Source organism: Buteo buteo, chromosome 24 (genome assembly GCF_964188355.1).
Source record: "Buteo buteo chromosome 24, bButBut1.hap1.1, whole genome shotgun sequence".
Lineage (NCBI taxonomy): Eukaryota > Metazoa > Chordata > Aves > Accipitriformes > Accipitridae > Buteo > Buteo buteo.
In genome coordinates, this window is record NC_134194.1 from 7,400,534 (window position 1) to 7,543,279 (window position 142,746).

General features: G+C 44.0%; 3 protein-coding genes across 5 annotated transcripts; 1 reads left to right on the plus strand and 2 right to left on the minus strand.

The window, feature by feature from the left end:
- Positions 1–4,713: 4,713 nt before the first annotated feature.
- Positions 4,714–9,599, minus strand: ATOX1 (antioxidant 1 copper chaperone). The gene is made up of 4 exons (XM_075056623.1): positions 9,461–9,599; positions 8,198–8,273; positions 6,688–6,841; positions 4,714–4,939 (listed from the first exon to the last, which is right to left on the minus strand). Exons 1-3 carry the CDS (start codon positions 9,464–9,466, stop codon positions 6,708–6,710), a joined length of 216 nt encoding a protein of 71 aa, XP_074912724.1. The 5' UTR covers positions 9,467–9,599; the 3' UTR covers positions 4,714–4,939; positions 6,688–6,707.
- A 3,109-nt stretch (positions 9,600–12,708) lies between these two features.
- G3BP1 (G3BP stress granule assembly factor 1) lies at positions 12,709–38,243 on the plus strand. Of its 2 annotated transcripts, none has more exons than XM_075057045.1 (12): positions 12,709–12,824; positions 24,648–24,761; positions 26,019–26,100; positions 26,452–26,625; positions 27,601–27,691; positions 28,188–28,281; positions 28,670–28,874; positions 29,660–29,761; positions 30,375–30,486; positions 30,925–31,050; positions 31,138–31,268; positions 33,648–38,243. In XM_075057045.1, exons 2-12 carry the CDS (start codon positions 24,667–24,669, stop codon positions 33,852–33,854), a joined length of 1,419 nt encoding a protein of 472 aa, XP_074913146.1. In that variant the 5' UTR covers positions 12,709–12,824; positions 24,648–24,666; the 3' UTR covers positions 33,855–38,243. The 2 variants fall into 2 exon arrangements, with proteins under 2 accessions (XP_074913146.1, XP_074913147.1); XM_075057046.1 differs by having other exon boundaries at positions 31,159–31,268.
- Positions 38,244–50,599: 12,356 nt separating this feature from the next.
- On the minus strand, positions 50,600–88,297 carry GLRA1 (glycine receptor alpha 1). Of its 2 annotated transcripts, XM_075056390.1 has the most exons (9): positions 88,242–88,297; positions 72,498–72,628; positions 69,028–69,095; positions 60,877–61,100; positions 57,804–57,886; positions 57,014–57,151; positions 56,281–56,495; positions 55,457–55,603; positions 50,600–50,914 (listed from the first exon to the last, which is right to left on the minus strand). In XM_075056390.1, exons 1-9 carry the CDS (start codon positions 88,295–88,297, stop codon positions 50,600–50,602), a joined length of 1,377 nt encoding a protein of 458 aa, XP_074912491.1. The 2 variants fall into 2 exon arrangements, with proteins under 2 accessions (XP_074912491.1, XP_074912492.1); XM_075056391.1 differs by lacking the exon at positions 88,242–88,297 and having other exon boundaries at positions 50,600–50,890; positions 72,498–72,576.
- Between the last annotated feature and the right edge of the window lie 54,449 nt (positions 88,298–142,746).

Genomic DNA, 142,746 nt, shown 5'->3' on the forward strand with positions numbered 1-142,746 from the left:
TGCCAAGCTTTTTTCCAGCCACCTTGGGAGCTTGAGTCCCTCCAAGGGACCACATTATCAGTCTCCTTCATCATGCTTGGCCTCCATAGGCAGAGATGTACGATCACTTAGGGTGATGCTTGTGAGTATGGACACCCAGCCCAGTGCAACTGGGACATTCAGGTCCAGCTTCACAGCCCTAGTTCAAAAAGCAGCTGGTTGGGGCAACGTTGCAGGTGTTGATCCCAAAAGCGTGGGGGTATGATCCTGCCTGCAAGTCAAACATCAGTCATGGTGCTCATCCAGCTCCCAGCTCTGCTACTGCCATGCCTGGGTTGGGATCAGGCAGGCGAGCGAAGGTGGAAGCCTAAGGCGGGTTGTTTCTTACAGCAAACATTTAACAGGAGAATAAGACTAGAAAATCCCCATCTCTTGGTAATGAATCCCCTGTGTAACAGTCTTAACACCCAGACACGACACGCCTGTGGAATTCCTGAGATTGTTGCAAACTGAACCCTTCTTTCCCACCCTGAAATTTCACAGCAATTTACATCTCCAAGCCATCAGGGATCACCATTTGCAGGCACCGAGGGGGATCTCCCATCCCTTGTCTGCTTTCTGCAGCCTGGGGTGCTATTTTGGAAATTCTCTCATTTACTGGGTGGTTCAACTGAGTACAACTGCTCCTTTGGCTAAAATCATCGGGTGCCTGTCATCTGGTAATTAGAAAGCACCAAAAAGCCAGTGGTGCTTAAGGCGGCTCTGGGATGACCAAGGCAGCTTTTTCTTTTGTGGATAAAGGACTGGGCTTTGGAGGCTGTAGACTTTTCCACTGAAATCAGATTTTGGTTTAAAAAGAAAGGGAAGGTAATACTGGGTGAAAAATGACACCCAGAAGCACAGCAGCACTACAAGAAGGGCAATGATCGGTGAGAAAAGCAAATGCATTCTGTTGGAAAAACCACGGGGGGGGGAGATAATTTTGAGGCAGGGGAAACAAAAGAACCTTTAAAGCCCATCCCTCCAGGTTTGCCCGGTTCTTACTGGTGCTGCAGTTAGAGGCAATTCACGGACTCTCGCAGTTCAGCTGGAGCTGGGCTGAGAACCTCGTGAAGAAGCCAGAAGTGAACTCCTGCTGCTGGGAGGACATCTTCGTGGATGGCAATGCACTGAACTGCACCTCACTGGCTGCTCATCCTGCAGCTGGAAGAGCTGACACATCCCTCTTCCAGCAGGTCACTGGGATGTCCTGCAGAGCCAGGGTGTCTGTGGTACAGGAAAGCTCCTTTTCCAAAAAGTGCCACCCTTTCCTGTTTGCATTGCAAACTGAGCATTTCCTTGTCTGAAAACGGCCTCACAGTGTCTGGCATATTGTTTACTGTGGAAATTATTGTGACCACGTTAGCTGTGCAGGCGTTTTGGGGTCCCTCTCCACGACATGCAACCTAGGAGCCAATTTCAGGGCAACCTGATGAACGAAGATTTTGAAGATCTTGAAGTTGGGCAGTGGTGGAGCAAAGAGACTCTGCTTAGGTACTGACTGTCTTATCCTTTTAGACTCTGTGAAGGAGCTGTTTTTTCTCCCAAAGCTTTTCCATAAGCCTCTCAGACAGCCACCCTGCAGGTCTGCTGCTCTGTTCAGACTGATCATCCTTCCTTAACTTCCCTAGCCCAGCTGTAATCAGCCCAAATGCAACCCACGCACCAAAGCAAGGACTGTCACAGGGTGTCATTACTCAGCTCTGGCTGCATGTTCATGGGAGAGGTAGCCTTTTGGGAGGCACCCTGTGCTCCCGCAGAGCCACTGCTTCAGAATTAGTGCAGAGCCTCCTGTGCTCTCTGTCCTGCAGGCAGGACCAGCAGGTCATCTTCCCCAAACACCTTATCTTATACAGAGGAAAGGAAAGCAGGCAGAATGAGAGCATTCTGCAGATTGCCTGGTCTGGCTGAAACACCCTGTTCCCCGATAAGCCTGCAAGGTTCATAGGGAAGCACATGGGATGCTGCCCCACTGGGCTTTTGCTGGCGAAAACAAGCCGCAGCTTGGGTGTCATCCTCCAGCCCTGCTCTAATAGGAATTGTCCCAGTTCTTTGGTATTTTCACTAAATGTGCCTGGAGTGCTGGGGTTAGCAACCATCACAGTGCTTCCCTCCTCTCAGCTGGAGAAGAAACCTTAGCAGCTCCCTTCCCTTCTCCACAGGGCTGGGGGAAAGGAAGAGGGATGCGATGGGAGGGTCTGAGCACTGGGGCCACTGGAGGAAGTCTGAAGCAGGGCTGACGGGAGCCCTTGGTGCTCTCCCAACTGCTCACTCCCATCAGCATCCTCAGGTATGGCACCAGAGACAGGTGGCCCATGCAGACTTGTTATCCCTCTGTCCCCTCTGCTCTGGAACAGCGAGTGAGGAGCAGGACATCAAATGCCACAAGCCATCAGGAATGAAAGCCCACAAACCCAGCACATGCACAGTCTCCGTTGGAAAGCAAGTGGCAGGGACACCTCAGGAAAGGGGCTATGGGCAGCCCCTGCCATGCTGCGCACACAGGGAAGTTATAGGGGCTCTAATGGCTGGGTAGAGCACAGCAGCCTAGAGTAAATATTTCTTGCTGGGAGGGACAGTTAGAGGCATTTCTTAAAGCCCAGGGCAGGGACCAGGAGGGGAAGAGTCCCCAGCCTGGACATCACTGCTCCCGTGGATGCAGACCGGCTCCAGGCAGGCTTTGTGAAGGGTCGTTCCTCTCCGCTCTGGGCAGCGTGTATTCCCACCACACTCTGCAGCCAGCTCGGGCTGGCCACAGTTTGCCACTGCAGCCGATTTCCACCCAAAGCTGCAAAGTAATTTTTGCAGCAGGAAAGAGCTTAAAGCAGTGTCCAGCCCCTGCACCCCCACTGAATGGTGGAGGGGAGGCCTGGGAGGGTGCAGCCCTGCAGATGGGTGCTGAAACTTGAGGTATCTGTGTGAACCTCCCGGCTGGCTGTGGGTAGAAACCTGTCCTTGTCCGGCTCAGAGATAAGCAGGCTTTAACCAAAAGACTGTTCAGCAGAGCCGGGAGAGGGGAGCAGAGCAGCTACGGGATTGTGGATAGCATCAGCTGCAGCCTAGACATCAAGGACGAGCAGCCTGGTTTACAGCAAGACAGACTGTGAGTTCTCCTCTGTGGGCACAGCACTGCCAGTCCTGCCTGCCAGTATGGCAGAGAGCAAGTGCCACAAGGACTGCTGGCTCCAAGGCCAGCCGTGCCACCACATGCCATCCAGCTCCATGCCAAACCCACAGCACGTGTCCTTCCCCACCCCACTGCCACCAGAGCTGAGCCACCGGGCAACCAGCTGCTGGTGGATGCACTGGCCATGCCTGGGAGGAAGCTGAAAGAAATAAATAATAACTAACACTGGCAAACACCAGCTCAGACCAGCAAGGGGGATGGGAAAGGGCTAGGGAAAGGGATTCACTCACTCACTCCGGACCCCGGAGGTGTCATGCCATGCATCTGAGTGCACAGGCACAAAGCAGAAATAGGTTGTGGTTCTGGGCCTTGGTTCTGGAAACTTCCTGCCACTGGGAGATTTTAATGCAAGAAAATAATGCAGTGATGTTACACTTTTATCCTTTAGCTTCCCTTAAACTAAAAAGTGTCTGCAACACATTCCTTGAAGTGTCTCCAGCCCCTGCAAGTGCATCTACAGCAATTAATTGTGCTTTAGATCAATGGTAAAGAAGAACTTTGAAGTACTAAACCACTCTAGGAAAGTATAAATTGCAACTATGTCAAAAGTAATCTCAATGTACAAGGGTGAAAAAATTCTTAATGTTTTCCTTCAAACTTTAGTTGGTTTTTCCTTCTGTAGAACAATTCACATGTGACTGGTAGGCATGGGAGACATTCCCCAGGTGAAACGAGAGACAGCAGACTGGGACAGACACATGCAATCCTTTCACTGGGCTGAAAACTTGAATTAAATGGATGGAAGCTGGGCAAAGCAACAGTATAGCCTGGTCACTGGGCTGAGAAGTAAGAGACCTTGGAGAGATTCCCGCTCCCTTCCCTTCCTCCATCCCTTCTGCATTTCTTATCAGCACAGGTGTTCTACTGTGTCTGTGGGTGCATGCAGCACCTGGGGATCCTACCCTGCATCAGGGCCCCATGATACTATTACCTATTTGGTTGAAATTTTGTAGGTGGGCAGGGAAGGGGGCAAAAGGAACACTTGCCAGGGGAAGGGACCGATCCAGGTGTCTTGAGGTGGGCCCAGGATCCAGAATGATTCCTCACATTTATATGGGCATGCAGTGCCCTAAAAAGCACTGTACTAAACTTAGGCTGAGTCCGTGTTCCCTGCTCCTGCTTGCAATTTGGTTGGCCTGCGAGCTCAATCATGTTGCTGGGGTTCAGTGACTTCTGCCTCATGGGCCCATCTAGCTCAAAAGGACCTTGACTTACAGGGGCTGCAAGAGTCCCTTCTTCCCAGCACCTGCATCCCAAATGGAAAGTTTGTCTGTTTTGAGATGGAAAGACATCTGCTGAGACACAGATTCCCTGAATCTAAGTGACATTCAAGCTCAGTTCTCCTGAGACATGTCCTTCAGGCAGAAATTGCAGTCAACTTCCAAAGATAGGTGCAATTTCCTGGGAGACCTGTCTTGCATGTAATAGGTCGTTTCCCATCCCTAAGAGCCATCTCTTTCACAGAAAACCACTTAAAGCAGTACAAAGACACACAAGACACATAGACATGCACTGAAAGATAGAAGCAGCACCTCGATTTACTGTGGGACTAGAAACAGCATATAACCTCCTCCTTTAGATTTCTCCAGTTTTAAAGCCCAAGACGCAGTTGTCTCCTCCTGCCAGCCCTCTGCTTTCCAACATCTGGCAGGGTAGTAAAGGTCAAATGACAGAGCAAGTTGGGACATATGCAAACAGTTAAGCCATCTTTTTGCTGAAGTCATGTTTGAGTTCCTGCAAAATAAATAAATAAATAAATAGATGGAAAAAATACCAAGGCACAGAGGAGATAACGTTATACAAAGATGCCCTCTGCCGGTCACAAGCCAAACGAAAGCCATCCACCTCAGCTCTATGCCAATGGTTTGCAACTTCCCTTCCTCCCTCCCTCCTTTCATAGATGAACGCCTAAAAATATTCCATATGGAGGAAAATGTGCTGTAAAACTTAAATTTAGTGCTTTTTCCCATGACAGCTAAGGTGATCTAGCAAGAAACTGCTAGCAAGGGCAGTCCAGCCCCCCCTCTCCTTTGTTTTGGATCTTACGATCCTTGGGTAAATCAAACAGCTTCAGTTAAATCCAATAGGAAAACAAAAGCATCAAGAAAAATGTTCTGCCAGGTCAGCCAGCTGAACTGACTCCCTAGCTGCCTTGATGTAATATAAGGAAAGTGGTGAGAACACAGGGCCAGGGCAAAAAGGGACGCATCCACATTATTCAAGATTGGCTTTGCTGTAACAGTTAACTTTTGCAGGCATTTGAGACACAGTCCACAAGTCCCTGCAAGATGAAAACACGTGGTCAATACTACCAGTTGAAAACTATTTAAGGCACTAATCAATTCAGAGCATGTTTCTCTCTCTGTTTTAAATAGCAATGTTATTGATTATAGCTATGATTTTAAATAATTTCCAAGAAGTACTGAGAGCTTGCTCAAACAATACAAATTGCAGATTTTAAATCTGTTAAGTCAGTCTGTTAAAACAATGCAGATCTATTGCACACACATATCAGTATCAGCTCAACTCTTTCTTGTAGCAGTTTAATTCCTGCTGATGTAAATCCTCGATTTAATTTACTGACAGGGAATTAAATCAGCATGAACTGGTTTCAATGCATCTGTGCTGGGCATTTGTGATGATCAAACTAGACCAGTTTAAAACAATGTCATTGGATTAGAAAGCTCCACTGATAGAAACAAGCTCTTAAGAGATGCAATGTAATCATCTTGGACACTAAAGAACAGTACATGCAGTGAGTGAGCAGCCCTCTCCTCCCAATTCATTCTTTTCCACTGAAATTGAACCCTGTCTGCAAAAACATTTCACAGTCGGGGAAGAGTTTCGTACATGTCCTCATAGTGCTGGGACTCTAGGAAAACTGACAGGCTGCAACAATCAGGTTGTCTTTGGGATAGATGTCCAGTTGGCCAGGGGCTTTGCCCAACATTTTATGTCCATGAGGGTAGCAGGGTGCTGCTCATTTTCCATCCTTGAGTTTAGTGGAGGATTAACAGCGATATCAACAGAATCAGATGTTGGAGGTCCTGGTGCTAACAACCAACCCCTTGAATCGCATACCCACAGGGGTCTTTGTGTCCCATCACCCTCCCTGGTATTTTTGGGGGCCACCACTCTCTCTGGTCAGCTGGTGACTGTCTTTGGGATTTGTTTTCATGCATGATACATTCTGGCAAGCTCTAGGTTCACCTGGGAACGGCACAGAGGCTGTGTTCTACCTCTCCACTACAACCATGGTTGGGATCACATAGGCTTTCCAGAGTAGCTAAGGGGTCCCAGACAGAAATGGTGCTGGCTACACATGGTCTTGCTGCTTCTTTGATATGAGGGGTTTGCTCATATGATATGAGGACCTGCAGGTCCTTCCTACTTTGTGCTTCCCAGGAAGCAGCCTCTTTTACTAGAAGAGCTGGAAAAATCTCAGATCTCTCTCTTCAGCATTTCATACACCTGGTATATACCTAGCCTCCACCAGGCAAGGCTACTGCGCGGACTTCTCCCCAAGGTAGGAAGCGTTCTTTCCAGTCTTCTTTAAGGTTTCCAATAGGGTGTCAACGTTGTGCTCTGAGTCGATGCACACCTTCTTGTTGGGCAGGTCAATATCAAACTGGACACCTACGAGGAAAGGAAAAAAATTTTGCACAGCTAGAAGCAGCCAAATGGTGTGAGCACAGGGAAAACTCACCTTCACACATTTGATGGCTCTCAAGGCCATGAGTCAAATGTACACGTGCCTCCTGCCAGCAAACCCTGATACCACCACCAGCCAGCAAAACCAAACTGGTGTCCTGCAGCAACGGTATGAAGGAAGCCAGATCTCCTACAGATCTGCATTGGGCACCACAGTTTCTCAACTGCTTTAATCTGCTCACCCCACCTTGGATCAACGCAACCACTCATGCAATAACCAGAATGAGCTGAGTTTAAACCAACCACTATAATCTCCAACCAGCTCAGCCTGTGCTGTGGTTTAGCAAGAACAGGCACTAACGAGGGAGTTAGTGTAGGGGTTAGGACAGGGTCAGGTCAGGTTTCCTCAGTGGTGGTACCAGCTAACAGCTGTAAGTAGGAGGAAGGAAAAGACATTTTCCCATGTGGATTTCCCAGTGGCTAATAAGGGTAAGCGACTCTCAGTCCAGTGAAAGGAACTGGACATGAAGTCTCTATCCGGCCACATATTTCCACAAAACTTGTAGGTATGTATCAGCTTTGAGAGCTCTGCCATGTCATCACATGAGGCTGATACTGGCCACCATGTTGAAGAGTGATGGAGGTGCTGACAATCACACACAGAAGAAGTGCGATCACCACAGCCTAGTGACAGGGTCTGGAAGAATTTGCAAGGTCTTCACCTTGGTGACTGAAAGCTGTTCTCACTTGGTGCAGCTCGGAGCAGGATGACAGGTCCTCACAACTGGTGAGTGTGGGTTAGATCCTTCTCTCTTGGTAATCCCAGCACAAAGGAGGCATGCGTTATAATTTTCCAGGTGGTATTAAAAATGGGCTGTACAGACAACCACCAAACACTCTGGTCAGCAGCTCTTCGCTGTGACAGCTCTGCCCATGGATGCTGATGACACATCTAGGGAAGCACCACAGATACCCCGGGCCTCCTTGGGAACAATGCCTGGCAGGACATCCCTTCCTTCTGGCAGCCTGAACAGGGGTCTACCAGTGTGGTTCCCAGAAGGCTCAGGATGAGGCCCTGGTGATTCAGAGCCACCTGAAGCCACGGCAGCTCCTCCCTCCCGTGACATTTCTCCAAGGGTCACACAAGTCCTGCGAATGAACAATCAGCGACTCCTCACTGACTAAGCAGCAGGCTCGGAGCAGAGGTTTCCAACCAGCCACCTTCCGCTTTTACCCACAACGCTACCCTTGCAAGGCGGAGGATCCCAGGGCACTGACATCCTGCCCCAGAGCTGGCGTTGCTCTGGTGAGCTGGCTGTCACACACCCAGCACTGACTCACCTCCCAGCCTGTGCAGGACTCGGGTGACCGCATTGGAGCAGCCTTCGCAGGTCATGTCCACAAAGAACTCGTGTTTCTGAAAAGAGGCAGACGAGGGGTCAGGGAGGGTGCAGCTGGCAACACACCACGAGCACTCATCCTCCACACTTGCCTTTTTCCTTGGGGAGGTGGGTTCAAATCCTCCCCAACCAAAAGGTCCATGCATGCCACTAAGGGATCCTCAGCAAAACTGACAGCTCCTGGCACTCCTCCCTTATGGCATCCTTGTGCTGTCCCTCACGGCATAATCCTGAGGGGCCTTTGGAGACTGTATGGCCCCCACTCAGAGCAGGGCCACCTTCAGGGTCAGTGCAGGTTGCCATCTCTGTGGGCCTCTGCTGGACTCACTCCACTTGCCCTGGGGAGCCCAGGAAAAGCAAGTCTCCTGCCTCCAGCTACCCTGACTGAGTCTGCAAGGTTTTCAGTGCTTGCCCACCCTATCCTTCTTGTGTCTACAAGGCCTCTGGTCCCCAACATAATAAACTTATAAAAATATCAACGAAACTGAAATTTAAGGAACCTTAGTGCTGTTTTTTCATCCCTTTGCTCCCCTGGGGCCCCAGTGTTATCTTCACTACTGGTGAGAGATACCGGGTCAACATAAACATGCTTGCCTGTAACACTAATCATCACGTTCAACCTTGGGCACCAGACGGATCCTAATTTCCTTTTCTTGCACATGCTTTTTACTTTGCTTAAGAAAGAAAAGTAAAGCCGTTTTTTATTTGTTACCCACAGCCCCTACTTCTTTCTGTTCAAACCCACCCTTTGCCTCCCACCCGCCACTGAGAGACTAAAACCCTCACGGACACAATTCACCCTGGGAAGGAGTTTGGGAACGGCGGTTCCCAGGAGGATCTTCCAGTGTAACCAGCATTTTCTCCATTTTTATTTTACAAACGCCCTGCGCGCTCCGGGCGGGAGGGGGCCGCTGTGCGGGAAGGAGGAATCGGGAGGAGCCGGGGCGGGGGGGTCCTGGGGCAGGGTCGATCCCCTTCCCCGGGGCCGACCCGGCCTCCCAAACCCCTCAGGCTTTTGGGGAGCCCCGGGGGCTCCTCCCGCTACCGGGCAGAGCCCTCCCTTGCCCCGCCGTCTCCGCCGGGCCCACTCCCACCACGGCCCCCGGCTCAGCCGGGGCCTAGGCGCCGTGCGGGCCCGGCCGAGGACCGCGATGGGCCTCCCGCGCCCCCCCCCCCCCCTCAACCCCCGGGGCCCGGCACCCACCGGCATGGCGAAGCGCAGCGGCGGCGGCTCCCGGCTCCCGGCTCTCGGCGCGGAGGAAGGGGCGGGCCTCGGCTTCTCCGGGCCCAGGCCGGGCCCTGAGCGCCGGCCCCGCACAGCGCCCCCGGGGCCGCGGGGAAGGGAGGACGGCGGCCCCGAGCAGCCCCGCGGCCCCGAGCAGCCCCGCGGCCCGGGCAGCCCCACGGCCCGGGGAGCCCCCCACGGGGAACCGGGCTCGTCCTCTCCCGTAGACGAGGGCAGCGGCGGGGCAGACGCCGCCGGGCCTCCCCGGTAACCTCGCACCGGCAGGTTGTGGCCGTCTTTCTTTGTCTCTAAGCCCTTATCTCCACCGAAGATGGGGTTTTGGGAGGTTTTGCAAAGTCACGCGTGGGCCAGGAACCGATGTCAGCTGCAGAGAAGCCCAGGGAGGGCAGCGAGGTCGGAGACAGGCGCGCGGAGAAGGTTTCGGCACACCAGGAGTTTGGGGCCGGTGGCTTTCGTTTGGGCTGACGTGAACTGGCTTAGGCTGTGGGACACTGGCGTTCAGACTCTCTTTGGCCTGTTCTTAACACTGACCAAGGCTTTTAGGAGCCTTTTGGGGTTGGCGATTTAATTCTTAGGAGTATTTGTTGCTGAAACACAGCCCCACTTCTCACGGTTATGTTTCTCCCATTTTTTCTGATACTAAAATGCTTCCACTCCTCATGAGGAGATGCAGCAGGGCTGTGGCTGGACCGATGCCGTCTGGGTTAGGTTGAAGCCCGAGATGGGAGTAAGGCTGAGGCAATCAGAAGGCATAAGATGCCAGAAAGTGTTAAGGAGAAAGTGACAGAGAAAGTTTGTACTCGGTGGGGATCCCTAACAGCTGCCCAGCACCCTGATCCTCTGGCTGCCTGCTTTACAGGCTGAGGATCAGCACAGAGACAAACTGGCTGCAGAAGGAAGGTGGGAAGCATCATAAAGATGAGGCAGGAGGCGTGAGGGTTGGCTGGGCCGCTTCAGAAAGCTGGTTCCTCTCTGTCCTTTGAGGTTTTGAGATTTACTGGTTTAGGAGAGCTCTGGTAAACTGGATTATTGAATGAGGGAGGTTTGGGGGTGGGTCTCTGCTTCAGAGTAGGTTGAGAGGAAGGATGCTGGTCCCTGAAGATGTCTGTGTGTCTGCTTTGGGGTGGTTTTTTTTTGTTTGTTTGTTTGTTTTCCATGGCTGTTTGGCCCTTTGAAGGAGAATGGGCCTCTTTCTTAAAAACTCAAGTGGAGGAGGCTGTGGTGGGGGCCGGGAGCAGCTTGGGTGCTTTGGCAGTCTGCGGGTAACCGGGAAAGGAGATGGTGCAGTACGTCAGGGCTGAAAAGAGCTGGCATATCTGCGGGGGGGGCGATACTTCCTGACCATGTGCTGAGCTTCGGTATCTTCCTGTTAAGAAGCCTAACCTGTAGCAGGAAAAATAACGGGGGTGTTTCTGGTTATTTGCTACCACACCAATTGGAGCTGCGTCCTGGGATGTCGGCTGGCCTTGGCTAACCCTTTCCCTCGCACTGAGTTGGTGCTGAAAAGGCTGAGCCCCTGCCAGGGAGACTGAGCCAAAGATGATGCGAATGCCTTTCCTAGCGAGCTTCCGTTGCATGGGGGAAGTGAGGGCATTGATTTTAACGTGCTTAGGAGCCCGTTGTACTGACCTTTTTATAAAAGAGGAATTACCTGTCCCCCTGTTGCTCTGGGGAGAGATGCCTGGGGTCCCCATGGCAGAGTTTATTTTGGACGGCTGTTGTGCTAGGTCACTGGTCTCATGTTAAACTTTGCGAAAGTCTGCGCTACTGATTTATGAACTGGCAGATTGCAATGTGGCTTAGTCTATAAATAGCCGGGGGGTGTGGGGGGAAGGATATTAATGCTGAGCATGGCCCCATGCCAGTCTACTGACTGTATCTCTAGCTGCAAGGCATAGCAGGGAGGGTTTTAGGCAGCATTGAGGGATACGGCGGTGGGGAGGAAGTCACTTTTATAGGGTGAAATATATCTCTGACTGCTTCGTGTCATGCATTTGGGATGGGATGCGACACAAACAAATGGAAAGCTGTGGCCTTCTGGGAACTGGCTGGCTCAGGCTGACTGTCTGCTTCCTTTCCCTCCTGCTCTCCTCAGGCTGTTGGACCAGCATCTGCTGGTGAGGAAGGATGTGTGAACTCTGAGGCCTTTCTTCTCCTTTGCAGGACTACTTGGGCCTTGCAAGGTGGGTTAGAAAATGTCCTTGCTTGGCTTGTCTTTCCTCAGGGGCAGATGATCCCTCTGTCTGCTTTGCTCAGAAGTCGTGAAGGAAAAGCAGCTGCACGAGTCTCCTGGCTCTGCCGGGGGTCTCCCGGGGACGGGCAGGGGGAAGCCAGCCCGCATTTCTCTAGCCTGGAGATGGTGACCACTGCGTTCCGCCTCATGTGAGCCTTTCAGGTGGAGGCCGCCTTGGCCGCAGCCCCGCACGGAAGCCGTTTAGCATGAAAAGCCCCCTTTATACACCCCCACTGGTGGTTTCTCTCAGGTGAGTGGGTCAGTTTTGCCGGGACTGTGGGTGCCCTGGCCTCAGGCCGGGTGAGAGCCTGTGGTTCACCCTTACGGGTCTGCAGCCCTCACCCGTGGGGGACCAGGGGCTGGGTGCCCCCGTGCCGGAGGAGGCAGCAGCAGGGCCTGAGCGCACAGCACCACAGCCCAAGGCACATGGCCCCCGCCGCCATGTTGGGCGCCGTCCCCTCCCTCCAGCAGGGGGTGGTGCTGGGCGCGGAAGGCCGCCCCTCGTGGCGGGCTGCCGCTGTCCCTTTAAGAACGCCGGAGGCGGCCTGTCCGTCAGGGCCCGCCGCGCTCTCCCATTGGCCGCCGCGCTCAGCGCCTCACCGAGGAGGCTGTCCTGATCTATAACGGGGTTTACCAGCACCTTCTCAAGGGCGCTGCTGTGCGGCTCAACCATACTATGGCGTCAGGCCTGGCCCGCCCCCCGCGCCTGGTAGCCGGGTAGCGTCGTCCTATTGGCTAAAGGAGAAATCCATCAGGTCTCGTCCCACCCCGACGGGGGCAGCTCCACGGCCCGTTGGTTGTGCTAGGTGCCGGTCACTCTCACTGCCCCGCGGAGCCAGGTCGCTTGGTTGGTAGATTAAGCTGCCTCTCAGCTCTCCGCCCGCCTCTTTTCCCTCAGTAGGCCAACTAGCATCCGAGTGAAGGCGACCGCCGTTCTCTGATTGGCTGATCCGCCTCCCGCTGGGGTAGGCTGCGCGCCGGATATATCTAGCCGGCGGCAGAGCACGCCGTTGCGTGAGGTGCTTCTCGTCCGCCGGGCAGGCCTGTGGTGAAGCGGCGCCTCCCGTTCCCGTCCCGCTCCGCCCGCAGGTGAGGGGGAGGGCTGGCGGCCGGTGGGGGGGGAGCGGGCGGGAATCACCGGCGGGCTCACGTCCTCCCGGGGACGGCTGCGGGCCGCACGCACCGGGCCTGGCCTGAGGCGCAGCCCCCCCCCCCGCGCCCCCGGTAGGCCGCGGTCTGTTGGGGGAGGGCGGTTGCCGGTTCTTCCCCCCCGCCCCCCCCCCGGCTCCGTTCCCGGCCCCGAGGCGGCTCCCGCTGTCCCGGTCCCGCGCGCAAGGCCCGCCCGGTCCCGGCGGCGCTTTGTGGCGAGCGCCCTCCCGTCCGACCCCGTGGCCGGGCTTTCGCAGCCCCCTGTGGGGGCTCTGGAGCGGGGCCCTCGGGCGGGAGGAACGTCCTGGCCCCTTGGAGCCCTCGGAGATTTCCGAGGTGGGAGCGGGGTACAGCGCTGCGCTGCTCGGCCAGCAGTTATTTAGAAGGGAGCGTTATTTGCGGGGGGGGGGGGTAGGTGGGATCGGCTGTTCACGAGCCTTCATTGTGCGGGTCGAGATGTGGAGCTGCGAGCTTTGTTCTCGGCTTTACAGACTCTGGTGTTTTTTCATCCGCTGGGGTTTGTTGGTTTTTTTGTGTGTGTTTTTTTTTGGTTTTGGTGTTTTTTTGTTGTTTTTTGTTTTTTTTTGAGGGGGGCGGGGGTTAGGTATGAGGCGGCCCGAAGCCTGGCATGTAGCTGAGATAGCCCCTTTCAATAGTTGTAGGCGGAGGTTGAGGGGGTAATCCTGGGTGCTTACATAGTGAGGTCGTCAGATGTACGAGATCGTAGGTGTCTCCTTTGCTCTAACTTTATAGATGAAGGGAGTCATAATTCAAGCAGAAGTAGAGCGTGTATCTTACCGTGACTTACCGCATGACCTTGGCTGAATCCAAAATTAAGCCAAGGTTTAAATGCAAAGTAGTGCTCTTATGAAGACTTTATGGCCTCTTGCAAGGCCCTAGATACACTTGCTGGAGGAAGACCAGAGAAAAGGCTTCCATACATCTTTCAGGTACATTTTAGTCTTGATCTGGATGATCTCATGTGTTACAATTCTCAGCGGGCTTACTTGGTGACCTTTTATGTTAAGAGTTACATACATGTAATAAGTATTCTTTACAAAGAAAATTATGGTGAGGTTTTTTTTTTTTCACAATTGGTTGAAAGCAGCATTTGCAGCAAGCCGCCATGTTTCCAGTGTGTGCTATTTTTGTCTAGCCTGTGCTCTCACAGCCAGGAGTGACAGCTTTAGGAAATGTGGACACTGCTATCAAGCTCTGAAGGCTAATGCTTCCAGGTGCCATAAATCAAATGTGGGGGGTGTGTGTATGTCCGATTTGTTTTTAGCTAACAAGACTTTTTAGATTGGTGTCGTAAAGAGAAAGGAGTGCAGAAGTTGACAGACAAAAAACTGCATTTCAAACCTTTTCTGAAATCTTCCCTTTGACCAAGTTTTCACTTTTCTTATTCCCCCTCTGTAAAGAATAGCCTAATGATTTTTCTAAATAGATAGTTCTGTGATGCTTCCATGATACCGGTGGTAGCATGTTCACATCCTGTGAAATGAACTCACCTTTTCCTGGGGTGTTTCAGTCAGTATACTTAATGTTGTGAAGTTGTGAGTCTAGCTTAAAAAAAAAAGCTTAATGGATGGAATATATAGCTAAATTGAAGGCTAGCTGTAAGTATTTATGTGCTTAAGATCTTATATCCTAATAGTCACAGAGCATCTTTATGATGAAGATCTCCCAGCTTTTTGATAGCAGGGACTAGTTTGCTTAAAAGGCAGTGTTAAAACATGCTAGAAAGTGTAACTGTAGAAAAAAAAATCAAATCAACATTGGAACCTTTGCCAATGTGTATCTTATTTTTAAATATAAATCTTCTTTTAAAAAGAACCTTGTATGCATCAGATGATAAATAGTGGTCTCTAGTTCTTGACTTGTGTCAATTAGGCAACTACCTTTTTTGCTAGGCTGTATTCTTTTAAGCGGGAACTTTTCAAGTTGAAGGCTAGAAAACAGAGTTAAGGTAGAAGACCTGGTGGACAAGCTTTCCTTTGTGTGGGTCAAGTATAAACGCAGGATCTTCTGTAGGGATGCTTTGCATTTGCAGTTTAAGAAACAACAAAAACATATAAGAAGACTTGTTTGTACTGTGATTATAAGACCACCGCTCTACTGTTCGTTTTGCTGCTGGCACAACAGCATCAGTAGAGTTCAACACAACTGATGATACTCTTTTAAGTTTGAATGTCTTAATTTTAAACATGAAATCTTTATGCACCTGATGAAACAGCAAGCTCCTTGGTTGGTTCAAAAAGCTTGTGTTTTCTTTTTTGCCTTGCAAATTACAAGGCGAACATATACAGAAGAATGCTTTTTAATGAAAGTAAAATAAAGCAAAGGTGATGTTACTCTAAGTACATATTGATATTTCTGTTTATAACAGTAGTATCTGTTGAGAGTGCACTCATAAGATTAGCATAAATGGCCTGTTTGAGTTAGAAAACGTTTTAATTGATTATTCCAGTTTTTACTATTAGAACCTGGGCCTTTTTGTCTGAATAAGTAATGTGATGAATGAAGAATCAAAGAGGAAATCAAAGTAGAGCAGGGCTCTAGCAGGGTGGTGCTAGTTGTTATGCTGGCTGTAACCTGCTGTGCTTGAAACCAATCAAAGGTGAAAGTGATAGTTTTGTCTAGAAGACTGGATGCTTTTTTACAGGTGCCTATATAAAATCTCCAGAGTTGAAGTAATTGCTAACTTCTTGCTGAAACTGCTAATAGACTAGATAATCTTCAGCTACCTCACTGAGTAATTAAAAAAAAAATATCGGAAGTCTGATCTTCAGCTACTCTAAAAGAATCCCTAAAACTTTGCAAGCAGTGAATATTGTACTGGTCTAAGGTCCTAGTTTTGCTATATTGAGTCTGGACCTCCTCCAGAAAGACATAGCTGGTGGAGTACAGCTTTCAGAGTTAGAAGATTGTGAGCTGTCAGTTATGTACAAATAATCTGTTATGAACCTGATTATTTGCTGAGGCAAATGTGAAATACTGCATTCTAAAATGCTGGTGGCCATCTTTTGTTTTCTTCTGCGTTGCCCTGTACTGTTTTCTCAGTTAACTTACAGTTGCTATTAGGCTGACTTTCTGTTTTGTTTTTAAGTGTCTAACAATGTAACAATGCCATGATGGTTCAGTCTTAAGTGCTAGGATCTGGTTGATATATGAAGGTTAAGAGTCTTCTGTGGCTAAAATGGGTAGAGGTGAAAGGGTTGACTCTCTTTACAGGTATCTGTTGCTTGGCATGCAGAACCTGGTGATTTTAATTCAAGTGGGAGTGAGCTTGAATTTCACTGTAATGTCTGTGTAGCTAGGTATTCCAATCTGCCTTTTCTGACTGCTTACGAGTAACTTTTGCTTTTTACTTTAAGAAGCTGCAGTGGAGCCAAATGGAAAAATTGCAGACCTAAGAGAAGATGACTGGACCTGCTGCCAACTTCATCGAGTTGTTGGAGCAGCTCTTGGATGTCAAAACAAAACCTGTTCTAATGGCAAAATCATAGGGTCCAAGTAGCTACTTTATCATGAAGCAGTCTGGAGAGCAGTATAGGCATAAAGCTGACTGTTATGTTTCATTTAAAAAGCCCCGAGTAAACAAACTGTTCAGACTAGCACTATCCTACCACCCTTTAGGATGAAATTTGTGTGGTTAAAATGTAATTTTACAGAAAAACACTACTTCTAATTGTAGGGTAAATGAGGTTGGAATAGGTCCAGTTAGAAATGAGCAAGTCCTTCACCCAGGTGTAGGAGAGAGCCTGTTTAGGACAATCTGATTTAGTATTATTAAAAAAAAAAGTAGGAATATTTCTGTGAATTCTCAAGGCTTTTGAGTTTTGAGAGAACTCAGATTCTCCTTCTCTTTGTATTGCTAGTTTTTGTGTTGCTGAATAGAAGTGATGATTGTGTGATACAAAGTAGAAAATTGGAAGCCGGTTGATACAGCTTTAAAAGGGAAGAAGGAAAAAAAAAGCCAAACCCACACCAAATATGCCCAGCACTCAGGGAAGGCAAAGTGTTTTGAGGGGAGAATCCAAGAAACACAACTTGGTGAGAAACTGTTGTGATATCACTTACCTTTAATACCAAATTTTTAAGATTCTTCTACATTACATTCTTTTTTTCTCCCCTTTTAAACAGGACCTAATTTGCTGTTTGTCTTTGGACCTTTATGTTCCTAACTGCAGGAATAATGTCTAGTATCTCTTTCCTTCCCCAGATGAACATTCCTTACTGTATAGGTATACATGATGGTCTCAACTATCTTAACTTATGCATTAGGTAGTCGTTCTTTGTATTTTGTTTCTCTGTTTTTGAGCCTAATGCTCTAGAAATGATATTTTTCTGAAATGGTCACTGTTGTTTTAGATTTTGAATAATAGCAGTAGAAATCTTCAGTTTGTCTCTTGCTTGGCAGAGCTGAGCAATACAAAAAGCACTGAATTTTGTCTACAAACTGGCAGACTCCATCATATCCATCAACTTGTGGATCACACTTCGGTTTGTTAGCAGAAACACAGGCTGACTTCTAGAATGACAGCTCTTCTGTAGCAATTCATGGTTTGTTTATTTGTATTCTTATAGTGTTTAAAGGGCTGCACGTTGCTGCTGAGTAAGGCTTCCCATCTGCCACTGGCAAGCCGAGGGGTTTTTCAGTACTAGCATGGGCAGTGTTGAATGTTATTCTGAATTACTTTTTAATCTTGCAATGAAAATGTTTTTCTTGCATTTAAATTTGGATTGATTGCTTGGATACTTTGATTAGAAAATAGTTAAGCTTCTAATTTGATTTTTCTTATCCATATGTTGCTGTAATGTCTAGCTTTTCTATAGTGTCCCTCATCAGTATGTCTCAAAGGGCTTCAGAAAGGGGTTCAGGTATTGCTCTACCTTTCTGCAGCACCAGGATAATTAAGCACAGAGAAAGCTGATTGCCAAGGATGCAGCGTTCTGGTTGCCGCATGGTTGGTTTTTTTAGGATCTAGCTCCTTGTAACACCTCAAGTACCCTATGAACTTAGGTACTGCCTGTCTTTGTAGGTTATGCAGTTGTCATACAGTAGACACTAGTCGCTGGAGTGCATGGAGAAATGGCTGTCATAAGCTTGAGGATCCAGATCCATGTTTTATTAGGTGTTGGTTTTGAAGATTATTAGTAAAGGCTCCTCTGTCTGCATGATATGTGTAGCACTTCACTGCTCTGATCTCAGCTGGGAAGTGCCTGCTTCTGGAAGTTCCTAGTGTATACATATATCTTACAGACTACCTTAATGTTTCCAGGAGATACTAACAAGAGTTGAATGCTGGTAACCTCACAAATTGTTCCAGTTTGATCTTCAAATATTTCATTATTCATTGGAAAAGTTATCCCATCACTAGTTTTCAGGCTCTGGCTTCCAAGTGTCATGGCTCCTGTGAAATAGTGCTACCTTTAAGATAATTTCTTTCACATGGAATCTGTCAAAATACAAAAAAGTTGAACTGGATGCAGGCAGGCAACTGTCTGTAATGGCTTCTGTATAAAATACAGGCTGTATTGCTGTGACACTGTTCCCTGTGACATTGTCTACTTGCGCATCCAGTGGGAGGCAAGTAATGAGATCTGTTTTTTTAAAGGAGATTAGTGTTTTGAGGCTTTGGTTACTCACTTATTTGAGGTGCTTTTTCAGCACTTCATAATTTAGGCTTGGGATCAACAACTGGGTGTGGTTTGTTTGGGTGTTTTTTCTGTTCCCCTCAAATAGTTAAGGCTGTGTTAAATTAAGAAGGGTATCTCACATCTTGGTGTATCTGGTATCTTAGTGTTTTATGCATTTCCTTGAAAAGGTTTGCATTACTCTTCCTACTTGAGAGCAAGCTGGTGTAATGATATAACTCCCCAGTTGAGATGGGCACTGGAATTTGCCTAGTGATGCAAGTTTAGCTTGTTGGTGTTTCATTGTTCACTATAATGTTTTGTATCACAGTTCACACAGGTACCAGCTTCTCTTTTTTTTGCTTAGTCAGCAGCATTAGCAGATGTGAGTCATGTAAAATGTATGGGGAGTTGGAATTAACTGGAATTGCTTTGCTTTTGTTGTTTAACTTTTAATCTATATCGTGTCTGTTGGAGGCATATTAGGAGTTTTCTTCATGATTTTATTTGTATTGGCTGTCTTTCTTGTCCAAAGCAGCAGTTACGCAGCAGTAGTAACTGCTGCTAGTGCTGGTTACTCCATGCAGATAAATGGTTTGTGACTTTGAACATGCTCACCTGTTGCTAAGCAACTTGGAGAAATCCCAGATGACACTTAATTACGCAATCCTATTAACTATTGACCAGACCTTTAATAAAGTCTAGCAAAATTGCTGTTTGCCAGCTTTTTAGTGTGATGTGCTTAGATACAGACACCTCTTTTCCATGTGAGCTTCTCTGGGTCTTAAGTTTTCAAAAAGCCTTTTTATGTTAAGGAGTTGATATCACAATGAGGGAGTAGAGTTGCATGAAAAGTTAGACATTCTGGTTTAGCGGAGGAAAATAGCTTCATCTGGGTAACACATCAATCGTACTGTCAGAGTTGCTTTTGTATAGTTAGGGGTAAAGTTGTAGAAGTGAAAGAACTGAATTATATTTCATAGAAGCTGATTAGGTTGTTGGAAACAGTGTAACAGCTCTATGAGAATATCTTAGTTAAACTTGTAATTAAAAGGATGGGGGGACAACATGACTGCCTTGGTGCTCTGTAAACTCTACCCATTTGTAGAGATGGGCAGGAATGTAGTATCGAATGAGTCACCTTATAGCACATGAATAGCCAAAAGAGAAAGTGTGAACTGCTATAGGGTTGTGCCCTGTGTCTGCTCTGCAATATTCCAATTGAACAGAACTGTAATGCATTGTAGTAACTTTGGATTTTTTGAGACGTTTCTTGTATTGAAATGCAAGTCAAAAATATGGAGAACAAAGGCATAAGGATAATATTAAAAACAAACCGTGGCCTGCTTAGAATATGCTTCAATGTAAATTTTAACTTGTTTTTCTGTTGGTACTGACATTTTTCTTGACAGAAGATGTTTAAAATTGCCACACACTTTAGGAAGTGAAGTTTGGTATTTTTTGACTTGCATCTTTTATTTCAATGGAGTCTGGTCCTCTGGCTTGTTACATCAGGCTAAGTGGGTTCTGCAGTCACTGGTTGTCCTGAGAGCCTGAATGTTGTGTGATATACATTGGAGAGATTTTGTTGTGTAGGAAGTCTAGTAGAGAAAAAAAGATTCAGACTAAACTCCTTGTCTGATTTAAAAATAAAAATGCTTTGAGTTCAGACAGCAATGGTTAGTTTACTTTCACTGTGTAGCAATTTGGTGGGAAAATACTAACCAATGCTAGCTATTAGGTGTTCTTTGAGTCTATTCTATTTCTGAACACTAGTATGCTAATAGGTTTTGTGGACCTAAATCTGAATTTGCCAATACAGAATTTACATAAATGGCTCTAATTTACATAACTGTACTTTAGAAATACAGTGCCTAGCATTGATTTTCTGCCAAGTAGGAGCATTGTAACAGATGGCGGAATTTTCCACCAGCCAGGTGATAACCACTGTAAAGGAGGTATTTGTTTTCCTGTAAGTCTCTTGGCTGAAGGAAAGGGCTCAGTTATGTTGCAGAATTGTTCTAGTCCATTTGTTATAATTTAAATTACTGAATTTGTTTTACATATATGGAGTAACATGAATGCATGCTTATGAATGAATCTTAAATCATGTGATTTTCAGCTTTTCCTGTCAGTTTTCACCCTTTCTTCATTACCTCAATTGACACAAAAATGTGTGGGTAAGCTTCTATCAGGAATAATGTAGTGACAGTTCAAGCATTTGATACTATTATGCTCTGCAGTAGAAATGCAGTATAAAATATTTGCAGTTATTGTTGGGTCAAGGAATAGTGGAGTAATAAATTGCTTATGAGTAGTAGGGAGCAAATATTCTCTCTGGAGATGCTTGGCTTCTATCATTCAGGTTATGTTGGCTGGAGAACAAGAACAGATGGCAACTGGCAGTGTAGCAGCAGGTGCAGCAGGAGTAAAAACAGATTGTTGTCCTCTGATTAGGTCATGTAAAGGTTTTTCCCATTTCTTTTCAGATCCACTTAACAAGAACTGGGTATGCTGCTATTCCTCTTCCATGTTAAGAGTTAGTTCTGATAGTTTTTTGTTTGGTGGGTTTTTTTTCACCCTTAGCAGTAGGGAAGTCCTTTTTTTTTTTTTTTTTTTTTAGTATGTAGATATGACAGACATAATCAGCACAAGCCCCTTTAAATATGTCTTTAGTACAGCATTGGGACAGCTCAGAAGAGCATTGAAGGTGACATGCTAGTGGATTAGTACGAGTGAGGACTCTTTGTCTGAGGAGAAATCTGAAAGAGCTTTTGGTGAATGAGCTGTTTGAGTGCTACAGGTAACAGTTTACCATTATGTGAGGATGTCAAGCTTTGTACATTCATATTCTAGAAGCAATTGAAAATAATTCTCAGAAGAGCCCAATTCAGCACTTAACAGAATTGAGTAGAAAACCTGCCTATTGACATCTATAGGAATAAGCTTGAATTCCAGGGGAAACTAGTCTTTACAAAGAAATTAAATGCACTCCTTGCTCCTTCTGCACCCTCCCCCTGCCAAAAAAAAACCCAGAAAAGGAAGAGTGAATAAGTGACATGTGTATGCTTTTTTTATATAGAGCTCGTCATACTGCAAACAGTGATCTTGGGCGATATGGTAGGACTGGCTTTCTAACTGTAAACTCACAGCACAGAGGCAAGTTTTTTAACTGGTGTGGAGCAATTAAGTCTTGATTTGTCAGTTAAGCTGACTGGGTCTAAAAGTGCAGGTCTTGTCTGTCTGCTGTTTCTACCCTTATTGCTTTAGGGTCCTCCTACCCCTTGTAATGATAGAGCTTCACATGTGCTTGACACAAAAAAAAAGTTAAATCAGGAAATCAGCAGTGGTACCCACAATTTAACCTTACTTTACCTGTGGTGTTTTCTTATTGTCTGATGATATTTTGCAGGGATCTAATTTAACATGCACCAGAAGGCAGACAAGTTCATATCTCTGAGGTTTTTGTCCCTTCAGACTGTGCTTGATCTTGGACATCTGTATCTGTAATACATTACACTTACAATTCGAAGTCTTCAAAACCACAGATACTGTGAACTTCCTAAAATGAAAGCAGTCTGCAGAATCTGAGCACTTCCTGTGGGTCAGACCCAATGATGGAGTATCACTTTCTGCATGGTTAGCTCTTGAAAATATCCTCACACAACTGAAAGCTTCTGAATGTATAGAAAAGCCTTTTTCAATTCTAGGTCATGTTTGGTCTTATCCTTTCTGCATGTGATCATGTAAGTACTATTTCCCTGTATGGTGGCGATACACATGCTTCCTACTGAAAGAGCGGGTGCTCAAGTGTACACATTCACTGGAGCCTGTCAGATCTTTCTCCCCTGTGTTTAAACTTACAAAAAGTGCATTTAAAAAATAGAATGTGTAGACTTTCCATTTATTTTATTTTTAAACTTACAAAGTGAAAGAAGTATGTGTGTGTGGTTGTGTTAAAAGCAGAGCAAAACACATCAATGTATGCAAAACTATAACAGTTTTTGTTGTCATATTAATAGCATTCTAGTTATATCTTCTGTTTTGAACCTTAAACTGCATACCTGCCAGGGTAGGAATTTGTGTACTGTATCTCCAGCTAAGCTGGATGTAGTGCATGCTGACCATTGCTGGGAGTTTGGGTATGATCACATCCTCAAATATATTATCAGTGTGTTCTGCCTGTATGGTTAAACATTGCCTTGTCTTTTGATTACACTATGTTGGGTGTTAGACCACAGTTTGAGATACAAGGAGTTTGCCAGGTTGGTTTGGACTTAGCTTTATCCAAAATACCAGCTTCTATGTTGTCTTTTTTTGTATGTTCTTCTCTTTGGGGTTTGAAGCTTCTGTTTTGCATTCCTGATACATCCAGCAGTATGGTTGTAACTTCCTTTGCAGGCCCGTATATAGTGTGCATTTGAAACTGTCACAGTAATAACACTAACCTGGTAGGTCATTTCTGTCTTTTGAAGCTATAGTCTGTTGTCAGTTCTTAGCATTTAAAGGACTACTTCTCTGAAATTCAGCGAGTGTAATGAAAGTGTCAAACAAGATCCTTGGATGAACTGGAACAAGGCACAGTACAAGTATATGGGAGGGACAGTCTATTTTTCTTTCCCGCTTGCTTTGTTCAGATGATAGTTGTGGGCAACTCTGTTTACCAAGGATACAGGATGCTGTTATGTATAGTGACAAGAGAAAGCTTGTCTTAACATAACTGCCCAGGCATGAACTTTGCAGACTTCATCTGGATTAGTCTATGCTAGAGGACTGAGTTTGACTTCCTTTTTTCAGTTGATGCTGCCACTTCTTGGAGCTATTTATAGTTGTGCAGTCTTAAATAAAAGCAGATAAGTAAATGATGACTCCTGAACTGCTTTTTAGAGGGCTGAAGTTAGTGTATTGGTATCAATTTGCACAACACACCTGAAGTATGTGCATATTGAATTTGCATACCATGTGTTTGGGAAAGTGTTGTGTAGGGGAAGGGATTGGGGGTCAGTAACGGGCAGAAAGTTCTTTTGGCTGCTACATGTGGTCTTTTAATGCCCTTTTGGTTAACATCTGCTTGACTTACTGCAGATCGCACTTTCGCTAGCTCTTTACTGTCAGCACTACAGGGCCTGAATAGTTGCAGGAAGATTAGCTATCATATAGTCTGATAGATCAATAGCAAAACTGTCCGGTAAGCACCCATTCTGCTGCCTGTTGGTATAATTGAGCATGACGCAGAAAATCTACTTTTGTTTCTGTATTAGGTAGCAAGAATATAGTCTGCTATTTTGTATGAGTTTGAACAGTGTGTGTGAGTATTTGAAAGGAAGGAAACACAGGAATGTGCTTTGGTTTTGGCTGATGTGGACTGGAGATGTACATATTGTGTAATCTACCTGCAAAGACTTTCTTTTTGTAACTTACAGATCCATGGAAATTAAGTAGAAGGTACCTAGATCAATTTGTCCCTCGGCCTAGGTATGGGTGGTGGTGTTCATTTGATTGGTCTTCTGGGTTTAAGGGAGAGGTGACTTGCTGAGTTTGGAAGCAAGGGAAGGGCAGCATGCATTTGTTTGTAGCACAGTAATTTTAATATAATCCGATATTCCTCTACAGCGCATGTCACTCACAAGCAAGGAGTGCTGCGCTGTTGATAAAAATAGATCGGACTTGTTCTGACCTTTTAAAAATGCCCCTAATACACCAGCACAGGCTTTGCCTTAGAACATCTGACTTTTAATTCTGATTGTGAAGTCAAGTGAGGTAAGTAGAACTTGGATCAACTGTAAATGACTTAGCCACTTAGCAAATCCTCTTGAAGAATCATACTTGCTTGCCACCTGCTTTTTACTGAGGGTATGTAGGATGATTAAATGCTGGCATTTTATGAGGTAATCTCCCTCGCCCATGCAACCTCTCCCACCACTGGTTTGGTACCCAGCAGTCCTCTCCTCAGCACCAAAGACTGATGACTCTGAAAACACGTTGGTTTAACTGCTTACTGTGGTAAAACAGCTAATGGGTTTTGGTGCGTGCTTTCCACTGTGATTACGTGGCTTATGCTATCAGTGTGTGAGCAGCAATGTGAAATGCTCATGTTTTATGAAGCTTTTGATTTTTCCGTAGTTTTCAGTTGACCAAAGAAATGGTGATGGAGAAGCCAAGTCCCCTGCTGGTCGGGCGGGAATTTGTGAGGCAGTACTATACTCTGCTGAACCAAGCACCTGACTATTTGCACAGGTAAAGCTCCGCTTCACTTTATTACCTATTTTTCTGTGTGAATTTCTCAATTTCTATGTTAAAATTGGTGAATAAGCTTATTACCAGGTCTTGGCTTGCTGAACTTGGACACTTAATCTGATTTACTCAAGACAGATGCTGGGTATAGTTTTGCTTTCAGTTTTGATCAGCTGGGTTAAAACATAGATAATAATGATTACAGGAATTATATAAATATCTGTGTTCTGGTTGTTACTGAAATGCTGCTATTCCAAGCAAAAAAGAAGAAAAAATGTGAATCAAAATGCATTGCTTTCTACTTCTAGTTGTAATCAATATAAATGAAAGTTGGATAAATGTTATTTAGTTAAGCATTTTTGTAGTTTTGTCTTGATACACTGCCCCCTGACTAGGGGAAGAATATTGAAAATGGTGTGTGCTTGTATATTAGTATGTCTCAGTAGTCATACCAGCAGCTCTTTCTTAAAGGAAAATAAAAGAAATTATGAATATGCAGCAAATGACAATCTGTTATCTAAATAAATTGGTCCTGTTTGATTTGACAGATATCCTACATTGCTAGAACTAACCTCGTTTTTGAAGATAGGCTTTGTTTTGCTGTGCTTGGAGTAGCTAGACAAACAATTTCTGAAACCTTCCTTCTTCCAATCTCAGGAACACTTGGAGTATTTCTCCACTTAGGTGGACAGCTGATCTTGTCCATCTGGGTCAGAGGAAAGTTTACAATGAGCCACGGAATTCAGTTCTAGTCCTTTATCTGCTGGCAGAATGCAGTTCCATGATGTTTATGACACTTCAGCTTGTAATCCCTCAGTTATAAAAAGGAAGATTGACCTGCAGTACTTTCTTTACTGTAGATGAACATAAAAGTACCATTGCTCCTTGCGCAAGCCTTAAACTAGAACTTGAGGGGAAGCATTCAGCATCCTGGGTGTTCGGAGTACTATGTTGCTTTAGGAACCTTGTACAGAAAGGAGAGAATGGGATTGGATCATCTAGCTCCTATGAAACTGGTTTTGGCTGTTAGTGCTTGGGTATCTGATACATCTGAATGCTACAGGTTACACAGGAGAACTTTGCATTCGCCCCCCGCCCCCGACCCCAAATTGCTAACAGAATTATGGAATTGTATGGCTGTATTCCAATAATTCAGACAGAAAACTTGCTTGAGAGTATATTATTCGTAGTGTACTCTAATGTAGAGGCTCAATGTTCTTGCATAACAAAGCTTAGTGTTAAAATATTTCTTTTCAACAGGTTTTATGGAAAGAACTCTTCCTATGTCCATGGTGGCTTGGATTCCAATGGAAAACCAGCTGATGCAGTCTACGGGCAATCTGTAAGTACTTAAAATTTACTGTTCTTTCCTTCTTTTTTGTCACCTTTGTGGTTGAGAAGAGACACATACCTAGCTGTGATTCATTCCCCTTTGTCCAAGTGCTTTCTGTAAAAAATGGGGAGAGAAAACTGTTAACTGTAAACAGCAATAGTTAGGCAAGATATGCTTCCTTTAATAAAGTTCATAATGTAAAATTGCTTGCAAAGCAAACTTAAAGATCATGCTGCCAAGCTTTCTCCCTAGAGTTAGGGAATATATTATGAAACAGTTTTATGTTTTTGCTTTCTTTGAAAGCTGCTAACTTGGCAGAAATGGCTTCTGTGGTGTAACCTGTGTACCATTCTTTCATAGGATATCCACAAGAAGGTGCTGTCATTAAACTTCAAGGATTGCCACACAAAGATTCGTCATGTGGATGCCCATGCTACTCTCAACGATGGTGTTGTAGTCCAGGTGATGGGAGAGCTCTCCAATAACATGCAGCCTGTGCGCAGATTCATGCAAACATTTGTACTTGCCCCTGAGGTATGCTGTATTGAGTGCTAGTGTTACAGTGTTTCTGATATCATGTCAGGCCTCTCTGGTTCAGTGTCGGAATATGAAGGGTTAGACTGGGAAAGTGGCTTGCTACAAAATTCAGCAGTAATGTTCTGTAGATTCCTTAAGAAATTACACTACTTCTGTATGGTCATACATTAACCTTGGATATCATAATTACAGTTGTAAATATCCTAACTTTTGGCTACTAGGTATGTGTAATGCATATTTTTTTCTTAAGCACTTTAAAGTTATTTTATCTTTAATTTGCCCTCCTAGCAACTGGTCCTCTTACTGAAAAGATGTAGTAGAGAGAAGAAAATGCTTCCTGTTGTTTGAAGATATGGGTTCCAGACTTTCTTGGTGTATAAAGCGCTGGCTTAGCATTTGAGGTGGCTTTTTAAATAGACACCTTTTTTGAACAAAACAGTTCACATAATTGAAAATAATAGTGAAAAAGGAGTATTACAAGATAACTTTATTTTTCAATTTGACTTGGAGCTAAGAATTGATACTTTAGATCCCAGAAAGTTCTCACTCCTACTTTCTCAGTGTTGTGAGCTATTGGAATTAAAAGCGCTAATACGATTTTTTTCCATTTTCCATGCATTGTTCCATGCATACTTGGCTTGCATACTGAGGAGTATGCTCCTACTTGGCAGAAAATCAATGCTAGGCACTGTATTTCTAAAGTACAGTTATGTAAATTAGAGCCATTTATGTAAATTCTGTATTGGCAAATTCAGATTTAGGTCCACAAAAGCTATTAGCATACTAGTATTCAGAAATCCATCTTCTGCCACCCCCTGAAAAACACACGTTTTCTTGAAGGAGGCAAGTTTGGATTAATTTTATATGGGAAGGATGATTTGCTCAAGCTGTTCTTGTTTTCTCCTTATTTCAGTTTTTACATTACTGCAATTGGTGTAATTGAATCAGTTCTTCCCTTTGATTTGCTTCCAGGGTTCTGTTGCAAACAAGTTTTATGTCCACAATGATATCTTCCGCTACCAAGATGAGGTTTTTGGTGACTCTGACACCGAGCCTCCAGAGGGTAAGAAGCAGGAATTTTTGGATGGTTCTACTGGTATTTGTTTCTGGGTCTATATCAACACTCCATTCTCAGATCAGGAAATCTTGCTGGAGAAGGCAAATCAGCATTAAGCTTCGTGTTCTAGATTTTTTTCCTTGCCTGTAGTTTCCTTGCTCTCCAGCAAGGAGTTGTGACATGCAGGTGATTGTTATTTTTCTGGCATATTCTGTTTCTATTAAAAGAACTGTGAGACTTACTTTAGCAGTTGCAGTCAGATTTGTAGGCTATAAATCTGCTTCTCTGAAGTATTTGGAATATGTTTGACCTTGGTCAAAACTGAGTAACTGAGGTGATAGCAGAAGTATAAGGAAACATCTGTTCCATGTCACATCTTGGTAGTACTTCCCGTGTGGTCTTTGGCAGAGACTTCACCTGCATGTTGTGGAAGATGCCTTGTGTTTGAACCAAGTACTAAAGACGTGTGTGGTGTATTTTCTCCTTTTCTAACTTTGTTTAGAATCAGAGGAGGAAGGGGAGGAACCTGAGGAAAGACAGCAGACACCTGAGGCTGTTCCTGATGATACCGGTGCTTATTATGAGCAGGCTGTCAGGTAATATCTTATTAGATGAAGTCAGATGTTGTGTAATACAGACTGCTTGTAGAACAGGTCAAATGAATTTATTGCTGCTCATGATTTTCCTCCTTGACAGTCAAAAGATTTCTGTTTATTGGGCAGCTGAAACCAAAGTGGTGTTAGGCTGAATGCAGAGACTCTGGATTTTTAGTAGATGTAATGCTTTTTCTGCTCTGTAGTGTAACAATGCGAAACTTGCATCCCTGTGCAATGTGGCCTTATTTAGACAGATTAGCCTTGTTCTTCCTCATGAATGCAATATGCCTCACTTCTGTATTGGACAAGTAGCATTACTTAGTACCCAGTAATAGAATCAAATACAACACCACCTCTTTTTCTTGATTTTTGCGGTGCCGTATGATAGCAATGACATTGAGGAACACCTGGAAGAGACGGCTGCAGAGGCGGAGCCTGAGCCAGAGCCAGAGCCTGAACAGGAACCTGAACCAGAGGTGCATGAAGAAAAATCTGAGCCAGTATTAGAGGAGTCGGCTCCAGAAGAGACTGTGGAAAAGAGTCCTTCTCCAGCTCCTGCTGATCCAGCTCCTGCAGTGCAAGAGGACTCCAGGGTAATGACAGTGGATGGCTCTTTTCTGTCATGTGGTAGTTTCATCACAGTATGTTTGACTCTTCTGTTTTACAGAGCACGATCCTCTCTCTGGCAAGAGGAGAAATACCTGGAATTAGAAGTGTTTAAGTGCTCTATAATTCCCTGCCCAAATTACTCTTCTCATGACCAGTTGCCTCCTTCCTATTTGTTCCTATACAATAACAGGTAGTTGAAATTCTAGCTAGTAGCTAGTTGGTTAAAATACCAGGAACTAAGATAGGGCTTTGTATAATTTGTAGGTATAGGAACTGTGGCAGCAGTGAGAGGCTCAGATTCTCTGTTTGTAAACAGAGCTTCTGAAATTCTGAACAGACTGAAACCAACGTGCTGAATCGGAAAAATGGGAGAAATGTGACTTTATTTCTACCTGGGGATTTTTGTCACTCTTCAGTGTTAAGAGAGGCAAAAGTGGACAAATGGGTACTCAGGAAAGCAATACTTTGGTTAACCTTGATGTGATACTTGGTCTTAGGCTACTGCTGTGTCCTATTTCAACTCTATGTAGAATTTAGAAATAGGGTGGAAGCGTGACTGCGTTGTCATTACACTAAGTCTTTTGAATGTAAATGATTTATGGGGAAACTGTTAGCAGCAGGATCCTGAATTTCAAGGACAGGTTAAAATTTATTGCTGTTATTCTGTGTCTGTTAGCTGTGCTATCAGGAATATATTTCAGAAGGATAAAAGCATCTGGAATTGAGTTACAATCTTATCTCTCTTTGCCTTTTTTTTTTTTTTTCTTAGACGTTTTCCTGGGCATCAGTAACCAGTAAGAACCTCCCTCCCAGTGGAGCTGTTCCAGTGTCAGGAATACCACCTCATGTTGTTAAAGTACCAGTCTCGCAGGTAAGAATCCAGCACCTAGAGAAGTTTAAGTGCTAAACTAGCTGACAGTAAACTGAGGTGGGGAAAAAATATAGTGAAATCTACTTGCTTATAATCTGAATTCTCAGAGACTCCAAAGACTTTAAAATTCAATTTTTCCTGATAGACTTCATAAAAATATTATTCCATGGCTTGAGAAGGAATTGTTTATCATGGAGAAAACCAAGGGAATGTTCATGCAAGTGCTGGTTGTATCTGCCATTGCACCCTCTTAAGGGAAAGGTGCAACTTTTCTTTTTCCACTGCCTATTCACGAATGAGGTTTTGTCATGAATGCATTTATGTAATACAGTCTATCTGCATAACTGCTGCTGCCCTTTGGGCAGACACTTTATTGTATATAACTGTGCATGGGGTGACTTTGAAATGCTAACGTAGTCAAGTGACATGTTTGCTTTTAGCATATAAGCCAACATGAGCTAACATGCATTTTAGTCACAGGTGGAAAGAACTATGATTTTTTTACTGTATTTTCAATTTATTTTATCAACAACTTCATAGTGAGCTCTTAAAAGCAGAGCCCTGCTGTTATGTCTGATTCTTTCCTGTCAAGTCCTTTTTTTAATTTCTACAGCCTCGCCCTGAGGCAAAGCCTGAATCTCAGACTCCACCTCAGAGACCGCAGAGGGATCAGCGAGTGAGGGAGCAGCGAACAAGCATCCCACCACAGAGGGGTCCTAGACCAAGTAAGAGAAGCTATAAAGAATAAAGTGTTTCCCCTGTTCGATGGTTTTGGGGAAGCAAAATGATGATTAAAACTTTTAAAATCTAATTAATTTTGTCAGTAAGTGAATGATTCCTACTTTTGTGGATATGGTTATTTTAGATGATCTTGGTCTGAATGTCTGGCAAGCTTTAGAGCTGAATTTCACTAGCATTCTATTGAGGTATCTAGGTTTCTACTCAAGTGTTTGGCTTCAGTCAGGTGATAAAAACCAAACAGTTACAAACTTGCTAGTGTAGAATGCTTACCTTTCTTTATATATGAATGGATAAATATAGTGTGTATTCTGCTTCTTTTATAAAGTGCTAATTCTGACCATGGCTTGGTTTTTGTTTTGTTTGGTTTTTTGTTTGTTGCGGGGACTAGCTTTTCTCAAACAAGTCTTTCTTTTCCGTTCAAGTTCGTGAGGGTGAACAAGGCGATGTGGAAACAAGACGAATTGTGAGATACCCAGACAGTCATCAGCTGTTTGTTGGGAACCTTCCCCATGATGTGGATAAAACTGAACTTAAAGACTTTTTCCAAAGTAAGTTAGTTGCTTTGCTGTACTCTCAGGGTTTGGGGGTTGCAGCCATAAGCGTGGTCAACAGAACATTCTAATGTATGACCCAAGAACTTGGCTTTTCTCTTGCAGGCTATGGCAATGTTGTTGAACTCCGCATCAACAGTGGTGGAAAGCTCCCCAATTTTGGGTTTGTGGTGTTTGATGATCCTGAACCAGTTCAGAAGATCCTTAGCAGCAGGGTAAATAAACTGCTAGTCAGTGGTTTTTGGTCTGCTAATAACAGACAATGTTTTTCAGATTACTCTAACAATAAAAGATCCTACTTGGTCCCTTTGGCCTTTCTCAAGCATCTTAAAGTAGGTGTGATGTCTTTCCCTCCTATTACCAAGACTTGTGCAGCATTTGTACAGATTGAGTCTTTTGTCATTGAAGTAACAACTTAGCTGAACATGGATTTATTCATTATAGAGCCTTTTTCCAATGGGAAGTTGCTGAGCTCTACACAGGAAGCAGGTAAATAGCTTTCAGGAAGGCAGGGCAGCGAGAGTCTGACCCTATGGATAAGTAGAATCTTGTTTGTCAAAGAGGTTGTAAGGAAGAAGCTGTACTAGTGTTCAGGTTGAAAAGAATTTGTACTAACAGAAGCAGGTGGTACCTGCTCGCTTGTTAGCAGTGACTGCAAATGCAAACTGTGCACCCCATGACTGTACGGTGTGGTGGTAGGCAATGAATCTGGATGCACCATAACAGCTGTGCAGTGTGCTTGCTTACAAACTAACTTTTCACCAGACAGGGACATCCTTTCTTCTTTACTTCCTTACTGTACAGCACTATTGCCAGTATATTTGTTCTTAAATTGAAAGGTAACTTGGGTGCAGATTTTTAAACCTTGGGATTTCGTCTGAGCTTGCGATATTTCGTGTGGCTAGACACCTTTAATTGTGGGAAGCCAGCAGCATTTGTAGCAATGCTTGATGAGTTAGTGCATATGAAGTCCAGCAGCCCTAGTTCTTTTGCAGGGAGCTGGTGAGTCAAGATGGAATGCTGATAGAGAGTTGCTTCCTTAAGTGCTTTCCTGCTATCCTGGGCTGAGCAGTTCCAGTGTGGTCTAGGGTAAAGTCTAAACCAGGTGATTTGAAACCAGTGCTAAAAGTAGATTTGAGTAGATCTGGTTGACTTTGGCCTGAATTGGTATGGGAACAAGTAGTGCAGTTACAGCAGGTCCTTAAGCCATTTCTTAGCTGCAAGCAATATATGAACACCTTCAGCAGTCACTTAAACTTGCATGTTTGAATTTTTGCTGGAACAAACTGGAAATGTTCACTCCTGAGTTCTCTTGCAGTAGGAGAGGTAGGTAGGAGCTGAGGGCCAGACTTCATGTCCAGGGAATACCAAAGGCACACTCAGCTGAGGGATTTGTGACCTTTGTTTACTTGTTCAACTGTGCCACTCTGTGTAACTGGAGCTGGAGAAGAGAGTGAATGCTGTCTTCCAGGTTAGGCTTTGAACATGTAATAGTTTGTGCGCTCAAAGTATCTTCTCTGCAAGCCTAAGTTATAATGGATGGGCATGGCTTTCTGAAATAAGATAATTTTTTTAGATTTTTTTTTTATATAGACTTAAGTCCTATAAAAGCAGTTTAACACACCTTCTACCCTGCTTTGAACAGCGCTAAATTCTGTTTGTAGTATCCATTGTGTGAATTGTTTTGCAGACAGGTCTGGTGCTTTGAGCAAACATATGTCCTGAAACAGTAGGACTTTTTTCAGGATAAGCTTTGCTATAAACAAGTTTAAAAGGCTTTGGTAGACTGTTAGCCAGTGAAGCTAAACCTGATGTCTGCTGCCTGATGTGAAATGTAGGAGTTTACACTGGAGTTGGTAATAAGGCTGTAACATGATGCTTTTTGATCTTTGTCCAGCACAGCTGATGGCTAGAGGAGGGCAATGTTCTTCATCCTTAGATCAGTTCCACTTCTGTAGTCAATTCAGTAGAAGTGAATGGCTAATCTTTCCATTTGATGAGAAAGCATTGTGCCTCTGCCGGTGATGGATCGTATTTTTCATGTTGTTTGTTTTGTGAATGCAGGAATAATTTGAAACAAGTGAGTACTTATTCCTGTAGTTCATGGATTCTTGCAGACTTCACCTTCTTGTCTGCAGTGGGGTTTGTGGGATGTTGCAGTCCTGCTCTTCTCTGTTCTTGCCTCAGTGAGGTTTCCCAATCAAGTGACCACTTGTTACTGCAATTCTGAAAAACTGAGCTTGACCTAAGTGAAAAGACTTCATTGGCCTATATAGCAAGGTGGGAGAGAGGATCTGACATTCTTCATGCCATAAGAAAAATCAACTGGGACCCTGCATGGTGGCAGACTGTGAATTGCTGCGTATTAATGAAAGGAGGTTACTGTTGTTGCATCTTTTTTTGTATCTTCTCCAGTAAAGCCACAAGACTGGATGCATAGTTTGACTATCACCATTTTCTAGTAACCAATCATAAACCACTTCAATTTTCTTTCATGGAGAGGAGGATGTGAGACAAGGTTGCAGAAATCTGCTTGACATTGAAGAGTTACTGGTGAGTCATTAATGAAAGTACCTTTTCTGCTTTTGTTGCAGCCCATCATGTTCAGGGGAGAGGTGCGCCTGAACGTGGAGGAGAAGAAAACGCGAGCTGCCAGGGAGGGTGACCGCAGAGATAACAGACCACGTGGACCTGGAGGCACTCGTGGGGGGCTGGGAGGTGGGATTCGAGGGCCTCCACGTGGAGGAATGTCCCAGAAGCCAGGATTTGGAGCTGGAAGGGGGATCGGGCAACGCCAGTGAATGCATCACGGATGTTGACATGGTGGCGCAAATCCTTTTTCCTGCAGATTTGTGAATTTCAGCCTTGGGTATCTTGGAATGTGGCCCTAGCCTGTTATAGACTGCTACGTTTGATACTATTTTGGCCCCTTTTTGTTTGTGTTATGGTTTTGTGATTTTTTTTTTTCTAGTCCTTGTCCCAGATTCCAGCTTTGTGGAACAACGTTTTAGGAAAAGTGGATTTTAAAAAGAAAAGAACTGAGTTTTCTTGTTCACCTCAAACTTACGGACTGGATTTTTTGGTACCAGTGGTTTTTCCTAAAGGAATGTCTCTATTTTTTTTTTTCTTTTTCTTTGTTCTCCCCCCTTTCTACTGAATTTGGGTGCGTTTCAGTCAGTGGAATAATATTTCACGTGCATGCGTTCAAGAGCCTGTAGGAAAACATAGTACCTGGCAAGTATTTCAAGGGCAGAAAAACAAAACTATTGATTTATTCCTTGAGGGTCATAGCAACATCCTCTGGTCTGGACATATTGCCACTTGAAAAATTGACATTCACCTTTCTCTTTGTGGCGCTGTAAAAGTGGAATAATGGGTATCCGTAGAATCTTTTTTCTTTTGATACATGATCACAGAAAGGAATTCGAACTACTGTTTTACCACTTTAAAATTTTGGATTGTGGGATAGGTTTTAAATGTCTAGAACTTGACTCTTAAAACACTTTTCCTGAACTTGTGAAATTTTTTATTGAAATAGGGAGTTTTTTTCATGTTTAGTTTGTATTTGTATAAAAAAAGCAAAATTGTTGTGCCTTCTATTTATCTCTCATTCCAGTCTTGGCAAATTGTTTAAAAAAAAAAATAATAAAAAAGGTCTAGATTTGCTTTATCAAGTCAAGAGTATGTTGGAGTTTTTCCAAGGGGAAGAGGTTCTTCCTTCAGTCACTAGATTTACTAGGTAGAGGTGGTTATAGCTGAAATTTTTAATACCTTATCTTCATCAGTTTGGCTGCATTTAAATAATCGAAAACAAGTACTTTTTGGATGTAGAATTTAATAACTTTGATTTGAGGCCCCGTTACAAATGTTGTAAAAGTACAAGTGAAGCATAAATACCTCTGTCACATCCTTTACAGTTCAAACTACTGTATGTAATAGAGTTATTTTTGCAGTTTGGACATTAATTTCATCCCCTGCTTCTGCCAGCCCTGAAGTGGATGGATGGCATTTTTGTCAGAAGTACATAAGGTACCTGTCTGTCCTGGTGTTAAAAAAGGTGTTGAACGCTCTCTACTGCCTCTGAAAGAAGATGAAATTGAAAATAAAATAGAAAACTGGGTAATTTCAATCAAAGAGATCTTATAAGACTGTACTGCGCAAAGCAGCATTATTTCTGTAATGTGTGGTGTTAACCATCTGTATGAAAATGGCAGGTTTGATTCTACACCAGACCTTCAGAGCTCTTGGTAATACAAAAGAGCTGCTTAGTAAGTTTGCTTATCTGTGTCAGGGTTCATTATTTCTATATTTTCTTGATTTATTGATACAATCACTGTGCATATGCAGTATATCTCTCTTGACCTTTGCTTGCTTTAAAGCTAGAGCAAAGCTGCCCTTGCCCGAAGGGCAGATAGGTTTTACCCGTTCCAGAACAGTAATTTTTTTGCCTTTTACTTGCCAAACTTAGTGGTTGCGCCTGGTTGTACTAAATGTCAGTAGAGTTTTGGTTTCTGTTTGATTTTTATCTTCATCTTCAGAGTTGTTATGCTCTTTGTCCCTTCCCTCCTTATGAATCTTTCTCAGATTGACTTGCTTACAATCTCTTCCTGAAGACTTAAGTATCTTAGTGAATTGGAAGAGAGCTGAGTGTGACAGCAAGAGCTGTGGTATACTCTCACAGCCAGCATACTGGCAATACAGACTGCTTCCTCTTGTGGTGGTAACTGGTATTTAAAAAAAAACCACTTTCTGCATTTTTCGTATCTGGAATGACTGTGAGGTGAAGGTATACAATGGAAGTCTTTCACTGAGCTCTGTCCTTGTTGTTTGTGATATTTTTTTCTTCTCATTTGTTGGGTTTTTACTGTTCTTGATATTAAATCCAAGACTGAAGTAACAGTTTGCACTTCAGACTTAACAAAGTGCTATTAACAGAAGCTTTCATAGCTCTTAACCTGCAAATCTGCAAAAGCACACCAAAGCCTCAAACAACCTTTCTGTAGTGGGAGTTGGACAGTTCTGGCTCATTGTTGTCTGGTTTGAGAAAGAGCTGAGGAATGTCAGTACCCATTAGGTGACGTGTATGCTTGTTTTCATATGAATCATACTCTCAATATGTTGACCCAGAAAGTGATGTTCTTCTCCAAAATGACAGGCAAAATTAAATATTTACATGAAATTTTCTTGGAATGTCTTGTAAAGAAATACTTTTCAAAGGCAAGTTATGTTGCCAGCATCTTGAACAAAATGTAGAGTTGACTTTTAATATTTGCATTTTGGTTGTTCTGTGACTAGCTAATAACAAAGTATGCTCAAAAGACTTGCTGTAAAATATTGTCACATTGGCTTTTTTGTTTAAACTTTCTAGTAGCCTCAAGCCCTTCTAGTTTCTGCATTGCTGTGCTGTTAAAACCTCAATATCTTTTGTCTAAGGTCTTCAATGCTTTGCATGCATTAATGGTGAAGATGACTATGAAGAAGTCATGATTCGGCTTGCCTCAGCTGGTTGCAGTGAGCTAGAATAGCTACAAGAAGGCTAACCTCAAATAACCAAGGTAGCCTAACTCTTTCCAGAAGGAAAATGCTACAGGGAAGTCTCAAATTAGTAAGACTGTGTGTCTTCCTGCTAGCACCTCTGCTTTGAGACAGTGAGGTGTTTGCTGAAGTGCTCTTCATGTCCCAGTGCTCTGCAGGGAGTAGGAAGTGGAGAAGTTGGTCAGACCTGTCATAGGCTGCTTTTGCATCCACACAAGCCCCGTGGATAGTGACAGGAACAATGTTAATGATCCTTATACCTTAATGTTCTGCCCTTCTGAGAGCAGTGGGGGAGTTTCATGTATGACTAGTGTGATCTGGCCTCTTCTGGCTGATCTTAATAGTGAACACAAGTAGAAATAAGACTATTTCATTTACAGTAGTATTTTGTACCACCAGAACTGGAAGCCATGCTGCCTTTGCTGCATTTTCTCTGGTTAAGGGTATTGCACAATTAACTAGGCTTAGTTATCCCCTCTTCTTGTGCAGGGAGGAATTTCTTCTGGAGTACTCTCTAAGTACCAGCAGGCTTGCATGGGGCTGTTGTGTAAAGTTGAACTGAAATTTCTGTGTGTTCAGGACTGCAGGTGTTCTGCAGTTGGGGATTCAGGCGGGGATCACTTGCTCTGCAGGGCCCTCTTTACAGGTTTTGTTTGGTTTTTAAATTTGTTCAGAGCTGAAGCTGTAGTGTTCCTGTGTATACACTGGCCACATACAGGCAAGTGTGGAGGTGGTGAGCATGCTATTGGAAGTAGGGCTTTGCAGAGGGGATTTACTCCTGGAGGAGGAAACTGAGCCTGTGTGCTAACATGCTGTGTGGTAACAGGGAATTCTGGCTTGAATCTGAATGAGAAACATTCTTCAGCAGTGCCGCATGGAAGGGATGCCCTTTAGACCTGTGAGTCCACTTTCTTTGGTGAAAAGGATGGTTCTAGGTGCAGGTATGAAAATTTGGAGTTGATCTCTGCAGCTGCTGTTTCTGCACATCTTGGAGGGACATATTTTTGAACAAAATGTGGTTGTTTGGTTTTTTTAATTGTTTCTCTTTATACACTGCTGCCTGGGGCTAAGAGCACATGGCACAGTAGCAGTTTCCCTAAGCTGTGCATGCTTTAGCAGGAAGTAATTATCTTGGTGATTATTTCATTTCCCAGCCGCACCATTCTTACCCTGGCTGGTAACTTGAAAAACTGCTCTCCTAAGATCTTGATAATCTCATTTGTATGTCGTGTGGAAGATTGGGCAAGGGGTTTTGTTGATAGCTTCTCTGGTTATGAGACATGAAACAATTGAGTAAAATGCTTTCAAACTCCATCGTTCCTTAAAGACAGCATATTTTAGAGTAATGGTGTGTTCTCAGAATAGATTTGAAGGGCAGGATGTTGCCCTTCTATTTTCTGTCACAAAATGCTACTTGCCAAGCCAAGTGGGATCTGCTGTTCCACTGATGAACTTGACACAAACTTGACAAAGCACCTGACTGGAAGGAAAAATACTTCATTGTGTCCATCTTTGAGATTCAGTGTGAGTGGCAGTCCTTTAACTGTCTGAAATGTCATTTTGGGTGTCTGGACCAAGGTCATTTCATCTGCCAAAGATTATTAAGGCTATGTGTAAATAATGCCATGTCCTAGCTTGCAAGACGGTACATAAAATACCTTTTTTTTCTTTATATGGACCCTTGCCAGACTGTTTCAACTTGCGTGAGAACTTAAGGCATAGTTTTGCTCTATTGAAAGTACTGCTGTTCATTTGTGTATGACTTCAAAATCCAGGATATTGTAAAGACAACACAAACAGAACTTTCTGTTTGGGTGCCTATCATTGCTGTGTCAAAGACCAGAACAACTTAAGAGGTGCTTTATAGAGACTAGAGATGTGATACATCCCTCTTGTGGAAAACTTGCTTCTGCTGCCTGGACTTGATCTTGAATCCTGGGAAGGGAAGGCAAGCTGTGTGTTAGCTAACTGTGTTAGCCTTGCAAGAGTCTGAAACAATAAAGAGCAGTTCAGGAGTCTGAGTGCTATGGCTGATACTACTGCTGCTGTAGGAATTCCTTTGTGGGGTGGAGCTCAGGAGGTCACAGATGGGAGAGATTATTCTTCAGAATAAAAGGCTTAACACTAAAACTGGTCTTTTGCCTTATTTTCATGAAATGTTACGTTAGCACAAATGCACCAGCAGTGTGGGCTGCAGCATGGAACCTCCGGCACTAAAAATCCGTGGAGAGAATTTCAGAAAAATCTTTTATTTTTTTATTGGAATCAGCATGAATGTATGATTCAATAAATATATTTTATATACATGTAACAGCAGAAACTTTACATTCCATCTTCAAACTGCTGAAATAGAACTTCTGTTTTAAAATTTTTTACAAGCCAGAAAAATAATCTGCCACTGTTTCTGTGTGGTCATGCAATTTGTATAAGTTACAGGTTTATTTTATCATGATGTAAAAATGCTGCTTTTAAGGAAGCAGTTGCTTTGCACTCTGACCAATGTAGCAAAATATCCTTAAATGGAGTGTAAGGCCATACCAATTTTGTGTATGTATATATTATATGTATATATAATAAATTCATATAGAAAAGACAGGGAGGTCCCTTTTTAAGGTGGGTAGGGAAAAGACATGTAAGCACTTCATGATTAAGCTAGTTTATTCTTTTTGAAAAATTTTACATCCTATGTTTTAAGCACGGGTACACTTTATAGTCTGTATTTCTCTAGTCCCTCCTCTGTCCTTGAGGGGAGAGTAGCATGAAAATTAATAAGGATTGACTTTTTCCATATTTTTTTTTCAGACTTGTGTTAATGAACCAGCAGAGGTACTCAGAGAGCACTTGAGTTGCCTGCTTCTCTCTTCCTTCTTACCTTATCTCCGGTAATATATTACTCTGTGAATACTTTTCTGATTATCTCCTGTGAGATGCTGGTATTTTAGCACCCACCTTGCAAGGAAGAAAACTAAAACAGCTGAATATGAACTATTTCAATGCCTGTTTCAAAGAAGCTTATTTGAAGTTAAAAGGAGATGAGTTATGTCCTCTTAACAGCAGCTGCCTCTTTTCCTATGTCTAAAAGAATTGATTAAACTGGGGCATTTTAATGCCACTGCTTCCTTCTGAGGTCTCAGTAAGATTGAAGAATGAAAAGAAAACACTGACCTTGTTGCCAGTCCTTTCCTGATTATGAACAAGCTTGAGAAAATATCTGTATCCTGATTTTTTTTTAACAGGCACACACAGAAAAAATTTGCAAAAGTAGTTCAAATCTGGATTTAGTATTTACAAAAGAGCATTGATAAATGGGCTCTGATGGATGGGTTTTTCAAGAGGGTGTAATCCTCAGTGGTCTGTCCTGACCCTTTGCGGGAGGGTCTGTCCCACAGCTGAGGTCTTGGTTTGTGTTGGCAAAACCCCATGGTTTTACCCTGAGCTGCACTAGAGAGTGGAGGGTGACTGGTATTGCCCTCTCTGGGGGGGGACAGTGACTGCTGGCAGGGGGATGGGGCAGCTGTAATGTCTTAACACTGTGGCTGCTAAACCCAGCCCAGCTCGTTTGTCAGAGCCCTTGGCTGTCCCTGGTATAAACAGCATCAAAGTGCTGTTGTGTTTTGGAACAAATGAGCTTTAATAAGTCAAGCTTTGGAAACAAAGATTTTCTTCATACAAATGGCTTACAGATGGGAGATGCAGAAAATAGGACAAAACAATGCCACTACTTAATAGGCTTTTTCCAAAAGTTTTTCGGAGGTATTCTTCCTAGACACCAGGTTTTTGGGGGCTTGACTGATGAGGTGGATAATTCTGGGAAACTGAGACAATGTTTATCAATGACATAAGGAAAACACTCTGTCTAGGTGCTGAACTGTTCCCACTTCTGATTGTTTTACATGTTTTCAATTAGAAAGTATTCCAGCTGTGTGTGTGTGTTTGTATCTTCCCTCCAAAGTAAAACCAAATGTGCAATGGTTGTCCTGAAGACAAATATCTTAAGTATTTTTATTTTTCTTCTAGAGATAAATTCATTTACAAAACAATGTAAATGGGTGTGCGTTTATAGTTGAAAGGGAGAAGTTCCTGGGTCTCCCCCTCCTTTTTTTATATCACTTAAGTGTAAGTTTTTCATTACTCCTCATCTCAGTTTTAATATAATAAGCATGATATGCTGTACACTGTGGTGGAATGTGAGCAGACAACACAGTCCGTAAAATGTCACTGTCCACAACGATGTTAGCCTGCTTATGGCTGTTGTTTGATCTTCGGTGGGTGTTTACAAACAGCTGCTTGGGACAGGCTTGTGCATCTTCAGGATTCAAAGGCTGCTTCCAGAATGCTGTTCACCAGTGTTGCAGGGATGGCAAACTGCGATGAAATGCACTGTGACCTTTGCATGTCAGGCCATTTTTGGGTGAAGTCCTTAGCATGTTGCTTCATCTTTACATTTCTCTATAGATCTCTTAACTCACTGAAGTTTTACTGTGTCTCAAATCATGTGTGAATGGCTTTTTAGCATAGTTGCCTTCTGTTTCAGTTCTTTTGAAACAGTCATCTCTTTCCTGCAGCTCGGTAAGTCCAGTAAAGAAGAGGTGAGCTCTGCCCATGATTAGTGCTCTCAGTATGTCGTGACCAGACTTGGGAACCACAAACTTTATCTTTTTGCCTATGAATTCCATTTCACAGTATGTTTGAGATGCTCCAGGCAGTGCATTTTTTCAGGATAATTAATTCCACATGCATGTGGTGAGTTAAGTCACTTGGCCTTTGTGCCTTAATGTCTGTGTCTTGTCACCTCGTATGCCTTTGAAGTTGGCTTGTGTCTCCTGACCTACCGCACCAGTCGCAGGGAGTGCAGTGCTGATTGTACAGTGAGATGCTCTGACATTGCAGTGAGCAGCAAGATGGAGCTCAAAGGCAGAGTTCAAGCACAATAGATCGCTCCTCCCAGCGAGGGGAAGGTAGATTACGTATCTGTCTCTCAATTTCTCACATAACATCAGTGTTTGGACCTTAATGTTTATTTCCCAAAAATTCCAGTTTGGATACTCCCAAAGCCGACAGATCCCCAAATTAACCTGCTGACTTGACCTGATTTAAGGAGGGATGTATCAATCGTGGTTTTGAAATGCATGTGTCTTTGAACTCTCCTGTAGAGTTTAATAACCCTAATCAGTGCCAGAGGACTGTGAAGGGGGCATCAGTCTGGGGTGGAGGTGCTGTTTTTATGGTTCTCTGCTTTGAGTGGGTAAACTTAGGGATTTGTCAGCTTGGTCCATGCTGCTTTTGAGCTTATTTTCCCTGCTTACTTCTGATCTAACCCTGGAATTGGGAGAATGCAAGTGTTTTGGACAAACATAAGCAGGTTTGGGAAGAGGGGGACAGAAAGGATACAGTACAAGTTCAGTGTAGGCAAAGGCAGAGCAGTGTTTCAAAGCCCCTTGTTCATTTGTTTCCCCAGCCTAGGCAAGCATAAAGCAAAGGAACTTGTGTTCTTTTCCGCTAAGAGTTTGTTGGGTCAGAGTCCGAGCATTTCTTATAGAGCTTAGCTCTACTGCTGTGACCCATAGCTCTGGCCACGCTTACTTAAAATGGTAAGGAGAGGATATAACAATAGCCTAATTCATTAGTAGTGGGGTTTTTTGGTTGTGGGTTTTTTTTAATTATTTTTCCTGATAAAAAGTGGGATTGATGGCAAGTGGAGGCATGCATCTGATCAAGGACTTGCCAGGATTGCTCATTATACTCCTGCCTGTGAAGTATGTACTGGCGTCCCTCACCTTACTGTGCAGTTGTTCAGCGAGATGCATTTCCCGCTTGGTTCTTAGGTTACCAAGGCTGCCCCTTCTCCACTTCCTTTCTTTATTTGCTAGTTTCTTGAGCTTTGTTTTCAGAGGTGACACTACCCATGCTGTACCATACCTCTTCCTCTATGGGACAAGTCAAGCCTCACGAATTCTCTTTCCAACCCCTCAAAGAACAAGCAGAACAATGTGGACTGGGGTTGCAATTGTGACTGCACTTACTATAGTGAGGAGTAAGTACTACAAGCTCCTGTACCTTATGTGAGTTGTGATCTGCTCTTCCTTTCTCACCTCTGATCCCTGCCCTCACTCTACTCCTCTACTTCTAATGCTGTAGCCTCAGAGGAGCAGAGCTGACCTAGAAGCTGTGGTCATAACACAGCTGTGGCCATTTGGGGCACATCACAAGCTCTAGAGCTGGCCCTGCTCTTCAGGGGCTCACTTGTCGGTTCTTTAGCCCATTACAAGCAACTGTGATGAGGATACTTTTTAAAGCATCTAAGGGCATATCCAGGTGAGGTGGCTAAGGCACCGCCCTTGGCATGATCTGTTCAATATTGCATAGTTTTACTTCAATAAAGGTCAGTGCTTGGGGATTAGGCATCAAGAAACACAGAAGCCCAAGCCCCAGTTCTGCTATTGTTGGAAGTCCTGGCCTGTTGGTGTCTGCAGGACTATGACAGGGTAATGCTGATTTAAGCAACACTATTATCAGGCCTTCACTGTAATTGTGACTGTGAGGGTGTCTTCACTGCAAGGTTGATTCAGGCTTGAACCTGGAGCTGTAATTTAGTGCCCAAATTCTGTGGTGTGCTCAGCCTAGGCCAGCTGGCTCAGCTGGTCTGCAGCCTAAAGCTTGATTCATGTTTTTGTCAGACAAGTAACCCTACAGTGCCCCAGTATCACCAAATGCCTAAGGCAGACGTCCTCCCCCAGACCCACTGGGGAAGGTGATTTCAGCTTGCTACAGTGCTAACAATCCGGGGACCGGGTTTCCAGAAGCCTTAGCAGCAAGAGCTACTTCTGAGCTCTGTGGCCCTCAGACTTGGCAGCTCCAGGCCAGCTCTACCTGTCCCTGCTTGTGCCAAGCTTGACTCACCTGCCATAGCAATGACACACTTGCAGCTCTAAGCCAGAGCACGTAGTTAATGACAGTACCTTGTGTGCCCCAGCCAGCCTCAGCCAAGTTCCCTGGGTAGGTGAAGAGGGTGTCCTTGTTTGGCTTAAGCTACTAAAGCAATTCAAGTGGCAAATCTACAAATAAAACCGAATTTCAAGCCAGGCTGATGGCTTATTTATGGTGGTATCATCCTATGCCCAGGAAAAGATGGATGATTTTATGCTGGAAGCACCACCATACTTGAACCTTAGGCTGGGAACAGGTAGGAGGGTTTCGTATCCCTTCTTCTTGCTGAGAATTACCGCTGTCAGGAAGCTGCTGAGGTCCCTCTCCCTCGTGCTTTTTGTGGCTGACTTCCTACTGTTGGTAGGAGTAGTGGCAGCACTATAACCACAGCCTGCAAACCCCAGCAGTCATGCTTTGAGTCCTGATGGGATTGTCAAGCCAACATAAAGCCATCCCTGCCTTCCCCCAAAGTGGCAACGTCCCCTTGTGCTGAATCTGTTCCCAGTGCATGCGCTGTCTGTGTGTGTGGCCTGAGTCAAATCCTGGCTAATCCATCTCCAGCACGCTGAGAGCCAGCCTTATCCCAGGATGGGCTTCAGCACTCCGTCTATAATACACCCAGGAGCAGGAATGTCACAAACATAAGTCTCCCTTACAGTTTCTACTCAGAAGCCTGGCAGTAAAGTGCATGAGGACTGCAACTTAGGTTAGCTGGACTTGATGGTCATGATTACTTAATACAATCTCATCATTCCTGCTGCCAGCTCTGACTCTTGCATCATACCTGTTAGCACTGTCTGCCTTGAATGCCAGGAGAAGACAGTGATGTGGCATGCAAACAAACCTCTCCTATTGCTTTTCCTTTTCCTTCCTGTTCTCTTCCACTCTATGCCAGGATCCTAATTTGACAATTTAACCAGTAATTTCCTCTGCTAGGTGCTGAAATAATCCCTTTCTTTGTAGACTGCCATGTGGTTTGTGTCCTTTACCATGTTACAGTACCAGGAGCTTTGGTCCTTTGCTGACAGCATGATGCTGGGACAACATGATAGGGCGAATGAGGGCAGAGATGAACCAGGAAAGCTGCAGACTCCACAAATTAAAAGGTCAGCCTTCCTGTGCATGGGATGCCTGCTGCAAGGGAGATCACAGGTTGGGATTCCTTGCCTGGCTCAGCCTGTGCTTCCCATTACCAAGCTAACTCTAGTCTCCGGTCCAGGCTGTGCACTTCGTTGTTCCCTCAGTGTGGCATCACCTGAGGGCATGACCCCAGGGCTGCTCCTCCCAGCAGTTCTCCAAGGAGAATGACTCACCTAGGGCACGCACCAGCATCTCCCCATCAGCTGCAGGCAGAGCCTGGAGTAGCTCCGAGCAGATGCCCCGTGCAAAATGTGCAACAGCTCCTTACACATTGCCTGGTTTACAACCGCTTATTTCTTCTGGGGCCCTCTGCTACGCACCACAGTAGAAGGAACACAAGAACCTGGTTTCCAATAAACAGTTGCAATATAGCTGGATCACTGAAGAACATGGAGCCCTACAGCGATAATAGCCGAAAAGTCTGCCTTCTCTCTGACTTAATGCTGCTTTGCTTTTACACAGCACAGTCAAAAGAGACCTTGTTGGCCACCCTCACATTCCCCAGGAGTCCTCCTCATGCATGCTCTGCTATGAGAGAGCTTCCCTGGTAACTCTGTTACCCTGTCTACCTAGGACGAAGGGTTTTATTCACATATTTTGCCCTGTATTTCCAAAGACACCTATCTGTGCAGGCCCTTCAAAGATTGCAGAGCTGAGGAACTTAGCCCCATAGAAATGAAAGTTCAGGTGGTGAAAGAAGGGAGATGAACACAGAAAAATGTAATTTACTTGAAAGAGGTAAGAGACTTGTGTAGATTCATTTGAGCAAGAGAGATGTGCAAGTGCCCTTAAGAAATAATTGTTAAAGAGCAGGAGATGAGGGGATGGGAAGACTTAAAGGACCTGAAGTAATTTTGAAGATGCTAAAATAAATGAGTATTAGCTTCTGCTTTGGTGCTCATCCTAGCCCCCTGAAGAACAATCAAGTATCTCAATTTTCTACTTAAATAGTATGCTCCCTCCACACAACTGATGGAAATCTATCAAAGCAGGAGCAGCACAAGATTCCCCTTACATCTTCTTTTGAGAAGGTGGTGGGGGAGTGTCAGGTGCTTTCTAGCAGGGAAGGGCTCAGATAGTTCTTTCACTGAACCCAGCTCTGTGGGATGCTCCAGCAGGGCAGGACCTGCTGCTTGCAGTTACTCAGACAGGAGATGCACAATGTCTGGCTGGCAGGCAGGGATGCCAGACCTGCAGCCGCTCTGGTAGGATTGGGTTTTGAGGGAGAAGGGGTCCGTATTGCATTACCCGCTGCTGTTAGTAGCGAGATTTTGGAGGGAGGAGTGGGGTATTGAAAGAGATTGTCTGTGTTTTGGCACAGGGATAAGAACTATGTTTTATTAAGGAGTGGTAGTACAGTACAAAAATATGATTGTATAAAATCTGTGAAAAATATGGCACCATTTAAAATAGCCTTTTCTCCTTTCATATGTTCCTTTCTTTTTAAAAAAACCCCATATATTGTAAATACTTCTAATCTTTTTTTTCTACCAGCACTAGGAAACCAAGAAAGGTCTTCAAATTACAGTTGAGATAAAGGACAACCTATAGTGTAATTTGAGTTGTCTTGGATTTGCCTTAAAATTAAAGATCTTCAGAAGAGGCAGAAGGAAAAAAAAAACAACCCTTCCAGAAAAGTCTGGGGAAAACAAAATGTTTCTGTTCACAGGATGTGGGAATATTCAGCATTTGATATTTTGAGGCTTTTAGGAACAAAGTCCCCCAGCTGTGACGAGCAAAGGCTTTTAGGACAGGAGAAAAGAGGGCACTACCAGACCTATGAAGCAAATGACCCTGCCTGTGTGTTTAAAGGCAAGCTGGTGCTTTGCCAAGGGCAAGGCTAAGCCTTGCAGTCTGTAGCACACCATGCGCTTGCTGGTCTGTCCTGGACCCCCTTCAGCACCTCTCAGATTTCCATGGTACTGGAATCTCAGATGGAAAGAGGCTTTAATCAGGAATTAAAGTGGGAAAAACTCATCTATCTGACCAAAAAGTAAGTTTATCCTACTTGGTTTTTCTTTTCTGCAGTTATATTTATATATAAGGAAAAATGATTCCTGCTCCATCAAGTGATACATTTCCAGCAACATCTGGAAATAATGTTGTTTGGGATAAAGCCCTGTTTTTCCAAAGAGTCCAAGTGAATTAGGACCCTATTTTCTCTCTTTGCTGCCAGACAGCCTGCTATCTATTTTATTCAGAGGTTTTGCTTCTGAGCCTTGTTCTTAACAAGAGCTAACAATTACTGACTTAAGTTCCATCAATATGCCTGGAAGCTACCCTGCAATATCAAATCCAGTACATTCTTACGAATAAATATAATTGCTGGCACCATTGAAGCAGCCTACTTTGAAGATGAGATAGGTTATCAAAGCAAGTTCTGTTGCAATACAGAGACTAAACACAGCCTAGTACAGATGGTGAAAAATGTTTGATTTTGAAAACTATGCAGGCTTGCCAGGGGCTCCTAGGACGGTCGAAGGTCTTGTCTATGTGGTGAAACTGGCAGGATGTCTGTGGGACGGCTATCTCAGCGCTGTCAGACCTTTGCCAAAACCCCAGCATGTTCCATGTTGGGATGTGAGTGCTGCTCACTGTCACTGTGCAGGCAGCCCTGGGGCTGGAAAACGGCCCGAATGGAAACTGGCTGCTTAATGAAGAGAAAACAATGCTGCTTATGGTGAGCATCAAACGTGCCTACTGGTCGGTAGAGTCAACCTGGATGCAAAGGCAGGCTGGTAAGCGTGTAATTCTTATTTCAGTCCCTAAACTCCCATGGGCTCCATTAGCCGCTGAAGTGCTTCTGTATGAGCAGGAAACACAAGCATCTTTCTGATGATTTCTAGTCCCCAATTTGCCTTCCTCTGGCCTTACTTAGTGCCAAGAAGTGACACTGGAGCTCTAGTGAAGGAGTAACTAAGCTTATCTGCACGTCCAAGCAGTAGGTCTGGGATGAACATGGACTTTCTCTTCGGTCTCCAAGCCTGAGCAGAATGAAGTGAGGTGGGAACGTATTCCTTCTCCTTGCTCTGGCCTTGCCCTTGGGATGTAGGATCAAAACTCACTTGGGTGGGAGGATGGTGCATGGGATTTGTTAATAACCTATGGGCAACTCCGTAAAGCAGCTCCAGTTAGGAAGGAAACCTGCAGCTGGCCGTGCCCTGGTGAGCCATCCCTGCTAGCCTGGGGGGACTGAGGCGTTGTGTGAACCACGACCAAATTGCCAGACTCCTAAGCGCAAGGTCTGGGCACTGAGGCAGGACCTTTTTTGCCCAAACAACACTGATTTGCGGTTGTTCCCCCTGCATGAGCAAGGAGCTGCGGTTCGTGGGCTGCCAAGCCTCTGCCCTGCTGCCGGGCAGGGAGGGGATTTCCCCGGATTTGCTCTTTCATCTCAGACAAGGACACGCCGTTTAAAGCAATCGCACAACCCGCAGTTGGCACAACCGGCCGTCGCGCATGCAGGGAGAGTTCAATAATTCAGCAAGCAAAACCAGAGCCAGCAGCAGACTTGGGCTCCAGCCAAGGCTCGGAAAGTTGTCCTAGCATCAAATAACGCCTCTGCTCAACAGCTTGAGATCTCCCTGCTTGGGAGAGCACCGACTGCCAGGGGACGGAGAAAGCCTCAACCCACAGGTTTTCTGCTGCTCCAATGGAGGGAAGGGGGTAAGGGGCTGATCTACTGGTTCACACTGGTATCGCATGATCTTTCCCTGTCTCAGCAGTGCAAAGGGACTCAGAAAGCTCGGTGGCCTTTGTCAAAACACTAGGAAATATTGCCGTTTGCCCTAGTCCGCACAGTGCCCACCATCTTTTTTCCTTTTTCGCTTTTTTTTTTCCCTTGTTGTTCTTATCCTCAGTTTCTTTCTTTCTTTTTTTTTTTTCTTTTTTTTTCCTCTTTAAATAAAGTGTATTTAGTGCTGGTGAAAGGTGCTGAGTTGGCAGCCTCGGAGATGGTTGTCCCTCTCCCCAGCCCAGGAGAGCCCTGGTGTTTTCTCTGGGCTCTCTCCTCTTGGCACCAACCCTGTGCTAGGAGGGCTCGCAGGTCCCCATGCTCCCCCACCCTCTCCCATAGCTGCCTCTTGCTGCGCTGGTTGGGACTCCCACCTCCCATCCCAGGCTTGGGTGCTGCTGAACTGGGCCAGACTGGACCTGACAGTGCCAGAGGGTACTTTGCTGTGAGCTCTTCCAACTGCCGTGGAGGATGCAGCTTCTGCAAGTGGGAGCCTCTCTGTTCCCAGAGCAAGCATCAGATCTGCAGCCCAGGTCAGCTGGGGTCCAGTCCTGAGCAGGAGACGGGGGAGAGGAGGGAGAGTGGAAGCACCCCTTAGGTGCCACTTGTCTCTCTGCCTTCATTTAGTCCCTAATCCAGACCCGAGCCCAAGTGCTTCAGTGCAGACTGATTGTCTCTTCCTTCATGCTCTCTTTTACCCGCCTCGCTAAAGTGCAAACGAACACACCTGAATCACCCCGGGTGCTGCAGCCTGGCTCGTGCCCAGGGTCCCAGGGAGGCAAGTGGGGCATCAAGCCCTTGACTTGCCCACGTCAGCCTTGAGCCAGGCTTTCAAATAACACCCTGGAGGCATTTGGTGTGTCCCCCCCCACCCCAAACGCCCATGCCAGCCTGTGCTACCACTTGGCCAAAGGGAAACCCCTTTGCTCACCCATTCCCACCTCCCTCCCCCCGCTTCCCTATCCCCCCCCCCAAACTGTGCTGGCCTTGCCCGGGACTCTGCTGGGCAGCAGAGAGGGGCAAAGCAGCCTGCTCCATCTTCCCATCCATGTTAAAGCTAAATGCAGCACCAAAATAGATACAAAAATAGAATATTGGGTCCATTGACCCAGCTTTGCTATTAATATTACTGCTATGTAATGTCTGAAAATAAAAGTCACTCTCTCTGTACACACCTTTCCCCCACCCCCCCTTACTGACAGTATTGCCATTTGCCCGGTCCTGTTGCGACAAGGCGTGAATATGCCTGTTTTCTCTATATTTTAAATATAAGTTCTGCTTTAACTCATCCAACGCTTCCATCCCCCCATTGTAAACAAACATGGCAGAAAGGGGTTTGGAAAAAAAAAAAAAAAGGGCTGTTTTAAAAATCCTTCATCATTTCTAGTGTTCTGAACAGTATTTCTGACTCCTGGGACTTGAATCCTGCCAGGTCATTTAAAGGGACAGAAGGTACCTGCGATTTCTGATGAAGGCCCTGATGTCCTTCTTGGGTTTCCCATTGGATGCTCTCTGATGGGGATGAGAGAGATAATGTATTTGCTTTCCTCTATCCAAAAGTCACAAAGTGTTTGATCAGCAAACCCGTGACTAAAAAAAGTAAATATATAAAATAAACAACAACCCGCAGCCTCTTTCTTAAGTTTCCCCGTCTATCCAGTTTCCAAAGTGCAAAACCTAGAGAAGCATAGAATGATTTTCTTGGGTTTTCTTTTTCCTTTTGTTAGGGCTTTTTTACCCCACGTGCTTGACTGGTATGGCCTTTCTATAGCAAAAGTCAGATAAAGCGTAATTGCAGTCATTTCTGCACATGGAATTATGAATCATTCCAGTGACTTGAGAATCTAAGCTGTTAATAGGCTAAAAAAAGGATTTTTTTGTGTTTATCTTTTTTCTTGATTGTTTTCTTTTTGCATTATAATTAAGCATGAATATATATTAATATATTACACTGACTGGATTGCAGCTGGAGCAATCCAAACCTTCCTATGCTGTAAAACTAGCCCCACCCTGCACTCCCCAGATCAAGAGGTTGTTTTTTTTCTCCTCCCTGTGCCGGTTATCCTCAGTTCACACGATTAAAAGTCCCTCCCAGCCCCCCTCCCCCCTTTTTTTAGTAGATATTGCCACATTCTTAAATTCATGCATTGCTGCATTGCTATTGCACATATATAAAGGATTGCTCACTCCCTCCCAGCTGCTCCCCTTCCCTCACTGGTTGTGCACATCCTCTCTGCGGACGATCTTGTAGATGATCCAGTAGAAAATGTTGAAGATGAGGAACGCCATGGGGAAGCCGATGCGTGAGATCTTGTCGATCTTCTTGGCTCGCTGAATGAACAGCTTTCGCATCTCCTCGGGGGAGCGGGACGGCGGGGGAACCGGGTTGGCTGTGTTGTTGTTGTTGGCGCCCTTGACGGAGATGCCATCCTTGGCTTGTAGGCAAGCTGGTCCCATCCCGTAGGCAGTGAAGTTGAACCTGCCTTCACCAGCTTCGTCCTCCTGAAACAGATTCAGCATGGGACTCTACTTAAAATGAGATATAGACAGTGCACCCTCGCTATAAGGCTCTCCGCTGACACCTTCCTGCTCTGCAAGGGGGAGATGCCTCCGTCGTGCCCTGAGCTCGGTGCCCTTGGACAAACCCTCTGCTCTTAGGAGATCAGCCTTATAGAGGGGTGCCAGCTGCGTGATGCACAGATGCAAATCAGGGGATCCAGGCACCCTGTGGCGAACAGGACTGACTTCCACCCCACTGGGGTCTTTGACGTACTTGAAGGGTTTATGGTACTGCTTTCGTTTTTCAATTGCATCCCCTGTTTTGCTTCTGCCTCTCCCTCCCCCCGCTCCTATCGGCACCTTCTTTGCTTTGCCTGTGCTGTATCAGCTCGCCCAGAAGGAGTGGGCTCCATGTAACTCCCGTAGTCGAAGCCGCGGCGTGAGGCTTCCTACAGAGTTACATGGATGCGCAGGCGCCGAGACCTGTCCAGAAAAAGACCTCTGCAGGCTGCGTGCAACCAGCCCTCCCCTCGCCTGCCCACGGGACCCCCTGAGCCCCACAGCCTCTCCCCACAAGCCATCTTCCAGGTGAGGAGCAGAAGGGCCCTTCTGTGCGTCAACAATAAGACGTGGCTGCTTGGGCTAAGTCCAATTATCGAGCAAGAAAAAGAATTTCTTTTCCAGTCTAAAGGCAAATGCGACTGCTGGTTTTGTGGTGGAGGCCTTGCAGGCTTCTCAGAATGATTTAGCCCTATTTTATCGAACACGGGAACGTAATCACAGGGGAAACCAAGTTTGGCCAAAGTAATGCAACCAGTGAGCTGCAGAGGCAGGGTGAGAAACCCAAGTCTCTTGACTACAGGTCACCGAGGCTAATTGTTCGACCAATGGCACTAATTATCTGTCACAGAGGCTGATCCACGCTGCGTCCCCCAATGCGGACCTGTGTCCCCCAACACTGACCTACCGGCCCCCTCCCTCGTAACCCGCCCACCCTGCTGCCCCTTCCTCTCTCCTTTGCAGAGTGTCTTTTCTGGATGGCCCCGGTATGGAGCGGGTAGCTGCGTGGGATGGAGGCACTGTGCTGGGGGTCTGGGGCAGAGAAGCAGAAGGAAGAGCACACTGGCATATCTGAGCAAAGCAAAACAACCCAAATAAAATCAAACCTTCTTTGTTTTGGGGTTTTTTTTAGGGGGAGGGTGGCAAGCTGGTGAGTTGTATGACCTACCAGCAGGCTTATTTGTTTCAGAGTCCTGGCTGAGACAATTTTGCAGGCCTTTGGATAATTCTTCCCTGCTCTGGTTCTGTCCCCTTGGTGTATCTCTGGTCCCCAGCATCTGAAACTTGACAACCTTTAAACGTCTTTGACTCCTAACAATGCCTCTGTGAGGGGGCAGTGCATTGGCTGGGGAAACTAAGGCACCAAAAATTAGGACCCAGCAGCTCTCGGGGCTGAGTGACTCCATGTGCTGAACATCTAGTAAGTCACTTTGTGAGCTGGGAGTCAAGGATCACAGAAACTCTTCTCTTGGGTCCCTTGGAGAGATTTTTTCCCGTTAAAGGGCTGATTTTCTGATGATAAGCGATGCAGGCATTCTCCTTTTTAGGTGGCCAGAACCTGCACTGTGGATGAGGCACTGGCAGTGAGGGTGGATGGGGACCTGGAGGGGTACGGGCTGCAGGGGCCAATTCTGACCTTCCCACTGCCCAGCGGTCAGCAGATGCCTCCAGCCATGCTGCCGGCTCTTGCCAGCGCCTGCCGGCAGGTGGCACGGGGCGACGAGGTAGCCCTGGGCTGTGCCGGGGGCTGTGCCCACCTGGCAGTGGGCACCAGCATCCCATGGCTCTGAGGCATCTGGGAGAGTTTTGCAAAGGTCCTTCTCATCCCTAACTTGTCCCCCTTTCCTTAACTGGGCTCCTTTGTGCGGCTGATAACCTGTGCGTGGGCTGCAAAGGCCTGGCCTTCTGAGATGCTCGGAGCTTATAGACCTTCTCGTCACGTCTGTGTTATGGAGGGTCAGGTAAAATTGCCTCTGCTTTTCTCTGACTGCACAAACACATATGCGCTGACACATGTCTGGTTTAGCCTGAATCACTTAATTCCCTAAGTTACTGAATTTCTTTCTCTTCTCATTGCTGAGGGGCCGCTGGCTGTTTTCTGCGGCCGATTTGTTTTGTGTGAGTGCCGTACCTAGGATAGAGCAGCTAATGGTGCCTTTTTCAAGGTGCCGTATCAAAGGAGAAAGGCAAAGACATCACCAGCCACCCTGGGCTCTCCCCCTTGGGCTGGGTCTCCAAATACACTCCAACTGGGTCTGATGTTGGTGTCACGTTAACCAGACTGGTCCATACCTCAAAGGGACAGCAAGTCTCCCTACCCAGCACAGTCCCTACATCTCCCCATGCCAGGAGCTGTCTGTCCCAGTAAATAAAGACAGCATAATGGGTTCAGAGAGAGCTGTCTAGTCGATTTTCCAGAGAGAAAGAGGTAAGAGCTGGCTCAGAAATGGAAAGGGCCAATTGAAACCCGATAACAGATATTTATTGATTCCATTTTTATTTTTTAGAGAGGAAGAAAGACTCTTAGTGATGAGAATAAGCTAGCACCTTGCATCTAACTCTGAGGAAAGTAAGAAAGAGATTTGTCTGGATTGACTTGTATTAATGCCAGACCATGGCGCATTGTCCAGCGCATCGAGCTGTGAAGAATGGCTAGTAGATTTTGATTTGGGCAGACCTAATAAATGTGGGCATGGGCTGCTCCTCTCCCCAGCTGCCTCCAGCAGCATGGACCACTGCAACATCCCACTTGTTTTTAGCCTGGCATGTCATACCTAAACCAGGCAGAGCTACCCAGACGAGTCAGGACACTGGGACAGAGCAATTAGGTTCTTTGGCAGCTGCACTAACCCATTTGCATATTTGCAGTCAGCTCCTAGTTTTCTGATGAGCCTGCAAACCTTGTTCATTTTGCTTTTGCAAGTGTTTTTGTTTATGCTTTGTTCCAATTAAATTGCTGTGAGATTGGGCAGGGATTGTAATAGCAGCCTTGTGTTCAATGGAACATCTCTGGCAAATATCTTTTAAACTCATCTGTGTATTAGTGGCTTTTTTTCTCTTATTGTTTTATCAACAGAATGATCTGCATACAACAGCACGGATCCAGAGACAGGATGTCTGAATCTAGATGAAGAGATAAAAGCACTATGAGGCACCCATGTTGGGTAGTTTTAGCTTTGGCTCTATTAAGCAGGCTGCATCTTCTGGACCAAAACTGCCTCAGCTGATTTTGAGATGGCAGGGTCTTGCTCTGGCCAGACAAAATCAGTGGGTGCTAATGGTCTCATCCGTTACTTCTTTTCCCTTGCATTTGTCCAACTTTTCATCCCTGGTCCTGACTGGGCTGGGGACAAGTGAACAATTATCTCCTGTTTTGCAGATAGGACAACTGAAGCAGAGAGCGGCAAATCTACAAAAAGACAGGGATTCCTGCTCCTTAGCCCCCACTGCCTCCTGGAATGGTGGCAGTTCTCCAGGCACACACTGTGAACTGCTGTAGGACAGATTAGACCCTGGGAAAGAATTTTAATGCCTGGGACAGTGAAGCAATGAAATAGGGGGGTCTCTGGATGAGATGGGTCACGGAGGGCTCTTTAAAATAGAGAGTAGGCAAATACCTATGAGGAATATTTTAGGCAGACCCTGGTGGTGTCCTAGGGGCTCTCTTGAGATTCGCATCAGCAAAATTGTCTTTTTTTTTTTTTCTTAGAAAATTTAATCTGTTTTTAATGCTAGCTTGAAAGCAGCCTCTCAGGCCTGTTGCTGAAAATTTGATACCACCTACCTGATTCTACTAGTTAGTTAAAGACAATTTTTAAGTGCCTTTGGTCCTGTGATCACAGACACCTTTATGTTTCTAATGCATCCTGTGAGGTGAAATCTTTGCTGTGGTACCTCAGCCTAAAAGCTAGTAGAGTCCAGGCTGCAGGAGATGCATGTCTATGTGATGCGTGCATGCTCGGCTTGGTGTCAGTCATGGTGAGTAAGCATGGAGCAAGGCTGAGGCTGAGAATAATGCTCTTTCCTTCCGAGAGGAATTTGCAGTCAGTCTGAGAAGCAGATGCTTTTGAACACGGAGATGACAGAGACAAAAGAGGTGTCACTTACCTCCAGGCTAACGTAGGCTGTCTTGTTGGGGGATACTGTTCTCTGATAGACATCCCTCACACCTCCCTGCCTGCTCCCCCCCCAGCCCTTGCTGTGTCTTCTGAAGAGGAGAACTCAGACCAGAACATAGCTGTGTGAAAATTGTTCTGTTGAGAAAAACCCTTTTGGCTTAGACCACGTGGCTAGCTCACAAAAACCAGCTTGCTAGATGCCTGGGGTCAGCAGACTGTTAGAAGAGACACAATTCATTGAGGTAGCCCTGCTTTTTGATGTACGACCCTCCTTAACATCTGACCATATACTGAGGGCTCCTCCAGGGGCTAGTGGCTCGGTTCAGTTGACCATGTAGTGATGTTCTGCTGGGACAGATTCCAGCCATGTCCTTCATGCTTTATGTATTACCTTATGGTGCCTCCTCTTCCTTCTGAACCTGAGCAGCTCTTTGTGCTGCCGAGACACAAAGTTGACGGCAGCGTACTCTAGAAGCGCGGAGAACACAAACAGCAAGCACACGGCCATCCAGATGTCTATGGCCTTCACGTAGGACACCTAGGAGTCAGAGAGAGAGACTGAGTTGGGGTGGCTTCTTCACTCACGTGCCTTTTTTTCTTGCTATTTTACATGTTACTCCCAAGGTCTTTCAAGGAGTTGATCAAGCCATGATATGGTTGACATCTGCTCTTGGATACTGAAATCTAGCTCATTTAACATGAATGTATTATCAGGCCACTGAAAGTGCTCCTGGACTCTTAAGTAGCAATAATTCTACAGTTTTTAATTTATCCAGGTCTTGATTGTGATGGTTTATATGCAAGGAAAATAGTAATCCAATCTGATCATACCAGAAGGCCTTCGTAACAGGGAAATTCAGTACTATTATAAAAGTATGACGGTCAAGTGAGTCAAAAGCTAGAATGTAGAGTGCATAACCATGTGTGGTTGTTGCAGGGGTTTGTAGGGTACAGAGCTCCTGCCTACTGAGATCTGTGGTGGATCTTGGGGTAAGCGCTGAATCTTAGGGGAAGTTTTACTGCTAGTCATAGCAACTCTGAATATTTTTGCAGAAAGGGACTGGAATTTGTTCTGCTTGCTCTTAAACTGGAATAGGGCAATGGCAGCAGAATGCCTCTTGTGTTGAGCAGAAGGATCTACGTGGTGACTTACTTATGCACTGTCCCCAGAAAGTTCACATTTTGCCCCTCTGCGAAGATAAGCGTTATCCCTACCTTGGGCAGTGATGCTCGGGAACCAGAGCTCTGTGTGGTCATAGTGAGCACTGTGGTGATCCCCAGGCCAACACGAGCAGGTGCAGCATCCATATTGATCCAGAAGGAGATCCAGGACAGAATGACAATAAGGAGGCTGGGGATGTACATCTGGATCAAGTAGTAGCCCATCTGCCGCTCCAGATGGAAACGAGCTTCTATACAGGTGAACTTGCCTGAGGAAGACGGGAGATACATGGAAGATGACTGGTAAGGCACGGTGAGCCTCCTGTTTTCAGCTATTGTCTGGGGACTTTCCTTGCATTGCCTAGAACCAGAGCCTTGTTAGAGAAGGAAAATAACAGCTGTTGCCCAGTTCTGAAATATGAATGTGCAACCAGAAAGCTCTTGGCAGTATGTCCTTTGTCACTTAAATTTCACCTGCTCCCTTGCATCAGCGATAAAAAGAAGATGTTGGGAGAGGAGGTCCAGACCAAACACGCTTGAACTGATGCAGGTGTTACTGCGGACAAGAGGGTTCCACACATTTGTGTCTATTGACTTTTTATTGCCTATATATGTGTGTATTTACTGGTAACATATCTATGTGTATTTATATATATGTTGTCCCTAGCTGTGTAGGACAAGGCGTGTATCACCAGAGTGCCATCACATATAGCATGAGACTCTGGCAAATGCACAGTCCTGAATTCCTCTCTAATGAACCCAGCAGCTAAGGGTAAACAGCACTGACCTGTGTTGTAGTGCTTTGTGCAGTATCTCAAGTCTTTTTCTTCTTTGAGGATAAACTGAGGCAATGTCAGCCCGTCAGCAACTTGCACAGCTCCTTTTTCTTGCCACTCAAATATGAGATCATTCATTGTGTAGCCAACTGTTGAGGAGAGGGGAGAAATACAGTGTGAAACATATGAAATACTGATCTGGAAAGGGACAGATTTGTAGAAGAGAGCTATGCTTGGAAGCGGGGACTTATCCTGGCCTTCCTTGGCAATGCTGTAATGAATGGGATTTGGGTTGAGGGAGAACTGCTTATGCATAAGGTAAAAGCTAGGGTAATGACCTGCACAGGAGCTGTGATGGTGTGCAATGAATTGTCTGTAATAAATCACAATTTTTCTTGAATTTGGCTTGTCGAGCTGTTTGCTATTTTTTCAAACTCGACCTCTTTCTCTGAATGGAGTTGTTCATCCCCTTTCCCTCCTTTGGGACAAGCAACAGGTACAAGGGGCAAATGTTCATCCAGAGAGAAAAAAATCCCATTTGCAACTGAAAGCATTTTCATCTTTCTCCTCCAAAGTGAAAGGCCAATGTAAATACAAGCAAGCCAGGGCTTCCCTCGTGGGATCTTTTAAGGTTTGGCTTTGCTAGGAAATGTCATGTGTACTGAATGAATAGAAAATCCTGAGCAAGTGGTTCTTGAGCAAGTCTCCAGTGAAGGCTGAACTGGGAATAGGTTGCAGCTGGAGAGGGAGAGGGAAAACACATTGTCTCCTCTCCAAAATGGAGATGTGCGCAGGACTCACAGCTTTCTAACTGCATGATGCACGTCTGTACGTCCATGGGGAAGTTCTTCAGGTCCATGGGGCAGGCCAGAGTCAGCGTGATCCTGAGGAGAGAAGACAGCACAGGGGAATGCCAAACAGTTTGTGGTACTGATGAGGGGGTGAACCCTCTCAGACATCCAGTGTTGCAAACAGGCTGATACCTTGCCCGAGACACACTGGTGTGCTGGGGGGAGTGACCGATCATTCACTTCTTCCCTGCCTGTGTTTTCACACATGGTGTTGGAAAGCATCAGAAACACCGAGCATTTGGATCTGTGATATAATTCCCAGCAGAGCTGCCTGCTGCAGATGGCATTTCATTGCAATGTTGTTTTGGACTGTGCAGAACAAAGAGCTCCCGCACCAAACAGTTTTGCTGCTTCAGTCTTCATTTCTTGCCTCAGGTTCACAGCAGTCTGGATTAGCAGCAAGCCCAAACCCATTCTCTGGACCCCCCAGATGCATTCCTAGAGACTGGGACTGTTTGAAAATCTTTGAACAGGACATTTCTGTGTCAGAAAAAAAAAAGTTCGATCAAGATTACACATTGCTGTGGGGGAAAAAAGAGACTTTGTTGGGATTTTCTGCAGGGAAAATGCTCAGTGGTAAGTCAGTATGAACCTCTGCACCTTCCTGAATTTCTGATGTGACCCCTGAGACCTCTACTTTTGTCTCTCAAGCTCCATTTTCCCCTAGGTGCAGACTGCATTTTCTGTGGTATATTGCTGTTCTGCCCTATACCATGATCTATGCTCAAAATGTTTGTTTGGTTCAACAAGCTGATATTAAATGATTTGATTCAGATAGCTAGACTTGTGTTATTTGGTTTGATAATGCTGAAAATGCTGTTCCCTGAAGTGTTTAGATTTTTCAGGTTTTTTCTTTGATGTAGAAATAGCAGAATTTCCTGGGGGACAGGAATTGAATTTTTCTATCATCAGACTTAGAAGAAACTTAGCAAGAGGGAAAGATACTTTAACTTAAATCCTTATGTTAGAAGAAATTCTCTGTTTGAGTTTAGAGGCATGTTGTGACAGAAAGTGTGACAGTAGAAAGAATCAACCTGTTCAAGTTTCCTCTTTATGAAAGCAACTGCTTTTTCTGTATTTAAACAAACACCTTACTAGAAGAGGGTCACCACTAGCCCTTGCTCACTTTGTTTTTCTCATTACTTCTCTGGCAGGGAACTCCATCTCTGATCAATCAGAGAGATAAGCCTTCAATTACACCTTCAGAGAAGCCCCTTGAGAAGAATTTGCTGTAAATATCTGCCAGCTATGGAACAGGGGTGACTGTGGCTACAACTAACTAGGTTATGAGATGCTGAGCCCATGCTGGACAAGTGTGTGCTGAGAAGCGATCAGAGAGTGAAATCCTCAAGGGTGATTTTGGGTGAACCCAGTGCTGAGCATCCTGAGTCTTGGGTCCATGGGACAAAGTCCACCTTCTTGTAAATGCCTTGACTAGAGTTTGACTGCTGCAAATAGTAGTAGCAAAGTGCCAGTTAGGAAATGGCAGAGGACTTTAGATGGAAATTTTTTTTTAAAAAGGGAAAGATTATTTCTCCTTTTGGAAACTCTTTGTGTTTGCCTTATGCTCTTCCACCATGAATGTCCTTTTTTTTTGCTTGTTTTCACAGAAAATCATACTTTAAAAGGAACCTATATTTTCATTTGGAGATGAGGAAGATAGGAAAGTTCTGTTTTTTTAAACAAGAACTGAACTGTTTTCAAGTTTTTGCCTTGAAAATGGTGATCAGCTCAGCCACATTGCTCCATGTCCCCTGCTGAGTCTTTGCTCTGTTTTGCAGAGCAACTCCAGGGCTGGGGTGACCTGGTATTCCCCCTCTGTGCTCCTGCAAACCCGTCTGGAACAGGACTCTCTGACATGCTCACTGCCAAGTTGCTGGTGGCAGTTTTACTACCTGCCTGTGTTTAGAAATTAAGAAATGTGAGGTTTCCACATTCAGCCAACAGGCATGGCAATTCTTTTACTATGTTGGCCAGCAGGGAGCTGGTCTTTGGGCTGGAACTACCTTGATGTTTGATGGAGGCTGTCTACATGGCAGCATTAAGCTGTTTATTTTCCATTTTACAGCTCTGTGCTGCTTTTTCTTCCCCATGACTGCCACTTGGAGCTGCAGAGTGAGATGGAATGTGTGTACCTTAGGCAAATTTACATTATACATGAGGTGAAAAAGTCTTTAAGATAGAGTTAAACTTTCCCTCTTTAGACTCATGAAGTTTGATCTTAGTTTCATTGGTTTAAAATAAAGAGTGGATGGGGTTGGAAGTGAAGTGAAGGTGGGGACTGGATTAATTTCCTGTGGGAAATTCAGTGCAATTAGTTCAGCTTCACTGACGGATTCTTGGATCTAGCGATAAAGGGGTAAATGGGAAGAGTAATGCTGAGACAAAGCCATGGAGCTCTATTTAGCATTTTCCCTAATTTTTTTGTCAGGAAATGCTGCTGCTTTCAAAGCATAGTTTTCATGGACATCTGCTAGTTTTCATGTAGTACAGCTGTTTTTAGGCTTGTGCTAGTATAATATCTCATGTAATTTTACATTAGGGATGTTAAGGAATCTACTAGTGAGGAACAGAAGTCCTTGGACTGAGAAAGGTAGAGATGAGTTATTGGTCAGGGAAACAAGGGTGTGTTTCAATTTTCAATGATTTTTGTGTGAAGGAATCTGCCCCAGAAAGAGGATGAAGTGCTGACACAGGCTGCCCACAGAGGTCATGGGTTCTCCATCCATGGGGTATTTCAATTTGGCCAGACAAAGCCACAGCTGACCTGATCTGTTGTTGTTAATCATCAGGACGACGTTGCATGGGAGACCTCCAGATGTCCCTTCCCTCCACATGGCTATGACACTGCTAATTTTATGATCTCCCCCTTTCTCCCCCTTTAAAAAAACCCTTAATTTCTTTTATCTGACAGCATGCTCAAAGTTTTCACTTTCTCGTTTTAGGCTTGAACAGTGAGAGTTTAGCTCTGGCCTCCCCCCCCCCCCCCCATTGGTGGAGCTCTTCCCATCGAGTCACCTCACCTGATGCTGTAGAGGACATTGCCATTTCTGGAGATCCTTAGAAGCTTGTTGTCTGTGGTAATCTCATGGAAATGGGCCCCTTTCTCATTAGCAAAGAACAAGTCAGGCTTCCAGATGGAGTCCAGCATAGAGGGGTCCAGGTCCAGGGAGTCATCAGGGTATTCGTTGTACGCCAGCCGTGGGTCGTTCCATTGCTGTCGCAGGAAGATGTTCACCCTGTAATCCTGCCCGGTGTAAGTAGGGAGCAGAGAAATGCAGTTAGTGCTCAAAGCAGGCTGAAAGTGCTGAGAATGGGGGAGCATGTACTAAAATCATTCTCAAAACCAAACCATGTCTAGGGCTACATTCCCAAGCTATGGCAAGCCTTTTTAGGATTATTTCTCAAGCAGCTGTTGTTAATTTTCAGCTTTGTAGGTTATAGCTATCTCATAGCATGAGAAGCTGCCTATCCTTGCATCCTTCCATCACAGCAATTGTCAGCTGCGTGTGAAGTGTCAAGACCTCTCGTCTGAACCGCGGTGCTGGAGAAGCGATGTTCAGTTGCGGAGGTTGTAAGGGCTGGTGTCAGCAAGACGACTGTTGCAGAGGATTAAGGGGGAAAGGAGACCGAAGCCAACTTGCTTTCAGTGTTGAACCATCCCATATTGTGACTATCTATGGTTCCTCCAGACTTGTGAAAAGAAAAGGCACAGTGAGACAGGCAGTCCATGGAAGGGATATTCCCCGTGTGTCCACTAATATAAGGGTAACTCAGGTGAACTGATGGAAGCAGCTGCCCTTGGTGAGCGTATGTGAACATGAGAGGGATGTGCGTGAAGTCTGCTTTCCTAATCTTACGTGAGTGTTCTGGGTTCCCCTCTCTAATGTCAAAATGCCATAAGTGCTACAGATTTTAGAAGATGGCCATCTTCTTTAATTGAAGCTAGTCCCCCAGCACTACACAAAATGATATCTGCCTCGTAACTGTGTGTCTTACAGCTCCCTTGAGTTCCCCAGGCCAAGGCTGGCTGCTGAGGTCGAGCTCAGACACTCTTCTGGACAATTAAAGGCAGTTTCTGGTCTCCTTGTTTGACCGATAGCTTCCCTGGGTGATCTACGTGCCCCTTTTCTGCTGACTTTCACATAAGAAAGTGAGCCAACAAATTGAAATGGGGAGAGGATGTGGCAGCTATCAGGAGAGGGATAAAAGCTCCATGTCCATAAATTAATTGACATTTTCTAAGTATAGAGGCAGACTGCGTCTGAAGAAGAGCATATAATAAACCAATTTCACTGCCCTGGCCCAAACTAATAGTTGCTATCATGATTAAGGGTTTCTTTGGTGCCTTGCTAATACTAATGTACTTTGAAGACTTTTATTAAGAGACAGTTAACAGAGGGTGTCTGACATGCTTGCTGATATCTAATACCTGCTGCAGGCACTAGGACCTTTCTTTCAGGGAGACCATTTGGCACCTCTGAGGGGATCTCCCGGACTCTGCCATCAGGTCTGTTCTTTCCATCTGGAGAACACAAAGCTCTAGAGTTGAAGGGTGCATGTGGAGGAGAGTCTTTCTGATGTTGCTGCCTCAAGTTCTTGCTTGACCACGAACTTACAGCCTCTTGTCCGGGAGGACATGACTCTTGTGAAGTCCAGTCACACTGGAGGCTTTGGACAGGATTGTGTCTTGGGTGCTTTGTGGTTTTGGATGGGGCAGTTCATAGGCAAGCCCATGGTCTAGAATCTGCTTGAAGCCACTTAGTGCCATCTGCGTCATCAGACCACAGAAGCTGCTAATGACATTAATGATAGTGACAACAGCAAATGGACCAAGGACTTGATGCTAAAAGGAACAGACTTCTAAACATGAAAAAGAGTTGCAACACTCTCTCCTTCTGCTGATACTCCAAATGTCACCTTCACAAGACCTAGTGGGTCCCTCTGACTTAATTATTCACCTCTGTCGACCCTGTATAATGTGTCTTGAGAAAATGTGAATAGCTGTGGACAGCTAGGAACCAGGGTCTCAGCTCAGGACTAGCCAATCACGCAAACCTGAAAAAGGAGAGCAGCCCTGAATCTCTGCTTCCCATGGCACGCACCATCTCCCTGAACAACTTGTATACTTTCAGTTCTCCCTTTTCTGCATGTAAAGATCTGCAGCCACTGCAGTCAGGGGAAATCAATGTCACTGACCTAATAGGTAGAAAGTAAAAGGTTGTTTTGCTTATTCAGCTACAAATAAGCTGGATGCTAGCAGGTCAGCTCCAGTTGGGGGCTTATGTCATGTACAACACAAATTAAACTCATGTTTGGAAGAAACTTCAGTGGTAGCTGCCCAGAAGTGTTCTCAGCCTGATGGAGTGTTGGAAGGGGGGGGGAAATGGAGCCAATCTCCCTACAACAGCCTGTGTTGCTGTGGATAAGCTTTTTTTGCTGGAGCAAATTCACTACTTCAGCTGCAAAACTTGCCAGAAGGAAAGGGTGAGAAGAGAGGTGTAGCGTGGTTTACATTGCCACCACAGCAGGCATAAGAGGCCATAGACAGAATGACTGCCATAGTCTTCGTCACCATGATGAGGGATCATGTGCTTGTGGGCCAAATGAAAATTAACTTCTCACAGTAGATGGCTGTGAGAAGGCCCCTCCTAACTCATCTCCAGAGACCAAGTGTCCTGTACTCATGTCCTGCGTGGGAACAGTCCAGGGCCATGCCGTGAATGTGTGGTGTGAGAGACTGCACTGCCTGCGTCCAGGGGATGTTCAGCAGTGTGCTGAGTAACTCTGGTGCGTGCTACTCTTTGTGCTCCTCCTTTGGAGGCAAGTGTTTGCAGTGGATATTTTTTGTTTTGGAATATAGACAACTGAGAATTTATGTTGTGATATAAAAAAGGTAAGGTCAAAGAAATAGATTACATGCACTGAATGCAATTCTCCGGCTTTGCCATTTTATGGCATTAGTATTTTACCTATGTGTGTGTGTTTGTGTTTATGAAGATCTTCCTTCTCTGTGGGTTTATTCTGCAGTCCTGGCCTGGCCACTGAGAAGGGTTATTTCCTCCCAGATGCCTTTCCCCTCATGACCGACAGCTACATTGCACTGTAGTATCGAAGGTGCTGAGCAGCCTTTTAGATTTGTTGTGTCCAGGCTTATTTGAACATAAATATAAAAACAAGCACTGTGACTGCAAACTGGACGTAACACTGCCTGAGGAGCTAGCACAAGGCATGGAGAGCAAATGGGGTGTATCTGTAGCTGTGACATAGACTAAGATAAGGGTTACAATATTCTGTACCAGCTAAAAGATCCTATGTGTTGAAAGCTTTGCACCTAGGCATTGCAGTCAAGCTGAGAGATGATGAGTCAAACAACACTCGTTCATTGGCTGCTTGGAGATATGCAGTGTTTCACCTGGATGCCATTGTATGAGATCTTAATTAGCATCACTAAGAAGCCCAAAGTTATTCCTAAACGATGGGCAGAATGGACCAATTTCTGATATGAACTTTCAAGCAAAAAAAAAAAAGGTTTTACTGGGGCTGCAAACTCAGCAAAAAAAATCTCTTTCTCCATATCCTTCTTATCACTTGAGTTCTTCATTTGTGTGCCAATCACATCCAGGCATTGATTATCTTGTGCAGCCTGCTCCTCTGGCTGGCCTGGGAGAAGAGAGCGGCAACTCTGTGTTGTGAAGGCATTCAGGAGCTTTGCAATTTGGCACAAAGGCATTTTACTCCCAAGGGTGAAGTGACACAGGGCAGGAAGAAAATAACTGAAGCGATCAAACTAGTTCAATTTGATAATGCTGAAATGAAATTCTGCTTAGTGACCTCACAAGGAGCCAAGGAAACGGAAGATCATTCGAGACCTTTCCTTCCCAAGATACCGCAGTCTTGGCACCTGATGACGAGTGAGCTGATGAAAGCAATGGCAGGCTGGAGGTAGTGCTGAGAACAAGGGATGGAGACTCTCAGAAAACTCAGTTGGTTTCAGACCCTCACTCAGGGGTTCTGTCAGACCAGCCTCTGCACTGAACAGTTTTGGTGAGAGACTTCACTTTGATAAATTTACATTTTGCTGATGGAAAAAACAGGGTAGAGACTGACCTCCCTCAGGAGGTGATTCTGTTATGCCACCTGGACAGCAGAGCACAAGGGGCTTTATTAGCATTGAGTTCATTCTCTAGGAAGGGAATGAACAAACATTTTTAAGGCTACTTGCCCTGCAAAGGAGCAAAACAACAGACTGATTGCAAAAAAATAAACACACCTGGAGCAGACCTTGGAAGGGTTAATAAGGGACCTCGTTACCCTGCCACAGCTGTAGCCAAGTAACCAATTTGAAGCCTGGTGTGAAAACCACAGCTGGGCTAAGGGGAGGAGGTGCTGTGAGTAGTAGTTGTGAGTAGCAGTTGTGATGGAGGTGCTACTGAGGAGGAGGAGGTCTGTTGCTTGAGGAAGGTAGGTGTGTGGTGAGGGGTAGGAGTGGTACCCTGGTGCTTAATAACTGTGAGTTTTTTGTGCTGGAACCTAAAGCAGAAAGTTTTTCTGGGTTTCCCCCCAAAAAGAGGGGGAATTGTATCTCCTGGGCTAAGGATGGGGCTGCTGGGGGGTGGGCTGTAGCTAAATTTCAAGTTTAGTAGTGAGGTCTTGTTCTTCAGCTTGTGGGGGTTTTTTTATGTCCTTGTATTTGAGTTGCATAGTCTCATTTCATGTTTTTGTTTGTCTGTTTTGTTTTTGGTTTTTTTTTTTTTTTTCTTCTCCATTCAGTGCAAAGACAAATTCCAACCACATAGATAGCCAAAACACTGCAGGTATGATGTTGAAACTGCAGCAGACTGTGAGATTTTGTGAAAACCTTTTCATTTTGTGTTGTGTGACTTGTTATATGCTTATCATCTCTGTGGGACTGATGGTTGGTTTTAAGAATGACTGACTGCAGAAAATTGAGCTCAAAACCTTTGCTACAGGCTTTGTGCATTGATACTTAGTCTTTTGCAGACCTTGGGGTGAGTGGGCCCAGTATTAAATGTGTGACCCATATGCTTCATCAGTCATATTTGCTATCTGCTGCACTGTGGCTTGTGAGGCTGGAGTGAATTGCTTAGTCTGTTTTGAGGATGGTTTGTTATCTCACTGGAAATATCTTATACAGATATCTCTGAACAAGTATTTAACATTTGGACAGTTGCAGCCTCCAGCTTCTCCTGTCCTTAGGTGATGCTGGGAGACCAATTGTGGCTGTGTTGCAGCTGGCTGGAAGGTCGCATTTGGTTTGCTCATTTCAGATGGGATAACTATGGCATGAAAGCAGCAAAAAGAAATTTTCATATATATGCTGTGTCTAGGGGAGCCTGTACTGGCTGTTTTGTGGCTTGCTTTCTCTTGTGCTCTCTTGTTTCCTATGTGTGGGTCCTTTTTAAAATGTGAGACTCGGAGGGGTCATCTTGAGCATTGAATCCAGTTCCTAGCACCTCTAGGTGATTTTATATATATATATATATATAAAAATTCCTCCTTCTCCATGTGCCTTCACTGTATATAAAATGCTCCCAACTGCCTAAGCCAGTGAGTGAGCCATAAAACTGCAGCTTCCACTAGAAGAGAGATCAAGGGCATTGCTTAATTCCAAGTTTGTTGTTATAGCAGGAGATTTGTTAGATAAAATGCTGAGATAATCCTACCAGTTGTCTTATGCTACAAAGAAAAGCCAAAGCTGGTGCAGTTTATTCACTTAAAACCAAGACCCTGTTCCCTAGGTGCTTGACTTCTGTTGCATTTTGAATGAAGAATTTGTAGCTTTGCTATAGGTTTCCCTCTCTGGTATGTCTGGGGGTGGAAGGTGTTTATGCTTTTGAAGAGCAAAAAGGGATCTAACAGCTTGTGGTTGGGGGTTGTTTGGTGTTTTTAATAAAAATAAGCAGATAAAGTGGATGCATTTTGCATTTGTCCTCTGCAATCCCTTGCTGTTGGATGCACTATTGCAGTCATGCTTTGGGACAGAAGGAGGCTGCCTGCATTTGTCTGGCTGTTGTAGTTCATAGTATCTTGCTCCTTGAAGCACTTGTTGGGTTCACAGGGTTGTGTTCCCAATCGCAGGTTCCCTTGTCAGGCCTAACGGTTGAGGTTTAAACCATAATGCTGTTCTTCCTCTTTGGCCAGCAAAGCAGCTGGGGGAGTGTTACCATCATCAGTCCCAAGGGTTGATGATAGAATACTGCTTTCTTTATGGTAAAACACTGAATTGCCTCTCTGCCACCCACACTTTCCCACTGCCCCAGATATTTGATCATTGGTTTGAATTCAAAGTAGTCAGGTCTGTCTCAAATTCCCTTCATGACAGGACCTTCTGCCCTTATCAGGAACTGTGGTGGGGAGCTGATGCTGCCTGTTCGACCTGCTGCATCCTCAAACAGCGAGGAGAGACTGGCTTCTCTGCGGAGCAAATCCCAAGTTAGCAAATCCCAAAGACTGCTCTGACTTGCTGGGCTCTTGGTTTTAGATGCTTCAGTACCTGTGTTGCTTGTGTTCTCATCAGTGTTTACAAGCAGAATTGCTGTCCCCAAAGCAGCACATTATATTAGGTTGTGTGCAATGCTGCGTCAGCCTGACATCTGGACTAGCTTGTCAGAGCTGGCTTGGGTATTTCTAGACAAAGCAGTGTGCCCAGAGGGTGTTCTTGGCTTCCCATGGGAATTTTTTATGTGGAAGATAGACTATGAAATGAGTGGCATCTGGATAGGATAGCAAGTCCCTGCAGCATGTCTTGGAGGTGAACTGCATCTCTCCCTCATGCTAGTCTATGCTAATTTTATGGACCATCCTGTTTATTGGGATCCTGTGGTGTCTTTGTATGACTGCTCCAATGCATCTTGCAACTACCAAAAAACATGTCACTACTGTGCTCTGTATGCTGCACGGGGATCCCTTGTGGGTCTGCCTCTCTCCCTTGCAATCGGTGGATCACCTCTGCTAGATTGTGTAGGAACAGAGTATTTATTGCCTGCAACACCAAAGGAGGTGTCCAACAAAGTAGTACATTAGGAACAGATGTGTATTTTGGTTCTAGTTCATTCTTTTTTGCTTGATATACAAATGAATCCATGAATACAGTTATAACCTATGAACTCTGACAAATTCTGCAATCCAACTATGACGTGTTTCTTTGTGCTTGGACAGAGTAACAGCTTTTTTCTACTACTGGAACTGAACTGCCCCCAACCCCAAACATTTCCAGAAGAATGGTGTAGTGTCAGAAAAGACTTATAACCCCAGATATATAGCTGTTGATCTCCTCTGACAGTGGTGTGCATGACAAGCAACTTACTCAAATCAGGGAGTGTGATCTATATATAAAGCCTATAACATCCTGCCTCAATGCACAAAACACCTGGAGCTGGAGTCCTGCATTCTTTATTCAACATCTTTCCAGAAAGAGAATTACCAAAGCTTAATTAAACTCCATATTTCTGGATTAGCTTTAATTAGCACAGAGGTAAGGCACTGTACCTCCAGAGTTTTCTTTTGTTGTTCACTGATTATGTCACAACAAATCTTTAACGGTTTTCAGATGGCGCAATTATCCTCTGCTCCTAGTGTCTTGCCAATTAGATACAGCCTTTAGCCATGTTCACTAATTTTGTCTGAAGTGAGCCTTAACTTGCAAATATTGGTTTTGATTTTTTTTGGTTAAAAATCATTGTCTATCAGAAATATGTCTCCAAGAAAATAATAATCTAGTGATTATCTTAATTTTGGGGCATCCAAAATCTGGTGCAGACTGAATTTGAGTTCAGCTGATTGCCCTTCACTTAAAGCATTGATTTAAACTGCTGGATTTATATGCACTTAAAGTATTTGCAACTGTCTCTGAGCTTGGAGCCTTAGGCAAGTCTTCAGAAAAGACTATTTGTTTCCTTTTCTGATGCTTATACTTTGCCTGTACAGTGTTTTCATAGAGAAGCAGATGGAGACTGTGTGATCTTCAATTACATGCAGTATGAGTCTTGTGTGTTGACTGTTAATTTACTCAAACCTTAGGTAAACTTGGGAACATGGAGACAGTATTTTCCTCTGGTCACACTAAAGAGGAAGGTGATGCTGCGTTTGCTGGGAGTGCAATGAGGCTGAGCCAGTAGCTAAGCAGCTGTGCTGTGATTTTTTTTACTTACCATAGTCGTTTCTGCGATCGAACCAAAGCTGTTGATGAAAATGTTGCAGCTGACATTCACTGGTGGGCCTGCATGACAAATACAGATTGGAACAGCAGTTCACTGTGTGCTTATAAGACAAAGTATTTCCACTCTGTAGTGTTAAAACCTATTGTGGGAACAGGGTGAGTATGGGAATATGGTCTGGAAGAACCAGCTTAATCTAGTCTTGGTTCTGATGCAAGTTTGACATCAGACAATACTTTTGCTTTGCCTCTGTTCCCCTGTTTGGGATAGTGTTTATATATCTGTTCTGTGAACTGTTTTGATGAAAAGGAATAGATTACAGCCAGGCAGGACAGCTTTCTAGATATCTCGACACTGCTGTATGGGTGGCGAGCTCACCCTGAACATGATGGCAATGCATCTCAGAAAAGAGTTGAGACACTACTGACAGGCCCTCTTGTTTAGAGCTCTAAACTTTTAAAATACTCATTTAAAGCATCTAAATGTTTCTGAACTAGGACCATATGCTTGTTCCCTATGGAGCCAGTGCAGCAGAGTGCTGTAGGGATCAGGCTAGGTGAAGGAACAAGTACCCCATGTGATAATGGTGGTGTCTGCTAAACTCACAGCTGGATAGGAGACTTCAGGATTCCGCCAGCAGAAATTCTCTGGCTGTCCTGTTTTTTGAAAGGGTCCTCGCAGACTTCGGGCCATGCATCTCCTTGGCTTTATTTGCTTTCAGATCAAAGCTTTGCTTTGCCTGCTTGTATTAGAAAAGTTTAAGGGGCCACAAAAGGAGAGGAGTGAGGATTAAGGGATGAAAGCATTGTCGTTAGAGGGCATGGGGGTCCGTCTGTCTGTGTGGTACTGGTACCCAAAGGTACCAGTATGACTGGAAGTGGATCACAATATTGCCTGGCAAATCTGAGGTGGAAATGTTGTATTTGCACTGAGGGAGATGCCAAGAGCTGCAGTTCAGCCCAACGCAAAAAGCTAGAAGACACTTTGGAACCAGAGCCATATCTGGTGCCTGGCAAACCAGTGCCTTGCCCATATATAATGAGAGGATTTCTGTAGAGCCTTTACAAGGGGAGGGGAGAAGCAAAAGGGCCCCCCGCTCTAGGGGCTCCCAAAGGACCTGCTACTGGTGCTGCCTGGTGTGTGGTGGGGAAAGGCAGCCCGGGCAGAGAGCAGAGGACACTGCCCCAGGAACCAAGGTCCCCCTTGAGCACTGGGAGAATTAATCTCATATCGTCCTCGTGACAGATGCTTCTGGGAAGATGAGATCTGTGGAAGTGGTGAGTGTGGATTTTTAGATTATTCCCCCATCTTTTATGGAGATAAGGATGGTGTCTGCATTTCAAACACTGCCTGATGGCTCAGCCTCACTGGGGGAGTGATGCTTGCCGTTAAGGCCACATCTGCAGACTGGCAGTTGCTGCAAGGTGAAATACTGGGGGGGAGAAATGAACCATATAGAGGGTCCATGTGCATGTCATGTCCTGTCCCAAAGGGCACAGCGTAAGAAAAAATACTAAGCTGACCTCTTGGATGACTGCATGTGCTTGTGACTGACGTGCATGGAAGATTTTGGCCGCCTTCTTCCTGATCCTGTGCTGATGCGAAGCTGAGTGTGGGATGAGCTTGGCCCAGTGCATGTGAAGACGACGACTGTCTCCTTGGGGCAGCCCAGCTCTTGTTGAGGCACTGTGCTCTTCACACTGCGTCCAAGGGGAGGACTCTGCAGGGTTTTGGTTTTTTTAGCTTGTGTGAGGCTCTAGAAACTTCTCTGCCTACCGCTGAAATGTGCCACCTCTGCAGTGGGATGCAGCTGTGAAGGAATATAGTTTTCCAGGAGCTGGATTAAGGGTACAGCCTGGGCGAGAAGCCCCTTGTCCCACACTGGCTGGGTTCAGCTCTGTCCCTGCGGAGTTACTGGTTTCATCCTCCAACTTGAACCAAAGCCCAAATGCTTCTTCCTTGTTCTCAGAATGTGAATCCACAGCTAAGTTCAGATTTTACAGCATTTATGGAAAAGCTGCAATCTTCTCTTTTGTTAATCTTCCCCTCCCCAAAAATCAATCTGATACGGATCTTTGGTATTATTTTCATTTAGATCTAAGCCATTAAAATGCCCTTATGAGTTACTGCAGTTAATTTAAATGACATGCTTTGAGAGCTACAACCCCAAGCTCTGTAAAACACCTCCTATGCCTCCCATATAAATTGGAGCCTGATTTATGTGTGGGATGCTAAGCCAGCAAAACTGCCCTGTGGGGAAGGTGTAGTTCATTGAAATAAAACTGAAATTAAATTATCTCAAATAAAAATGCAATACAGCTGCCTTCAGCAGGAAGATAATGTATACATTTCATTAAATATTAAAGTTTAATTTCTTTTGTGTGTGTGCATAATTTAGTGGGAGGCAGGTTTACAGGCTGGTTTTTTAACTCTTTGTGATTTGGATAAAATCAGCAGTGTTCTCTGTTGCCTAGTTGATTACCAAGACATAAGCTTCCCACCTACACTTGGGTTTAAGAGCCCAGTATAGAGCTTATTGTTTGAAGCTGGATGGCAGGTGCTGTCACCAAGATTAATGGGTCCTGGGAGTCCTATGATAGCATTGCCAGTGACTCTCTGGGGGGAGGAGGAGGAATTGGTAGTAGGAAACAAAAGAAATGAATGAAATGAGCATTGAAGAGGGCTGAGCAGTGGCTGAGAGGGGGCAGGTCTCACTTTATCTCTGGGTGTGATTCAAGGGCAAATAGCTCTGGGAAAGTGAGCTCAGTTAAAAAGAAAACAAACAAAAAAAAACGCACAGAAAAACCCAATCAAACCAAAACCCCACCCTTGTTAGAAGAGGTGTTTTGAGGAGCAAAGAAAGAAGTTCTGTTGCCTCTCCCAGGGCCTGCACCAATGCTGCTTGGCTGCCAGTGAGTATTGGGTGAACTGGGGAAATCAGGTGTGAACTGGAGCTGTGTTGGGCACTGGCTTAAAAGCCCCTTTACTATGGGGGACAGTGGTGGGTCAGAGCTGCCCCTGGCATCTTGCTGAATTCCTCTGGAGCTGATGGGAGAGACTCCTCTTGGCTTCAGTGGGTGTAAGGGGGGAGCATTGCCCACTCTTAGAATGTGCTGTGGGCAGTGACTTAAGGGGAAAGGAAAGTTGAGGTTTTTCTCCTAAGCTGCAAGATGTTCAGCTCCCTGCCAGTCGCTGCTTGGTTTGGCAGGTTCCCCGATCCCTATATTGAAGTTTTTCCTGCATGTAAAGTTGTTACAAGGTTGTTCCCCTTCTGAGTGGAAGTCGGATGCCTTTCCAGACATCTACAAGGGATCAATGTGCCAAATCTCTCAGTATCATACATATTTCATATGAACCTAAAGATTGTTCATGTTCCATATACAGTTAGGGAGGCATTCATGAGGATTACATGCAGTTTTCAGTCCCCAAATGAAATAAAACCACAAAACAGGGGGTTTGCATACCTTTAAAATTTGGCCTGATCCTGGCATCGTATCCTGAAGTTCGCCCCATCAACTTATCCAAGAAATCGGAAGGAGACATGGGTTTGGGGGCAGATCGTGCTGCTGCTTCAGCTTCTTTGGAGGCCGCCAGGCTGTGTGAGTAGAAAGAGGGTGTTTTAGTGTACATCCCATGCTGCTGGGGAGGGTTTGGGGTCCAGAAACAGAGCAGTTGGCATCTCATTCCTGCTGTGAGGCAAGATGGGTACCCATGTGAATTCCTAATGAGGCTGGTCTCTGCTAATTTGTTTGCCCAGCCCAAACATCTCTGAATACAGAATCCCAGCTGCCACCAAAGTAGAAGAGAGATGATGAGTGGAGAAAATCCTTTTTTGAGTTTAGGTATAGCTCCTTGGCATGCCACTAAATTACAAATGTGAACTCTGGCACTGAGCTCCACAGGTAAAATACACTCTGAGATTAGCCTTGGGCAGCAATTATGGCTTAATTACATGGCAAATAGCAAGGAGCATATTTGGTACTCTGACAGTCTAATTTTCCAGAAGGCAGGTAGGATCAGAGCAATCTGGAATTCAAGGCTTAAATGAGTGTCATGTGATTGTATAGCTCCTGCAGAGCCTTGGGGACTGTAGGAGATGGATGTATTTTTGCTTCCAGCTTGCTGGTCAGTCCAGCATTTGCTATTGGTACCTGCAATGCAGGGGTCTGAGTTCAATACAGCAACGCAGCCTGTGGATGGGGAGGTGTCTGGAGTGTGATCCTGAAATGATACTCCTGTTGGGTTGAGGATGAAAGGAAATTAAGGCTTTTGGGAACCTGTATGGCCTCTGGGGCAGAAAGAGTGAAATTACCAATTTATCTGTAGAAGACGAAAATCTAAGGCTGGCAATGTGCATTCTGACCCTATGGGAGTCTACAAGATCTGCAGGGTGATGATTTCGGCTTACAAAGTCTCCGTTGCTGCCATCTACGCAGCAACAAGTGACCCCTGGTACTAGGTGCTCATTCTCAACTTTGCAGGAAGGTTTGATTTCCAACATAGGAATAGACACTATTTGGTTCCTTCCCTATGATTATGTGGCTTCTGCTTGAACACAGCCTGTTGCCAGGCTGAAAGTATGGTGTAAAATTGCCTAGATGGGCGCAAAACCCCCAAACCGCATAGGTGACATGCAACGTGCTTAGGGCAAGAGCTGTCTCTGCCTGTGGGTTCAGATGCCTGACACTGATTAATGCCTACAGCCAGTATTGCAATGCAAATGTATAATAAGCCAAAGCAAGCTGCTCAGGAGGAAGTGAGGCTCATTGCTTCACCCTTTGCAAAATCCTGACTTTTAAAAAGTAGCAAGGCTCTGTGGGAACTGTGAGAAGCCACTGTGGCAGAGCAGCTGAGAGGTCTAAGTGTGTTCACAACAGGCACAAGATATGTAGCTACATGTGTCCTCTCAAATGACACCATGGAGTCCTCTTTCAGCATGAGGACCTCACCTTGGGAAGTTTTGCATTTCTTGTATCAAGAAACTTTGCAGTAATCAAACCTGCTGTTGTTCAGAAAAGTAGTGGTAAGTACTGACACAAGATCTATCAGGAAGAATTTAGGGATGGTTACTATGCATGGCATTAATGCGACCCTGCCCTCAAAGACCTGCTCATACAATGCAAGTTTGAGCTGAGACTCCAAACCCACAAATGTTATCTTGTCGAGGGCATTTTGAACCACCAGGTTCCCTGGGACTTTAAAAATGGGTGGGTTTCAAAAGGGCTTGGGTACCATAATTCAAAACCAGGAGTCTGTAGTAACCTGTATTGCCTTGACTTTCTTCTCTAGTGTTAGCAGTGATGGCTTGCCAAGCCTTGGTTTTCAATCCTGCAAACTCACAACTGCAGTCTGGCTTCATTGCAGGCTGCAACTGTATTAGCATTCTCTGATTACTAGATTTTTAACTGTTAAAAATTTTTTACTTTCTGAAGTAAAGAGGGGAGATAAATTCCAGATCACTTCCAGTGAGAGTCTAAACCTAGGATTTTGTTCACCCTTTACATACTCACAATCCGCTCCCACACCGGACCTTATCTGAACTAGCTGATGCATACCCATGCTTGGAGGTGATCTGACAAGGTATGGATCTAGATTTTACTATAGCCATGTGCCATTTCTTCCCTTGTCTCCACCTCTGCTCCAAGAAACTATGCAAAGCCAAACCAGTACGTTTCAGGGGTAAATGGGGTTGTGGAATGGGTGATGTTTTTTAATTTATTTTTCTTTTTGGGTAGAAGGAATACAACAGGGTGCAATTCATTTGCAAACTCAGAAGAAAAAAGCTGGGAGTGGGAGGACAATCAATACTGGGCTCGACTACTGCATTCCAATAGTGTGTCTGCATGGCAATGAGTTGAGAGAAGATTTCAATTAAGCAGCAAATGACTTTGGTAACCAAAGACTCCTGCCACTTCAGCAGCGAGATGCCAGATAGTGCAATACACTGATTTCTTCTCATTAACTGTAGACTGGAAGAAGTATATGGAAGTGGAGAAGTGGGGGGTAGGGGGGGTTGAAGCAATACAAATCTAATAAGCTTTAAGTGCAAAAAGATAATTAGAGACTGCAATTCCCCTGGCATTCATTTAAAAAAAATGAGGTGAAAAAGCACAGAAACTGGTGCTCAGCTTTCCTGTAAATTCAGGGTGAAAACCTGAGCTGAATATGTTCACTCCACTTCCAGATGAATGAGTCTGCTGGTATTTCTTGGGTGCCATTTTCTGATTCTTTCTGCATCTAAGTTGCAAGTAAATTAATTTCAAGGGCTCAGTTTCTACATGGAAGTATACGTTTAGATAAATGAATCCCACAAGCATCTGGGAGAGGACTGCTCTGTCACAGCCCCACTGCTTTCTGCAGCTTCATACCCAACCCTATGAGCAGTTTCTGTGAGCACCTTTGGGGATGTGCTGAAACTGTCAGATGTGGTTTCATGCCTCCTGGTGTGTGTTTTAGAAGCTCTGTTTGGCTGCTGTGTGGTGATCTAGGAATGATGAGTTCTGAGTTTCTTCCAGTTTCTAATTGGTTACTAAATGTTTTCCTAAAATGAGCTGGTAACAACTTCCCCCCCCCTTAGATTTAAGAAGAAAAGGCAAGAAAGCAGGGGATGAGGGAAGAGCAAAGCCTTTCCAGCAGCAGGCAGATATGTCTACTCCCTGATCTCCTCAGAAGTAGTAGTAGAAAACACCACTGGGAGCTACAGAGGCTGACCCCCCCATGCACACACTTTGGAGGGATGGATTGCATCTAACACAACCCTGAAATGTTCACTCAGGTTGTGACAACTGGGCTTTGTTATAGCAGTTTATCTCCGACAGCACCTGAAAAAGCTATTGGCTTCTGCTGTCTTCCAGGTCTGTCTTGACCAGTTCTGTGTGTGGTGCCTTAGGAGCTTTCTGGGATTTTCTCCATCCCTCAATTCTTACAGAAGCATCCTTGAAAGTCCCATGGGACTGTTCATCTCCTGGCCCAGCAGAGATGGGGAGAAGGAAATTGCCAAGTGATTTGAAAATTATCAATGATAGAAGAGAATTGGAAACTTAGGGTGGGTTGTTGTGTTGTTCAGAGAAAATTTATTCTCTGAATAAACAAAAGGAGGCAAAACATGTAATGAAAACACTGAGCATGTAGTTCGCATTGGTGCAAGAATGTTGTCTGAGCCGAGAGCATCTTGGTGCATTTTAATAGCAGACAGACAGCAGCTTATCTTATTTATGCTGGTGTAATCCCTAGTGGATCTGGCTGAGAAAGTGCCATCAGGCAATCATCACAGCAACAACAATGGAAAGGATCTCTTCAAAGGTTGATGAACTAGCACGATCTTTTGTGATATTAATGCTGGCATGTAAGCAGACACCACCAAGCCCCTAGGAAGTCCAGCCCACGAGCAGGTATGTGAAGGTGAAAGCTGGCGGAGATGAACAGCCCAGCTACTCAGAATTGCATTCCTTAAAATAGAGCAGTTGGGCTTTGCAGGACACCTGTTACTGGTTTCACCCAACCTATACAGGTGCTGTTTGCTCTGTCTGCATTATTTTGTTTCAGCTAAACAGATGATATATTCTTTTAAAAAGTTATTTGGTTTAGAAAGGGGCTCTTCTGCAGTCTGGACATATCAGTTTACTTGGTTCCCAGTTCCCCAGTTGGCTGTTTCCTCATCCTGCCCCCATTTGTATGGCCCTTGTGCAATAATTTTATGCCTTTTTTTTTTTTTGGCTGTGCCTATGGTTGTCCATCTAATTAAGTCCAACATCACAAACTGCCCTGTTCTGGTTGAACGCTGATACTGAGAAATATCAATTTTTTTCTTTGTGAAGAGGAGAGATGAAGGAATTTAATTAGCATGGGGCCTCTATTCCCCTGTCAAATAATTTAATTGTTAATCATTAATTCTGAGGGTAAAAAATGTCTGGCAGCAGAAACACAAACTGTTGCAAAACAAGTGTTTGCAGAGGAAATATCTCCCTGCAAATTGTGGAAGGCTCAGGTCCCTGTGAAGGTAAACTGGTGCAACATCAGTGGCTCAAGAGAACAGCACTGGGTTTGTTCCTCTGGCTGGGCTCTCTGCAGGTTGGGGAAATAGAAGATAGCTTACCCTGCTTCAGTGCTGCTCAGCAAAGTTTTCTGAAGTGGTTTGTTTATTTTGAAACGCAATGCAAGCCAGAAATCTTGGCAGGGATGTGTTGGGAGTAGTGTTCAGGTGAGCTGGCTCACACATTTGTCCTTCAAATGTGATGTTTTCTGTAAGTAGGCATCCCAGGGGAGAGGAATACGCATCAGGTCTTTGAGGCAGGCTGAGGTGACCAGTATAACTGTTTCTCCCATTATCTTCAAAATGAGGCTAGGACAGCGTGAGGTCTTGGGGACACAGGAGAATTGATAAGCTTAGTTTTATTGACTCCAGCAGGCTCTGAGCGGCATAATCGCAAAGAGAACATCAGACGGTTGGGCACAGAAAGGCATTGTGCTGTCAATGATTAACTAGCATTACCCATGGTAACTGTCCCCCGGCTGTTCCCAAACTATCTCCCTGGTCCCTGAGACGGTGCCTCTTGGGCACAGAAGCCCCTGAGCAGAGACTGGAGCTCAGCAGAGCCCAGCCTGTGTTCAGCCGCAGCTGATGCTGGGGCTGCCTGTCTCCATCTTGTCCTCAGCAGCTGGAGAGAGGGAGGAAGGACAGAGGAGAGATTTTTTTCCTGGTGAAAAGGAAAATGGGCAGCCCTAAACTCTGTACCCAGACTGTTATTTCTGACTGCAAGTCAACATGTTATCTGGAGGGAAATGCTGCCAGAAGCTGGCCTGGGAAGGCTTGGCAGAGACTGCAAGCAGACTTTTTTTTTAATGATTAGATTTACTATCAAAATGAATAGCACAATCAATATTGATATGCAATTCAATTAAAAAGGATGAAACTCGTTGTCTGCATGTTTTTCTCTGTCACGTTGTCTGAATTCCTGGCCTATAGTGGTAGAGATGGACAGGATAAGAGAGTGGAGGTGCGTGGGGAGAAGAGAGCCCTGATGCTATGGTTTTGGCCTGCCATGGTGCAGAGTAGCAGGAGCTCTGAGCGTTACAGATGTGCTGGTTGCACAGTACCGATTGCAATCCATGTGGTCATGCTCAACTGCTAGTAATTACAGTCCCTGCAGTATGGATGTGGGGTGTGCTACAGGGGTGAATGTGCAAAGCTAATTCTCAGAGGTGGGGAGGAAATTTGGACTTGGTTGTTTTCTTAATTCAGCTGAGAGCTTCTGCAACAGAGGTGTAAAGCAGACCTGGATGTTGGGACAGGATAGGAAAATAGCCAGGTATGGTGAGACTGGTGAAATATGGAGTTTGAAAACCTGTGAGGAGAAGATTTCACTCTGACAAAGAAATGGGCTATAAGCTATTATTTATCCCTATTCATGGTGGGAGGAGGGGGATGGGGAAAAAAAAAAAGTAGGCTTGTTAAATGTTGCCGTGTCTGTCTTGGATGGTTGTGCTCTGCTGTGAGCTGTTTAAACCAATTTTAGCTTTTGCACCAGAAGTAACTGCATTGCAGTAGTCACAGGATGTAATCAGTTAAAGTTTTAACCCAAAGGATTCCAAAACACCCTCAAAGGCCCTGTACAACACCTTACCACTGGTCACCATGGCTGTACAGGAGGAGAGGAGCTGGGAGACACTTTTCCATGGGCCTCAGGGAATTAACCCCCTGTGATCATTCCCATCCAGGGAAAGCTGCAACAACTTTACTGGAGTGAGAAAAATCTCGTCTTCAGACTGCAGCATTCTGGTGTCTCTGCGTTCCACTGCCATGTTCCTGCAGCCCATGGCTCCTCCGCCATATGGCAAAACACCCTGTCCAGAACTATAAAACATCCCAATTACACTGATTAACTCTATGGAAAGACACCAGCACTTGGAATAATTGCTGACGCTGCCTGGACAGAGCAATAAGAAAATAATAAATGACTAGACAATCAGCTGGGGGGTGGGTAGGGAGAAATCTGCATGTTGCATATAGTTGAGATGGGAAGAGCACAGGGAGACCAACAAATTGCATGGGAGTAGTGCTCAGTTGCATGCAAGGTCCCTGCTTTTACAAGGACTGTTGTTCAAACTCTCATATGTCGTGTGGTCACTCTTGCTTATTGCATATTAAATGAAAAGTGTGTGTTAAAGTCAGTTTTGAGCCACAGGCATTCTCTCTAGTGACATTCTCAACTAATTCCTCTTCCAGAAGCGTCTACAGCTCTTGGAGCACAAGTAGAGACTTTCTGGAGATGTATGATCCTAAGCCACTGAGACAGGTTTGAAAACATAATTTAAACAACGGAAAAGCACAAGTCAATGCTCAGGTTTTAATCACTTATGAACTAAATTCAGCAAACACCAGCATTGACTCTTACATGTGCCTATACTGAAGGATTTAAAAAAAAGTTTTAATTGCATTTTTCATTGAAAAAAACAAAGGAAAAAAAATCCTTGCAAAGACAAAAGCATGTGTCTAGCTTCACGCACACTGAATATTCCCTTTAAAGTCAGGGGGGCTAGTCAGATATTTAAAGTTATGCATAAACAGCCTTCCTGAATGCAGTAAATAAAGGGGGAAAATGTCTTTACAAGACAAGGCTTCATATTCTAGGTAACAATATTCTCTTCACGGATGTGCTCTTGATTTAGCGTTTGGACGGAGAGCTGGGGTGGGAACCTCAATTGACGTCAGAAGGTTTTAGATCACAGACCAGACAAGTGTCAGAGAATTACAAGAAATCGTGGATGCTCTTCTATCTATAGCTCTGCAGTCGCACTATCAGTCGTGTTTTCATCAGTTCAAATAACTTACTACGGCAGCTTTTTAAAAATTAGTTTTAGTTTAGGGATTTATGCTGCTTGTTAAGGTTGGATGAGAATATTGTGACTGCTTTTTTCTTTTTTGATAAATCAGAGGTAGTATGAATAGAATTCTTTTAAAAGAGATATAACGTGCACTGCAGAGTGGTGGTGGGTTTTATCTTCCGAAACTTTTTGCTTTGAAATGCCTCCTGAGCTAACATGCATAACTTCCCTACAAAATTGTGGGTCCCACAGTAAAACTGGGGCTCTCCAATGTGTGTGTGTGTTGTACTGTGTAAAATGAGTTGCATGATGAGAGTGCTCATTTTGATATTTTCTGATAGAATTAGTTGTCATTGCAACACAAATACCCTGCTCGGAGATGAATGTTCCTTCTGTGCTGTCTGTGATTCCTGGTGTAATTTATCAGTTTATTCATGAGCTATAATGAAATGTAACTTCTGGAATGAATGGCTAAGCTCTGGGTCCCCTGCCCAGAAGGGCTCTTCTCCCCACTGCGGCTGCCCTCTGACTTTGGTTTCTTCATTTCCCTGACAAAAAAAAAAAAAAAAGCCAACAGCTTTTCAACCCTGATAGTGCTGCAGGGCCTGCGTTGGTGCAGGAGAGCAGGTTATGTTTGATGAGGCTTGGTCTCTGTCAGCCACGCTGCTGGGAGATGATTTCTAAGCCTATAGCTCTGTGTCAGGGTGTGATGGATGGGGCTGGAAGCTGGAGGATGCTTGCGATTCTCAGGCACACGGGGTGGTAGAAGAGGTGGGATGCACGCATTTTGGTTTGTAAATCAGATCTTGGGAGCTCTGCTGCAGGGGAAAAAAAAAAATCTGCGTGTGTAGATATGCCAGGAACTGTTGCCCTGCTCAGCAGTGCTTCCAGAAGGTAAAAGAACTGGGAGTGAACAAAGAGACAAGGTTGTAAAGATACCCCACAAAAAGTCACTTTTTTTGTCCACAGCCTGTCTTTGCAGTTCTTACAAGACAAGAAAAGGCTGCCTCACCCAGGAATTCAGAGCATCTTGCTTCCCTACTCCCAACTGTGGTAATACAGGTGGTGTGCAGATCCTGCTGTGGTGTGGGACTCAACCCATCTTGCACAGGGGCTCTTGGCACTAGCAGGGACATCTGGAGCTAAGGATTTTTTTAAAGGGTGCTGATAACAGCTGACCCTTCTATGCTTTCAGGTTTTATACCTCCTCCATAAGAGAGGGGAGGAGGGGCCTGTGCTTTGTACAAAGCATCTTTTTACTTGCATCATCTGAAATAATAAGAAAAAAAAAATTCAAAGGAAATCAGGTAAAGGTGAGAAGTCATGAATTTTGTTGGATTTTCTGCACGATTCCTGGCTCAGCTGCATTTTGCTGGTGAACTAGATGCACGCGATAGTGGTCCGATCCGCCATTGATCCCACTTCTGTTGCTATTTATTGATTTGTGTGTTTACTCCAGCCCTGCTGGGGCTGGGAGACAGGATCTGCATTCTGGGCAAGTGGTCCTCGGGGCAGGCATTGCTTGCAGGGCAGGTGTGGGGGGGTAGCTGCTGTCAGCAGCTTTCGTCTGAAGGCAATGTGATTGATTGCACTGCAAGCCCAGCTGTTCCATGCATGCGACACTCCTTGTCTTGGCCACCTCTTGGTAGTTTTTTCCCTCTTCACCCACCCTGCAATGAGGCACTGATAAAAATAAAAGAGTTCCCTGGCTGTTTGCTAAGGCATTTGGGTTTTTTGTCTTTTTTTCTCTCTTTCCTAGTGGGCTGTAAGCCACAGTGGAAGGGTGAAGAGGGAGAAATCAAAAGGAAAGCAGGTGCAAAAGTGTGTTCTTTTGTTTTCCCCTCCCTCTCAAAATCCAAATTTCGTGGGGTTTGGTAAATTAAGATTTCTCCTGCTTTTCTCAGCTGGCACTTAGATTCAACAGAGATGTATTTACAGGATGCCAACTGTGTCTATGTACCAGCCAGATGTGGTACAGTCCCCAAATCAGCAGCTTACCATGGTGCATTATATGGATGAAATAATTGTCTGCATAATGGGGAGTGCTCAGCGCGTGTAAATGACGGGTGCATCTGTCTCTATCTATTTCTGTTCTCTGCAGGCCCTCTCTGTGCTCTGGCCTTACCGAGGGGACAAAAGCTGTATTTCTGTTTGTTTTTAATTTTTTTCAGTTTCTGTGCATCAGTCTCTTGAAGTATCAGAAGAGATTTAGGAGTAGCACCAGTGGGATCAAAGCATGCAGACCTCCAGGACCAGATCAGCTAGGGCATATCAGCAGTTTCCCAAGAGGTTAAGGGGACTACATCATTTTGCACCAACCGATCATCTTGGCTGAGAAATACCAATGCAAACCACCTCCCCTCGAGGGAAATGGTTTCTGTTGTCTGGCTTTGGAAGTGCAAATGTAAATTGTTTGGGTACTTTGGGGGAAGGGTGAGAGAAACAAAGAAATGGTGAATTTTGTTTTGTTTTATTTTACTTTTGCCTCTAAGGGGAACTGACCTGCTGAATTAGCAATATTTTTTTTTTTGTGATGCCAAAGTGGCTCTTTTCTGGGCTGTGTAAGTAGGTCTAGAAGTCAGGAGCCAGACAGCCTGGTGTTGAGTTGTCTGGTCATGGCTGCTAGTGATCCTTCTGGTGCCTTGTGCTGGAGCAGCAGGAAGAATTCCTGCTTATCTTACTCCTTTCTTTTTGCTTCATTTATCCCAAATTTGGTTTTTTATGGTTTTGTTTGTTTGTTTTTGTTTTTCCCCACACCGAAATTATCAAAAGCGCTTGGAATGATGCTTTTTGTCAATCAAAAAATCGAATCAAACCATGGAGACAAGGGTATGCTGGAATGACATTTTTAGTATGTGAAAGAATATGATGAGCCATTTCTCTTAGGTGTGGGGTGCACAAGTGTAACCATACTTCATAAGAATAGAAAACATTGTGCTCTTGCTGATAGATAAAGGTCAAATGAAAGTATGCAAGGTAACGACAGCACAAGGGTAATTTACTGGAAATAACGGAACCCTGATTTAATGTGCCACAACACTGAGAGCCGATACAGGCAAATAAAACAGATAGAAGTCAAAATGCATTATCAGCCTATCTGTCGTCTTAATACTAGTCACTCTGGGATTCCCAGAAAAGCTCCAGGTTATAGAAAATGAGCAAGTGAAACTCGGTTAGTAGTTTTAGATGATTTGACATATTTAAATGTTGTGGATTTGATTTGGATGTTGTGATTTTTAAAGCATGATTTATTTTTAAAAACCTTGTCTCTCATCAATACCTAAATAGCAATTATATCCATTAGGTGGTCTGACATCTTGTTCTCAATACTGAGATTTGGTGAGCCCTTTTAACCTGCATGCTCAGATGAAATGAGAACAGACTTCTCTGCTGGTTTTCTATCACAGATAAATGATCAGTGGTTAGTGCTGGGATAATGAAGTAATTTAATTTTGGACATTGATTAACATCTTAATTCAGATGCTGGGATCCTTTTCTATCCAGGTCAGCTCATGAGGATTCGGTGAGATGAATTTCATAAGCCAACAAGGAAAGTATTTGCCCAAGACCTGGGAAACTCCAGCGTGCTGTTGCATACAAGTGCTTTCCTTTTTGACTTGAATCACTTGGTCAGTAGCAGAATGAACTTTTTAGCCTTTAGTCTGTGCTATTAAATCAGAGACACTTAAAACAGAGTCAGAGGGTCCTTTGGTGCTGACTTGCTTCATACATAAGGGTCTCCAACACCTCCTTCATGGGAGAGGAGGAATAAGGGGAGACCAAATTCCCATACCTAAATTCTTGTTCTTGAAGGAAGTATCTGTAGACAATTCATATGACGTAATGCCATTACATGTAAGGGCAGGATCCTACCATTCCCTCCACATATCGATCTCTTTCCAGAAGCAGCTCCCTTCAGGGATTTGAACAGTAAATCTGTGTTCTGCCAGTGGGACTTACTGCAGTATAGGTTAATGTTCAGTGGGAGTCAAGGTGGACAGACAGTCTATATAACCCAAAATCTGCACAGCAGCAGTGCCTCAGAGATGAAAGATATTTTATTAGTGCATGTGAGAAACAGCAACATTTTTTGCAATGTTTTTGTTAAGCAAGGTGATTATCCATGGTTTTCCTGCTCCTTCCCCCACCCATAATGGGGGGAAATGGTTTTTGCCCAGGCATTTGTAGACCCTTTCTTTTGTTCTGATCTATCCAAAGAGCAGGTCTGCAGTCATTCAAGGCAGCTCTTTAGAGAGGAAGGTTAAGATTAGACTGTGTTAGAAAATGTTTTACCTTCTTTACGTTGATTTGTTTTCATTGCCTAGAATGCGAGTGAATTGTTATGGGTGGTTGGAAGTGTGTAACAAAGTCCCTGCAGAAGGCAGGGTCCCAAAAGTTTTGGGCTTCTACAGGGATGACATCAAATTACTCTTTCTTTGTGGAATGATTTATAAGGGTTTCTAGGTAGAATTGTCTACCTCATTGCATTTTCAAACCTTGCATATGTAACACTTCTATCAGGGTCTCTAATGGGGCTATTACAGGTTGCAAACCAAAGAAGTTAGAGTGTCCTTAAAGCGATCTTGTCCAAGCCTTTCCAAATCATTTTTATTTTGTGGAGGAGCTGACAGACTCAGCAGAGGCACAACAGGTCATAAGGCACAACTTCTAGTAGATTTTACTTAGTGTGAGGAAAATACTCTAACTACTGAGAATATCTGCTACATTGCTTAGCTTGTGGCTCTGGAAGCCTCTGGTTAGCACTTCATTCACAGGTACCTCTGTAATGTTATCTAGCAGTGCAGAGCTATAGCAGAAGGTTTGGAGATAACATGCTCATTACTCTCCTTCTCCTTCCCCTGCCTTTTATTTTGTTGTATTTTCAAGAGGCCGAAATCAGCAGCAATCCAATCACCTACTATACTTGTCAAGACTGTTTTAGGAAAAAAGTGCCTGTCTTTCCACAAAGTTAAGAGGCATCATATTCACAATGGCATCTTCTTATTGTTTTAAAAACTGGAATTGAAGAGCTCTGTTACTGACAGAAGGGAATATAAAAATGCCAGTTAGAGCAATCCAAAAGGGTCTGAGGCTGGCAGCAACTTTTAGCCTGTGAATCACTTGGAGCAGTAGCCTTGAATCACTCCTGCTAGCTGACAGATTGCTGTTCAGAAGGGGCCAGCTCAGATCTTGATTCAGTGAAGGTCATGCTGCTGATTCCTGATATACAGAAATGCAATTAGGACAAGGATCAGGCCCAAATGACTTCAAAACCTCACAGAACAGTGTCCAGTTGGGTAAGGTGCCAGTTCTAGGCTATCTTTTATCTCCTAACTTGTATAAGGTGCATTCCTACCACTAGGCTTATGCAGTGGTGTTTCTGGACCACTACAGCTATTAAAAAGTGATGGTACAACAGAGTCCAGGCAAGATCATCACAGGGTAGGGGTAGCTTTTTGTTCTGCATGAAGGAATTCACAGCTGAACCAGGGAATGAACATGCAGTGTATGTAGTTAGACTTTGGGATAATGTTTGTATGTGTCTCCACAGATATAAGCAGGACATCTGGAAGTTCCTGCGTAAATACTGTCCAATCTATTTTTATTTTCAAGAAATAGCATTTTGCCTTACATAGATAAGTGTAAGGAAAGGTTGGTCAAGCAGCCTGTCTGTCGGGAGACTCTTTGTCCCTCACCCCAATCCAGTTTCCATCCCTGCCTCTATCCAGGTTCTCAGTAAATGTCTTAGTCACAGCTAAGTGACTGCAGTCCGAGAAGGCAGGTAGCAAAATGGGAAATGCTCTTCCATAAAGAAAGGCATGTCAGAATAAGCCGCTTATCGCAAATTCCTTCTAAAACACCCCAACTGTAACAGAAACAAATATCATATTGGCAATACCATAATGTTTGCATTCACACACCAGCTGTTACTCTTTCCCACAGGGTCTTGTTTTTTAAAAGGCTGATGAAGGACATTTTTGTTAAGCAACAGATCTAGTCTTATTTCCTGTATTGGCTGTATCTAATTTTCCTTTAGGACTTGGATTTTTTCTTTATTTTTGTGGTGTATGTGCTAACGTATAATGGATTCTCTTTCCAGAATATTTTTGACAGGCTGACAATTAAGTGTGGTACACCCTGTAATTTAAAGCAATGCATGCTTCTATCATGGATTATTGGATTATCAGCTTGTGGGTTTTTAAACACTATGTATGACTGAGTGCAGGAGTAATTGGCACACTAAATTTATGAATGACTGTTAATGAATAATCTTCTCTCACTGAAACTGAAATAGCAAAGCTATTCCTGGACCAGAAAGGCTGGTAGATTTTTGGCCTGTAGCAAATTGAACACATAACACAATGCGGGAGAAAAAAAGAAAAACATTGCTTAGAGTCAGTTCTGAGCAGGAATTACTGAATTTTCTTCTTGTTTGGAAAATGATTGCAGTATATAAAACAATTTGGTTTCAACATCTCCCTGTAATTGAATTAAAGCATTTTCAGATTTTCTGAAATTGTTAATTTCAGAAAAACTAGACTTCCAGAAATACCTTTTGTATGCAATATGACATAATCATATATAGCACATATGTATATATATGCGTATGTATATAATTTATAACAGTATAAACATTTACATTAGAACATGAAGGGACTGGTTTACTAATGTTTTGAATGCCCAGGGCTTCAACTGATGTGCTGAGAATCTGTAAGTGCTCACATGTGTTGTGTGATGCATAAGTGTGCATCATAGAACAGGATCAGCAAGACAAGTATGTATCATTTTCACTCATTCAGGCAGTTCAGAGGAGAGCCGGACAGATGCTTTAATGCCAGGGCCATAGGAAACTCAAGCCTGGAAATGTGCCTTTTTTTTTTTTCTTCATTTTCCTTTTGCCTTCTAGCTTATTTACAGACAATATTCCAGAGCATTTATGTATTGTTTAATCTTCTTTATTTAATCTCTATGCTTCAATGCTCTAACTAAAGAGTTTTTTGCACATACATATGCTTCCTGTTGTCCACCCCACTGTATTGTGCAGTGCTGCTATACACTTGTGACCAAATAAGATGAGAAAGAATGGTTCTGAAGTACTGAGTGTTGTGCATTGCTTTTCAGATATTGGTGATTTTAGTTATTTCTAGAACTTCTTTCCTGGTTTGCCTAACAGATAAACATTAAATGCTTTGAGTTCATATTACAATCTTGCTGTCTGATTTTCTGTAGAACTACAGAAAAAATGGGAATATCCCAATTTTCATGCCTGGAAAGCTGTTAGTGTTCAAAAAGGAGAGAGACCTCTAGCTAGAAAAGTCTGGCCAGTATTGGCAGGTCTGCTACTGTGATTCATAAAAAAGTAAGTATTACACCAGTGATGTATATGTAAATAATGTCTGTTCTTTCACATTAAACTTTAAGAGACTTTGGTAAAATAGAGAAATGCAGAAGTAAAGAGCTGTGCAACTGAAATGAAGTCTAAGATTGATAAGCAAGTTCAGGACATGAAAGAAGGTTTTTTTTCTCAATTGCTTATATCTGGCATGTATCACTTGCTAGAGCAACCTGCATTATTCATGCAAATACAGAGTAGCTTCTACCTTCCAATATTATTTTTTGTCCACTTAATAAAAGGACAGCAAGGAGAGATGGACCAGAAACAATTCTTTAAGACTAAAACTGTTTCTTCTCCTACCTTAGCCTTAATGAGAAACTGAACACATCTAAAGCAGAGGCGAAATACAGCTAGGTGATAACGGATATAATTGCAAAAAGCTCCCCGCATCCCCTTTGGCTTTCACTTAGATTCTGCAAGGGGAGGGATGGATGTTGAAAACAACATGAAAGAAAAAAGTTGGGAAGGAAGGAGGTTATTTCTTTGCTTTCAGTGACTTTAGACATAGCAAGCTGAGGAGATAGGGTGAGCCCTCCTTGAAAAGGAGTCCCACGATTGCTCAAGATAACATAGCTAAGCAGTGAAAGCATCCCACGGAACTCACCTTACCCTGCAATTTGAGGATGGGGAGGGGGCGAGGTAGGAATATTTACCCGGGCAAATTCAAGTGCAGCATTCCCAGCCGCCACTAGTTGTCACTTTGCAACCAGCCGGGGTCGGTGTTTTCAGCACTGCGGTTAGCGAGATTGCGGTGCTAATTAAACGGAGTAACTCCCAAAGCCGCGGAAAGTCCCGAGCCCGGGGCTGCGCGATAGCCAGTCTCGGAGAACCGAGAGGAGGCGAAAAGGCAGCTCGAGAAAGGCGGAACGCCGCTGTCCTAAGGCTGAGGCTGTGCCTAGGGGCCGTGCCCCGAGCTCGGGGTGGGCACGGCGGTCCAGCCCGGCAGTGCCCGGTGCGCACACGCTCCTCCCGTAAAGCCGAGCCTTACCTGAAGAAAACGATTGTCTCCCACACGTAGACTCCGAGCGCGTTGACGTTGCACATTTTTCCAGCTCTCGCTGTGGTGGTGGTTTTTTTTTTTTTTTTTTTTGTACTCCGTGAGGGGTGGGCCGGTGGGGTTGGCCAATAAAGTAACCCGGCACTTGGGGAGAATGGGTAGGGGAAGCGAGCCACCCCTCCCGAGGCAGGCTGGGCAGGGGGAAGGCCGGCAGGGCTCCGGTCAGCACCCTGGACAGCGTCTGGCGGGCGGCTCCGGACAGCACCCTGGACAGCGTCTGGCGGGCGGCTGCGGTCAGCACCCTGGACAGCGGCGGTGCGCGGCGCTCCGCGGGCGCCTGCGGAGCGGCCGGCGGCTTCGCTCCGGCGCTGCCTTGGCTCGTCCCTCCTCTCCGCCTGTGCCCCCGCCACCGCCACTGCAGTGGTGCTCGGGGCCGGAGGACCAGGCTTCCCGCACCGAAATCTCCCTTCAGCGGGAGCTCGCTCCGGACATCAGGCTGGCGAGAGGGGGAGACGCAGGGGGTGTAGGTTTGCCATCAGGGTGGTGGGGGTAAGATGGGAGAGGGGGAGGGGGGGACGACTCTCAACAACCCGGGGCTTTAATCTCCGCTGCTAGCCAGGGTGTCTTCCTAATTACATCCACAGGAATTTGTCAGTGTGGAGCCGTGCTGCAGTCCCGGTTGTGTCGCTTTCCTGCCCGCCGTTTGGCTGCTGTTGATCCCTGCTTCCTGGGCTATTTTCCTCCCGGATAAGTTATTGCTGCTGTAGGGAAGGTGTCCCATTGCTCAGGGCTAGAGCGGAGGGGAACGAAGGGGAAGTTTCTTGGGAAGCACTCCCATTGTGCTCAGAAAGAAAGTGGCTCAGTGTCCTCCTAATGCATCTCATTTCCCCTCTGCCCTCTCTCCCCTGCTAGGACTCGCCAGATCTTGGGAGTTTCTTGCTGCATTAATTTACTAAACTAAAAAAAAAAAAAAAAAAAAAAAGAAAGAAAAAAGAAAAGGAGGGGGAGGTGGAGAAGAGGGAAGGCAGAGGGGAGGGGGTAACTCAGCCTCTCCACCATCCCAAGGCCCTCCTCTTAGCTGTGCTCATTGGTCTCGAGGCTGAAAAAACTACTCTAGGACGTGGTTGGATAAACGCATGTTGTTCAGCAGAAGCTGTTAACCTTTAAAGCGCTGATACGTTTTGGTTTATTTCATTTTTTTTAACCTGAATTGCTGTCTTTTTAAGAAGTCTCTGAAATCGTCTCCCTTGACAGGGCAAGCGTAACGAGCCTTAAGTCTCCATCTCGTGGAAGATCTGCTTGGCTAACAGTTGCTATGTGTTGCTGTTGGCTTTTAAGGAACATCTCTGTGTTGGGTTTTTTTAGTGTGTTTTGGTGGGTTTTTTTCTCTTTGTTTTATTTGATTATTTTTTCCCCTTTTGCATTTGGTTTTGCAAAGAGGTTTGGCAAACACCAGAGCCATCAAGGCCAGGGCAGGTAAGGAGCATTTGGTAGTTTCTTATTGCAGCTCCAGCTGTGCTCGCAGGGTGCCGAGTGTGGTGGGCGGGGAGGAATGGGCTCCTTAGTCACTTTGTCAGTGTGTCACTCTGCTCGGCTTCTCAACTTCTGAAAATTGAAATTAAAACTTAGCTGTCCTAAATAATCTAGGATTTCTTTCTTCTCTCTTGTCCCGGTGTAATGGGATATTTCTCTTTAAGTTCTGTTTTGTTTACTTGTCCTGTGCTTTGCACACACACACCCCCCGCCCCCCCATGGCAAAGAAAGAGTCACTTTTAACCCTTTTTTAGCTGCTTTTAATCTGTTCAAAGACTCATCCCATCCCACGTTGGGAGGGTGGAGGTGAAATGAACTGCTTGCTCCACCACCACTGTACCCCCCCCAGGCTAGGAAATAACCAAGTTTTTCTTTTCACTTTGGGTTGTATCTCAAATACCTTACTACCATACTAAAATTCACCTGATGTTTTTGATGTCCTGTTTTCATTTGTTTTAAAGCATTATGTTTACTTAGTTCAGACAGAAATATCCTTTGGGTTATCATTTAAAAAAAAAAAAAAAAAGGAAGAAAGACCTGCTTGGCTTCTAGCCATTGATACAGAAGGAGTTTAATCTGATTTACCCCAGATACTGGGTCTCAATGTCTAGCTAGATTAACAACAGGCTCTGATTTCAACTCGTAGAGATTCCTGGGGACACGATTCCATGCAGCGTTTCCTGCCTGCTGCTTGCTGGCTTCTTGCTGTACTTTCTCTCCTGATATTTATCCCCACATAGATGATTCTCTGTCACTGTGCTTTTCCAGTCCCCACTGTGCTGCCAGACCAGAGGAGGAGCTCCAAACTGGGAGTGTTAACAGGACCTGCACAGCAGGAGAGAAATTATGTTTCCCTGCATTTTTTCCTGGGAAGCAGGACAAAGAGCAGGAGGCAGAATCATCTCTTGGCACCTGTGGGTTAAATCTAGAGGCTAGTCAGACTTCTGGTTCTCTTAGAAATAGGCTCTGTAAGAGGTATGATTGTCTCATGTGATTTTTTTTTTTTTTTTTTTCCCCTTGGTTGTAACTTTGATCTCCTTTATACCAAAGGAATCTGGACTTGTCTCCTTTTGTCCTCACTTGCTCTCCTTGCACTACCTTTGGTTAGGGAAGCAGGGTGGCTGTGCATAAGATCGAGAAAGCACATAAATCTGGGTGTATATAACACAAAGAAGCTTCATAGCTATTCCTGTTGAAGGGTCTCAAAACTGCTTTTCCCAGGGAAAGAACTTATCTGCTTTGCTGTCATCTATCCTGGTGGTGATGGTGACTGAGTGATTTGTATGGGCCCAGGGACTCTTCTGCTGGTATTCAAATATTTCTTCTTACTGGAAATAAATAGGAGCATTATTTGCTTTGGCATTTGGGGAAACAGAGGCAAAACCAGGTTGCAATAGATGTTTGGAGCAGGTCTAGGCATCAAGATGATTTAGACCAGGGAGTAAAATCAAAAGAAATGTGAATTTAAGGGATGTCAGTTTTGCATGTCTTATCAGTGTTTTGCTATGAAAAGGAATGTATTCTATGTATTCTGGATAAAACTTCCTTGTCCCCCCTTTTTTTTTCTTTTTTTTGGGGGGTGGGTGGGTGGGGGAAGGCTGGAAGTATTTGACTCTAGACTGTATACTCTTGTATCTCCTCTTGGTGCCAAGGCAGTTGGTACTTGCTTGCCTTGGTACAGTGCCCTGCATGTGCTACTTGCATGTGTCAGACCTTGGTCAGGGTGGCTCCAGATCCTTGGAGTTCCCAACCTCTGATTTAACCCAGATGATTCAAGACACAACCAACCAATCCCCACTAAAACACATCTATACGGATATCTGTGGTGAAGTTACCCACATTGGTTCTGTACAATGCCTGGTTTTTAGTTTCCTCTTGCTTTCCAAGAAGCTAAGGGTAGATAAACTGGAAATCATGTCTAAAGATCTAATAATGGCTGGAAGTCAATTTTATCACCATTACTGTAATTAACCCTTGTCATCAGGTACTGGTTGGCAGGACTTCTCTCCCTGGATCTGTCCTGGCTTGCTCTTAGATTGGGTTTTAGCTCTGCTAGGTTTTGCTGCAGTGCTTTGTGATTTTTTTGGGGGAGGGTTTACTTGCCAGGTCTCTTATTTTTCAAAGCAGAGTCCAAATGGTTTTGAAAGGCATTTGTATTTCTCTGGTGGCACTTGTACAAATGACAGTGTTGAAGATAACTTATCATGATGTCAAATGAGGCTCTTAAAATTATAATTACCTGCTGTGTGTTCACCTTGTTTTTATTAGTTTTTTTCAAAGTGGATGAGTCTTGCAAAACTCGCTCTAGGTGAAGTTGTCTGGGAAGCTTCTGTGTCGTCTTCTTTCTGGGCTGTGAGTGAGAGATTCTGTTCAGCATAAGACACCACAAAGATGGTTATTGCAGGGTAACTGCTGGAGTAGTATAAGATGTCTTGTAAATACTGACCTCTTAAATTATATCTAAACTTTCAGGAGCAGGTCAATATTTTAAAAGTTGCGGCTAACAGTGGAACATCACTGGCACAACAACCAACAGGCGGGACTGAATTGTGTGCAGTTCTAGGCTTGCCTTACTGGAAAGGAAGTTGCTGGGGCTGTAGGATTTGGGCTGAGGACACTTGTTCTATGACAGAGAGCTAGATCTTGACTCTGTCTTATCGTAATAATCTCATTACTGTCTTCACTGCAGGTGAATTTGATTTTTATCCTTCCTTATGGTGATTCAAACAGTGATGGCTGAGGACTCTGTAATGACTCAGTCCAGCCAGTGCAGCTGGTGTTTTTTCTGTTTCTTGCCACTTGCTCTTTAGTGTTTTAGATAGGTGGATAACTGGTTTTCTTTTTTTTTTTCCCCTCCCCCCACCCCAGGCATCACTGGCTTTTGATGTGTTCTATATGAGATATTACTGTAATGAAGAATGGGTGATTAAGTGGCTAGTGGGATAAGATGCAGCTGTGGAGTGAGATGAAGACAGGGATATGACAAAGAATTTGTGAAATAACACTTTTCCATTGGGGTCTCTGGGCACGAGGACTAACAAAGTTAGAAGTGAGTCTTGTCAAGGCAGTGAGGATTATGACCTTGAAGGGTATCTGTAAGCTATGACTGTTCAAGGAGCTGCTGTTATGTGTTGCTGGGTGGACAGTTGTACCCCCAGCGCTGAAACATGGAACTACCACAACATCCCCTGAAAGCCAAAGACACATAGACTGAACAAAGGGATGAGTTGAAGTCATGGTTAATTGTACAAGGCAATTCTGCAAGATATCATCTCCTGGCCTATCTTCTCTCCCAAAAGCTCAGTCACCATGTCTGAGGCTTTCCAAATTGTATTACTCATAGAGTGGCAGGTAATAAATAGCAAAGAATAACATTAGTGATGTTTGTTTATTAATTACTAGTCAAAGGCTGGATGTGATCCAGAACAGAGTTACTGAAATGCACCTATAACCATAAGTCTCTGTTTCAATATGTCTTCTCTTGATTCCTTGTACAGTAGGAGCAGATCAGGCCTTTTGGTAGGAAGGATGAAATCAGACTTCTCAGGGAATGCAACAGGAGCCATGGGAAACAAAATTAAAAAAAGCATAATGTTTTTAACTTCTCTTCAGCACCCAACTAAAATTTGGAACACCTGCAGAAAAGGGTGTGTTTGAGGAGTAAAATGTACTTAGATGATGTCTGTCAGTAGGTACAAGTCTTCTGTGGCTGAAAAAAAAATTTATACTTTCCAACTATGCACTTTTCTTTCTCATTCTTTTCTTAGCTATGAAGGTCAGGGAATATCTGATCCTCCAGTTTCCTTCATATGGTTCTTCCCTGATCCTTTCTCTTTGAAGAATGCGAGTGAATTTCTTCTCTTCTCTGTGAAGAAAATGAATCTTTCAATGTTCCTGGTAGTCTGTAAGTTCATTTTCTTTTTGATAGTTGATAGAATAGCTTAAAGACAAGGGGAACCCAGAAGGCCTTGGAAATTGCTCTGTGATGAGATGAACATGCACTCTGAGCTGAGAATTAACCTAAAGCCTCATTCACAACTGCAAGTTGATTTCATTCTTGATCTGTTTTTCATCTCTGGATTTTATAGCAAGTAGAGTCATTTTTAGTGTCTTTTTCTTGCCATTTTCAAAATTAAAATTTTGTTAATAAATTCATATATGGGGGTAAACTCCTTCAAGTTGAATGTGCATATGCACTGCCTTCCTTCCCCAAATAAATTGCAGGATCTTCAGTGAGGAAGCAGCTAGCATAGCAGTAAAGTACGCTCAGTGTATCTTGGGAATGCTAAATCCATTATTGTCAGTTTGTTCTTTGGAGAATGGCTAATGAGGAAACAGTGCCCCAAGAACTTGGATTGTGCCTCCCAAGACAGAGATTCAAACTGCTACAGCAGCACTATTTGCCTTTTGACAATGAACAAATGAAAAATAAAACTTAAATTCAAGTTAAGTTCAGGGAATTTTACAAAGGATTCTATAAAGTAAATTCCTATTCAGTTAATTTCCATGTGTAGTAAGCTATTTCTGTGCAAGATGGTTCAACTAAATACAATTCTCTTAGAAACTTGAGAACCTGGAACACATTATTTTTTTTTTTTAAATAATTGCTGGTAAAATAGCATTGTAAAAAGTTCCTGCAATGTTTTGTAAAGTTAAGCGTTTAGTCAAGTTTTTTTACTGAAAAGATTTACAGATGAAAGAGATTTCATTGGAACTAATGTAAAGGTTCTTCTTATCCATATTTCCAAAAATATGTTTAAGGTTGAACTCTGGTGAAAAGTTTAGTAAATTCTGTTTTGAAATGCAGTGGATCTTTGGAAAACAACCACTGGAGAGTTTTGCATAGAAAATTCAGCAGAACCTGCAGACAAAGGTTAGAAGGCCTTTAGGGGTGGAGCTGAGGGAGTTGTGGTGTAGGTGATTGATCTTTTTGGCTGAAATTCAGACCAAATATCACTGTTGACAGTCTTTTGCCCCATTTGTTTAAAAAATGATAGGTCTAGCCATAGAAATAGAGCTTGCCTTAGAAAAAGTAACAAAGCTGAATTTGGTTAACATGCTGGAGCTTACTGGTTAAGTACTCCATCATGCATGGTATATCCTTATAAAATTATGTCCTGGTTTCATAAGGACCCTTTCTTAGGAGCTGCACCCAGGATGAGGAATGCTGAGAGGCACAAACTCTGAGGTACCTTACTGGCAATCTGAGCTCTTGATGGGATGACCTAAAGATGAAGATATAGAGCAGATGAAAAACAATTTGCAGGAACCAGGGTCAGACAACTGTCTATCAACTACTTTTTTTACTTTTTTTTTTTTTTAGCTGGAGGAAAATTTACCTTGATACTTTGATGAGCTGGGGAAGGTTTTTACAGCCATCCACACCCACCCACCCATGTGTCATGCCACACAAGGTGTGTTGTTGCTATATACAATACTTGTGTTTTCATAAACATGTGTAATAGTCAAGTAGAAGCGTCCTGTACAGAAATGCTGAGGTGTCCATATCCTCCTCCTTCCCTATAGGCTGTACAGGTACTCATTTGATGTGCCCACATAGTGCATCTAAGTTTAGTGTCTTGTTTCTACCAGTGCACGTAAGCTTTCCCTTCATGCATATATACACTGCATGCTGAACGTCTTAAACATGCAGATTCCTGCCCTGCATCGTTCTCTGCAAAAAGAGCAGTTATATAGATTGTCCTTGACCTTCATATTTCTGGGCAATATATATTCTGACAAGTAGATTAGGGGCTGTATTGATTTCTCATCACTGGAAACACAGCCCCCATAAGTCTAGTGATATCCAATCTGTGATGGTAGACTTTTTGGAAGTGGTGTGAAGCCCTGTGCTAGGATGACTTCATGACAGACTGTATGTTTGCAGAAGGCCAAGTGAGGTGCTGGCTGGGTGCAGCATTCAGGTCTTCCTTACCTGAGTGTGTGTTTGCCTCCTGTGTCAGGTGCATGAATCAGGTTAAGGCTGTAATCCTTGAAGAAGAAGAAATAAAGATGAAAGGATGGTCGTTTTCCCCCTAGCAGTGCTGATTTATTAATAAATTTCCATAGCTCATATGTCATATAATGACACTTGACTTGAGCTGTGAGTAGTCTTGCTGCATATCATAGGCTTGTCACTGTTATAATTTATGTAGTGTTATGTAGTAAGAAAGCAACATGGACCTTGTAGCCCTAAAAAAAAAATACACTGATACTTCCATTAGAAGCTTGATTTGCAGGTCATAAGTTAATTATTTTCTGACCTGTACAGAATAATTACCAGGCGATCCCAGAGAACCCAGAAATACTGTTTCTTTCAAAGATCTTGGCCAATAAAAGTTTTTTGGTTACATTACTGTGTGAATGAAAAATAAGCCAAAGTTACTTTTACAGCCAGTCTTGCCAGAACTTGTCAGGTGCTGAACATCTTGCAGTTGTTGGAAATATTATCTAAGCTTTTAGTTTTTTGAAGCCCATTAGCTCCTGCCATAGCAGCCCTCAAAAACTGTGGAAAATGGAAGTTTTCTACCTTGTATCTTGCTTGTAAATGAAAGAAACCATCTATTTATTTTAAAGTGAGCAGGCACCAGGTTTTGAGATGCTTACACAGAAGTAGAAGCATGCAGGGGAGACCTAGAGCTATTCACATCACCCTCTTCATTCCTGTTGTCATGAATTAAAAAAACCAAACCCAAACCAACCCCTCTGCCCCCCAAAAAACCACAAGAAAAAAAAAACATGAGAAGAGAAAGAGGGAAACAAATATGTTGCATGCTTTCATTGCTTCATTTGTCTTGTGAATTCAGTAGAGTGTGTGTGGGAGACGCCAAGAAGTGGAACCCTTTAGAGGAAAATTTTGACTGCAAACAGCAGACTCAGAAAGCAGATCAGGAGATGACAGCCAGTGATGCTGAAGTGGCCCCTCAGTGTCCAAGTGTTTAGATACTGAAACATCCTCTTACATGCCCCAATTCACTCATAGGACCAAGTAGCATAATTTATCTTCTGGAGTGAAAGAAACATGCTGCAGCTTTTTTTTTAAGCTTTTGGCAATGGAAATATTTCCATGTCAAACATCTAAAGGATAAAAAGAAGCCCTGTAGGATCCCTCTTCTTTTAATGAATAAAAAAGGTCTGATCCTCCATCGACTTTAATGAAGCTTTTTGACTCTGAAGGGAGGTATGGAACTGCTCTTGTTAACGATCTCAGTTTCCAATGCACCAGAAAGTGCTGATAATACGGTAGGTTTTCACATTGCATTAGCAGAAGGAAGGGCTTTTAACCCATCTGAGATGCCTTCAGGTTTGATAGCACTGCTGAGATGTAAAGAATCACTAAGGGCCTCCCTCTGGTAGAACATGTTTCTTGCTTCAGTATCACAGTCCTCTTGAATTGTCCAAGTTAGTGGATGCACTTGAGGTTATTTTACTCATGAGGAGTGGCAGCCCTGGCTGCTTCATTGCCATCCAAAGCTGTCATTCCCTAGTGGGGTAAGCAGTGATTTTGAGAGGTCATCAGGCAAAAGACTTATTACCCAGCTGTATTTCATGTTGTTCAAACCTGTGGCCCTGTGGACTTGCAGAAATGGACTTGAACATCACTCGCTTCAGCTACTTGTTTGGTCTTCATAAAAACATCTTGCCTTTACCCCTCTATTTCAGGCTGAGAGCTGATGTAGGGTTGGGTTACTAAGGGCACTTCTGCACCAGGTTTACTGGTAACTGTTTCTGGACATCCTAGTGGAGGTGAAAGGTGCCATTTGAAAATCTCAGCTGGGTTATGTGCAAGTTGAGATGTTTACCTCACCTAAAATTCTTGCCTCAGCTGCAGTATCTCATACCTCAGGTGAAAAGACAGAGAACAGAGATTTTAACACATTTGCTAAGTAGCTTGTTATTGCCTTGGGCTATATATTTCTTTGCAGCTTGCTGAGTTAAACCCTATGACAGGTACAAGCCCTCTTTCATGCCACCTCTAAGCCTACTGTTTGCTCAGAGCTTGGGCAAAATTTCCCTCCCAGAGGGGCTGTGGAGTTTGTTCAGTGTGTTCCATTTTCCACATTTTTCTGTGATACTATTGATTCACTGGTTGGAAAAGGGTATTAGTGTGGACTACTCATTGGATTCAGCAAAGGGAATTTGGCAGTCATGTTTGCTGACTTGTCCTCTGCCAAATCTGAATGGAGGAACACTCCTCTGATGCAAGCTTATACATGCTCTACTTGACCATAGTTGACAAGGCTCTTTCTCTAAATGACTGCTGCCATTAATGAATGGATTATCTTGATTTTCCCAAGATATTAATGATTAATGACCTTTCTCTTGCACAGTGAGTATTCCTAAAGGCATATGTTGAAGGACACTGAATCTCCTAGATCACAATTCTTTTTGCATAATTGCAAGATTGCTTTTTCTACCAGAATCAAAATTCTCTTCCCTCTTCAAAGTATTTAAATAATGGTGGGTTCTAATGACTCTTAAGGCAGATAGCTTCTGTGTCTACAGTTCAGCCGATGCAAAAGCACTAAAATGCTATTGGTTACAAGTTTTGCAGTCTTGTTCGGTTGCTGTCTTTACCTGCTGCATGCCTAGTACAGACAAAAGTTGCAAAGCCTTTGCAAATCCCTGCTAAGCACCAGTGGGCTGTATTTATTAAAAGGAATGGAAGCATAAAACCCAGAATGTAAACAGAATGGATTTTTTTGGTTAAAAATATGCTAGCTCTGATTTATTATTTTTTTTTCCCCAAGTATCAATACAATTATTTATGGTAAAAAAATTGGAGTGTTGTTATGCATTTCCTTGGACAAATCAGAGAAAAGAAATTGCACCCCATTCATGATGTTGCACCATGCCAGCATTTTTCTTTTATATAGCTTTCTCTCCCCATGAAAATAGTTTTCTACCAAGGCTATTGAACTGGACAAAAGGGATTTATGTAGGCTGTGTAGAGAGAAAAGGCTTTGTTAGGTTTCAGGGAAGACATGGAACACTGAGGGTGGGAAACAGCTTGGCTGAGACATGGGGAATCACAATCCTCTCATTAAATCTCCATGCCTATGACCAGATGTGGCCTCACTTTGCATTTGCTGCTTGATTACCAAATCTATGAAGCTGTCCTCTGGAAACAAAAGGCAGTAAATCAAATCAATGGGCATCCTTCAATGGGAACCGAAGAAGCTTGTGATGTCATTTTCTACTTTGGCTCATTGTCTGAATGTGGCAGATGCTAAAACCTATCCATGCACATTTCTGCTTGCACATTGAAGTGCAAATATAACTCAACTTTTTAACTCTTCATGTAATGTGTCATGGTCTAGGAGAAACTCCTCCTCATGAAAAGAAATCTCCCCCTCTCCTCCCAGATAACTTTATCCATGGGAAAATCAACCCCTTCAAGTGGTGGAGAATTTTATTTGACAGCATCTTCCCCCTCCCCCCCCTTAAACCATCTTGTGCTGTAATAGAGAGAGTAAAGCAGGGAGTAGTGCTGGTTTGAATTAGTTTAATTCAATATTAGGGAGAAAAAGAACTGTGGTGACTCTCACCTGACTTCTGTGTGGACAAAAACATTGGAGGTATTTCTGATATTGCACTCTTCGTATTCATATTATTTGAAGTGGAAGAACTCTGTCAAAGGGCCAGAGCTTAGTTACTGAATTAAATTTTTGAGAGCTTTATTGTACAGACGCTAGCTATTCTACTGTATTTTTCTTGGTATTTGAGAGCTGGCTCAGTTTTCTGTGAAGGAATAACTAAAATATTATTATTTTATTTTGTGTATGTGTGTGTATATATATATAAAAATATACTATATTTGAGTGTTTGTGTATATATAATAACGAATAACACCTGCATGGGCTTTCTGGATAGAAAAAATAAGCTGAAACCATAACATCTTTTGTCTTTCTGACATGTGTTGTGGAAACCCAGCGTAACATCATAGCTCCCAAATCTGGGCTGTGTCATGTGTCCCACCTCAAGGATATACATATTCATTCCCAAAAACATTCAAGAACTTCCAAAGCCTCTTTCTCCCACATAAAAGCGCCATCCATCTCTTCAGAAGACCTTTATCACTTCTGGACTTTTAAACAAGGAAGCACTCCTGTTCTAAAGTCTGTGGCTGCTAGATTGCAGCTGTCCTACTTGTTGAATTCCTCTGGGCAACTACTGGGAAGTTCTGACAGAACTGACATTCTGATTTGAACCACTTCATGGCTTCCAGAGGTGAGCTGTCACCATACTTACTTTATCTTTATCCCACATGCAAATAGCCTTCAGATTCTGGAGATAAGCTGCTTCTCATTTAACTGATGTTCCTGGCAAATCTAGGGAATCCTAGAAAAGCCTCTTGCAACTCTCAGCATTCCGGAAAGCCCAAAAAGTCTTGGATATGAGAACTTGAAGACTCTGCAGGAATGACTACATCTGGGTGTGTCTTTGCTGTCCTAAGAATGTGCCCAAGCAGCTAATTCCAACTGAGTAGAAATTTGTAAGAACTTCTATGAACTTATGGGAACTGAGGCTTTCCAAGGACTGATAATTTGGCTGAAGCTGGACAAGTCTCACTGGGAAGTGTAAGAGGCACATCTCCCAGCCCTGCTGAATCTAAATCTTCACTCAGAATTACTGGGAACAGGTTAGTGCTCATATAAATTATACAGACGGTTGCTTTTTTAGCATTGGTAAAACAACATATTTTCCTCAAAAAGTCTGCACTATTTTGGTGGAAAGCTAAGGAGAAATTCCATATAGAAATTGTCATAACAGCAGAAGGTGGACAAAGTAATAAACAAATGAAACAGGGTGTTACAATGGACTTCAGGCAGTCTGAAGTATAGGCTCTGCTCCTGGCACTGGGTAATACGATGAATTGTCTTGTAAATTCCAGTTAACGTTGTATCAGCTATAGACAGTATGTCTATGCTCCTGTATAAAACCCGAGAGCTCTGGGACCTTGTCTGTTAAACAGTTTGTTGGCCCAATAAAATGGCTCATGTGGAAGTGCTGTATGCGAGAAATCAATACAGCTGCACTTTCCTTGTCCTAGCAGAAGGGAAAGCTCAAGGGACTGATTAAGTTCTCTTTGCTGAAAAAGTTGCTGCATCCTGAAACATTTTAAATAAATGCTGTGTGTCTACAGGTAGTTTTACATTTAATTCAGATTTTATAAGAGGCTTGCTGTACACCAAATAAATGCACCTTGATTATAAATAGCTTATTCACTGTAAACATGCATCTTATTTCATAGATTTTAAATCTCGTGATGATACTGTTTTTTAATTACTATGACAAGCTGTCATAGTGAATTGTCATTGGCCAGATTTTCTTGGTGATGTTGTGAGTGTCTAAATTCAGTTATCCATTTACCATCCCAGCCCCAGAAATAGTCATTTACTTATGGAGTGTTTTAATAAACTAGATAATGTACATGTTCCTTTCCAATTGGCTTGACAGGCTCAAAAATATTCTCTCTGTCCAAAGCCCTCAATGACATCAGCTAGTCAGACTCTCCCCTGGGGCTGGTGCTTTTAGTAAGGAGAATCTCAGCTGTCTCCCAGCTGTCTCTGGCAAAGCACAAGTGATGTGGGTGTGGAGTATAATTGACAGATTACCAGATTTGTAGGTGGCCAAAGATTTTGGTGGTGAATGGGGGTTTTTAATAGGAACCAGCACTTCTTGCTCCTTTGGACTTGTGGTACCCCTGGACACTACTGTTAACAAGGAGTCAGAGTGAGGACTTGGAGAAGTTTGGCTGTGGTGGTGCATGGGGTTTTGCGTGGTGATATGTGTGCTGGCAATGGTAGTATGGGTACTTTCTGCCAGCCCTTGTGATGCTGAGTGCAGGTGACATGTCTGATGAGTCAGGTCTGTCCCTAAATGCCCCTTAAGAATTCAGGGCTAAAATATCACAGAGGACCTAGCTGGGAAGGGAACTAGAGCTGCCTCAGGGCCAGCGAGTGTTTCTTTCCTGTTCCAAGAAGCAAACTGGAAGGTCATGCAAACGGGAATGCACGTGCACCCCCCACTTGCATGTTTATATGCTCTAATATTTTATATGCATGTATTTCTCACTAAGCAACAACACTCCTCTCCCTGCAATAAGTGGAAAGAAAGTCTGTTGATTTATGCTGCCCATTAAATTAGTTAGGTGAAACTTTATGCACATGATTGGTGAGATTCCCAATTACCGTTCCCGTAAGAGGAGCAGAAGGAGGGAGAAGAGGGGAACCTGCCTTGTTGGTAAGATGGGAGTTAATAATCAGTTTAATTCACAGTCTCCAGCTCTTCAAAGGAGTTGCTAATAAGTGTTTGTCTTCTCTTTCCCTCCCACTCTTTTCCCCTAGGAGCTAGTAAGAGACACACACAGCACTGATCACAGAAGCAAAATTGTAAAGGAGAGAAGAAATCCCCAGTGGAAACTCTTTAATCTGCCTCTGGAAAGGGCAATTTGTGTTAATAGGACAAAACTGTAACGTTTAATATTAATTATAGGGATTTGGGGAGGAGCATGTGAAGGATGGAGGCAGAGAATAGACCGGAGGGAAGGAGAGATCCGATTGCAATAGTCTTTTGCTGCAGTAGGAAATAGAGCATCCAGATGAGCCCTGCCTCCTCGATCAGTGAGGGGAAGTTTATGTGGACCTCATACCAGTTGAATTCTGGTAGCAGGTAAGCTTCATGTGTTGCAGACAGACCCAGTTCCTCTGTGTATTGGGTTGTTGGAGATTGTTGAGTTCAGTCAGCAAACAGCAGGGTGTGTAAAAGATGAGAAAAAGTATGTGGATTGGATTTCACGGCATAGAAGTCCCTGTTTACTTGAGCTCTAGAGCATCTCAACACATACAACCTTAGCACATCGGAAGCACTGTAGTAAGTCCAGCTTTAGTCGAGACTTCTGTCTCAAACAATAGCCAATAGTGGATGCTGAGGCAGGGCAGTATGAAGAGGGCAAGCAATTCAAGGTACTGCCTGAAATCTCCAGCAGGATTTCTGGAGAAACATGTGTGACAAGCCAAAGGCTGTAAGACAGAAATCCCAGCGCTCAAAGGGATGCCCGCTGTTGTCCCTTGACCCCTTTTGTTGTGCTGCTTTCCACTGCTTCCTGCAGCTTTTCATTTGCATCAGGACACTTTGAATTGGGAGGCATCAATTTGCAGCTACTACTGCTTCTCTTTGTGGTCATGTTTGAGTGCTTTGTCTGTTTGAATGCTTCCAAAAATCCTAATTGTATTTAGGCCCAATTCCCATACTAGCACACCAAGGTGGATTTAATTATCTCAGCCATTCAAGCCTTTGCATGATAGTGGAGGATTTTCTCAGGTTATGGTCAACAGGTGACATTCAATTACTATGCATGCCCTGGGACAAGATGAGCACATGGAACCTCACTGACCTCTAGATGAGAAAAGGAAAGGTGGAAGGAAAGGGGGTCAGCTGGCTTGTCCAGATGACCAAACACCCAGGGAACCTGATGTTGCCTCCTAGATGTTCAGAAAAATGTAAAAGGTGGGAACAAAACTAGGTTTAATGGTGCATGTGGAGTTTAGGCTACCTAGATGTGGCTATATTGCCATGTCCTTGAGTGGAAACAGCCTTCTTCAGCGTGTTACTACCTCAGGGCTTCAGTGGGCTATTTGACAAAGTTGGCCAAACACCCTGGAAGTGGCTGCCTTCCAACAGTCATGTTTTTTAGTTCTGATCTGAAAATGAGGTACTGAGGGAGGAAATCACTCTGGTCCAACTTATTCAATACCCTGGAGTTTCTCCTTTGAGTTTGGATCCCTTGGTGACATCAGCTCATGTCTACCATGAAAAGCTTGTTTCTGCTGCAGTGCAGGAATGCTCCTCTTCGATGTAGCTTATCCCATTGTGAAAAGGGAGAATTTTTGGGTTTTTTTTGGTGTTTGTTTGTTTGTTTTCATTTAGTAACCTAATACAACACAGGTGTAAAAGAGACCTGGTATTTGGTTCCAAGGCCAATCTGTGTGGCTTGTGGGCCCAATGTCAGGCAAAGGGATGGTGTGGGCAGCTGAACTGGGCTGGCAAAGAGCATCATGGGCACAGAGCAAAGGGGGAGGGATGTGTCTGAGTGTAGCAGTAACTCGTCTCATGCTTGAATTAATGCAGCCCTATCAGTTTCAGCTCTTGCTTCTGCTGCTCACGTGAACGCTGCATTTGGTTCCCATTTCTTTTCTCCAAAGTGTGATAAAAAGATGATAGGAGATTTAATTTTCAGAAAGGGACACCCAGGCAGGCAACAGGATGCCAGCTGTTGGGTAGATTAATGTGGGAAGGTTTCCTATCGGACGTTTAGAGTCTGTGTTACAGATAAGCAATTTTTCTTAAAAAAATAAAAATACATATAAATGCCCCTTTGCCAATGAAGCATCTTGGTGATATTCCATTATAAGCAGGATGAACATGAGCTGGATTTCATCTGACCTTTAAATTACCTCCATTTTATCAGTTTCATTTTATCAGCAGCTCTTTAGAGAATGAGTCCCTACTTGGAATTAATAGATTCCTTCATTGCAGGAATCTGACACAGGCCTGTGAATAGCCCAGCCAGAGTGTGTTTTTCCAGCAGAGATCACATCTGGAGCAGAGGAGTACACTTACATGTAGGAAGGATGCTTAGTAGGGTTGGTTTTACCCTGATTTACCAGTGTTCCTTATAAAAGGAAGTTCATTACAGACAAACAGTGACAGTGGCATAAAATCCCAATTCTTTCTTCTCCCTGTACTGCAGACCTGTGGGGGCAGAAGATGGAGTATTTCCTTAGCATCCAAGAATTAAAGAAAATAACTTCCTAAATTCTGGAGATAGAAATCAAATCACTACATGTGGGAAGAGGTTGGATCTGGGGTTTGGTAGGGAATGATACTGGAGGATTTTGTCTTCTGTGGTGCCTGGTGCTGACTGACTTCTGTTACACCCTACCAAGGCTGACTTTTGCAGAAAAGGTGGTTGGATGTGGGAGGAAAGGCAAAGCAGCAGAGTGTAGCCCTTGCAGTGAAATGGTTTCCTGGAGAGGAGCATGGGGTGTGCAGGGCTGCTCTCCCTCTCAAGCTTTGATCTACCTCTTGTTAGCACCATTTCTGGGGCGTAAACAGACCCCAGGAAACATTGAGGGCAACTGCCCTTGTACAGCAGATCAGATCCAAGCCATGATGGTAAACACAATTTTAATTTCATGGAGAGATTGTGTCCAGGGGATGAAATGATGCAGAGGAGCTCACAAGGATCAAACCTGCTTGCCTGGCCACAGTGAAGCTGAGGATACATTCTGTGCTTGTGCCGATGTTAAATTTCAGTGGTCTGATAAGGGACAGCTCTTGGGACCTGTATGATACAAAAAGGATATGAGAGGCTGGCATGGCTTTCCAGCAGAAAGTTGCTTCATATTTAGTTGAATGTTTTTCCTGACTGACCTTTTGTTGTGTGATTAATCACTGGTGTATGCATGGAGAGATGGTTTTTGTTATCTAGACTGTGCTTTGTCATATCAGCTCCTGGCAGACTCATCTATGTACAAGTTAAACTTTTTTTTTTTAGTTGTGCTACTAGAAAACCCCAGAGTGAATCATGGTCATAATGGCATGTGTTTTCTTTCATGGTCATTTTCAGATTGATCCGTATATTTATATAGCGGGACGTCACCTCTCTGGTTGTCCCTCCTGCCTTGGATCACCTTAGGGCTACCTTAAACAATGCTACTCCTGCATTTGGTGAGGAAGATGGAGTTTTATAATGGAGAAATATCCTATTGACAGTAGTTAATCTCCTTGTTTAAAAAAAAATAGACCCATTCCATCATCTAATTTAATGATAAATTGCAGTGATTCATCAGGGAAGGAGGGTTTATTAATAGGATAATAAATGGGCTGCAGAGAGATATGAGAAAATAGTTTTGTCAAATAAGGGGCTTAGGGGGAAAAAATGCAGAGCGTGAAGTCGGAGAACTGAAATCTCCAGAATCATTGCTATCTCTCTGTACCCCACGCATCGCCACAAGGAACTTGTCTCCTTGTCTCAGACTTGCTACTTTAGGTTAGATTTATACTGTAAATGATCCAAGAAGAGAAATACCTAGGGATCCCCTGTATGCTCTTCAGGTCAGTGAACATGTGTCCAGATCCAGAACAGGCATGAAAATATTCTGAGAATACTCTGAGCGAGGGGAACTGAAACCATCTATGAATTTGGGTTGAATTTATGGAATTGTTTCTGACAAAACTTCCAACAATAAGTTGAAAAATACAAAATACTTAATTTTTCATATGGAAAATGGAATCTGGAATTCCAGGATCTGGTATCCACTTTGTAGAGACAGTGCAGGCAGAGTCATCCATGTATTGATTTCCCTCCAGTACCTTGAAATGGAATTCTTGGATTCAGGTTAATAGTAACTTGTCATATTTAACATCTGTCCCTGCAAATGCTGATTAAATTTGCTGGGGACAGAAATAGGGGCTGAGATTTTCACAGAGTCACTGACAAAGCCCTTGTTAAGAAATTTTGTTTAGGTGTGAAGATACAGCTCATTTCTCCAAATAGAGGCGGAAAAAAAAAATGAATCTGCATTTCCCCTTTTCTGGCAGGGCTTTTATTGAACAAGAGACAGGCAGAAGCTGTTAATCTTTTGAGAACATCTACTCCTTCAAGTCCTTTGCTTCTCTCAGGAAAGGCTGAGGTGGAGCATTTTTATTGTAGGCCACTTGAAAGATTTCTTTTGGCAGATAAATGAGATGCTTTAAAGTTTCGTTTTGGTGAACAAAAAAAAGCTAAGTTTTGATAAGAATTGTGTGCTGTCTTTTTCCTGTTTGGGCCAGCAGCTAAACTGGTTCCCCAGCACTCAACTGCTTTCCAAGCCCCAGTGCTGGTTCTGACCAGGCAGGCTGGTAGCAGTCCAGCATTTCTGTCTGCCACACTTGTGAACTGATGAGTGATCCTCCTGGTGCTAGTTAACAAACAGTTATTAATCATGCTTGCTTTCCATCTCCTTTGACAGAAGGAAAAGGTTGGGAGGTGCAGTACTCTGCCTTTCTTTCCCTTGGAGGAGGGGAGAAGATGGGTCAAGGAGAGGCATCACCTGCTGCGGCATGGGAAAGCTACTGATGTGTGTGATGCTATTTAAGGAAACCTAGATTAGAAGAGGGGAGGGAGAGGGAAAATCCCTCTATTAACGAACTCATTAGTGCTGGGAAAAGTCAAACCAAATTGCTCTTCAGAAAAGCACTGTCTAGCTGGATTTATTATTCTCTGTAATTAGGGCCAAAACAGGATGGAGCGTGGTACAAGCAGGGGCTGAGAGAGAAAAAGTGGTCTATTCAAAGCCTAATTACTCAAGTTGAGAAGTGACATTTGCACCAAAGAGGGAATAAGATCACAATGCTATTACCTCACCTAAAGAGCCTGTGCTTTGCTTGCAGGCTGTCTGTAGATCAGAAGCAGTGGGAGGGAAATGGTTTAAAGGGATTTGAGCTCGACAGATGAGAGGTGGGATGCCTGGACACGTTTGTACGCTGACCCTTAGATTGCACCTGGACCTACACTGGTGAGGTGCACATACATCTTCATGGAGTCATATGGTCCTAGCAGCAGCACTAGCTCTGGGAACCATTTACAGGCTGGCAGAGGTCAGAGTTGGACATCCTCAGTGAAAAAAGAGCTTTGCGTGGTGGAAGTGATGCCAAGCCTAGGAGCCTAGGCTGCAGCTACTGTTGGATATCACATTGCAACAGGGAGGCTCTTCTCTGGACTTCAGTTGAGTGTTTAGTGCCCTGCCGCAACTGCCCTGGGACGGAGCAGCAAGGAGAGGAGTGAAACCTCCCAAAGCAGGGAACATGCGTTTGGGCTTCATTTGCCCCAGCTGAGGAATCCTGGTTGAGCTGCCGACAAAGCTGTCCTTCGCAGAAAATGTTGCAGAAGGGAGAAAAAATGGGTTCCTCGGGGAAAACTGCCATTTAGTCGTGTGCCCGTGAGAGCCTCCGAAGACTGCACTAGCTGCAAAAGCTTTTGTCTCTGCCTCTTCAAACACAGCCGCCTGGAGGGTTTTCTTTGAAAGAAGCTTTTTGGTGTGTTTCTTTCAAGTGGCAGGAGTTGTGTGTGTGAGCCGCAGGTGGCCAGCCTGGAGTCTGAGCCGAGCTGTTTGTAGGGGCTGGGTAATTCGAAACTCCCCGAGCAGAAAGGAAACATCAGAGACATTTAAGGTTTATCTGTGCTAGGATGTGGCCCCGACTTCGAAACCACAGTGCAAATTTAAATTGCTTTCGTCAAAGAAGTATAAGCCTCTCTGCGGAGATTCACAGCTGGGTTTAAAAGTTACTTTTTAAAAATGTAAGTTATTGATCACAGTATAATCGGCTTAGTTTAAGTCTTCTTGAGTTTAGCAGTGTCTGTTTAAAATGTATTTAAAGCAAATAAGGTAATAAAAACTTAAGCTGGTTATCACTCCTCTTCTTCTACCCCTCCCATCAACATGCAGTTGTACTCTTCATCTTGCAAATCTAGCTCACACTGTCCTTCTGTGGAAATTCCTAACTATCCCTTACACATTTGCTTCTCCACAGAACCTTGGCCCAATGGCCAGCCATGGGTATGGCACTTTGAAAGCTCTGCAAGCTCTCCCTGTCCTGTTTGAACATCAGCGGCTGTCCTGAGACTGATTTGAAATCCCCTGCAGAGCTCTGGTGCTTTCTGTTCCTTGGCTGATCCTACAGTAGCTGTTCTGAGCCAGAGAAAGGTCCAGCTATGAAATGCTGGTCTCCAACAGTATCAGAAATGGATGTTTGTGGGAGAGTTGGAAGAACAGGGCAAGGGTTCCAGCAGTTTGCAGCTCAGCAGCTGCTTAAACCAGACACAATATCTCTATCTTGATGGGACTTGTTCCCCTGAACTTGTCTAGCTGCTTTCTGAATCCTGGTAAGCATTTGGCATCCTGAACCTTCTTTGGCAAGGAGTTTCATAGCTTAACAAAGTGCTATGCAAAGCTTCTCCTCTGGTCTGCTTTGAACCTGCCCCTTGCTAGTCTATTTGATGCCACTTTGTATACTGGGAGAGATGGTGAACAATTTCCTTCTTTACATTGCTTGGTATTATAAATTTCATACTCCTGCTCAGCTGTCTCTTTTCTGCTCTTGAGTGCTAGGCTGCTTATATATTTCTTGTGCAAAGCCTCAGGGGACTTAGTAAGATTGTAGAAAGTGGGTTGGTAAACAAGGCTTGGCCAGAGCCAGCATATACAGTGCTCTACAGGCTGGATGGGAATTGTATTCTCTTATGTTTCCTTCTTTTCTTGGGCCCCCTCACCAGGAGGCAGCTGCTGTCTGAGCCGCAGAGAGCCTGCGTGGCGGTAACCAGCCCTGATGGAGTAGTCGGAAGGAATAGGGATAACTTCTGCCCAGATGTCACATTGATCTGCATGGAGGAGAGGGAAGGGAATTCCTCTGTTCAGCAAGATGAACAGAGTTCTCTCCCAACCCATTAAAGCTCGGTTTCCCATGAAGTGCCAGACATACATACGCACTTGTTCAATCACTCACTTGTGCTAGATGCCTGGGAAGGAGCAAAGTCCTCATGCTGCTCTCCCTGGCACTGTGACCTGATCTGACATCGTCGCTAAGGCTTGTGGGCCTTTACGGATAACGTAAATATCCATAAGGCTACTCAATTAGCTCTGTGTCTTCCACTTGTACAGCTCCCATTGCTGTCATAGCTGAATGCCTTCCAGAGTATCTCACAGCAGCATCTGGCACAGCCCCCTGCGTTACTCCCATCCTTCAGAGAAGCCCCACAGGGGCCTGGAGCCTGCGCCTAAGGGACTGGCTGGTACTACTAGAGGTGCAGTTGGCTTTGGCAGAAGTTACCTGTTTCACACAATATATTTCCAGGAGTGGGGAATATGCTTGTGGCATAAAAGATGTATTGTCTTCTACCTCCCTTCTTCAGGAGTGTCAAGCCTCCTGAAGCCTAGCCTGGTAATTGGAAGAATGCCTTTGACAGCTCCATGTGGTGGAGATGTTCCTCACAGAGGTAAAGAAATATTATGGTGGCAGGTGTCAACTTCAACAGAGATGTTGGTATGCAGCTGGGCTCCCTCAGTGCTCCTGAAATACTAGATTTTCTCAGCAGATAAATATGTGTGACAGGGAAACAAAGAGTTCATAAACCTTATTGGTCTTACTAGTGAAATTGGCTTCCTGGTCTTGCATCCACTGAACGTGAGTGTATGAACAGGCACATACAGCTCAGTGCTGCTTCTATCGCATATTGTGCTTGGAGACACCAGCCTGTCTCCATGGAATTGAATTTGGAGGAAGTTGCTCTGTTACTTGAACCTGAAGTGGGAACTGAAAGTGCTGTAGATATGGCCTTTCACCAGGACTGGTAAGAATTGAGTTGTTTACAGAATTTTTTCTTGTATACCTCGTTGCAGCTTTCTCCTGAGCTTATGGCTTTGAGGTGTTTTAGAGAGGAATAGGGGTGTGCATATGGAAGAGAGGTTTAGCGGAATTTCCCATGGCTCTTCCCATTGAGCCAGAACAATTTGGTAGGCCAAAAGGGTTCTGGAGAAGATGCTGTTAATGTGCAGGCTGCAGATAAATCAGCAACGTGCAATGCCATACTTTGTTGCCCTCTTTTCAGTTGTTTGCTGAGTGTGTGAATTCTGTGTTTGAGGCTCAGTCCTGCACAGCAGTGGGACAGCTACTTCACCCTTTACTGTCCTCCTAGAAGGTATCAATGCTGCGTACCTTTCCCTATGGTGCTGTTTCTCTGGATGTATCTGTGCTGCAGCATAGACAGCTTTAAATTAACTTGCTTGGATCTTTGCAGCTGTCAGACATTTTGCAGCAGTTTGGCGCTGGTCTCCGTGCTGTTGCACTCACAGGAAAGCTGTGTGCCCGCTTGGGTGTTTTGGTGCCTTTCTAAGTGCCTCTGCCCTATGGCAGGCGATGGGACTGTAGCACGGGTTCGCTGGCTGCCAGAGCACGAGCCTTGTGGTAGGTAGGACTGTGTAACAAAACTGTGCAGATGTTACCTGAGTTCTTGTTGGTCCATATAGCTAGCATGGTAATGGTAGCATTGAAGACCTCTCAAGCAACATGAATAGGTATATGAGGGTCCTTTCAGAGTTCCCCGTGTGTGCTTGAAACTGTCACAGTCCTCAGATGTGTTTAACTCTCTGGTGAGTAGGACAGAAAAGGTTGGATCTGCAGTCTGGCAGTTGCCAACGATGAAGTGTGTCACACTCAAGGACACTTCTGTGGAACGGTCTCTGTGCTAACCAGGTCATGCTGGGGTGGAGAAAGCCTCTCACTTTGCACATCCCTGGTACTTACAGGCTTAAGAGATTGGAGCCCTTCCCTAGCGCATTGGTTAACTCTACTGTTAGTCCAGCACCTTGAGCTTGTAGTTCAGCCCTCTTCTTTCTCAGGGTGTCTTGTAGCTTAATGAATGTATAAGCAAGGAAAAGCTTTCTGTCTCTATCTTTCAGCCATTTAATGTTAAGAGGACTTGGTGAGATCTAGTTTGCATGGTGGTGGATGCCTCTTTCCGTTTGGAGATGTGTCTGTGCCGCAGGGAGCTGCCGGGCAGGAGGCTTGGCAGGGTGGATTGCTGCATTGTGGAACTCACCTGGAACTCTGCTTTGCAGAGGTACCGCTGCAGGGGTTGAGTGCAGCACTAGCTCAGATGTCCCCCTGTGTAGTCCCAGGAGAATCCTGCAGGTGCCTCCAGCCTTTCCCTATCCCTCTTCTCCATCCTTGATTTAACACAAACCTCCTGCTTCTAATCAATTTTGCTTTCCGAAGTCATATGTTTCTGCAGCGCTGAGCTGTTTCCAGAGATGATCTGAGAGTACAGTGAGGGGGAAGGGACACCAGTTCCTTATTGATAAAAGCTATCCAAACCTCTGGGGATGCGCCTGAGCTGATGGAAGGGTGGTTTATGTTGGTCCAGTTCCTGTGCAATGCTTGAAAATTGACAGGAGAGTAATGCAGAAAATGTCTGTCTTCTCCAGGAAAGCAGAGCATGACTTTGTGCTTTCTTATATTTCCTTCAGGGAAAATGGGGTTAAGAGCTGATTTATACAAAAAGAAAGGAAGCGGAATTAAAAAGGACCAGTGCAATACAAACAAGGCTGAAGTCCTCATATTATGAGATGATTGCACAAACAAGTGGTCAGAGGACAGAAGAAATGGGGTGCTGAGCTTCTGTAGAGCTGAATGTCTATCAGGTAACCATAATTTTTGCTCTTGCACCTACTGGGCCAGGCATCCAGAGAGGACATGTCACAGTAGTTAAAGGACTTGTTCACCCTTTGGAAAGCACACGTTTTGCAGCTCAAGACAGCAAGCCAGAAATGAGAGACGGTCAACCGATACCTGGAGCCTTGCAGTAGTACTGGCAAGATTGCCATGCAGCCACCATGCAAAGGAATCGTAAGGGACAGAGAGGGATGGCAGGAAATTTATAGTGATGTGATACTGTAGAGGGGGAAGAAGGCGGTTGAGTCCTGAACGTTTTGATTTTCTGTAGGAATAGATATATCTTGTCTGCTTTGGCTGCCAGAGACAGGACCCTGAGTTAAACTTCTGCCAGATATTGTGTGACAGTTGTTATTTTCTAATAAAGTTCCCACTGCAGCCCATTAGAGACTAATAAACACAGACTCTCTTCAGTCTCTATTCATATGAGCCATTATCTTGTACTTCTGGGAATTCAACAGCTAGATGAAGTGCTTTTTGTGGGAGGGGGACACTTGTGTATGTAATAAAAGTAGGGGTAAAATGGGTGCATCAAATGAAATCATGACAACCTAAAGAATGAATTAAGCTCTTAAAATTTGTAGAGGTAAGCACTTTGTTTTTTTTAAACTTTAGTGAATGTGCAAAATTGTTACAATATGCCCTTAAATTTGACACAGACGCCCAAATTGTTTGCAAACTATTCCCTTTGACCAGGTCTTGTGCTATCCATTATTCTTGGTGTTTGAGGGGCCATTTAAAGTCTATGGTATCATTAGTAAATCTGGACTGGAAGAAATCAAGACTAAATTATATCTGGACTATTATGAAGATGGTGAAAAAAATTAGGCATTTCAGATGGCTTCATGCTAGTAGTGCTCCTGAAATTATTTTTCTGTTTGTGCATTTGTGAGCTCTTTGCTGTCTGTGACAGGCTCGGGGCGGGGGGGGGAAGCATTTCTGTGCATGTTTGTGGATGCTGTTCAATAGCACAATATATTTAGACAAGTCTGCTCTTATTCTTGCTTGTGAATGTTCCTTTTCTTTTTGCCTCATTTTTTTTTCCTTGAACCTTTAATTCCAAGAGTTGCTTGCAACACATATGCCAAAAGCTCCTTCCCCACTCCGTTGCAGTGGAAACAGACTCATTAATGGACTCATTAATAATCTCCAGTCGGACACTACCTAGGGAGATCTATGTGCTCTGAGTTAACATGTCTGTGGCTACCTCTGCCAAGCGGACATCTATTATTTTCTCACCTCAGCCACAGAAATGGCTCCCCTGACAGAGGCACTTTGCTATACCACAATATCCAGAGATTGCTGAATATTCATTATATCTGACTGCCGAAAGTGCTTCGCCAGCATATGGTATTGAAGCCAAGATGTTTTATTACCTCTTGCCTTTTGCTTTCCTCAGAGAAAGTGGTGCGGCTTACATTGTCAGTTCAGTTAACTTTCTCATCAGAGCTCCTTCACTTGTGCTTTGCTTTGAGAAGGGGAACAGAGGGAAAAACTCTGATTTCGTCCTAGTGCTTTGGTTCCATGAAAGCGAAATTTACAGCCCTGTTAGTCCGCTGGAAGATTGATTAAAGAAGAGAAGCCTTTGAACTTTGTTTCAAACAAGAGGTGGTTGTAATAACTGTAATCTTCTGCTTTATATTTCCCCATGTGAGGGAGGGAGGAACTTCATTTACCTCTCTGTCACAGTGAAAATGAGGGATGTAGGTGGCCTGCACTCAAACAGCAGCAGCCACAAATCCCCTTTGTACCTCTAAAAATTGCATGTGACCATTTTGTGTTGCTTACTGAGCCTTAAAACTAGCCCACATTGCTTTATGGACTTCTAGCCTAAGTAAGAGTGAGCAGCAGGAATGGCTCTACAACTGTTTTGCAGGATCATGGTCTGTGAACTCCATCTTCCAGCTAAAGTGAATATCAATTCCCTGGTATTTCCCAACCTGTCATATATGCTGCTGATGTAAGAACATCAAAATGGCTCTACAGAGACAGTCTGCAGGTCTGTCCATGCAGGGTATTGTCTGTGGTCAGCAGCAAACAATTAAAAAAAAAAAAAAAAGAAAAAGGAAAAAGTATACAAAACTGGATATATACTTAGTGAGCTTTCTTCTGTTCTGCAGAAGCAAACGCCAAATCCTTGTGGCCAAAAAGCTGTGTACTCTTATAAGCTTATGCAAATTTACAAAATCCCACTTTTGACAAAATCCTTTTATTCACTGTCATTGTAAGAAAAGAAAAAAAAAAAAGAAAAATTGAAATGCAGCTTTGATTATTATGTAATTACTGGAGAATTTGTCTTCATGGTTGTAGAAGATTACTTTAAAAAGTAGTTTTTCCTTACAGCCCCCCTGCCTATGGTTTGAGAGACTTAAGTTCAATCCTTTCCTCTGGTTGAATGGGTTCAAACCTGCTTTAATTGTTTCACAGAAGACTTCCCTACCAACGAGGTTGTAGGCAAGGTTTTTGTGTGTGTGAATGAAGGCGAGAGCTCCTGCTTCAGTAGTTGTACTTCATGTACAATACTTAAATATTCAGCAAGGGAAAGAGCATGTCCCTACCCTGTGTAGGGCAGTCCTGCATATTCTGAGCAGCCCAGATACCACATGTGGTGGGCCAGAGCCCTGGGGAATTTGTGGTTTGCTTGGTAGTTTGACGGGTTCTTGAGAAATGCGAATTCAAATACCATTAGGTAGAAGAGGGAACTCAATCCCAGTCCTTTGCCTGCAGTCTGGGCCATGAAAGAAAACAATGTTGTTTTGTTATTGTCTGATGTATGCAGTCTTTAATGTCTACCTAAAGCATATGGTTCGAATCACTGATAACCTGATAGACTGTGTCCACTGTTGTGTTAGTTTTTGTCTTTCATGAATTCTTTTTAAATTCAAGGGCGTGCCCAATGAATTTAGTATTTGCGCTTGCTGAGGTGCAGAGAAATATTAAACTCTATGCAATTGTTAAGGCTTCATTGCATTGATCAAGGCATTTTTCACTGATTGCATAATGAGGTTTGACTTTCTACTTTTCATTGTTCCGCAATTGATATTTTCCCTCCTCGAAAGGAATTTAGATTAACAATAAACATAGGAATGGAATGACAAGTATGTCTTATTTCTTGGATGCTCTGCAGAGATTCCTTCATGCAAGATTTTATGTGCAAGCAATACAGGCAGGAAGATGTACACAGAAAACAGTAGCAGTGGTGGTAGTTACGTGGAGCTACTCTATTTTATACTAGTTTAGACTGGGGGTCTCTGGTCAAACTCTTTTGACATTACTGTGGTAAGAAGTTAATTCAGAACAATTATGCTGTATTTTGCTCTCCATAGATCCTAGAGTCAAACCTCTTCCATTGAAGAAATCAACTATGTCCCCTAGTTCTCAGTTCAGTAGATATGCCTTCATAGTTGGAAACGAACTTGTCTAGGTTTTTAAAATACATTTTCCCACAACTAAAAACCACCTAACAGGTTGTTTATGGAAAATCTATTCCAGCTATAGAAGCAGAATGGAATAAACTATCTGTGTGTCTGGCTACGGGCATCAGAAAATCCAGTTAAAAAGCTGGATTTTCTAGTCACTCAATGTTTGCCTTTGCTATATTTAGCCACACTTTGCAAAATAATAGGTTCGTGTACTCTCTCTGCCAACAACATTAATATTTCAACATTACATAGCTAAAATACACTTCTTTATTTGTTTCAGTATTAATTCTTTGTATGCAGGTAAATACTGTCCTTAGCTTTGTGGTGCTCTGTGGAGTGCTTATATTTTGGCTTCATTCAGATTTCATCTCAGCCGAGTTGGTCAGTGGAGGGGATTTATGTTTTTACTTTTCAGTCATAGGCACATCACAAATACACCTGGGGTTACAAGCAAACTACAGACTTGTCAAATGGACAACATGATACTTCTCCTAAACTCAGATGGAGGAAGTATAACTAGAATAGACAATGTCCAAGTCTGCATGTAAATTTGCATGGTATTTATGCACCCGTGATGGTGACAAAATATACAAAGATTTCTTTTCTTGCTTGTAATTCTACTGGGCATTTTGCTGTGCAATCCTGTGATGTGTGGATGTGCTGAGTAGTTCTTTTAATGACTTTTGGTAGCATAAAACCTTCCTAGGATATCCCAAAGCTCCTCTTAATATAGTTAAATGTGCATGCTAAATCCCACAGATATGCATAAAGCAGGGCTGTGAAAGGGCTGTCCCAGGGCATGATCTGCAAGATAACGGCACTTTCCTTGACTCCTGTGAAACACCAGTTAGATCATTCTGCTTGCTTAATCCTCACTTACTGTGTTGCCAACCACTGAGCTTCTGTGCCTAAATTTTCTCAATTTAGTGGTTGCCCCCTTTCCCTCTCAATTAAATCAGCTTGATCTGATGATTTTGAAGCCCCTTCCATGCCAGGCTTCTGTGTGTCATTTGGATGTGTCGAGTCGAGCCCCTGCAATGCCGACTCATGGAACTGAAGGCTCGAAGTGGTGCAGCAGCCCTCAATAGCAGCGGAGCTCAGGAAATTAAGGAGTCCTGCCTTATTCAAACACGGGAGGGAGATTAAGCTGGACGTAGTGTGTTCAAATGAAACTCTGCCTATCAGTCATTAGTGGTGGCATGGAAGGTAGAGCTTACAGAGCAGCCAGAGGCATTTGCAAATTCAGTAGGTAGTTGCTTTCACTTGTACATCAGGAGATGGATGCTGGAGATCTGCATTTATTCCCTCCTTCCACAATGAATTTGGATTATTTACCCTGTTACTTTCTTTTTTTTTTTTTGTGAAAAAATTCTGTTTCCTTTGATGCAAGAAGCTACTAGTGAAGAGTTCTCTGTGTACTAAACGGTTATTTCTGTTTCCCTGAGCATCCTGCCCTTGTTCAGTGCACATCAGTAAAGGCCAGGACACAGGTTTGACATGATGAGGGTAAAAGTAGCTGCAGCCCCTCGTTTAGACATGCTTGGTTACCAGCAGTGGGTCTCCTGCGTGAAGCAAGATGCAGGGAAACAGAGCAACGCTGTGTGAAGGTAGAAACGTGTTCTTCATTACTGGACAAGATTGAACATGGAAACGGGCATGACTGATGGAAGTGGATAAGCCGCCCTGTAAAAAAGAAAGACTGTGTCTGGACTGCCTGGGGTTAGGTGATGGGAGATTTAGTCATATTTCAAGTTTCCATTTTAGATGCTTTCCAGCATGGGAAATTTACTGCCATTACGTGACTCGTAAATTCCAAAATAATTTACAACTACCCTTGGGATCAAGATGTTCTTAGATTTTTATTTTTTTTTCCCGGGACAAAAATATTTAACTTTTGAAGGAGCAATGCCAAGCTTGTACCTTTTATAAGGCAGTATATTTTTAGCTAAATCACAACGGCTATGCTATTGTCTTTTTTTTTTTTTCTCCTCATGCCAAATACAGGATTTTTTCCTTCAAAAAGAATTTTTGAATAAAAGCCATTTCCCTTTATCAGTAAGGAATTAAGCCCCTGTGGGGATCCTTTGATTTCTTCAGTGTACTAAAGGTAGGGCACAGGGGATTTTTAATTTCATGGTTTGTTTGGTATTTCAAAGGCAGTGAACACTAGTGGTTAGATCAGCTGATAGCGAATCAGAAATCATGACATGTTGTGTAGCTTTTGTCAAGTCCTTTAAGTATTCTTTTGCCTTATTAACCCCTTTAAGTATTCTTTTGCCTTATTTATACTTTACTTGAAAATGGGGATAAATCCTCACAAATGGCAAATTCATTAAAACTCAGAAAAAGATTATACATAATTTAAAGTACAAAAATTAAAGGGCATGGACAGGATTTCTTCATGCACTGGTGCTACTGAACCATTGCTCCAGCTGCACCTTATTCAAATCCACCCCAAGGATGGTGTGTTCTCTCTGAGGTTCACTGGAGACGCTCCGACCAGGCAGGTGCCTCCTCTTATGGGGAAAAGTGTCCTCTACAAAGTGGGATGCATGGATACAGGGATGTTCTAGGACTATGTGTTGTACTGGCATTTCCCATGTTGCACTTGCTTGCAGATAGCTAGAAGAGGTTAATTCCAGGCTGGCAATTTTCTCCTGTCCTAAAAATCACCTAAAAGGCCAACATGTTTGTGATTGTTGTTGTGTTTTTTGGTTTTTTTTTTTGGTTTGGTTTTTTTGTGTGTGTGTGTTTTGCTTTTTTTGTGTGGTTTTTTTGTTTTTTTTTTTTTTGTGTGTTTTTTTTGTTTGTTTTTTGTTTTTTGTGGTTTTTTGTTGTTTTGTTTTGTTTCCCCCCTTTTCCCCCAAAACCGCTCTGTGTGTGTAGTAGAAATGGAAAGGAAATAATTGGTGAGTAACCATCAGTCGTTAAAATCCCTTTCTTTCTATACTTCTATAGTCCCTATCCTGGAGGCTCTTGCTATCCACAACTCTGAAGTTACAAGGACTATGGTTTCAGGTCAGATGAAATTGTCCATGATGCCATGGACCGCTTTTAAAAACAATCCACTTTTCTCTGGGATGATCACTCCAACTCCATCCTGACAGTGGTCTAGAGAAGGGGATTTTGGATGCCATAAAATATATAAGTATCACTAGTCAAAAAAAGGGCAACGATTTTATGAAGAACTTTAAACTTATTCTGAATTTTCAGATTTAGATTCTGGTGAAAGTTTCTGCAAAAATTTGAGCAAAAAAAATGCTACTTTATGTTGTGTTTTTTTTTTATTTTCAGAAATAAGATGTGCCAAACATGGTATAATAATATTAATTTAAAACCAGGACTCTGAAAGTGGTTTTGGCAAAAGTGGATAGAAATCCTAATGAAAAGAAAAAACAGAAAAATATAAAATGGGGGCAGTTTCCCAGAAGAAAAGTCGCCACCTTTTAACAGAAAATAATTTACCCATTCTGATGTGTACACTTATGTTTATAACTCAGAAATTATTTAAGTTTTTATTGCACTCCATATATTAACGACCAATTGACATTTAACTACCTTGTGATTACTAATGCATTTAATTAAGCTTTCTATTCCTTCCTTACTTGAACAAAGGAATTCCAGATACCGTAACAAAGCCATTTCATCTCCTTGTAGCAGGACTGAGTCTGTTTCTGCTGTATATTGAAAATCAAGTTTATTCAGTGTTCCTAGGTGAAATGAAATACAGAATACATATTTACTAGGTTTTAAAAAAGTAATTCAGAAACTTCTGCTGCTTCCATCAGCACTCAGGGGGTCTGATTTGTGTCTCTCACTGACTTCATGCCACTGATTTTCAGAGGAATTGCTCTTTCTGTGGAGGAAAATAACATTGTTCTTACTTCTGCTGGAGAAGACCTCTTGTAGCTCTAGCCAGTAATGCTCCTTGCTTGTTCCCAGTCTGAACAAAGTCACTGAGGTGGTGAAAGACACTCTCAACTCGGGGGTGCGGTGTCCTGCACTGGGTGTCCAAGGCGCTTTGGCTGCACTTTGGAGCTGTTCAGTGTAATGGCCCAATGCTCTGCCAGCTAACGGAGAGGTTTGCTTACCTCGATACCAGCTGCCTTGGCTCTGGCACAATAGGACTGATAACAATATTGGTCCCAGGCTTCAAACCCACCTATTGAAAAGGGAGGACCTTCAAGCTTGCAGGTCTCCGTGCAAATGGAGGCTCCAACCTGGGCTCTTGCACTGCAGAATCTAACCTCCAGGCCATCCCTCTAGCAGCGTGATTGACACTTAGCTAATAAAGGATTATAACTTCAAAATGAGACTAAGGAGTGGGAGCAGATGAGTGTTTAAATAACAAAGAGTCTCTTTTTATGCAAATGTCCTAAGCAATAAAGAACAAAGAGAGGAATCTCATCCCTCTCCTACATTCGGAGAGTCTGGGAAGTGTAAGCAAATTGCTCCTACTTACAAGGGAAGGTTTTGTTCTCTTTCCTAGCAGCCATTGTGTGTTCTGCAAGAAGAGCAGAGGAGAGATGGGGAACACGAGACTTCCCTGGGGTCTGGCTTGGGGGGAGGAGAAGCCAAGTAGGAGACAAGGCTGGGGTGGGCAATCTAGTTCCTTCCAGCCTTCTCCCTCTCCCCTCTTCTTTGGTTGAAGCAGCACTTGATTTATTTGTTCACTTGCTGTCCTGGGGAAGGATTGCTTGCCTCCAGAATCAGAGGACCGTGTAACCGCAGCAAGAAGCTTCCAAAATCCATAGCAATAACAAAAGAATAGGAAACAGAAAAATTGGATTAAAAGGCATCTTCCATTGTGGGAGAGCATAGTGCAAAAGAAAGGTGAAAGCATATGAGCGTCGAAACAGAGCACGAAACTCCATCAGCCTTCATGTCTTTGCCAAGACTTTTGATGAAGAGTGTGACTGGCTTGTGCCCATGCTCAGGGCACAGGGTTAATTACACCTGATGCAGCATCCAGCTCATGTTGAGTGGGTGGGTCTGTGATGGAAGAGCAATGAAAGCTGTCTGCAGAAAAATTGGTTTATAAACCTGGAGCCCTCTCAGTCACTGGCTCCCTCATTTCTTTTAGGACTGGTATGAAATGAGTCTCTGAGGTAGCTAAAGCCTGGGCTATTGCTGAAGATTTAAGTCAGGATCCATGCATGTGAAAAGTGAAAAATCTCTTTCTCAGTTGGGAATGTGCTGCTGCACCCTCCCCCCCCCCCCCCCAGCATCCCTCCCTTCACTTCTGGCAGAAGGAATTTTCTGCTAGATTCTGCTCTCTCTACAGCCACTGGGTTTGGGGAAGGAGTGCTAAAGAGTCAGAATAAACACAAGGCAACAGCAAAAGTTTCTCAACCTGACCTCTGGGCATCACTAGTTTGACACTGTTATTTCTCAAGGAAGCTTTTATTATAGCAAAGGACAGTGCTGTGAGTCACTGCCCCTCCCACACTGCTGCTTTTCACTGGAAAACTCTCCATACCTCCACCTGACAGAAAATATTATCTGGCTTGACAACAGCTTATTTATTTACCAGCTACAAAACCAACATCAAAAATTCGGTTGATGGGGGAAGAGAAGATACTGCACTAGGAAGGTGATAATCTAGAAAGGTGTTCTGTATAGGCAATTTTGTCTGAGATTTGATTTTTGGAAAGGATCAGGAAGAAGTTACTTTCATAGTTGCAGAGGAAGGTGCTGTGAACAGGCTGCTGGAATTCGTATGACTTCAAGTGCTTCCAAATTGCAAATTTTCTGTATAGTCGTGGTGGGGAATTGTCCCTGCTCAAAGGTGTGTACCAGAATTGCAGTAATGTGGTTTTTTTGGAGTGGACTTTCTTATTTACTGTCTGCTTGTAAAGTGTCTAGCGCAATGGGATTCTCTGCCTAGCCGACATGAAGATGTTATCTCTGTAAATATTCTTGCCGTTCTGCATGCATGCACTTGAAATGTTGCTGGGGTGGGGGGAGAAATCAATCAGAGTTTCAGTAAAAGCCATAGGTGGAGAGCTTCAGTGCTGCCGGTTCCCATGGGCACCAAATCCCCCAGGCATCTTTGATAATCTCAGCTTGTAATTATTATCGGTAAACATTTTGCTGTTGGGAGCAGGTGAGTGTGGCTAGAAGGAACTGGCATATATCCAAGGAATTTATATGCCACCTTATTATCATAGTAACTGTATCAGGGAATAGACAGTGTGTTTTCTCATTGCGTTTCACAACTTGCGGTGACTGAGAAACAGAAAAGCCCATAGTCTAACCAGAAATCTCTGTCCATTTGGGAATTTGAATAGAAATGTTCCATATTCCAGGCCAGTACCCTAACATACATCTTTCTTCTCTGTTGTCATGCATCAAGGGAGAGATGGATGATTTCAGTGTCTTTTTTGCAGGGAGTGTTGACATTTTGTAATTTTTCTCTCGCAATTCCTATGAAATAATTTCTGAAATTTTTCCTTCTAGAGAATTATGCATTTTGGAGTTTCTTTTTTTTTTTTACAGTCAAGTTTTCTTATCCTTTTTATATTAATCCATAGTCTTTCCAAATATGAAATTTTGTTGTAATTTTGATATACAATAAAACAATATTTTAATCCAACCTCCTGATTTATCCCAAATAATGATCTTCAACAAAAGTTTTACTTGTAATTGATCTCACGATATGTCCATGTAATAATAGAAAATTGGAAGTAATATAAAGGAGTGAAATATCAAAGTTCCAAAATAAAATAAAATCCCAAAGCACAAATTCCTTTACCTTGAAACTGATATAATATTACTGAAACATAGAAATCAGTTTTGTGCAAATAGCTTTCCCAAAGTGAATCTGTTGAGATGAAAAGGTTGCAGTCAGTGTTGTCTGAGATCTGCTAGAACTTAACTCCCACAAAGTAGATAGAAAAAAGTAGCAGTAATATTTTTATAGCAATAACTAGAAATTCTCATAAAAAGCCACTGGTATGTAAAAGTTTTGAAACAGAGTAAAAATGAACATAAACAAAAACCCTGGTATTAGTACTTTTCTTTACCTTGTTCTGTGATCCTCTCACCTTGTAAACCACTTCCATGAAACCTCATCCCTTCTGGTTTTTGCAGCAATGAATCTGGTAGGAAAACAGAATGAAAATCATTTAATGTAACATAGGTAGTTGTGTCCCACCTCGATTCTTTTGCTGCTCTCAGCATCGCAGGAGCCGGGTGCCTTCCAGGAGTGCAGTGAACAGTGTGACTCACATCTGGCGTGTGTTTGTTCTCTCATTCCCTCCTCGGGGGAAATTATTTTCAGTGGAGTGATTTGTTAGGAATTCTTTTTAAATATGTGCACATAGGATGCTAAATATTTGCTAGAAAAAGGCCAGGCCAAATAAATTCCTCCTGGGATGGAGGCAAATGAAGTTTGTGGGGATTAGGATTTCTCATGAGTGTTAATACCATAGCCATTAGGCGGAGCAGAGGGAAGTTGTTACCTACACACAGGAGACGACATGTTGCTGACGGCAGCAATCACTTCAGGAGGCTGTTAGGCAGCACAGGGATGTATCATTGAGCTTGAAGATAAGGACTAAGACCCAGAGACTGACCTGTGCCATCAGAGAGAGGAAAACTTGGGTGTCCTTGTGATGGGCCAGCACTACTGCCAGGAGCTGCCGCAGAGGGTTGCGATGCTTCAGTCATGATGGCAACCAAGAAGAATCAACGTGGTCCCCTGCTGTCCTTGGAGCTCTTTAAGCCTCCTGGTGTCCCCTGTCCTCTACCTTGCTCCATCATTACTACCCAGTGGCATCAGGCCATTATAGCAAATGGTTGGCAATTTTTGTGTTAAAATCTTTTGACTGTGCTTTCAGCTCAGTCGTTATTTCATGTCTTTCATGAGCTGTTTCCACACTGGCCCATGGCAATGCACTGCTGGCAGACACAAGTGGGTTTTTTAGAGTGTTTGAGTTTTAGTAGGAAACACTGGGCTTGAGGACTTGAGAGGAATTTAGGCTGTTTCAGCTGCCCTTAGTATGATACACATTGTTAAAACAAAACAAAAAACCCAACCCAAAACACCCCCTCGCCCTAATCCTTTAATTGGAATTACAGGTGAATTACGATTATCCCATAATTCCTCAATATTCCTTTAAGATGTTGAACTGAGGCCTGATTCCACTCTCACTGAATTAAATTTGTATCTACACAAAGACTTTTGCTCCTGTTAAAAGGAAAGCCTGTTCCACCCAGAGAATTTGATGATATATTTCAAAAACATGGGTGGAAAAACAAAAATCTTGTTTATTTAAAAAAAAACCAAACACGATATGTTTACATGAAAATATTTGCCCCTTACTGAGCATAAGTAGAGGAGCATTGAAGTGGTGCCCTGGCTGGGAGGCAAATGTCACCCATGGAGTCTCACAGAAAAGTCAGATTCTAGATAATTCTGTTCTCAAACTGTTCCCAAGTTATCCAACATGCAAAGTAGAATCAGCACTTGTTTCTCCTGAAACACTGTGTCTCGAGGGTGTTCCAGGGTAATGAACATGGCCTGGTTTTTGCCCTGTGCAGATTTTTTTTGTGTTGCCATATGTAGAGCTTTGTCCCTGGCAGCCGTTGGCAGCTGTGTCCCTTTCAGGTGGCAGGAGGAGTCCTCTGCTCTCCTGTGGGACTCCTGGTTGTGCTCAGTGTGTCACATCTCTGCCTCGCTGATTCTGCATCTATCCAGAGGCACAGCCTGCCTGGGAAGAGTTTTCCTGTCTCCTTTCCACGCTTTCTAGAGAGGAAGCAAGGGAGTATATGGGGGCACACGAATGCAAGATATGATGCTGAGCATTTCACTGCTCTGTGCCTCAACATCCCTAGCTGTAAAATGGGAAATATATCTCCTTCACCAAACTTTGGAGGAGTTCAATTTGTGACTGTTTACAAGGGCAGAAGCTGCTGTAGAAATGGAATTTTTCTGAGTGTTCAATTAGTCACTTTAAGAATTATCACTGCTCTGAACTGGGTTTTTCTCCATACCTGTTGGGGGTTTTTTTTTTGTCCCTCATTCCTATGGCAACTTGATTTCCCCATCAGCAAAACATTTACAGGCACTTTAAGCACTACTTCCTTACACTAGTGCTTTACTGGTAGAAACTGAGGAAATTGTTTCTGACAAAATACTTTGATCTGTTGTAAGAATTACGTGGGTTTGGCTGAACTTTCATACGTAGTAGAGGGTTTTGCAGCTTGGGTAGCGTGTGTGGTCATTGTTGTTTATTTAGGTTACAAAACAGATTGGGGTCATGTTTTTTACTGGCTTCTAAATAAACTCGTATCCAGTTGACCCTCCTCGCAGTACAAATTCTTCTCCAGGAAGCTTGTACCTAGACGGTGTGTACTTCTGGAACAGGCCTCTTGCCTTCCCTTATTCACCATCTGCTAGGCGCTGTTGTAGTGAGCATCCGTCTGGCTCTTTGTACCATTCTGCCTCTGGTCCAGAGAGCTGCTCTCGGTTCCCGGGAGGGCTCTAGGCTCTGAAGCACTACTTGAAACTGGTGTGCTGTTGAGTTGTTTGTGGTATCACTAAAATGAAGCCTCTGATGCCTCCTTGTAGGGGAATTAAAGGTCACAGGGAGCTCTTGGGAAGGGACGAGTAGCACGAAGGGATGGTACCGTTGTCCTCGCTGGGTTCTGTGAAACATTGGACACCCAACTCTAAAGTGATCTTGACTTCTGGGGGCTTTGCCCTAAACCAGGCTCTGTTCCCATCGGATACAAAATGGACAAGTGACAGGTATATGCAGGATTCTGGCTGAGGCTGTTTCTTGTAAGGCTGAGTGGTTTCCAGGCACAGAGGAAAGTGCTACTCCCTTTCTTTCGCTCTGCGACTTTCATGAATTCATACGGACACCTCTGTTCTTTATCCAGCTTTCCCAGCAATTGGAAATACACTAGAGGCGAAACTGAAATCAGGGGCTTAACCTGAAATGCCCTGTCAATGTGATACTTTTTGATAAAAGCTCTTATAGATGTTATGAACAATAATCTATCTTTCTTCAGGCTATTGACTTTCCTATAAAGAGTAATGCAGAGCAGTGTCCTTCCTTTAGAAATCTCAGAGGCAGTTTAAACACCACCCTCTGGGAGGACATTGTTCTCATCTAAGCATGATGGTTTTCTGACTAATTTAAATTTATCCTTATTCAGCTTCATTGCTGTCAGGTCTGGTACTCAAAATAGAACTTTTCCACAGGTGAAAGTCTCTAAATGCTGAACTGGCAAGAGGCAGATTTATGCCAGATTTTTAAAAATTATCACCCTATTTAAAATTCCACTTTAAAAATTAATATGGGTTAATTTCAAAATGATATTTCTACATGAAGTGGCTCTTAGGCAAGGAGTTTCTTTTCTGCTTATGCTCTTCCCCGTCCTGTATCATCCTATGCAAGCACCCTTCGAAATTCAGTGTGGCTGGATAATACGCAGTCATTAACTCTGCTTTCAGGTTCATGGATATCTTCAGTGCTGAGGTCATGGTAGCCTTTCTGTAAGGGTTCTAAAAGTAATTTATGACAGTTTAATGTGATTCATTTTCTTCTGTTCCATATGTTTTTTTAAGGATGGTTTCACAATTTTCTGGTATTTTCTTTACAGAGATCTTTTCCTTTGTTTTGTCCTCTGTGAAGTTTATGATTGGCTGTGCTGGAAAACGTGATATTTTTCAGAGAGGCTGGGTTGGTTAGATTCTAAATGTTTCTCTGCTTCTAGTGACACTGAAGGTGTAAAAAAAAAAAAAGATTCAGGTTAGGAGAAGAGAAGTTATTTGCCTTGACAACAAAGGTGGCATCTTGAGTGAATTCTGGGGTCCCCGGTGAGCTCCTTGAGCTCAGGGCATGGTGGTTTTCCTAGCCCTGTTATTCTCCTTACCATTTGCTACTGCTTTTCAGTTGTTGCTCAGCTTGCCCCACTGGTGACATCATATGCGGTTGCTGGTGAGCTGACTGTGAAGTCAGGGGAAAAGAATAAAACTTGAATAAGTTGTATGATCTAGTTAAGCTGTCCCCAGATAGCAAAGCTCTCATTTTCCTTCCTGGTAAAAGGTAGGAGGATGGAAGACAGAAGAAGCAGCTGATAGCTTGCAAAGCTGAGTGGGTTTTCAAAGGATTCTGTGAGAGATCAGCTGCTTTGAGTAAAGAAAGCAGAAACAGAGAACAATTTTGCCTTAAAACTGACTTAGTTCTGAGCACTGCCATGAAAAATTGTGATGTACTGTGATAAAAATTGTCATGCTTATTTCTCAGCATACTTGGCTAGTAATGTGCTGTTGTCTGTCCAGTCTCTGTTGGCTTTGGGTTTTTTGCATCATCCTTCCCTTGTTAGTAAATGACCTACAACATCCATAAAATTTTCCGAAACAAATTGGGGATTAGCCTAGCTCAGGGAGCATCTGGACCAGCAGTGATGTGCGCTGGGTGGTGAGAAGATACTAGGAGCTGTCTTTCTGATGCATTGGTTGCCCAGGGAAGTGGTTGAGTCACCATCCCTGGAGGTATTTAAAAGATGTGTAGATGTGGCAGTGTTAGGTTTACAGTAGGACTTGATGATCTTGAAGGTCTTTTCCAACTTAAATGATCCTACGATTCATGTCCTTGGCTTGGTTTAAAACTCTGACTAAGCTTGATATGTGGATCCAGCCCCCCTTTTTTGGTGCTGATTCTTGGGTCTTGTCGTGGTTTAACCCCAGCCAGCAACTAAGCACCACATAGCTGCTTGGTCACTTCCTCCCACCCAGTGGGATGGAGGAGAGAATTGGGGGGGAAAAAAAGTTAAACTCATGGGATGAGATAAAGACAGTTTAATAGGACAGAAAAGAAGAAAATAATAATGATAATAATAAAATGAGAATAATAATAATAATAAAAGGATTGGAATATACAAAACAAGTGTTGCACAATGCAATTGCTCACCACTCGCCCACTGATGCCCAGTTAGTTCCCAAGCAGTGATCCCACCCAGGCAAACTCCCCCGGTTTATATACTGGGCATGACATCCCATGGTATGGAATACCCCTTTGGCCAGTTTGGGTCAGCTGTCCCAGCTGTGTCCCCTCCCAACTTCTTGTGCCCCTCCAGTCTTCTTGCTGGCTGGGCATGAGAAGCTGAAAAATCCTTGACTTAGTCTAAACACTACTCAGCAATGACTGAAAACATCAGTGTGTTATAAACATTCTTCTTGTACTGAACCCAAAACATAACACTATACCAGCTACTAGAAAGAAAACTAACTCTATCCCAGCCGAAACCAGGACAGGTATCTAATCAGGACTGAACCTGCACTGTATTTTCTCTTCAGTGAGAGTATTAATAAAGTCTCCCTTCTCCCTCGCCTCCAGTCCTAGTGGGACAAGTCAGATTTTGGTATCTTTGATATTCTTCTCTCCTTCTCAAATGTGGTTTAAATTATCCAAAAGAATTTAAGAGGGATTACTAATCTACATGTGCGCAGCCACTGGCTTCACTAGGAAGCTGGGCTAAAAATATATGCCAGTTTACTTGCTTAGCTGAGACCTTGGCTTATACCTGTGACTCTGCTGTGTGGTTATTTAAATGAAAATGTCCTGCTCTTGCTTTCTAGATCCTCCATCCTACTCTTACTGATGCTGTTGACCTGGGTTCCTTGTGTGCTCCTCTGTACTCTACCAAGGTGTAAAATTTGACTTCTCTAGTGGCTCTGATCACAGCCTTGTCCCACCCATGGGATGCTCCTTCCAGTCTTGTCTGGTAAGTCTCTTTCCTTTCAGATTCAAATGCTTCTTAAAAAGTCATAATACCTATGAAAATAGATAGGTAGATCCCAGGGAAATCCACTTTGGAAATGGTAAAACAAAATGTTTTTCACTTGTTCAACCTTTTCTTCATTGAATTGAAGGGAAAAAATAAAGAATAAAATAATTTTTAGCTTCATGTGTGTAAAGCTTGAAACAAGCTGAGATGCCTAACCTCAGCGCATTAAAAGTGTGGACTAAAGCTCTAAAGAGCTTGATTAAAATCTAGTGACATTACTCAGTTTGTGTTAAAGATCAAAGCAAACGTGTGTATTGCTTGCAAAGCACCTTGTTCCACTGGCACCGCTGGCAAAGCAGCAGTGAGCGCGGCCCTGGTGCAATATCTGGAGGAATCCTGGATGGTCAGGGCTGGCTGAGATGATGGTCACCTCCCTCCCTTATGTTTTTTCATAAGGGCCACCTCAGATGGTCACCCAGCAAAGAGCACATAGGCTTTTGACTGGAGACAATTCCTTCTTAGTGTTGGATGTACCAATACTGACTTGCTAAGTAAGGAGAATGTTATGTGCTTGTTGTCTGAGGTCAGAGTTTGGTTTCAGCACATTTCCTGTATGTGTGATGTCCAAAGCTGTAGAGAGCTACTAATGTGAATTGTCAGGGCAGCTGCTATTGAGCTCATATAGCTGTCATAACTCCACATAAACTGCACTCAAATATGCCAAACTGTCAGCATTAAAGGACACTCTGGGCCACCTCTCAGAGGGTGGTTTAGGGGGTATCTGAGAAGCTGCTGGTTTTGCCCCGCTAATTTTTGAAGATGAGAGTTTTTTTAAAAACTCTCAGCAACATCTGGAACTCTCACATGCAGCTGAAGTGGGAAAGTTATTAACCTTGAGCGAGCAGAGTTTGCTTTTTAAAAAATGAATTTAAAAAGCATGTTTTGATACATTAAAAAATGCATGTCATAAAACGGCTGTTTCTGTGCCTGCCAAAGCCAAGAACTGTTCAGGCGTGGGAAAGAGCAAAGGAAAAAAACAATAAAAACTATTCAAGCCTAAAGGAGATGAAAGACAGCCACCTGGGATGCCTGCGAAACAACTGGTTTTAATCCCCTGCTATTGCTACATGTTTCCTTAGAAAGGGAATTTACAGATAAAGATTGCATGAATAATGTGCTTGGTCACTCTTTGTAACCCTCAGCTTGGAGCCAAAGGCTCTCTTTACAGGCAAGAAATAGTGCCTTCTTGTAGACAGCAGGAATTTTCTTGCAGCTCCTCTGTAGATCTGCTAGAGTTTTAGTGAAGGAATGTTGGCCTCCAATTTTACAGAAAGGCAATGATTGCAGACAAACATGCATGAGGAGGTAGTGCAAGTCTTGGGAACTGCTTAGTCTTCAGAAAAATGTAACTGAGAGAAATTTGTAACTGATCAGAAAGATTAGAAAGAGTTTGGAAATGGTTGCACCAACTTTGTACTGCTGAGATAAAGTTTGCAATACAGCAGGCTTATGAAAACCTTCAGGATTACAGCATTTGTCCTTATGCAGCAGTATGAGAGTTTGGATGGTGGCCAGGATGCCATCTGCAAGTGTCCAACAAAAGTCCCAAACACTTTGTAGAATAGATATTGCTCTCTCCCCACTCCCCAACAACAGTTCCAGCCAAGTGGGAATGGAGGAATTTTATAAGATTAGCAGGCTACAGGCTACAAGCAGAGAGCTAACCTTGTCTGTCTTCAAAGCCAGGGGTATAATCTCTAAATTAAATTTACATGATTTATCACATCTAGGAAGACTGGTGAAACAACCAGAAAAACTAGAGGAGAAGGGAGGCAAGATGGTCTGAAGGGTTTTTCTCTCATCAGTGGTGAAATGGACAACTCAAACCACTGAAATAGGATTAGCACTGGGTCCCCAAACCAAATTGTTCTGAAACTCAGAGGTGTTTAATATATTACTATCAAAATGCAATATCTCAGGACAGCGACCCATCTGTTATCACGGATGAATCAGATGGAAAGTGCATTAGAAGCTGGAATTTGTCCCCACTGGGAGAACTGCACTGAGTCATGGTGATGTATGGGATCTGTGCAAAGCGAAGAGAGAAAATATTCTCCTTATGATTTATGTATTGCATAATCACCACCATTTTCCACAGTATTTCTATTCTGTTGGCTGCAGACAACAGCAAAGAGAGATTCCCCCTGGCTCCTTTGCAGCCTGATTATACTGGGGTTTTAGTGGTGGAGGAGCTCTGTTAGGACAGTGGAAATGTGTTTGAAAAGCAAGGAGAAACTAATTTGAAAGGCAAAGGCCAACTGAAGCTGATCTAAAAGAAGAAATAGCAGATTTGATGAATTTTGTTCATTTGATGCCTTAATGTATAGAGTTGATACATAGAAAGATGGTTTGGTTAAGCGTCACATGTATGTTGCTTCTTCACAGCCAGCTTTCATGGCATCCCATAAAAGGCATAGTGCAAATATAAATCCATGGAGAACTAACAGGGAATTTGGGCTGTGCAAGACCAGGCTGCTTTTGGAACAGCATGGATCTACAGCCAGGTTTAGTCCATGAGTCACAGAGAGCTAAAGCCACATTTATGTCCGTATAGATAAAATAAGAACTAGACCCGGGACAGTTGAGTAAAACCAGTTTCCAGTAATTCATAGGATATGGGAAAGCCTGAAAACACTTTATCCTTTGCTCCCAGCGTGGTGCTGTCTAGTGGCAAAGTAGAGAGAGAATTTCTCACTGACACTGGACCCTGAAGCATGATGGTGATATGCTTTTCCTTTCTGCAACTGCTGAGCCTTTGGTGCTCACAACAAAACTCCCCCTGTGTTTCCTTCTGTGATCACCTACACCATCACTTTCCACTGCTACTTAGCTATAGGGGCAACTTGCCTTCATCCAGCTATATGCCTCTGATTTTACTTTGCTGATTCTTAAGTAACATCTACAGCTAAGACAGGAATAAAGCCACATCCTGAAACTTACCCCACACATCTTGCAAAGGGAGTGATTAAAACTTTCATGTTATCCCTAGGAAATCTGGGTACCTCCTAAGAAGAGCTATGAAATGGTTTCCCCTGTTAACTGCTGGGAGCTTCTTAGGAATTCTATCATATTTCATTTTTATTATCTGTTACTAGAACTACCCAGGTGGCATATTGAAGAACACTTGTCAAAAAATGTAACATTGTTCTTTTATCAGGAATAAATGAAATTTATCTCATAACCTAATCACTCCTTCTGAAATTACTATAGATCTAGGCAAAGAGGAATCGAAGATAATGTATTTTCTTCACTTATTGCATTAACATTCATTATCTTTCCTTGTATTTTTCCATCTTTTTTCAGTAAAACCCCCAGGTATTTAAAGGCTAGTAAATGCCATCTTGGTTTGTTTTGCTTTGTTTTGATTTTGCTGAGTTTTGCTGGTTAGCTGAAGTTGGCATGTGGCCAGCCTCACATCCATACAGTCTCTCTTAAAACTTGTTGGTGGAGTGCTGCTCCAAGGAGACACCTCATTAAATTAATGTTGGCAAATGTTTGTCACCTTCTCAGGAGCTCTGCAGTGATTAAAGTTGGGATTTTCCTCACCTAACTTCATCTCTCTGAGCACGTTTGAGGCAGTTCACAGGTAGCCATGATTACTTGCCCTCTAATATGTATTTCTCTCTTTCTACTGCTGAGGGAGCCTGGAAGACAAGCCTAGCTTACATACTTCAGGTTTTTAATGCTTAAAATGAGATGAATACTGTCCTCCAATTCCTTCAAAGCTCTATTTACTTGATTTTTTTCTTCCCTGGCTGCCTCTGGCAAGAGGCTGTTCAGACCAGTTCTCCCCTGCATGAAGAGATTCTCGCTCAATTCCTCCAAGGCTTGACCTTTCCCGAGCTTTTTCATTTATGCCACCTGCTTTCCACATTTGACATAGCCCTAAATAGTTTCGTACCATCTCATGAATTCTCTTTAGTGTTATGTTTTACCTCGGTTACCTCTGAGTCTCCTCTCTCCCAACAAATACAGGTCATGTTTGCCCAACACTTCCATGTGAGGTGCTAAGCTGCTGAATCAATCTTGTATTGCCTAAACTCCTTCCTCTCAGCAACATCTTTGGGGCAAAGCTATTGCGTGTTCAGAGTGTAAGAGCGAGGGAGAAGAAGGACACAAAGAAATTCTTTTTCCTTGGCTGAAGCACTCATGTGGGAAGAGCCTTGGTGTAGCTGAGCGTCTCCAGAGATGCAAGGAGGTTGCTGAAGGCAGTACAGTAGCTCCATGAAGGGGGTTTGTGCCAAGACTTATACGTTGGGAAGTTCTGGAAAAATGGAATGGATTCATTGTTCTCTGGTTTTTTTTCCCCAAAGTAAATTTTTGGGAACCTCAGGCACACTGGAAGGGAGCTTGGAGTGTTGGAGAGCAGGTTCCAGGCCACATATACATCCTTCCCTCTTCTATACTTCTTTTCCTGTCCAGTTACCCTGAAATTCACTTTCTTATTGCCAGGGTTGTTTCTTTAGCTTGGAAATCAGAATACTGTGGAGGGAAAGGCCATAAAAGCAGAGCATGGTTCAACATTACGTGAATGGCACTGTATTAATATGCACTATAGTTTGTCCAGTTTGGGGCTGGCTTGGCTTTGCATAATCACTTATCCAGCACTGTGTATTTGCATAAAGTGGAGCACCTTGATCATAATCTCCGTTTACTGCTTACTGAAAAGTAATCCTGTGCCTTTACATCCTCAGCGGAGCTTTTAGCTGAGGTGCACACTGAGCCTTGGGATGGCAGTGTAAGGAAAGCTGATATGAAAGGGGTAAAGAGGGTTTTTTTGGATGAAAGGGACTGATGAAGAAACTGGGGAGAGTAGCTGATTAACATCCTGGGCTTGCTCAGATGCATAGAGAGAAATTAGTCTTCCCATTGGTATGAGGAATGGGGTAGGCCCTTATTGGCTGTAAACTTCACCCAGAACATGACTGATGTGGAAGAACAACTTTCAGGAAGCAGGTGAATGAATGACTTATCACAAAGTAGTTTTGACCCTTGCCAGGGTCTTATTAAACACCTTCCTTATGGCTGACTGTGCATAGTGTTGAGAGACTGGTCACAAGGCATTGATATACATTTTTCCCATCTTACTCTCCCTTACCTAAGCCATAGTGAGAGAGTTTCAGTCTTTGAAAACATATTAGGGAAAGCCTGAAAGGAAAGGAAATATGCAGTCAGAAAGATGGTGTGCTCTGCTAGTGCAGTGTGGGCTAGGTGGCTTGTGCCAATTAACAGAAATTATTTATTTGGACTTTGTTTTATTTACTTATGGGGCTGACGCAGCTATGGAGAGTCTGCTGGTCCCTCACCAGCAATGCTGCTCCCCAGGGACAGGAGAGATTCCCTACTCCTTGGAAACTTTGCATCAGAACCCAATGTCTCGCACCTCAGGTTCAGTCCACCAAACTTTGGTCCTAAAGTATCTATGTTAGCCTCCAAAAAACCTCCCCTTTCAGTCTGGAGAGTGTGAAAGGCACCTGCGCAGGGCTGAGACCTCAATGGAGTGAATCGTCCTTTGGAGAGATCTCTCTGCCCTAGTGAGGGCCCAGGGTACCTAGTTACTATTTCTAATTTCAACAACCTGGTTAAATGCCTCCAATCCTGTGGGGTGAAGCTGTGTCTGGTCTGCCAGTTAAACTGTCTTTTACTGGCACGGACGGGAAGAGAGGGGACCTTATAATTTCCTTCTCAAGATGGAGGTGTCCTTTGTCCTATGTTACCAGAGCGACAACACCCTTTGTACCATAAGGGCTTTAACTTCATGGTGGGAAAGTAAGAAAGCACCAGATTTTGTCTGAAGGAAAGCTTTGAATCTGCCAAATACTTGTGAGGCAACAAAACTTGTAAAGAGCCTGGAATGGGGCTGATTTACAACTGCGCTTTGTGGGTGTAATTTTCTCTGCTTACTGGTCCTAAGCTTTATTTGCTTTGAGAGAATACCACTGTGCATGTTTCAGTGTGACATTTGCAGTTTTCCTCATGCAAATTGGCCCAGCAGCAGCCCAGGGACAGCAGACCATGAACTTATAAGGGTTGGCATGGAGAGCATGCAGTGAGGTCAATGCGGGGGTGTGATTTCTCCTCCCTGCAAGGAGGGAACTGGATCAGTTGCTGTGGAAGGATGCTCTGGAGAGCTGATGTAGAATTACTTTCTTTTTGCTTCAGTTGCCCTTTTTCTCAGCAAAATCAAACTAGTATTTTAGGGCCATGCTGCCCAGTTTCAAGCCTTGAGGCATTTTTTTTTTTGCTGAATGATGCTATTTAGTTTATTATTTATTTGTCTGTTAGGCTATTTTTAAGAAAAGTTGTAAGAATATATATTGTTTCTCCCTACTTCTTCCCCAGACCCTTTCATAAATTTGAAAATCGTCTGATATAATTTTGTCTAAAAGAAGAAAGGAAGAGAAAACTCATTTTGGAGCAAAATTTGGATGTCTATCTAGAAACAAAATATATTGGAAGGAGGGAAAATAAGGTTCTATAATCAGAATTGATTTTTAAGGTTCACTGTAGAGTTTGCTCTCAAGTCCCCATGGCAGTGCAGGGAAAGAAGATGCAAAGTAGGAATAATGATACAACGGTATCGGGTACTGTAGAACCTGGTGGGTGGCTGTGGTGGTGTTATAAGCAACAAAGGCATGATGTGACTGCATGGTGCAGCGTAAGGTGAGATACTGCAATTGTCTGAAGAGGTGGAGATGCGAGTTCTGCTAATATCTTGGAGTAAGGTAAACTATGCACTAAGAGCTGGTACAGCCTTTGCATTTGGCTAGATATGGCACTGATTTATGTCAGGAAGGAGTTTCATGCAGCGGGTACTGTAGGGAGACAGTTGCTTGTGATTTACTCATTGTGCCAAACTCGCTTTGAGTTTTATTTTTAAAAATCCTGTGTAGTCTTTTTCCTGCCTCCCTCTCCTGCACTGAGCAGCACTAAATACTGTTTGCCACTGAGGACATTTAAACTAATTTTCCAAAAGTGCTGATGAAGCAGGACACACTTTTATTGCTGTCATAATATGTCTCAAGCTTGCTTCCTTGATTGCGTTTGTAAAACACCGACCTTAATAAGTTCAAACCCCAAGGAACGGATGGTGCAGACGGTAGCCCCTGAATGACAGCCCATCTGCTTTCGTGTCTTGCAGGCCAAAATGACTTCATTACACGGCAGCATTAAGCTGAGTGCAGAGGCTGGCAGGAATGCTCAGCTTTGCTGTATCTACCGCTATGCTTTTGCCCCATTTGATCCCATGGTGCGTGCCAAGGTAATTGGCACGCAAGTTCTGTTCCTCCTGCTGGGAGACTCTCATTACGCAGCATGTTTCCTGCAAGCGGGGAAACATGCGCTTCGCATGTCAGCATATTTACACGCTGGTGCAGGACAGAGCTGGACGGCTGCCTTCTGACAAAGGGTATGCAGAGGTAGCTACAAATTTGAGACAGCAAGAGAAGAAGGGGGGCAGGGCATGGTGAACAGACTGCTGAATGCGAGGAGACTGCTCTTCCTGAAGCCCATCTTTACCTGCCTAGGAAGCTTTAAAAAGACTTCTCAGCTAGATGCCCTCGGTGCTATAACAAGCAAAAGCTGGAAGTTTGGGGACCCCACTTCAGAGTCAGTAATCGTACACCATGAGTCTGGAAGACTCCCGAGGCGTGTAGGTCAACATCCACATGTCACCCAACAGTGAATGCACACACGTCCTGGTATTCAGCAGCCCAGGCTGACAGTGGCTTGAAACAGCCTGCTCACCCCCACCCAAAGCAGTCCAAATCAGGACTGTCGGATCTGTCTCTTCTGAAGAGGAGGCAATTCCATAGTCAGGCTTGAAACTATAGAGTTTGATCTACTGTCATAGGCAAGAGAGAGATTTCTCTTCCCTTAGGTGAAAAGGGCTTGAGCCAAGTTCTCAGTGTACTTTGATCTCCCATTTAAGTCTGCAAATACACCTCAGCTCCAGCCTGTGGCATCTGCAAGCCTAAGCCAGTCTGCAGCTCCATTACTATCTTCTGGGTTTGACCTGTGGGTAACAGTGCTTCTGACTTCTTTGGCTCTCCTGAAATCATAGTCTTTTTATTCCCAAATTCACCTCCTTCTCCCTCTTCCACCCTGGATGCCTCTTGCCCTCACCGTCCTGCCATTGCACCTATCTCCCATTCAAAAACCTTCTCTGGAAGCAGAGATCCCTCTGACCAGGCTGCTGGAGGGGTTCGTCTCAGTCTCAGCTGCAGCAGCCTCCCTGTGCACATGTAGGATGGCAGCACACTCCACAGCCAGGGGCCCTGCTATTTCAGTCCTGGCCTTGGTCTGGGAGGACTGCGCTGGCACGTTATGCTGTAATTCTGTAATAATGATAAAAGGCTGGGTGTGCACGGAGCTGTGTATGCTTATAGCTGACGTAACAGTAGCTAATTAATTTTCCCAGCATTGTGATTCACTGGGGCGGCATTTTCTCCATCTGTGGCTAAAACCCTCTCCAAAGCTTTGTTCTGTCAAAGTTACTGACATGGGACGATATCAGACACATGCGTTCTTACCCTGGGCTTACACCCTTGTCCTGGTTTCAGGACACTTCAACACTTGCTTTCTTTAATTCAGACCCCTCTAAATATCTCCTGGCCCATAAGCCCTTTTCAGCTAGTGTCCCGGTTTCAGTTTTGGATTCAGCAAGAGAAGAATGTTGATAACACACTGATGTTTTCAGTTGTTGCTGAGTAGTGTTTAGACTAAGTCAAGGATTTTTCAGCTTCTCCTGCCCAGTCAGCAAGAAGGCTGGAGGGGCACAAGGAGTTGGGGGGGGACACAGCCAGGACAGCTGACCCAAACTGGCCAAAGGGGTATTCCATACCAGGTGACGTCATGCCCAGTATATAAACCGGGGGAGTTGGCCTCGGAGGGATCGCTGCTTGGGAACTAACTGGGCATCAGTGGACGAGTGGTGAGCAACTGCATTGTGCATCACTTGTTTTGTATATTTCAATCCTTTTATTATTATTGTCATTTTTTAATTGTTATTATTATTATCATTATTAGTTTCTTCCTTTCTGTTCTAGTAAACTGTTCTTATCTTAACCCAGGAGTTTTATCTTTTTTTTCTGATTCTTTCCCCCATCCCACTGGGTGGGAGGGGAGTGTGTGAGCAGCTACATGGTGCTCAGTTACTGGCTGGGGTTAAACCATGACAACCCTCTAATTGCTCCTTCCTGTTCCTTGGTATACCTTTTGGGTCCAAATGAATACAGACTTTACCTCTGAATGAAAAGAATAGACTCTGCTAAGTCTTGCTGAGGTTTTTGCATGAAATATTTCCTGGCTTACGTGCCGCCTTTCCCTCTCGCTGCATCTTGGTTAGGATGTTGTGCCTACAAATCATATTTTGGTGAGAATCAGACTGGGTACTAGGTCCTGTTGGGGAAACAGTAGCTTGGGATAGTGATTGGAGCTTTTTGGCGATTTGCTTTCAAATGTCTTGGCAACAGGAGTAATCTGGATCTAATGAAATAGATGTAGAGGAGAGAGGACGTCATCTCTCAGGCCAGAAAAGGAAGCTTATGTCACTTACTCCATACTGGCTTTAAGACAATCCAGTTGTCTCAGAGCAGAAAATCCTGTGGGTTTCTTCTCCCTTCTCTTTCTTTGACGTTGGCACTCACTTGGGAAACATGGGCTACTAGAGGTGTTGAGGTATATCTGAGCTCTTGGGCTGAGTGGGGATCTGCTGGGGCTGAATAAGTAAGGATTAAAAAACCCCAGTGGCACAGACCATCTGTCTTTGCCATTGAAAAAACAGCAAGACAGTAAAAACCATGTATTTGTTTGCAGAGTCATTGCACTATTTTTATGTGACTCATTGTTGTGTGAAGTACTTTAAGGTGCCTCTAGATGTCTTAACATCTGGTTCTTCCCTGGTGTGACTCACTTTCTCCTCTTTTGCTACATGCAGCAAGGTGCCAAACATCTACACCTTGCAGCAATAGCTGTCAACGTGAGCAATCCCCACCCTTTGGAGGAGAGGGAGCAGTGGGTGGCCTGTCTGAACTTTCTGCAACCTCCCCAGAGCCCAGCTGGAGCACTGTTTCCAATCTTATTAGGCTAAGGAAGCACAGGTTTAATGTTTTTCACTTGTCAATATTCTTGTCCAGCTTTTTTTTTATCCTGCTCACATTATTGCTTTCTCCATTGCACTTGTTTTATTTTTGCTTCTCTTGATTTCCACCTCTGCTCCTTTGTGGCACAACCTTTCCACATCTTTAGTTCATGGCCCTTGTTCTGTGTGTTTGATACAGTTTTAAGAAGCTTTGTAGTTTCTTTTCCCTCCTTAGTCCCTCCAGAATTGATATCACTCAGTCAGGTCATAATTTTTTTCCTCCTATGGATTCGAGCTCCACTTTTCTATCCTGCTCTTGTAGCTAAGGTCTCTCAGTCCCAGACTAACTCACTGCCTCCTTGTCACAGCTTCTGCATGTCTTTGTAATGATCCTTTGTTAGACTGCTGTCAGCAGCTAAATGCATTTTCAAATATTCTCCCTCTCTGCTGTTGCTAGAGCTTTGCTGGTGAATTCAACCTCATGCCCTGGATCTCCGAGCAAGGAGAACAAGGACATTCTCATCCCTGTCTCTGACCCAAGGGAAATGGCTTGGTGAGAAATGGAGATGCAAATTAGGCACTGATTTCTCCAGTGTCAATGCCATGATCATGAGACAGTCTCTGCTGCTGCATTGGATATTGCTTTTGGAAGGAGGCAAGAGCCACAGGAGATGCTAATTTACTGTATCTTGGTTTGCCTCTTGTCCTGACTCTGGGCACCACTGAGAAGAGTTTGGCCCTGTCGTCTTTACCATCATCCCCATCAGGTATTGATACACATTGATAAGGTCTCCCTGAGTGTTCTCTTCCCCAGGCTAAACAATCCCAGCTTTATCAGCCTTTCCTTGTACATCAGGTGCTCCAATCCCTTAATCTTCTTCATGGCCCTTTGCTGGACTCCTTCCAATATGTCCATGTCTCTCTTGTTCTGGCTAGCCCAGCACTGGACACAGGACTTCAGATGTTTCTTGCCAGTGCTGAGTAGAAGGAAAGCGACCTGCTGGCAATCCTCTGCCTAGCACAGCCTGTGGTGCTGCTGCCTGCTTTGCTATGGCAGCACATTGCTGCCTCATATTCAACTTGTCCACCAGGACAGTGATGTGCACCGCATGCTTCAGTGTTTTTCCGTTTAATTTGTGTCATTAGTGTTTCTTCTGGCTGCTGGAGTAATTTCTGTTTGTATTAGAGTGTTCCAGTTTGCACTGAGTATTATCAGATTGCAATTTGGTATGAAACGGGCAAAAGCTGATTGAAGGTCCAAGGCAATTCTCTCCCTCATCATCTTCCAGAATAAGCACTGCAGTTGTAAGCTCCAAAACCACCTGTGAATGAAAGAATGTTCTTAAATTCTTGGATGACTTCCAGCATCTATCTGTGGGGAGGATAATCTTTCTGTGAAGAAAGGATGGAAGCCTGTGTGTATATACAAGGGTGACATTAAACTGAGCTACCCTTCCACTCACGTTTGTTAATAATCCATTGCATATGTTTCGGAGGCTTAAAGGCCCAGTGTGAATTTCTTCTTGGGAAGAGGAGCCTTGTACGATACGGTTTTCTGGGCCCTAGAGACGAGCAAATCTTCCTCAAATATTTTGAATCATTGATGGGTATTTTTTCCCAGCTTTAATCAAGCCTGTCATACCAGCCTCATTTTCACCCAGGTGACTGTTTCTTGTGGCAGGGGGATGAGAGAGTGGCACATTCACATCAGAAAGGAGATGTTTCAGGTACATTCATATCAGAACAGAGATGTCTCGGCACAGCTGGGAGTCCCCAGGGCTTGCCTGGGAGTAACTTGGATGCTCTGCACAGCGATAGGATCATAGGAGAGTTTACCTCTGAAGTAGCAAAAAGGGCTTCCCAAGCTCCTTCAGAGACTGTTCGTTCAGATTTCCACATCGAACGTGGCAATCATTTCCCTGAGCAAAATTTCAGAGAATTGCAGCGCAATCCCTTGTCTTTCCTGTTGTTGTTGGTAACTGGCTGTGCAGCAGATACGGAAAAAAACTGCCCAACCTTTTTCCTCTGCCTGTAGCAATCCTCAGGAGCTCTCACATCCCCCTTTCCAGCACCACCAGAAAAAGCCTGTGTTGTTCTCAAATGAAAAAATCCCACCCAGCAACACAGAAGTTTCTTTGCTGTGGAGGGTCAGCAGTAGGTGGATTACACCCTGAAAATCCCCTGGCAGTTCTTGGAAAATAGGATTTAGATCTTTGTATAAAGGCAACTTTTATTAAGCAAACTGCTATCCAGTTGGCTCTCTGGAGTGCTGAGCTAGGTGAATTTAGGAAGCTTTTAGCCAGGAAATTGGAGGGACACGGTTATCTGTCACAGACTTAAAAATGCTGCCGGTGCCCCCAGGGATGATGCTTCGATACAGATGCAGGAAAAAAAATCCATATGTAGTCAAAGCAGTGAGGAGAGGAGAGTGGTTACCAGGTGATAACACTTCCATTTAAAATCAAAAGGAGAGTCCCCAGTTTATTGTGAGTTTCTTGGGTGATCAACTAAGAGAACCTGAGGCCTTTAAACACTACAACTTTCTGTATTTACCTATCTGGTGGTTTTGTTTTTGGTGATTGCTTTCCAAAAAGTTGACAGTAATGTATTGCTGGTGAGTTTAAGAACAAAATGGGCATCGGCCTTGTTTCTGAGGGCAAAAGTGAAGAAGGTATGGCCAATACTTTGAGAAAAACTATATGTGTGTGTGCATGAGCATTGCATGTTACGGAACAAATGCCTGTAGCTGAGATGCATATTGCTGCTCAGGAAGACCTTGTGAACATGGCCTTTGGGCTTCGTCTGGACTGATTGTATTCCTCAGGGTAACATAGAAAGCCTGAAGGTGGTTGTCTTCTGCCAGCTGTCAATAGCTTCAGAGGCTTAGCTGGAGACCTGACAACTGCGGTATGGCACACTTGACCCCTTTTGTGTGGTCGTGTTTTCCTGCACTAGCTACATAGATTATGGCATTAAGAGCTGCTGCACTGGCATAAATCTAATCAGAGATGCTCTTTTATGGTTGTGCTTCTGTAATGGAGCTGGGAGCTGCTTGCAGAGTTGAGTAGTAGTGATCTGGCCCTGGAAAGCTTGAATGTCATGGATAAAGTCAGCAGAGAGCTGAGACTTCCCCAGAATTGGAGCCGGAGTCCAGACAGAGACCATCTGAGGTCAGGGAGATAAATTTTAGTTGCAGGAATAAAATGGGCCCTTGCTCCTGACTAAACCTGATTTTTTTTTTCTTTTTTTTTCTTTTTTTTTTTCCTCGTGGTATCTGGGTCTCTCTGTCCTTGTCCAGAGGGAAGGGTGATGTGGAGAGATGGGCAACCACTGATGTGCCTGCTTCACTGCACAGGCGTGTGGGGCTGGTGAGGACTAGTGGACAACACTGAGGCCATAGCAGCCTTGCAGTCACCTCCCTTCTGTGTAATGGGAGCAGACAGGGACCAAATGGGTCATAAACGTGCCCCTAAGCTGCCGGGGAGGTGCACCCTGTGATACACCCTGAGGGATTTGTCCTCAGATCATCTGGACAGGGGGACCTGTTGGACATCTGACATGGAGTCAGGGAACGGCTTAGACAGACACACTTGTATCTGGCTGCCGAGAAATGCCTTTGGGTCTCACAGCTCAGACACAGCCAGTGACACCCCTGTCTCCTCTCATCCTCATGGAGAGCCGTGGCTCAGCCTGTTTTGATTTCTCTGCTTGCTGTGCTGGACCCTGCTGCATAGCCCCCATGGCTCCCCCAGGCCATTACTGCTTGCAGTCAATAATTGCACATTAACATCCCCCGGCAGAGGTGCAGCGAGGCTGGATGTTGCCCTTAGTGTACAGAGAAGATGGGTAGCAGGTGATTTTTGAGTTAATGAGACGTTTCAGAAACAAAGCCTTCTTAGCAAAGATAATATACCCCCCTCCTTCCTTTTCCCTCCCCTTTCCCCAGTGCTCCCTTATTCCTATTCCAGGTGCTTCTGCTTCTGGAAAGACATTTATCATTTCTCCATCTTCGACGGTAGATTTTTTATTTTTTTCCCCTCTCTTGCTCTCTCATTTTATCTTGCCCAAGGGGTCTGTGTTACCTTTTATTAGCTGACACTTCACTTCTGCAGATGGAAATGACACTAATGGAATGTGGCTGGGGCTTTATTACAGAAATGCTGTTCGCCCTGCACAAGCAAACCTCCAAATAATCCCGCAGGAAAGGAATAAACCTTGAAGGCAGGTGCAGGAGCTGCAGGTGAAAAAGAAGACTCTGCCTCTGCCTGGCTGGCACTCCTGTCATTGCCCCAGCTTCTTGCCTAAAAGCTGTGCCAGTAAAATAACTGTTAAGGATGGTGGATGCTGTTCTAGAAGCTTTGGTGTTGCTTCTGTGAGTGAA

Coding starts and splice junctions, on each gene's coding strand:
- ATOX1 (XM_075056623.1), bottom strand. Junction 6,842..8,197: donor AGTCCTGCACAGGCTGGGAG/GTGAGTCAGTGC, acceptor CTTTCCTCGTAG/GTGTCCAGTTTGATATTGAC.
- G3BP1 (XM_075057045.1), top strand. CDS start 24,667: ATGGTGATGGAGAAGCCAAGTCCCCTGCTGGTCGGGCGGGAATTTGTG. Junction 26,626..27,600: donor CATTTGTACTTGCCCCTGAG/GTATGCTGTATT, acceptor ATTTGCTTCCAG/GGTTCTGTTGCAAACAAGTT. Junction 31,051..31,137: donor ACTTAAAGACTTTTTCCAAA/GTAAGTTAGTTG, acceptor GTATGACCCAAG/AACTTGGCTTTTCTCTTGCA.
- GLRA1 (XM_075056390.1), bottom strand. CDS start 88,297: ATGTGCAACGTCAACGCGCTCGGAGTCTACGTGTGGGAGACAATCGTT. Junction 69,096..72,497: donor GATCAGGCCAAATTTTAAAG/GTATGCAAACCC, acceptor TTTGTCATGCAG/GCCCACCAGTGAATGTCAGC. Junction 55,604..56,280: donor CCCGAGCATCACTGCCCAAG/GTAGGGATAACG, acceptor TCTGACTCCTAG/GTGTCCTACGTGAAGGCCAT.